Source organism: Rana temporaria, chromosome 4 (assembly GCF_905171775.1).
Source record: "Rana temporaria chromosome 4, aRanTem1.1, whole genome shotgun sequence".
Lineage (NCBI taxonomy): Eukaryota > Metazoa > Chordata > Amphibia > Anura > Ranidae > Rana > Rana temporaria.
Window position 1 is genome coordinate 43,379,391 of NC_053492.1, and position 144,179 is coordinate 43,523,569.

General features: G+C 46.2%; 2 pseudogenes; one reads left to right on the top strand and one right to left on the bottom strand.

Annotated features, from left to right (window-relative positions):
- The first annotated feature begins 15,208 nt into the window (after positions 1–15,208).
- On the top strand, positions 15,209–114,034 carry LOC120935606 (annotated as a pseudogene).
- Positions 84,854–84,970, bottom strand: LOC120938691 (annotated as a pseudogene).
- Positions 114,035–144,179: the final 30,145 nt, after the last annotated feature.

The following is a 144,179-nucleotide window of genomic DNA, read 5'->3' on the forward strand; positions in this document are numbered from 1 at the left end:
TATGTCCCCTTGCTCTCCCGCATACGGAAAGATTTGGAGGAATGGGGAGGGTCCTCTTTGCCGTGGTTTGGACGAATCAACACCCTAAAGATGGACACTCTACCCAAACTCCTATACCTTCTCCAGACGGTCCCCATTACAGTTCCTAAGCCCTTCTTTAACTCTTTGCGCTCTCTCGCCATTAGATTCCTATGGAGCCGAGGGATACCAAGGGTGAAATACAATTTACTCACCCGCCCGAAATTGCAGGGTGGTGCTGGCATTCCTGACTTTGAGACATATTACAAGGCCACTCACATAGCACGTGTCCTGGAATGGTTCCCGCGGCCCTTTTTAAAGGCCTCTGTCACCATAGAGCAGGATCTGGCCCACGTGGATCTTCGAGCTCTCTTATGGGGTTATAGGACTGATTTAGCGCGTATGCCTCCTCCCTCCCCGCTTACGCTAGCCTCACTCAGGTTGTGGTATAACAGGGGGTTATGTTCCCTCCTATCATCTGACCCTTCCCCATTGTCCTCTTTATTTGACAATCCCTCCTTCCCTCAGGGTATCGGGGCATCAACGTTAGGTCCCTTTAAAAGGTCTGAATGGCCACATGCAAGCTCTTTCGTGCATCCTACTCAGGGGTCACCGGTGACACCGACAGGATCGCACGATTGGCTCACCACACTTCATTTATCCACATTCACAAAGCACCTACATTCCTCCTCTCAAATTAACCGCCCCAATACAGAGTTTGAACGGTTGTGTTCCCTTTCGGAGACCCCTAGACATCTTCTCTCGGCCGTATACGGCCTATTACAAACACTCACGCATACCGAGCTACCCTCTTACACCAGGACGTGGTCTGCAGACTTGGGTGAGGACATCCCACGACCGGATTGGCAGACTTCTTTTTATTTCACTCACAAGTCCACAATTTCCTGCTATTCACAGGAAAAGAACTACAAGATTCTGTCAAGATGGTACAGGGTCCCCTCCGCGTTACACAAAATATTTCCGTCCACCCCGGCGACCTGCTGGCGATGTTCTGCTGCTGAGGGGACCTACCTTCATGTCTGGTGGGAATGTGAGAGGATCCGCCCCTTCTGGACTCAGGTATTTGAGTGTTACAACAAAATGTACGATGAATTACTGGTCCCCTCCTCTAAGATTGCCCTTCTCTCGATACTACCAGGCTCAGTTCCGTCACAGAAGCAAAATCTCCTCCGTTTTTTTATGTCCTCAGCGAGACAGCTCGTACCTTCCTATTGGAAGTCAACCACAATCCCGCCCCTGTCACATTGGGTCTCAATTATGAACGACACTATGAGAATGGAGGAGATGTTGGCTCTTGATAACGACACCTTTGATAATTATAAACTACTGTGGCTCACCTGGCTCCGCTTCTCATCCTCTGACAAGCTGATGAACATGTTGTCATCCCAGACATGATCGCTACCTTATATTTCAGTGCCCTGGGTCAGGTTGGGTCTCTCTTTCCCCGCTCTTCCTATATTATCTCCTCCGATTGTACTGTCAGCGACTCGAACGCTTTACTCTGATCACTCCCTAGCCTTTCCCTTTTTTTTTTTCTCTTCTCTTCCTTTCTTCTTCTTCTTCCCTCTCCTTCCTCTTCTCTCGTCTCTCTACCCCTTTCGTTTCCTACACTCTAATACCCTAGATCCTTGATTCCCCAATTTTATTTCGTTTTTTGTCCTGTTTGTCCTTTTCTTTTTTTTTTTGTTTGTTTGTTTGTTTGTTTGTTGTTCTCCTACTAGAAATCCTGGTTGCAATTATACCTATTCCGATGGGGCCCATGTGGTTGCATCTAGTTATAGTCTTATGTTGAAGTCATTATTGTGTTTATTATGTTACACGTTGGTAGGAGTCCTGCTGTGGGCGATAGCCATTGGGCTGACTCTTTACCCCTGCACATTTATGACTATTCTTCGATTGTAACACTTCATGTTATTTGTTAAAATACCAATAAATATATTTTCAACTCTAAATAGTTAATAATCTAGAAATAGACTGTGGCCATCTTAAGTGTGGGCATCATGAAGCCAGACTGTATGACTTCCTGGATTTCAGCTTTGCATATCTCGCACATGCTCAGTGCACAAGCAATGTAATAGGTTTCAGTCAGGTTTGCAAGGACTACTGGGAAACATGATGCCTATCCCAGAAACCCTTGCAAATAGCCTAGGCAAATAAGGAGGAGGAAGTAATGAAGGACTACAAAATAAAGGTATTTACAAGCAACAAATTAAATAAAAATTGTCCATTCTGGACACTATGAGATTAGAGCATGCAGCACAGACAAACATAAAAAAAATGGGTGGAACTCCACTTTAATATCATGGCCACCAATTTCCCCTATAGCTGTGTGCTGGTAAACACCTAGAACAGAGTAGGGCAATCAATTTGGTTGAATATAGAGATTAGGCAACTTTCCATCAACAATTTAGGCACATCTTTCACACCCCCCCCCTCTCCGTTTCTTTAGACCTTATTACCTAAAGACAAGGGGCCAGATTCAGGTAGATCCGTGCAATATTTGCGTGGGCAAAGGGCAACGATTTTTGCTCTGCGCCCACGCAAATATTTTGAAATGCCCGCGATTCACGGAGCAGTAGCTCCGTAAATTGCGCGGGCGATATGCTAAATAGCCCGGCGTAAGGGCGCCTAATGTAAATGATCCCGCCGGGGGCGGGAATCATTTAAATTAGGCGCGCTCCCGCGCCGAGCGAACAGCGCATGCTCCGTCGGGAAACTTTCCCGACGTGCATTGCGGCAAATGACGTCGCAAGGACGTCATTTGCTTCGAAGTGAACGTGAATGGCGTCCAGCGCCATTCACGAATCACTTACGTAAACGACGTGAAATTTAAATTTCACGAGCGGGAAGGGCGGCTATACTTTAGCATTGGCTGCCCCTGCTATAGCAGGAGCAGCCTTGCGCTAAAGTCGCCGTACGGAAACTCCGTACCTTGCGTGCGCAGGGCCCGCGCAACTTTTGTGAATCGGTGGTAGTATGCAATTTGCATACTATACGCCGATCACAATGGCCGCGCCCCCTAGCGGCCAACGCAAGAATGCAGCCTGAGATATGAAGGCATAAGGAGGCTTATGTCTGTCATATTCTAGGCTGCAGTCCGCGTAGCGATGTTCCTGAATCAGGGGCATTCGCTACGCGGGAGCAAAACAGCTATTGCGCCGCGCAACCTATGGTTGCGCGGGCGCAATAGCTTCTTGAATCTGGCCCAAGATATTTCCTTATATGGCATTTTTACACAGATTTATCACCAAAGAAAACGTGCTCCTTTTAGCAAGATACCGCATTTCAGAGGTACACATCCATTTTTGCATAATAGCTGCTTGAATGGACATTATGGATTCTATGCTCTATGTACATGATGATGTATGCATTTTATTCACTGTATATCTTAGATTAGTCACATCATTAACACATCATGTTGTGGTGTGAATGGACACTAAAGAAATTTCAACAGGTGTTGGGAAGTATTAAAAACCTAAAACTGAAGCAGAGATGAGCAACCTGCTAATAAACTTGTTTGTTCATAATTCCGTAAAATGTATGTAGTCATGCAAGTTTAACCACTTCAATACCGGGCTTTAAAACCCACCTCCTTCCCGGGCCTATTCTGGCACTTCTTTCCTACATGTACAAATCCTCATTCTTTTGCTAGAAAATTACTCAGAACCCCCAAACATTATATATGTTTTTTTAGCAGACACCCTAGGGAATAAAATGGCGGTCATTGCAACTTTTTATCTTGCACCGTATTTGCGCAATAATTTTTTAAACGGCTTTTTTTTGTAAAAAAAATGGTTTCATAAATTAAAAAAATAACAAAACAGTAACGTTAGCCCAATTTTTTGGTAAAATATGAAGGATGATGTTACGCCGAGTAACTAGATACCTAACATGTCACGCTTTAAAATTGCGTACACTCATGGAATGGCGCCAAACTTCGTTACTTTAAAATCTCCATAGGCGACACTTTAAATTTTTTACAGGTTGCCAGTTTAGAGTTACAGAGGAGGTCTGGTGCTAGAATTGTTGCACACGCTCTAACGCACGCGGCGACACCTCACATGTGTGGTTTGAACGACGTTTACATACGTGGGCGGGACTTACGTGTGCGTACGCTTCTGAGCGCGAGCTACCGGGGACAGGGGCATTTTAATTTTTTTATTATTATTTTTTCTTTTTTCTTTTACTTATATCTTTATTTTTTACACTTTTTTTTACACTTTTTTTTTTTTCAATCGCTTTTATTCCTATTACAAGGAATGTAAACATCCCTTGTAATAGGAATGTGTGTGACAGGTCCTCTTTAACCACTTCCATACCAGGTACTTACGCAGCTTCCCGCCCAAGCCAATTTTCAGCTTTCAGCACTGTCGCACTTTGAATGGCAATTGCGCGGTCATGCTACACTGTACCCAAACAAAATTGGCGTCCTTTTTTTCCCACAAATAGAGCTTTCTTTTGGTGGTATTTGATCACCTCTGCGATTTTTTTTTTTTGCGCAACAACTAAAAAAAGGCTGAAAATTTGGAAAAAAAAATACGTTTTTATTTTTTTCTGTTAATTTTTTTGTAAATAAGTTTTCTCTTTCAATTACGGGCACTGATATGGCGGCACTAATGGGCACCGATGAGATGGCACTGATGGACATCGATGAGGTAGTACTGACGGGCACAGATGAGGTGGCACTGATTGGCGGCGCTGGTATGCGACACTGATGGGCACACATAGGCGGCACTGATGGGCACACATAGGCGGCACTGATGGGCACACAGGCGGCACTGATGGGCACACATAGGCGGCACTGATGGGCACACATAGGCAGCACTGATGGGCACACATAGGCGGCACTGATGGGCACACATAGGCGGCACAGATGGGCACTCATGGGCGGCACTGATGTATACTTATGGGTGGCACAGATGGGCACTGCTAGGTGGGCACTGGGCATGGATGGGCACTGTGGGGTGGCGCTGATGGACACTGGGGTGGCGCTGATGGACACTGGGGTGGCGCTGATGGACACTGGGGTGGCGCTGATGGACACTGGGGTGGCAGCACTGATTGTTGCCAGTCAGTGCCCATTTGTGGGCACTGACTGGCATCTTTTTTCTTTATGCTTTTTTTTTTTTTTTTTTTTTTAACTTTTTTTTTTTTCTGTTTTTTTTTTTTTTTTTTTGCCCACCCTGGTGGTCCAGGGTGGGCATCCCTGGTGGTCCAGGGTGGCGATCCGAGGGGGGGCTGCGCTGATAACCAATCAGCGCGAACCCCCCCTGTCAGGAGAGCCGCCGATCGGCTATCCTCTACTCGCGTCTGTCAGACGCGAGGAGGAAGAGCCATCGGCGGCTCTTCCTGTTTACATCGTGATCAGCCGTGGTTGGACACGGCTGATCACGTGGTAAAGAGTCTCCGCCGGAGGCTCTTTACCGAGATCGGAGATGCAGGGTGTCAGACTGACACCCCGCATCACCGATCGCCGCGATGCGCGCCCCCACGGGCGCGCGCGGCATGAAATCCTGCAGGACGTTCTGGAACGTCCTGTCAGGATTTCATAACCACTTCCCGGACGTAAATCGGCCATAGGCCGGGCGGGAAGTGGTTAAGGAGAGATGCGGGGTCAATAAGACCCCACATCTCTCCTGCAGGCTGGAAAGAATGAGATTGTGAAAAAAAATTCACAGATCTCATTCAAACTAGCCGCAATTGCGGTTTGTTTACTTACGGGGACCCGGGCGTGACGTCATCACATCGCGCCCGGGCCTCCGACGGTCATAGAGATGACTGGTGACCAGATGGTCACCAGTCTTCTCTATGGCAAACATCCGGCGGACAGCGATCATCTCTCCGGGCCCCCGGTGGGACGGAAGAGCCCGGAGAAGCACCGGATGGCGGCGGGAGGGGGGGGATGTCCCCTCCCGCCGCCTGTAAGAACGATCTAGCAGCGGAACCGCCGCTATGATCGTTCTTACGGTGCGCAGGATCGCCGCCGCTAAAAAATGATATCTCAATGATGCCTCCGGGTGCAGGCATCATTGAGATATCCCCCCGCAAAGCCCATCACGTCATATGACGTCCACCCAGGATAACAGGTCCCCGTTTTGGACGTCATATGACGGCGTGCGGGTGTCAAGTGGTTAAAGACCGGCCAAAAAACCCACCTACAGCTACTGAACTGCGCCGTCTGCAAGCTCAAATTATTTCCTTCATATTTGTGTTTTCCAACTCAGTCAGAAGTTCTGTCACAAGTCATGAGAAAATTTCCCTGAACCTAATGTACTTGTTATTGTCAAACAAAAGCTGCAATAATAAAACTCGCTATTTATACTAACTATTTAACCGCTTCATGCCTGCCCAACGTCATATAATGTCGTTGACTTTGAGCGGTGATATCTGAATGATGCCTGCAGTTACAGGCATCTTTTAGATACCTTATTTTAAAGCCGGCGATTCCCTTCACCATAAGAGCAATCATAGCGGCTGTTGAGCCGCTTGATCGTTCTTATTGGTGGCGGGAGGGGATAGCCCCTGCAATCAGCAAGCCGGAGAAGGAACCGACCGCCGCTGAAAGTTGACCATAGAGATTTCCAGCGGGCCAGATGGTCCCCGAAGTCTTTATGATCATTGGAGGCCAGGCACGATGTTATGACGTCACACTCTGGCTCTGCATTCGAAAAAAGAGGCGAGATCGGGGGAATTATTGACTTTCCTATTCCTATTACTAGCGATGTTATATTCCTTGTAATAGGAGTAAAAGTGATAAAAAAAAATCCAAAATTAAAAAGAAAGCATCAAGCTAGAAAAATAAAAGTAAATTTAACAATATATATATTTTTTGATGCACCCCTGTCGCCTATGGGGATTTTTAACCACTTAACGCCCGCCGCACGACTATTTATGTCCGCAAAATGGCACGGACAGGCAGATGGGCGTATATATACGTCCTTGCCTTTCCGCGGGTTGGGGGTCCGATCGGGACCCCCCCCCGCTGCGGGCGGCTTACCCGGGGAGTGATCCGGGACGACGGCGCGGCTATTTGTTTATAGCCGCTCCCTCGCGATCGCTCCCCGGAGCTGAAGAACGGGGAGAGCCGTATGTAAACACGGCTTCCCCGTGCTTCACTGTGGCGGCGCATCGATCGTGTCATCCCCTTTATAGGGAGACACAATCGATGACATCAGACCTACAGCCACACCCCCCTACTGTTGTAAACACACACTAAGTGAACACTAAAACCTACAGCGCCCCCTGTGGTTAACTCCCAAACTGCAACTGTCATTTTCACAATAAAGAATGCAATTTAAATGCATTTTTTGCTGTGAAAATGACAATGGTCCCAAAAATGTGTCAAAATTGTCCGAAGTGTCCGCCATAATGTCGCAGTCACGAAAAAAATCGCTGATCGCCGCCATTAGTAGTAAAAAAAAAAAAATGATAAAAATGCAATAAAAATATCCCCTATTTTGTAAACGCTATAAATTTTGCGCAAACCAATCGATAAACGCTTATTGCGATTTTTTTTACCAAAAATACGTAGAATACGTATCGGCCTAAACTGAGGACATTTTTTTTTTATATATATGTTTTTGGGGGATATTTATTACAGCAAAAAGTAAAAAATATTGAATTTTTTTCAAAATTGTCGCTCTATTTTTGTTTATAGCGCAAAAAATAAAAACCGCAGAGGTGATCAAATACCACCAAAAGAAAGCTCTATTTGTGGGGAAAAAAGGACGCCAATTTTGTTTGGGAGCCACGTCGCACGACCGCGCAATTGTCTGTTAAAGCGACGCAGTGCCGAATCGCAAAACCTGGCCTGGGCATTTAGCTGCCTAAAGGTCCGGGGCTTAAGTGGTTAAAGAACCAAATTTTGGCGCCATCCCATGAGTTTGTGCAATTTTGAAGCGTGAAATGTTAGGTATCTATTTACTCAGCGTAACATCATCTTTCACATTATGCAAAACAATTGGGCTAAGTTTACTGTTTTTTTTTTAATTGCATAAAAAACATATATAATGTTTGGGGGTTCTGTGTATTTTCTAGCAAAAAAAAATATGATTTTTACATGTAGGAGAGAAATGTCAGAATTGGCCTTGTAGGCAAGTGATTAAACCAGTAACTATACAGAGGTAACTGCAGTAGCAGGGGAAAAAGTACTACCCCTACTGGAGCTGCTTGTTAAGTTGGGATGTCTGGTCTGTGAATTAGCACCAGGAAATAGACACAAGACCATTTAGTGGTAAATTAACTCAATGTGTTATGGGTTAGAATGAATGGTGGTTTGAGCATAAATGAACACACAGAAGGTAGGTTCAGATGCAGTCCACTGCAATCCACTATGCCAAGGTAACTTAGAAGAGAGAGTTCTGTACCACTAGACTGCGATTCATTTATGAATCGGCAAAGTCACCAAAAAACAATGCATATACTGTATGCATTAACTGCAATGTGAATCATAACACTACAACAAATTTTGAGTGCACACTAGGAGAATCGCTAGGATATGGTGCAATGTCCCTGAGAGGTACCTCTTAGCATAAGCAACAGGTGAAATTCTGTGTAGCAGCTGTAAAGGGACAGTCTTTAGTTCTAATGCCGCGTACACACCATCACTTTATGTGATGAAAAAAAACGACACTTTCTGTGAAGTAAAAAATGACGTTTTTGAAACTTCAATTTTCAAAGACGAAGTTGCCTACACACCATCGTTTTCTCACAATGATCTTGCAAAGTGAGGTTACGTTCCACCACGTTTTACCATTGAAGCTTGCTTCTGGGCATGCGTGGATGAAAAAACGTCTTAGAAAACGACGTTTTTTGCTACACATAACTCTTTAGCTGGCTAGAGTTGGGGCCCAGTTAAACTGTTCATATGCGGTGCATATGTGAATAGTCCCAGTCAAATCTGTAGGCAGCAATAAGGCTAATAGATGGCTGTATGGTCAGTTCCTAAATGGCTCAGCCTTTCTAGCAGCAGATGGGAAAATACGCACAGCAGCAGATCATCAGTCCCAGCGATATTGCAGGTCACTATCTGGTCACACACAGTGATTAGTCCACTCTCTGCTCTGCACTAGGCATGAGCTTTGAGTTCGAGTTGAACATGAGTTTGACTCGAACATCGGCTGTTCGATCGTTCAACGAAGATCGTACATTATGGGCTGTTCGTGCCAAATTCGAGCGATTTGTTATTATTTATTTTGGATTCATTTTGAATCAGAGATTTGGATACATCAGAATAAATTTCATCAGAATTTTGATTCGTAACAAAACAAATAGCACATGTCTACCTCTGGTCTCCATCGAACCATATGCAAAACCAAACTCAGGTAAGTATAACAAGGGCCTGCAATGTCTCGAGCCTTGCTCTCCTCTATCCGTGTAGCTCAACCCTACATGTTTCGTCTATATAATGTTATTGGGGCACAGCCAATCACAGATGTGGAGAGCTTTATGTACTGACAATTACTCCACCTCTAAGCTCAAGGTGATACATTGAGTGATGTAATCAATAGGAGATACCGAGACGACAGGAAGGGTCCAATACGGCATCCACTCTCGGGTAGCAGATAAATAGCCACATCATAGATCGCTGCATTTATCTACAGCAGTGGATCAACTGATGCTGAATTCCCAAGAGCCACCACTGAGAGTGTAAATTGGACCACTTCTGCCCAGATTGGTTAATGGCATCTACTACTTCACTTAGAACATACATAATCATTTAAAAAAAAGAAAAAAAAAAATATATATATATATATATATATATATATATTGACATTAACCATTGCAAATTAATATATAAATCACAGACCACTTATAGTATTTACAATAGTAACATCCCACATAGAAAAATATACATTAAAATCAGGCAATTGAGGGTCCTAAAATGCAAATTGTACCAATCACAGATTGCATACCCTTATACAGTATATGGGCCAGATTCACATAGGTTAGCGGATCTTTAGATCCGCGTAACCTATGTGATTTAAGATCCGCCGCCGCAAGTTTTTGAGGCAAGTGGGTAATTCACAAAACACTTACCTCAAAACTTGCGGCGGCGTATCGTAAATCCCCAGGCGGAATTCAAATTCCGCGGCTAGGGGGAGTGTACTATTCAAATCAGGCGCGTCCCCGCGCGGATCAAATAGCGCATGCGCCGTCCGAAAATTTTCCCAGCGTGCATTGCTCCAAATGACGTTGCAAATTAAATTACGTCCATCCGTATTCGCGATCGACTTACGCAAACAACGTAAAAAAATTCAAATTTCGTCGTGGGAATGACGGCCATACTTAACATTGGCTGCGCCTCATAGAAGCAGGGGTAACTATACGCCGGGAAAACCCTTACGTAAACGGCGTAAAGTGACTGCGTCGGGCCCACGTACGTTCGTGAATTGGCGTATCTCGCTGATTTACATATTCTCAACGTAAATTAGCGAGAACGCCCCCAGCGGCCATTTTAAAATTGCAGTTAAAGCGGGGGTTCACCCTAAAAAAACATTTTTTTTCTAGCATGCCATCAAGCATACTAGCGCGATCTACAGTACACCTTTCTTTTATTTTTTGGCGCCGTACTTACAGTTTACTGCCGTAGTGAAGTTTCAGACTCCCCGCGGGGAATGGGCGTTCCTATGCAGAGGGAAGATGATTGACGGCCGGCTATGGCGCATCACGCTCCCCGAAGATAGCCAAAATAGGACTTGCCTCTTCACGGCGCTATACGGCACCTGTGCACAGACATCGGAGCTGACTGCGCAGGCGCCGTGAAGAGGCAAGTCCTATTTTGGCTATCTTCGGGGAGCGTGACGCGCCATAGCTGGCCGTCAATCATCTTCCCTCTGCATAGGAACGCCCATTCCCCGCGGGGAGTCTGAAACTTCACTACGGCAGTAAACTGTAAGTACGGCGCCAAAAAATAAAAGAAAGGTGTACTGTAGATCTCGCTAGTATGCTTGATGGCATGCTAGAAATTTGTTTTTAGGGTGAAACACCGCTTTAAGATCCGACAGTGTAACACAGTTACACCTGTCGGATCTTAGGCATATCTATGCGTAACTGATTCTATGAATCAGTCGCATAGATACGACCGATGCAACTCTGAGATACGACGGTGTATCAGGAGATACACCGTCGTATCTCTATATGAATCTGGCCCGTAGTGTGTAAATAAAAATAGTCTACAAATAATGAATAGATAAATAGTAAAAAATAAAAAATATAACAAAAGTTTATGATATACAAAAAGGAGGGTAGCAAAGGACACCACTGGGAGAGGATATAAGAAGAAACAAGGGGACTGTAAATCACTGATAAAACAATTTAGATCTATCTCTGGCCGCTGTTCTCCCCCGATCTAAGGGCTACAGTGGGAGGGGCTGAGATCCCCCTCTGACATTGGCCGGGAGATCACGTGACCACTGTGCTGTCCGCTCAGCCCCTCCCGCCATAGTCCTTAGATTGGGCAAGGAGATCGGCCGGAGGTCACGAATCTGACCTAAAATTATCTGAAAATAGGTATTTAGAGGCATAATTTTATACAAACATTTACACTGTGTTGTATATAGCTTGATAGAACAGAGAGGGTCTGGCAGTAATCTTTCTTTGACCTTACTTCCAGCTACTAACAGCGGCGGTAGGGACGGGGAGGAGATCGCTCACACACAGGAGCTGACAGGCAGGGAGAGGGGGGAGAGAGGAGAGCAGTGGGATGATGGAGGCACATAACCTGAACACGGTATCATGGCTCAGCAGCTATGATTATCGTGGTCAGCACACATAGGGGGCACAGGAACAGGCAGGATCAACCAGGTATTTTACAGCTTAGAAATGGACAAATTAGACAGCACAAGCACTATGCTGTTTACCCTGCTATAAGGGAACAGGATTTCTCTTCTTTTTTTTTTTTTCTTTTAGGGTTATAACCACTTTAATTATATTTGACTGCCTTAAAAAAAAAAACACATCGTCTGTGCAGTTTCTCCTCATCATGGGAATTGTCCTTTGGGGATGTTAGAGAGTCAAACAGTATGTTAAATACAGGTGTAACATGTAACCTCACCAAAAGAGAATTTGTTCTTTAACTGGTTCAACATCGCAGGTCAGGAGCTACGGAGAGCAGCTGACTACATATCTGATATCTTTCAGCTCAATAAATCAAGAAATTCCGTGAGAAATTCTTCTCCTGGGTTTGTGAGTGCAATTTTTTTTTACTAATGTCTTTGGGAACAACCTAACCATTCCAGTCTCACACCATGAGGATACATAATAAAAGCTGAGCTGGTGCTACTCATAGTCATCAATGTGTCTCCAGAGACATGAGGAATGTAGCTCCACAGAGCTCAGCATTTCCTGCCAGTCTCCTGTATGGCTGCACCTGCAGAGCCCCTACCAGCTGTCACTGAAAGCAGCACGCCACGCCCCTACATCGTACCTCCACACAGTAATTGGCTGCTGATGACAGGTGAGGGCGGGCCGGCTGCTGCTACTATAAAAGTGTCAGGAGTGTTTGGAGGCAGCCACTGCGGAGAGTTGATCATCCCCAGCCATGGAGTTCCTGAGGACGCGCTTCCAACCCAAGGTGATCTACAACCTCATCAGTTACAAGATGGGTGGCCTGGCCAAGGTGGAGCAGGTAAGTCTGAGCAGAGGTGACCCCTGTACACCTGTCCTATAGGAGGGGACCCCTGTACACCTGTCCTAAGAGGGGGGCACACATAGGAAGAGGACAATGATTTGTTATCAGGTTATTTGACACTTTTTCACCAGATTTGTTGCATTTATAAAATGGGTGCGATACCCACTAAAGTCAAATTCACCCCCATTTTCCCAACATCTAGAATGCTCTTCTTCCATTTGGAGTCTCTATTACAGTTGCTGTATTTATTATTATGCTCGCTGTTACATTTTGTAAGTCCTACCAGAAAATAAGAATAGAGATGTATGTTTAAATTTGCATTTTTATATTTTTGGTATAAGTTTATTTTTACTAATGAACAAGTTCTGTTTTGTACAAAAATACTAGAATGATTGTACAGATATATTTTCTATATGTTAAGTTTTCACAAGTTATATCATTGAATAATCTTTATATTGTATTTTTGTATTGGAATTCTCTTATTGTACCACAATTTACCTCAAATAAAAAAAGTTTGCAAACAATAAAATAAATAAATAAGTAAATAAATAAATAAAATAAATCACACACTGCATTTGGCAGGCAGTACTGTCACTAAACACAACCCATTTTAGTGTATGGAGCCGTGCTGCAACTGGCATGCACTTTGTGTGGTTGTCAGCCTTTTTAGGGTTAAAACAGGCAGTGAGGAAATGACATACCTAGCCGGATTCAGGTAGAGGGGCGCATGTTTGTGCCGGCGTAGCGCATCTCATATGCGCTACGCCGACGTAACTTTGAGAGGCAAGAACAGTATTCACAAAGCACTCGCCCCCTACGTTGCGCCAGCGTAACGTAAATTGACCAGCGTAAGCCCGCCTAATTCAAAGTAGGGAGGTAGTGGGCGTGATCTATTAAAATGAAGCGTGACCCCATGTAAATGAAGGGCCAAACGAACGGCGCATTTGCGCGCATGCTCAGAATCACGTCGAATTTACGCCCTAAGATACGACGGCTCAATGCCTAGGAAGTGAACGTAACCTACGCCCAGCCCCATTCACGTACGACTTACGTAAACGACAAAAAATACGACGGCTGTTCCGTCGTCCATACCTTTGCATGGGTTGCGCCTCCCTATAGGTGTTTTAACTTTACACCGGACGTACGCCTTACGTAAACGGCGTATACTCATGCGACGGCGCAAGTACGTTCGTGAATCGGCGTATCTCGGTCATTTGCATATTCGACGCGTAAATCAATGGAAGCGCCCCTTGCGGCCAGCGTAAATATGCGCCCAAGATACGACAGCGTAGGAGACTTACGTCGGTCGGATGGAGCCACATTTCAGGCGTATCTTCTAATAAGAATCAGGCGCATTGATACGGCGGCGCATCTGTGCACTTACGCTGCGTATCTCAAGATACGTCAGCGTAAGTGTCTGTGAATCCGGGCCATCATCTCCTCACCACCTCTCAAATGCCCTCTAAAAAGCAATCCACCCCATATCATTTTTGGGATGGGCAGCATGGGCTGCTGCACTTGAGAACTCCATAGAATAACAATATGTTATGCTTGTGGTTGATCCCTCTCCACAATGTAAGGGCTAACTGCGATATATTTATCTTATTCCTCGCTCCACCATCAGCAGCTCTCCTTCTGTGTCTGCTGCATACTCATGTACAATGCAGGACTGTAAGAGTTAACAGCTCCTCCCTAGATTCATTCTGTAAAGCGATGTGCAAACTGTTGGCGCTATATAAATCCTGTATAATAATAGTAATAGATGACGATGAGTAAAGTGGGGCATACAGTGGGTACGGAAAGTTTTCAGACCCCCTTAAATTTTTCACTCTTTGTTATATTCAGTTTTAATTTTTTTAATAAATCTGCAAAAATGTCAACAATTCTGTGTTTTTCTGTCAATATGGGGTGCTGTGTGTACATTAACGAGGAAACAAAAAATAACTTAAATGATTTTAGCAAATGGCTGCAATATAACAAAAAGTGAAAAATTTAAGGGGATCTGAAAACTTTTCGTACCCACTGTAGTTTGACCGAACCACAGCCGCTTCCGTAGGGACCAGCCAAATTTCCATCCTTGTATGGCCATCCCTGTTTGACGGAAGTCGATTGTTAGATAAAATGCAGAGAATGCAGAGAACCTTTAGAATCACTTTAAAGTGTTACTAAACCCAGGACCCTGCATTCACTATATCTGGTCTCCCACAGTACACAGAACATGGAAATGCAATTATATTAGTGAATATACACTGCTAAATACCTTTTCTGATCAGCAGTATCTAGCAGTCTTGTGACTTCTATTAATGTTTGGTTAAAGCTTGTAGGAGGAGTTTTCTGTTTCGCCTGACCCTTTTTCTGAACAGTGTTGATTGGCCCTGTGCTGATCACATGCACTCTCCCAAGAAAAAGAAAACTCTCTAGCAATACACACCAAACTGAGCATGTGCAGCCTGTCCACTAATGCTCTGTTCTAACAGGAAATGGTCTGGAGTCAGTGGAAGAAGAGGAGGATCTGTGGATACAGCATCACACAGCCTTTATACACAACGCAGAGAATTAACTCCTTAGGTTCCACAGTGAGTATAACAAGCATGCTTTTCTACATATCCAGACTGATTTTACTGTTGTGGGTTTAGGAACACTTTAACTACTTCAGCTCCAAAAGATTTACCCCCCTTCATGATGACCAGGCCATTTTTTTGCGATATGGCACTGCGTTAGTTTAGCTGACAATTGCACGGTTGGGCCACTCTCTTTCCCCACAAATAGAGCTTTCTTTTGGTGGTATTTGATCACCTCTGCGGTTTTTATGTCTTGTACTATAACCACTTCCCGCCCGGCCTATGGCCGATTTACGTCCGGGAAGTGGTTCTGAAATCCTGACAGGACGTCCATGGACGTCCTGCAGGATTTCATGCCGTGCGCGCCCGTGCATCTGACACCCTGCATCTCCGATCTCGGTAAAGAGCCTCCGGCGGAGACTCTTTACCACGTGATCAGCCGTGTCCAATCACGGCTGATCACGATGTAAACAGGAAGAGCCGTTGATGGCTCTTCCTCACTCGCGTCTGACAGACGCGAGTATAGGAGAGCCGATCGGCGGCTCTCCTGACAGGGGGGGGTTCGCGCTGATTGTTTATCAGCGCAGCCCCCCCTCGGATCGCCACACTGGACCACCAGGGAAGCCCACCCTGGACCACCAGGGTGGGCCAAACAAAAAAAAAGCATTGAAAAAAAAATAAATGAAAAAACTCTTAAAAAAAAAAAAAAGATGCCAATCAGTGCCCACAAATGGGCACTGACTGGCAACATGGGTAGATCAGTGCCGCCCCACAATGTCCATCAGTGCCACCCCAAGTGTCCATCAGTGCCACCCCACAGTGTCCATCAGTGCCACCCCACAGTGCTCATCCATGCCCAGTGCCCACCTATCAGTGCCCATCTGTGCCACCCATAAGTATCCATCAGTGCCACCCATAAGTGCCGCCCATGAGTGCCCATCTGTGCTGCCTATGAGTGCCCAGTGCCGCCCATGAGTGCCCATCAGTGCCGCCCATGAGTGCCCATCAGTGCCGCCTATGTGTGCCCATCAGTGCCGCCTATGTGTGCCCATCAGTGCCGCCTATGTGTGCCCATCAGTGCCGCCTATGTGTGCCCATCAGTGCCGCATACCAGCGCCGCCAATCAGTGCCACCTCATCTGTGCCCGTCAGTACTACCTCATCGATGTCCATCAGTGCCATCTCATCGGTGCCCATCAGTGCCGCCATATCAGTGCCCGTAATTGAAAGAGAAAACGTACTTATTTACAAAAAAATTAACAGAAAAAAATAAAAACGTAATTTTTTCTCAAAATTTTCAGTCTTTTATTAGTTGTTGCGCAAAAAAAAAAAATCGCAGAGGTGATCAAATACCACCAAAAGAAAGCTCTATTTGTGGGGAAAAAGGACGCCAATTTTGTTTGGGAGCCACGTCGCACGACCGCGCAATTGCCATTCAAAGTGCGACGGTGCTGAAAGCTGAAAATTGGCTTGGGCGGGAAGGTGCGTAAGTGCCTGGTATGGAAGTGGATAAACAAAAAAAGACTGACAATTTTGAAAAAAAAAAAACTTTTTTTTACTTTCTGCTATAAAATACATCCAATACATTTTTTTTAAATCAAATGTCTTCATAAATGTAGGCCAATATGTATTCTGCTGCATATTTTTGGTAAAAAAAAATATCCCAAAAAGCCTTTATGCTATCATTTTCACCAACATTGACCCTAAACTAAACAAGGCCAGCCAATGCTGGGAACTGGAGCTTTCCCTAGACTATAGGGATGAGCCGAACACCCCCCGATTCGGTTCGCATCAGAACCTTCGGACGGACCAAACGTTTGCGCGAACTTTAGAACCCCATTGAAGTCTATGGGACTCGAATGTTCAAAATCAAAAGTGCTAATTTTAAAGGCTAATATGCAAGTTATTGTCCTAAAAATGGGGTATCCGGACCTGGGTCCTGCCCCAGGGAACATGTATCAATGCAAAAAAAAGTTTTAAAAACTGAAGTTTTTTCGGGAGCAGTGATTTTAATAATGCTTAAAGTGAAAAAAAAAGTTAAATATTCCTTTAAATATCGTACCTGCTGGGTGTCTATAGTATGCCTGTGAAGTGGCACATGTTTCCCATGTTTAGAACTGTCCCTGCACAAAATGACATTTCTATAGGAAAAAAGTCATTTAAAACTGCTTGCGGCTTTAATGTAATGTCTGGTCCCGGCAATATGGATAAAAATCATTGAGAAAAATGGCATGGGTACCCCCCCAGCCCATTACCAGCTCCTTGGGGTCTTGTATGGATATAAGGGGAACCCCACACCCAACTTGAAAAAAGGAAAGGTGTTTTCTTGTGAAAAAAAAAGGAAAGGCGTGGGGCCCCCAGGCCCTATATACTCTGAACAGCAGTATACAGGCGGTGTAAACAAGACAGGGACTGTAGGTTTGTTGTTAAGTAGAATCTGTTTGTAATTTTGAATTGGTACATTTTTGCAAAGGACACAGTACACCAACTGACAATACTTGGAGCTCCCTGCCTGTGGTTGTATAAGAACACCAGCAATTGTAGTCAGGTAGCTTTAGGTGCACACTGTGCAAAGTACACTAAAACTGGATACTGGAGGTCCCTGCCTGTATTTGTATGAGAACACTAGCAATTGTATTCAGTTAAGCTTTAGGTGCACACTGTGCAAGGGACACTAAAACGAAATACTGGAGGTCCCTGCCTGTATTTGTATGAGAACACCGGCACTTGTATTCAGGTAAGCTTTAGGTGCACACTGTACAAGAAAATACTGCACCTAGCACAATCACCTGCCTGCCTGTCAGTATATTAGGAAGTGAATACAGGAACGGATCTAGCTAAACTGAATATAGTGTATAAATATATATACAACACCTGGGATACATATATATCCTCTACACTCTAACTGCAGCTAACTGACTCGCCTGCCTGCCTGCTCTATCTAACTCAATTGAAATTACACTGTCTCTCTCTCTCTCTCTCTCTATCTCTCAGCACACTGGAACACACTACAGTACACAAGGCCGACTTCCAGGCGGCCTTATATAGTGTGGGGCGTGTACTAAGTCTCCTGAGGCATAATTGGCCAATTACGGCTGTCTGTACAGACGGCGCAGTGATTGACCAAGCATGCGGGTGATAGTGCATGCTTGGCCAATCATCAGCCAGCAATGCACTGCGATGCCGCATTGAATTATGGGCCGTGACGCGTCACTCGAATTTAGCACGAACGGCCCATAACGATCGCAATTCGACGAACGGTCGAACATACGATGTTCGAGTCAAACATGGGTTTGACTCAAAATCAAAGCTCATCCCTATCGATCAGCGAGTTATAACGGGACTGCAACATTGCGGTGGACAGATCGGACACTAAATTACACTTTTTTGGGGACCAGTGAGTGACACCAATACAGCGATTAGTGCTAAACAATATGCACGGTCACTGTACTAATGACACTGACAGGGAAGGGGTTAACATCAGGGGCGATCAAAGGATTAAATGTGTTCTTAGGGAGTGCTTGCTAACTGTGTGGGGAGATGCTTTAACTGTGGGAAGATGGAGGTCCGTGTTCCTGCTTAGCAGAAATACAGGATCTCTGTCTTCCCCACTAACAGAATGGCGCTCTGCCTTGTTTACATAGGCAGAGCGCCATTCTGCCTCTTTCGGGAACGATTGTTGGGTGCGATGGACCCGCTGATATGCTTTCGCTGTGTCCAATCACAGTGGGAGCAGCTCGCCGGCGGCGCACGTGTGCGTTGCAGACCCGTATGTGCAGAATAAGTGGTCACTACTGGCAGTCATCAGGGTGTGGGAGAGAGGACTGCTCATAGAAGGCTGTACACAATTACTTTGTAGATTCCATCCATTCTCTTTTCCAACAGGATCCCATGAGTGAGAGCCTGCAGACCTGCTACAAATACTTGAATGAGACGGGCAGGAGCTACTCGCCAGTCACCCAGGCCTTAGAAGGGGAGCTTCGGTGAGTGTTTTGTCTGTTAAATACGATTTGTAGAAAATACTGTTTTTGAAAAATGTGGCAATTTATTTTGTCTGAGTTGCACAAGCATCAGTGCCTTAGCATTGATGGGATGTCATCTGATGGGGTCAATCTAGCCTATGGACATTGTATTTCATTTTTAAGTAGCTGGAATAGCACCCTAGGATGCCAGCAACAGAAGTAGCATGTACTAGTGATTTTAGCAGAAGTGGGCATCACTAGAGGGTGGATTGGTTGCAGAAATTGTATTAGATTGTAAGGAGCTGTCTTCTGTCTGTACTCCTTAGGCACATATTCTGTATCCTCTATCTGGTTATAAGGGCTATGGACACTGTGGAGGACGACATGACTATCAGTCTGGAGACCAAGATCCCCATTCTGAAAAACTTTCACAATCTACTGTACCAGCCTGACTGGAGGTTCATGGACAGCAAGAAGTATAGTCGCCAAGTGCTTGAGGATTTCCCAACTGTGAGTAAAGATAGGGACTCATTTATGTGAACCATTCTACTATGGCATTATTTTTCATTTCAAAGCACGTTTCTTTGGACTCTTCAGTAGATCACATCAGCACTGTGTATGAATTATTGTTATGCCTTGTACACACGATCGGAATTTCCGATGAAAAAAGTCAGATGGAATTTTTTCATCGGATATTCCGACCCTGTGTAGGCCCCATCTGAGTTTTTCCTTCGGAAATTTCCGACGGACTTAGAAAGAGAACACGTTTTCTTTTTTCCGATGGAAAAAAATTCTATCGGAAATTCCGTTCGTCTGTATGGAACTCCAACGGAGAAAAAAACGGGGCGTGGCTTGCCTTGGAAGAAGATGGCCGCTTGAGGCGAGAGCTCAGTCATACCTCAGCCCATTATATTTCGTTGTAAGGGTATTCCGCACCGATTTCCCCCCGAATTATGGGGACTTCTTCCCAGAACAACTCAGCTTCATGTTCCTGGTCCCCGAGAGGCGCATCCAGCTCTAACCACACAATCCCGGACCTATTTCGTTCATGGAGAAACAACATGGCGGCTGCTCCTCCTCCCGCCTCAAACTCTCCTCAGCACCACCTACGGATTACGATCCTTCCTCGAATGCTGATGTTCCGCCATCAATGCCGCAATTAAACATTCAAGATTTTCGTTCGGTAGCCACCGACAATAAAAATACATTGTCTGCTGCCATTTCTGATCTACGCTTAGACTTACAAGCAATGGCGGGGAGAATACAGAAAATAGAGGACACTACATCGACTCATCAAAAAGCACTTGACCAAATTCATTACCGGGTTTATTCCCATAATCAACGCCTCTGTGATATACAACGTCATGTCGAGGAACTCGACAATAGGGGCCGACGTCACAACCTAAGAGTGAGACGCCTACCTGAAACCGTTGACAATGAACAATTACCTCAGGTAATCTCAGACGTATTTAACGGCATTCTCGAAAGAGCTCAGCGCTCTATAATCCCTATGGAGTGCATTCACAGAGCTCTACGCCCTAGAGGTAAAGACTCTGACCCACCGAGAGACGTCATCTGTTACGTCAATGACTTTGCCGTTAAGGAAGCAGTCTTTAAAAATGCCTGTGAAAAGACCTGGCTGTCCTTTGAAGACCATCAAATTCAGATAAACCAAGATCTTTCAGCTATTACTCTCAAAAACCGAAGGGATCTGCTCTATTGGAAGTTCTGAAAGCAAAGGGAATTCGCTATAGATGGAAATTCCCGTTCTGTCTTTTTGCATCTCGCCAGAATCGTTCAGCTCTCCTACATGTACCTGAGGAATTGAATGCCTTCTGCATGCAATTAGACATGCCACTTGTTGCTGTTCCAGACTGGTACGCTGAGTTCATGATTCCAGATGACCGCTGCTCTATCCCTGAGGAAGAACCGATGGAAGCCCAAAACTCCAGGACACGCCGACCATGTCACCATCACCGGCTGGAGCCAATGTTCATAATCGTCTTATGCCGAATAGCCCTTCTTCGGAACCTTTACCTCGTAGAACCCGCCGAGATCAAATGTCTAATCCCCGCTGAATTTACGTGCTAACCGACGTGGAATTATGAAGATACGACTTTTGTGATGATTCTTTTGTTCAGAAATGCACTTTGTTATATCACTGTATATGTCCGGTGAGTTTTTCCAAAATTACCAGTTACTTTTGTTGTTTCCTGGACTCGTTATTATAACAATAGTTCTTGGATCCCGGTTGCCTTACACATTGGTATCGTTATACCAACACTATCTACTACTTCTACAACCTCCATTGGATTTTACGCTACCACCTTCACCTTTCTACATTGCCTTTCTCTGCTTTTCAATATTGTATGTATGGAGACTAGATGTTTTATCTAGTTTCAACCTCTGTTCTATTTCAACAAAGTGTTCGCATGGCAAAACTATCGGCTGAACTTTCTTGTCTTTTCGTTGTTACCTGAATTTGCATTTATCTCCCATAACATGGGTTACTGTGGTAAGACTCGATGAACTAAAACTTTAAACTACTACGGTTGAGATTTGCTCTTGATACATACACCTCTTGTAATATCTACTTCTGTCGATCTGATGACTGCTACTGAGAGGTTGAACGATTTGATCCGTGTCACAATTCTTTGTAATTATCCTGACCCTACGATCTTTTCTCTTGTGGCTACACCGCATATATCCTTACAGGTATTGGAATGTTGTCTTTTTATTCTTTATTGTATACATGCTACGTTTCCGGTTACTAAACCGGTTCCAGTTAATATATATCCCCGACATGTAATATTGCGAAAAGACTCACCATATTTAAATCAAAAATGCTCCAGGTGAGACTTACTCTTGACGCCCACACTTTTTAAACAAAGTCTATTACTGTCAACATGTTGGCTACAGCTAACTGATTGGGCAGATCTACCCGTATCACGATCCACTGCAATTATAGTAGAATTGCGTCCTTTTTCTTACAGCTACATTACATGACAACAGACAGATGTTGAAACATTGCCTCTTATTTTTTAATAACACCATACTGTATTTTTACATTTATTATATGTTTTACATTAAGTGATATACGTAGTATCATAGTCAACAGGGTCATATGCGCACAAGCCATACTAAATGTCAGGAAGGGCATGCCAGCACCCAAAATGGCGGCCATAGAGGTCGAGCTGGGTCCTCAGCTTCCACAGGAGCGCCGTTAGCGCGCGTGCGCGCTCCCGTGCGCCCGCGCGTGCGCGTGCACGTGCGGGCGCCGCGGCGTGCACTCTCTGAGTGTTTTTGGCGCCAGACAGGCTATTTAGGCTGGCCTCTTCTTGGACTCAGGTGCTGTCCGTTCTATAGCGTTTGGCTAACCTACCTAGTAACCTGTATCCTGTTTCCTGTACCGTTGACCCGACCCGGCTTGCCTTTGATACCCCTGCTCTCCGCCTGCACCGACCCGGCTTGTTTTGGACCCTGCTTTCGCCTACTGATTCTGCTACTCTGCTGCCAGCCCAATACCGACCCAGCCTGCCCTGTGACCTCGCTTCCGGCTTCCGCCTGTGTTCCAGACGTATCCGATAGTGCATGACCCGGCTTGACCACTTCCTCTACCCGCTGACAGTTGCCTGGGACTACCACCTGCACCTGTGCCTCTCCGCTACCTGCTCAGCAACTCCAGCTTGGCGACTCACCAGCGATCCTGCAAGGCACTCGTGCGACTTTGTACTTTGGAGTCTCCTGTCCACTTTACCAGGAGCTCGGAGTCAGAGCTGCAAGGGAGGCCGTCTTCCGCACATCAGGCTCTTACCGTCAGGGGCGTGACACTAAATATGTTTTATCTTATAGTTTTACTAATGTTGCTGCACTATTTATATCTGATACTTTATTTTCCGATTGAGATTTTTCTAGAACCTAGTGATGAATTTCTTTTTTGACCCCCCCTCTATCAACAATTTAAAATATCTGTGGTATTTTATGCACGATACTGGGAATTTTTTTTTTTAACAATGTACCTATTCCATAGTCATTTATAGATACCCCAATGACACCCACCTACTTAAGAATTGGCGACCCGGATCCATCCTTTAATATTCTTACTATCCGGTTTGCAAAACACAATTCGGTTATAATTCGCTATTGTTACACAATGTTATCAGCTGGATGTTAGATCTGGAAATGATTTCTGCTTTACATATGATTCGGACTCATACCCTGATTCTTTCCCTTTTTTATCCCGTCGCGTTTCATTACCGAATCTGGTCCAGTTAATTCCTCCCATTTTACACTGTTTGACTTTGATCACCATGACAATGTATACCACCAGATATCTTGAATGAAACTCTACTTAGGTTACTTAAAAGTAGACACTAGTTGGTTATATATGTTTGCGTTCTTACACTGTTCTCCCCAATTTATCTGCTTACCCTGACCGTTTACTGACCATGAACGACAGGGATTTGGTAGAGACGGACGATTCTATTATTTCCATTCAATCTCCCACAGTCTTCTCGAAAGTCAAGTCGACCCCCACACGGTGGTCTTATACTCATATTAAAGTTATTTATAGATTTTCTACGTTCATAGACTACTATTTATATCCGGATCCCCCCCACATCTGGTATACTCACTCCATTATATTAGTGAGTGGGATTTCACAGACAACCGGAACCCCTTCCCATTATACCTCTTCTCGACCCTCAATACTTCTCTGATTTTCCCCTTTATACCGATCTCCCCTGCCTGCCGCAGCCCTTGTGTGACTCATTTTTAGACTTCTTATAAATTGGTAAATTCTGACTACAACATGACAGCTTTACCTTCCACCAATCCGATCCATCCGGTTAAGTTCATATCTTTTAACGCCAATGGACTTAATATCCCGGAAAGACAATCCAAATTACTCTTGACTATGCACCACAACAAAGCTGACACAGTGTTTCTTCAAGAAACCCATTTCCGCTCCAACTCAACACCTAAATTATATAATCACCACTTCCCTGTGGTTTACCATGCTACTAATCCTACAGCCAAATCGAAAGGAGTTTCTATCTTAATAGCTAAAAATTGCCCCCTTCTGATCTCTGCCACCATCGCTGATGAAGAAGGTAGATATTTATTTTTGAAAGGCATCTACCTAAATCGCACTATTACACTAGCAAACATTTATGCCCCGAATAAACACCAAATCTCCTTTTTCAGATCCATCTCCGAACAACTAGCCTCTTTTAAAGAAGGTACTCTCATAATGGGAGGTGATTTTAATGTTCCACTCAACCCTACTCAGGACACCTCCACTGGCACTTCTTCCGTCCCATATACGACTATCCGGAAGATTAAATCCCACCTCCACGATCACTTACTCCATGACACCTGGCGCACTTTAAACCCAGATGGTAGGATTACACTTTTTACTCATCGCCACACGATAGATTTTTCAGAATTGACTACTTGTTCATTACCCAAAATGATTTATTTATGCTTAAACATGCTTCCATTGACCCTATGTTTTTTTCGGACCACAACCCCATTTTACTTACGATACTGTTCCCAGAAACACATCCGAGACCGAACTATAGCTCAAGAAGTGGAAACCAACATTAAATTATTCTTTTTAAGAAAATAATCCTACAGACACATCTCCCGTTACTAATTGGGAAACACACAAATGTGTAATCAGAGGTGTCCTTATTGCTGCCGCTGCAAAACGTAACCGAGATAGGAAAAAAAACGTACTCTGATCTCTTTAATAAAATTCAAAGATTGGAAAGTGCACATAAACAAACACAAGCTTTAACAACCTTAAGAGAACTTATTCAAACCCACTCTGAATTGCTTGACTTGCTGGGTAAGCAAGTCAGACGCAAATTTGTCCTGGCCAAGAAAACGTTTTACGAATTTGGCAACAAGGCTGGTAAGATGCTTGCCAAAGCATTACAAACCAAAAAAGCTAAGATGACTGTCCATTCCATATGTGACGAACAGGGACACAAACTACTCACTCCCTCGGCCATTGCCGAACAATTTGTTAAATATTATATGAAACTCTATAATCTCCCTCCGACTGATCCATCTATGTCACATGTGTTACGACCCTGACTATGAGAACACTCTGTCTCAAGTTTAGACTCCAGCTGTAGAGGCCTATCAGAATTAACCACCAGCTCACTCTCACTGAACTATAAGAGTATGGGGTCTATATCATCATATCCTCTGAGTGGAGCAAAACATGTAGTAAATTAGCACTCTTGATATAACACATAGAAAGAACCCCAATATAATTAGAGCAAGTATCTTAGTAGTTAATATGCATTCTGAGAGTGAGAGAAGGTGACAGTCCTGAGTATGGATAGCAAACACTATCTATGTGACGAAAGTCTATATATACATGCAGTTTAAGGGGTGGTGTGGACCAGGTCTCTTTGCACAGGAGTAGATGGTAATTCCAATATGTAGTAATGTAGTCTATATACTCATGCAGTTTTAGAGGTAGTGTGGACCAGGTCTGTTTGCACAGGAGTAGATGGTAATTCCAATATGCAGTAATATGGTCTATATACTCATGCAATTTAAGAGGTAGTGTGGACCAGGTCTGTTTGCACAGAAGTAGATGGTAAATCCAAATATGCAGTAATATGGTCTATATATACATGCAGTTTAAGAGGTAGTGTGGACCAGGTCTGTTTGCACAGGAGTAGATGGTAAATCCAAATATGCAGTAATATGGTCTATATATACATGCAGTTTAAGAGGTAGTGTGGACCAGGTCTGTTTGCACAGGAGTAGATGGTAAATCCAAATATGCAGTAATATGGTCTATATATACATGCAGTTTAAGAGGTAGTGTGGACCAGGTCTGTTTGCACAGGAGTAGATGGTAAATCCAAATATGCAGTAATATGATCAGAGTATACTTGCGGTTAGGAGGTAGTCCAGACTGGGAAGTTAGCACAGGTGCTGATGGTATCTCCTTAGCAGTATGCAGCGGTGGTGGTCCTTCTATCCAATATAGCAATGAGATTTGGGTCCAAGTGAGAGTGTCCCACAAAGGGGGAACTTCAAGGTTGCTGTGGGTTGGTGGAGGGTCTCCAGGTGGCGGCAGGGTCCAACAGGAATATTCCAACAACCTGCCGCCAGAGCTGGAGGTTTAAATAGCCCGGTCTCCCATCCACGCCGAGCGCCACACACTGGAACGCACTTCCGCGTTCCAGCGTGGAGCGCAGACGTCCGCGTACCGGAAGTGACGCGGATGTCTTCTTGAATGGAGCGCAGCTGTCATTGCAGGTAAAGCTGCGCTCCTTGTACACAAATTAACGCTAATAGCGTTACATACTCCCCTCCTCAAGGGGGCCCATCCGGGGCGCCTAATAGGAGATGGTTTATCAGGATATTTGTGATGGAACTGCTTAATGAGTCTAGGGGCATGAATATCTGATGAACGTTCCCAGGAATCATCTGTGGGAGAATAGCCTTTCCAACGAATCAAGTATTGAATGGAAGAACCTCTCCTCCTAGAATCCAAAATCTTCTCTACTTGATATTCAGTCTCACCAAAAACTTGAACTGGTGGAGGAGGTTGTGGATCTCTGTTTGGAAAAGGGTTTGGTTTGTAAGGTTTAATTAATGAAACATGGAAGGATGGATGAATCTTCCAATCGGAGGGTAAAATTAATCTGACAGCATTATTATTGATGATGTGGGAAATTGGAAAAGGTCCCGTGTACTGACGGCCAAGTTTCTTTGAAGGAATCTTGAGTCGTAAATTCCTAGTAGATAACCATACCAAATCTCCAATCTTATATGAAGGGGGTTTTGTTCTATGAGAATCATAATACTTCTTTTGTCTAATCTGTGCATCTTCAAGATTAGAACGGAGAGTATCTAGAGTATCCTTTATGGTTGATAAAAGATTCTGAACAGCAGGGACATTAGTTGAAGGAAAAGTAGACGGTAAATTATTAGGATGAAAACCATAATTTGCGTAAAAAGGTGAAAACTGTGAGGATGAACTGGAGGCGTTGTTGTAAGCAAATTCTGCATGTGGAAGTAAATGAAACCAGTCGTCTTGAAGATGAGTGCAGTAACAGCGCAGATATTGTTCCAGTGTTTGATTTACCCGTTCTGTTTGCCCATTAGTTTGGGGGTGATAGGCGGTAGACATGCGATGATCTATTTGTAGAGTTTGACAGAGAGCTTTCCAGAATCTAGAAATAAATTGTGAGCCTCTATCTGAAATGATCTGAGATGGTAAGCCATGAAGTTTAAGAATATTGGATATGAAAGCCTTTGCAGTCTCTTGAGAGGTTGGCAACCTCTTCAAAGGTACAAAATGGGCCATCTTTGTTAGAACATCAACTGTGACCATGATGGTGTTTGTTCCATTTGACCTTGGGAGGTCAACTATGAAATCCATAGAAATAACGTCCCAAGGTCTATTTGGTATTGGGATAGAAGTTAATAGGCCATAGGGAGGTTTTCTAGAATGTTTGTTGGTGGCACAGGTCTGACAAGAATTAACATAGTCCTGAACTGTCTTTGTGAGATTTGGCCACCAGTAATTTCTCTTGACTAAATGAAGGGTCTTAGTAATTCCAGGATGTCCTGCAAGTGGAGCATCATGAAGTTGTTTTAGTAACATAAGTTGCAATTTTGGTGGAACATATATCTTGTTGTTAAAAGTTAATAGTCCGTTAGACTCTTGTTGTAAACCCATAGGTAAATGAGATCTCTCTTTAGTAAGGGTTTGAATAAGCAACTTATTAAAGGTCATAGTAGTACCCAGAATCCTATTGGATGGAATAATTGAAAGTGGTGGAATCTCCAATGTTTGTTCTTCATGCATACGAGACAAAGAGTCTGCTTTAGTATTTTGAGTACCAGGAAGGTAGGAAATAACGAAATTGAATCTATCAAAAAATAGACTCCATCTGACTTGACGGGCAGAGAGAGTTTTGCAAGATTTTAAGTGTTGTAAATTTAGATGATCAGTGAGGATGGTGATAGTATGTGTTGAACCCTCCAGCAAATGTCTCCAGTTAGAGAGAGCATCTCTTATTGCTAGTAATTCTTTCTCACCAATAGGATAATTTTTTTCCGCTGAGGAGAGTGTCCTGGAAAAAAAAGCAACTGGATGTAGTGGTTCTGATAATGTTGGTTGTTGGGAGAGTACAGCGCCGAGAGCAAAATGCGAAGCATCTACTTCTAATGTGAAATGGTATGATGGATTTGGCAATTGAAGAATAGGAGCTGAAGTGTAACTATTCTTGAGTGTGTCAAAGGATTTCTGTGCATCCTCAGTCCAAACAAAAGGTATCTTTGAACTGGTTAAGCTGGTTAGTGGTCTCACAATAGCTGAAAAGTTTTTTATGAACTTTCTGTAGTAATTTGAAAAGCCGAGAAATCTCTGAAGAGCTTTCCTAGTTTGTGGTGAAGGCCAGGACAGAATGCAATCTACCTTAGATCGATCCATCTGAACTCCACTAGGAGTAATCTGGTATCCCAGGAAGGAAATAGTAGTTTGATTGAATACACACTTTTCAAGTTTTGCATACAAAGAGTGTGTCCTAAGCCTAGCCAGAACCCAGCGCACATGTTTGTGATGTTCATCCTGATTCTCAGAATAAATTAAGATGTCGTCCAAATAAATTACAACGCAAATATCAAGTAGATCATGAAAAATATCATTAATGAACCACTGAAAAGTTGCTGGAGCGTTACATAAACCGAAAGGCATTACACAATACTCAAAGAGTCCATATCGGGTTTTGAAGGCAGTTTTCCATTCGTCACCCGAACGGATTCTGATCAGATTATATGCACCTCTGAGGTCCAGTTTTGTATAGATCTTGGCGTTCTGTAAACGCTCAATGAGTTCTGGAATGAGTGGTAATGGGTATCTATTTTTTATAGTGATATTATTGAGAGAACAATAATCAATGATTGGTCGGAGTGAACCATCTTTATTCTTTACGAAAAAGAGAGCTGCACTTGCTGAAGAGGTGGAGTTCCTAATAAACCCCTTTTTGAGATTCTCATCGAGGTACTCCTTTAAATGTACAAGCTCTGGTTGTGAGAGGGGGTAGATTCGAGCAGTAGGGATAGGACTGTCGGGGATGAGGTCTATGGGACAGTCGTAAATTCTATGTGGAGGAAGTTTATCTGCATTAGTCTTACTGAATACATCAATGAAGTCATGTAAATATTCAGGTAGGTCATGTGGAATGGCGTCAGAGAAAGAAATGATACATGGCGAATAACAGAACTCTTTACAATAATCAGACTGCAAAGAAATTGATTTGGTGGACCATAAAAAATAGGCTGATGGAGAAGCAACCATGGAAGGCCTAGAACAATGGGAAAGACAGGTGATGAAATAATATCAAATTTGAGGGTCTCAGAATGACCAGTGGCACATGTAACCTTTAGGGGAGATGTCTGAGATATAACAGGACCATGAGTTGAACTGGACCCATCAATAAAGGTGAGTGACACTGGATTTTGCTTAAACACACAGGGGATTTTATTTGATTCTACAATACTTGAATCTATAAAGTTGCCGCAGGCTCCGCTGTCGACCATTGCTTCAATGGAAATCTCTTCTTGATCCCACTGTAGAGTAAGAAGGATAAAGATATATCGATTAGATGTGGAAAGGGATGAGTCTAATTTATTAATGTGGGAAAATTTACCTTCAGAGTTTTTCTTAAGTAGAGGACAAGTAGAGACAATGTGGTCTGGAGCTGAACAATAAAGACATAGATTATTGGCTCTACGGCGTTGCTTTTCTGCTGGAGTCAAAGGTCCTCTTATAGTTCCAAGTTCCATTGGAGACTCTTTTGAAGGCGATCTAAATCTTCTGAAGGAAGTGACTGGGTATGTATTTGCACGTTCCGCCTTTCTCTCACGCAGGCGACGATCGATAGTCACCGATAGGTGCATGAGATCTTCTAGAGTATCAGGGAGCACAACGCGAGCAAGCTCATCCTTCATGGCCTCTGATAATCCCAAACGAAATTGATTTCTAAGAGCAATCTCTGACCATTGGGTCTCCCTGCTCCAGCATTTAAATTCTGAAATAAAGTCCTCTACAGGCCTCTTTCCCTGTTTGAGGGTTCTGATTGAATTTTCAGCTGTTAGCTGTTTGTTAGGATCTTCATATAAGAGAGACATCTCATTAATAAAAGTATCAAAAGCTCCCAAAAGATCTCCATGTTCCTCTATGTATGTGTCAGCCCACACTCTGGGTTCACCTCTGAGATAGGTAATTAAAGTGAGAATCTTTATTCTATCAGAGTAATAAGTGCGCGGACGTAATTCATACATCAAACGGCATGAACTAATGAATTGTCTATAATTCTTCCTTTCACCAGAAAAAAGTTCTGGTGGGCAGACCTTAGCTTCAGGTCTGTCTCTAGCTTGTGCATGATTGAGATTGCGTAGGGTATCATTCTGAACACGCAATTCATTCATGTTAGCAGTAAGGTTATCCACTCTTTGAGAGAGTGTAACTAAATGATTTGCAAGTTCAGCTGGATCCATCTTGAATGTTCCTTTTTTCTTTTTAATGGGGGTTGGAATATTATGTTACGACACTGACTATGAGAACACTCTGTCTCAAGTTTAGACTCCAGCTGTAGAGGCCTATCAGAATTAACCACCAGCTCACTCTCACTGAACTATAAGAGTATGGGGTCTATATCATCATATCCTCTGAGTGGAGCAAAACATGTAGTAAATTAGCACTCTTGATATAACACATAGAAAGAACCCCAATATAATTAGAGCAAGTATCTTAGTAGTTAATATGCATTCTGAGAGTGAGAGAAGGTGACAGTCCTGAGTATGGATAGCAAACACTATCTATGTGACGAAAGTCTATATATACATGCAGTTTAAGGGGTGGTGTGGACCAGGTCTCTTTGCACAGGAGTAGATGGTAATTCCAATATGTAGTAATGTAGTCTATATACTCATGCAGTTTTAGAGGTAGTGTGGACCAGGTCTGTTTGCACAGGAGTAGATGGTAATTCCAATATGCAGTAATATGGTCTATATACTCATGCAATTTAAGAGGTAGTGTGGACCAGGTCTGTTTGCACAGAAGTAGATGGTAAATCCAAATATGCAGTAATATGGTCTATATATACATGCAGTTTAAGAGGTAGTGTGGACCAGGTCTGTTTGCACAGGAGTAGATGGTAAATCCAAATATGCAGTAATATGGTCTATATATACATGCAGTTTAGGAGGTAGTGTGGACCAGGTCTGTTTGCACAGGAGTAGATGGTAAATCCAAATATGCAGTAATATGGTCTATATATACATGCAGTTTAAGAGGTAGTGTGGACCAGGTCTGTTTGCACAGGAGTAGATGGTAAATCCAAATATGCAGTAATATGATCAGAGTATACTTGCGGTTAGGAGGTAGTCCAGACTGGGAAGTTAGCACAGGTGCTGATGGTATCTCCTTAGCAGTATGCAGCGGTGGTGGTCCTTCTATCCAATATAGCAATGAGATTTGGGTCCAAGTGAGAGTGTCCCACAAAGGGGGAACTTCAAGGTTGCTGTGGGTTGGTGGAGGGTCTCCAGGTGGCGGCAGGGTCCAACAACAATATTCCAACAACCTGCCGCCAGAGCTGGAGGTTTAAATAGCCCGGTCTCCCATCCACGCCGAGCGCCACACACTGGAACGCACTTCCGCGTTCCAGCGTGGAGCGCAGACGTCCGCGTACCGGAAGTGACGCGGATGTCTTCTTGAATGGAGCGCAGCTGTCATTGCAGGTAAAGCTGCGCTCCTTGTACACAAATTAACGCTAATAGCGTTACAACATGTCACGAGACAGGGAATGATTGAGGACTTCCTGCGACAATTTAGCCCCACTCCTTTATCTACTGCTGCAAAGACGGAATTAGATACCCCTCTGAACAAAGCAGAGGTAGAATTAGCACTGAAACAGATGAAACCAGGTAAAAGTCCGGGCCCTGTTGGACTAACAGTGGGTTACTACAAAACATACGCAGAAGTCCTCACTCCATTCTTTTTATCTGCCTTTATTTAACCACTTAAGAACCGGACCAAAATGCTGCCTAAAGACCCAAGGTGTTTTTACAGTTCGGGACTGCGTCGCTTTAACAGACAATTGCGCGGTCGTGCGACGTGGCTCCCAAACAAAATTGGCGTCCTTTTTTCCCCACAAATAGAGCTTTCTTTTGGTGGTATTTGATCACCTCGGCGTTTTTTATTTTTTGCGCTATAAACAAAAATAAAGCGACAATTTTGAAAAAAATGCAATATTTTTTACTTTTTGCTATAATAAATATCCCCCAAAAACATATATAATTATTTTTTCCTCAGTTTAGGCCGATACGTATTCTTGTACCTATTTTTGTTAAAAAAAATCGCAATAAGCGTTTATCGATTGGTTTGCGCAAAATTTATAGCGTTTACAAAATAGGGGATAGTTTTATTGCATTTTTCTAAAAAAAATTTTTTTACTACTAATGGTGGCGATCAGTGATTTTTTTTGTGACTGCGACATTATGGCGGACACTTCGGACAATTTTGACAAATTTTTGGGACCATTGTCATTTTCACAGCAAAAAATGCATTTAAATTGCATTCTTTATTGTGAAAATTACAGTTGCAGTTTGGGAGTTAACCACAGGTGGCGCTGTAGGATTTAGTGTACACTTAGTGTGTGTTTACAACTGTAGGGGGGTGTGGCTGTAGGAATGACGTCATCGATCGAGTCTCCCCTATAAAGGGGATCACTCGATCGATGCAGCGCCATAGTGAAGCACGGGGAAGCCGTGTTTACATACGGCTCTCCCCGTTCTTCAGCTCCGGGGAGCGATCGCGACGGAGCGGCTATAAACAAATAGCTGCGCCGTCGTCCCGGTTCGCTCCCCGAGGGAACCCGACCGCCGCGTGTAGCGGGGGGGGTCCCGATCGGACCCCCGACCCACGTCTAGGCGGGGACGTACAGGTACGCCAATGTGCCTGTACGTGCCATTCTGCCGACGTATATGTACATGCGGCGGTCGGGAAGTGGTTAATTTGCTAATGTTACTGAACCGCCAAGTGAACTTTTGACCGCCCATGTGGTAGTGATCCTAAAACCTGGTAAAGATCCCTCTATAGTCACTAATTACAGACCAATCTCATTGCTAAATTTTAATCTGAAATGGTTCGCCAAAAATTTAGCTAACAGACTTCTTCCTTTCATACCCCAACTGGTGGACCTAGATCAAGTGGGCTTTGTACCTGGCAGAGAAGCGAGAGACAACACCCTTAAAGCCATAAACATCCATCATTGGCTCACATCCACCAAAACCCCTGGATTCTTGCTTTCGATGGACACGGAGAAGGCGTTCGACAGGGTGGCATGGGACTACATGAAAGAGACCCTAAAGGCCACAGGCCTCCCATCTACCATTTTGAATTTTATATCTACACTCTATTCCGGACCTACTGCGAGAGTCTGTGTAAATGGATGCCTGTCGGACGCCTTCTCCGTATCAAATAGAACTCGCCAGGGATGTCCTCTTTCCCCATTGATCTTGAGGCCCCGTACTCACGACCAAACATGTCTGCTGAAACTGGTCCGCGGACCAGTTTCAGCGGACATGTTCAATCGTGTGTAGGCAGTAACGGACAGGATTCCAGCAAACATTTGTCTGACAGACCATTTCCCAACGAACAACTGTTTCCTGGTCTTGCTTTAAAACAGTCCGCTGGAACCGTGTCCGCTCGGACATGTTTGGTCGTCTGTACACAAAAGCAGCGTACAAAAATCCCGCGCATGCTCAGTCAAAATGAGGAGACGGGAGCGCTCGTTCAGGTAAAACTCGCGTTTGTTTGGGATATGGCACATTCGTCATTTGAAAGCTTTTATTCTAGCAATAGAACAATGACTTCAAACGACGCAATAAACAACAGTTTATTGCGTCGTTTTATTCATTCTTCTCTTGCTAGAATAACCCCGTTCTCTTGCTGATGCAATTTCAACTGAGTTGTCCCATACTGAAATGTCACATTTCTTGCTTGTGATGTAATCATTTAAACATGTTTTCTAGGCCAGACGTGTGTTTTTGTTGGTGGTCCTCCATTTTTTTCACTTTTATTTTTGTAAAGGAATGCTCATCTTTTTTTTTTTTTTGGTGTGTTTCTAGTAGGGATGAGCCGAACATACCCGGGTTCGGTTCGCATCAGAACGTTCGAACAGACCGCGGGTTCGCGCGAACATTTAGAACCCCATTGAAGTCTATGGGACTCGAACGTTCGAATTCAAAAACGATCATTTTAAAGACCAATATTCAATTTAATGTTGGTAAACGTCTTTCAGAACCCGGGTCTTGCCCCAGGGAACATGTATCAATCGAAAAAAATATTTTAAAAACGGACGTTTTTGCGGAGCAGCGATTTTAATGATGTTTAAAGTGAAAAAAAAAATTAAAAATTCCTTCAAATATCACACCTGCTGTGTGTCTCTAGTAGTGGCACATGTTTAGAAATGTCCCTGCACAACATTAAATTATTATAAGAACAAAGTAATTTAATACTGGTTGCGCACGTGCTGTGTGGGAACAATATCTCGATTATTTTAGGGGTGGTGGGGGGGTGGCATTATCTTTTTGGGAAAGCAAAATTGTAGAAAAAAGGGCACCCCTCAAACATACTGTAATTGTAGTGCAACAAAGAGCCACGTGCAAAGTATTGCATCAAAAATTGTTATTAGGCGCCCTTGTTACACAGGGGCATAAAAATGTGTCCGTATGCGCAACATAACACTGCAACCCCTCCCAATATCTGTAATTGGAGCGCAACAAGGAGCCACGTGCAAAGTATTGCATCAAAAATTGTTATTAGGCGCCCTTGTTACACAGGGGCATAAAAATGTGTCCGTAGGCGCAACATAACACTGCAACCCCTCCCAATATCTGTAATTGGAGCGCAACAAAGAGCCACGTGCAAAGTATTGCATCAAAAATTGTTATTAGGCGCCCCTGTTACACAGGGGCATAAAAATGTGTCCGTAGGCGCAACATAACACTGCAACCCCTCCCAATATCTGTAATTGGAGCGCAACAAGGAGCCACGTGCAAAGTATTGCATCAAAAATTGTTATTAGGCTCCCTTGTTACACAGGGGCATAAAAATGTGTCCATAGGCGCAACATAACACTGCAACCCCTCCCAATATCTGTAATTGGAGCGCAACAAGGAGCCACGTGCAAAGTATTGCATCAAAAATTGTTATTAGGCGCCCCTGTTACACAGGGGCACAAAAATTGTGCCTTAGGCCACGTGCAAAGTATTGCATCAAAAATTGTTATTAGGCGCCCCTGTTAAACAGGGGCAGAAAAATTAGGCCTTAGGCACTGGTGGCGGAGCACAGAAAAACAAAATTTCTTACTAGCTAACAGCATGAAAAGTGAGGAGGAGAAGGATATTCCATCAGCAGCACAACAGGACAGTCACTCAGCATCAGCAGTCTCAAAGGGATCTGATATTTCAACACAAAATTCTTATTCAGTAACATCAGCATCAGGTGCTTGGTAGCCGGTGTTGATCCAAGCCTGATTCATTTTGATGAAGGTCAGTCGATCAACAGAGTCGGTGGAGAGGCGTACCCTGTGATCGGTCACAAAGCCTCCAGCAGCACTGAATGTACGTTCTGAAAGAACACTGGATGCAGGGCAAGCCAGTAGCTCAATTGCGTACTGTGCAAGCTCTGGCCAGTGATCCATCCTCAAGACCCAGTAAGCCAGAGGATTTTTCGTGGGGAAGGTGTCCAAGTCGGATCTTGCCGCTAGGTATTCCAGGACCATGTAAACCAGACGCTGGCGATGGTTGCTGGAACCGGTCAGACCTTGGGGCTGCGGACTAAAAAATTGTCTGAACGCATCGGTCAGACGGCCACCTTCTCCACCGCTCCTTCTCTGACTCACCGAAGCCTCAGCAAGACGTTGTCCAGGGCCAGGTTTTGGTAATCCCCCCGGTTCTGGGAACGCATTGCACAGACCCTTCTGCAAGGCCTCCCGCAGTAGTTTCATCTTCTGCTCCCTCTGCGATGGCAACATAAGATCCGTTACCTTACTCTTGTAACGTGGATCAAGGAGAGTTGCCAGCCAGTAATGATCCCTCTCCTTGATAGCACGTACACGAGGATCCTTACGCAGGCTTTGCAGAATCATGCCATGCAGCGTAGGTTTGCAGAGGCATTCGGGGCACAGTCCTCTGGGTCACTGAGGACGACAGGATCCTCAGCCACCTCATCCCAGCCACGTAAAAGTCCACGTGTTCCTTGGGACTGTAAATGATCCCTTGAAGACTGCTGCTGTTGATGCTGAGTGCTAGGCTCCACCTCCATGCTGCTGATACAATCCTCCTCCTCCTCCTCTTCCTCATCCTCCTCCTCCTCTTCCTGTGTTCCAGGTGGGCAAGCAGGAACAGTGTCTGGATAAAGGGGGCCTTGAGAGGTAAGGAAGTCCTCCTCTTCCTCCCTCTGTTCTGCCTCAAGGGCCCTGTCCATTATTCCACGTAGGGTGTGCTCCAACATGTGAATAAGCGGGACAGTCTCACTGATGCATGCACTGTCACTGCTCACCATCCTCGTGGCCTCCTCAAATGGTGACAGGACAGTGCATGCATCCCTGATCAAGGCCCACTGGCGTGGTGAAAAAAACCCAAGCTCCCCTGAGCCAGTTCTGCTGCCATATTGGCACAGGTACTCATTGATGGCCCTCTGCTGCGTGTGCAGCCGCTGCAGCATGGCCAACGTAGAGTTCCATCTGGTGGGCATGTCACAGATTAGGCGGTTCTTGGGCAGGTTGTATTCCCTCTGGAGGTCTGTCAGCAGAGCAGTGGCATTATATGACCTCCGGAAATGCACACAGACTTTCCTGGCCTGCCTCAGGACATCCTGTAAGCCAGGGTACCTGCCCAAGAACCGCTGCACCACCAAATTGAGAACATGCGCAAAACAGGGCACATGGGTGAGTTTTCCACGTCGCAGGGCAGAGAGGAGGTTGGTGCCATTATCGCTGACCACCATTCCAGGCTTCAGCTGGCGTGGCGTCAACCACCTCTGAGCCTGCCCCTGCAGAGCTGAAAGAACCTCTTCCCCAGTGTGGCTCCTGTCTCCCAAGCACACCAGCTCTAGGACCGCATGGCATCTCTTGGCCTGCATTCCTGCGTAGCCCGTCGTACGCCTACGGAGCACGGCTGGTTCTGAGCCAACATCACCACAGGAAGAGGCCACAGAGGAAGAAGAAGAGGAGGGGGTGGAGGAGAGAGGTGTGTCACAAGCAGTTGTAGTGTTTTGGAGGCGTGGTGGTGGAACAACCTACAAAACTACTGTGCCTTGACCTGCGTCCTTCCCAGCTGCCAGCAGAGTCACCCAATGGGCCGTAAAAGACAGGTAACGTCCCTGTCCATGCCTGCTGGACCATGAGTCAGCGGTAAGATGCACCTTACCACTGACCGCCCTGTCCAGCGAGGTATGGACATTGCCTTCCACATGCCGGTAGAGAGCCGGAATTGCCTTCCGTGGAAAAAAGTGGCGTTTGGGTACTTGCCACTGAGGTACTGCACATTCCACAAACTCACGGAAGGGGGCAGAATCTACCAACTGAAAAGGTAGCAGTTGAAGTGCTAGCAATTTTGCTAAGCTAGCATTCAACCGCTGGGCATGTGGATGGCTGGGAGCGTACTTCTTTCGGCGCTGCAGCAGCTGGGGCAGGGAAATTTGTCTGGTAATATCAGTAGATTGGCCGGATGTACTACCACTACTACGTTGTGACACACCTATTTCTACACCTTCGGTGCAGGCTGCAGAGAGGACTAGGGGTCTAGTGGGGTTTGAGGTCACAGAAGGGCAAGGGGAGGACCGCTTTGGTCTTTGGTGTGGGTCTTTCTGGTATGCCTGCCAACGAGCTGCATGGCAGGTCGACATATGTCTGGACAAGCATGTGGTGCCCAAGCGGGTGATGTTTTGGCCACGCGAGATACGCTTGAGACATATGTTGCAAACAGCAAAGGTAGCATCTGATGGACAGGTTTCAAAAAAGGCCCACACCAAAGAACTTTTGCTGTACCGTTGAGACACAGCAGCGCCACGTAATGCAGTTGGTGTACTGCCCTTAAGTTGACCCCTGGAGGGCTTCCTGCCTCTTTGAAGATGTGCCTGTGCCTCGTCCTCTTCCTCCTCCTCCTCTCTCCTACCAGGCACCCAGGTAGAGTCAATGACCTCATCATCCCCTCCCTCCTCATCATCACTGGCGACAACCTGGCAGTATGCTCCAGCTGGGGGAACATCACTCCCAGATTGTTGTCCCTCTCGGCCACCCCCTCTCCCTGGGCTCACATCAATGCCTTCCTCTATCAGTGTTCCGTCATCGGAGTCTTCAAAACGCTGTGCATCTTCAGCTAGCATGTACCCAACACTGTGTTGAAACAGTTCGGGGGACTCCTCAGGAGGACACGGTGGGACTAGGGAAGGATTGTGTGATCCCATTGTGCAGAGGGTAGAGGACGCCTTGGCAGCTGCTTTGCCAGACAAACTATAATCAGTCTGTGTGAGAGAGGATGAGGAGGATGAGGACGGCTTGGTCATCCACTCAACTAATTTCTCAGCATGTTGAGGCTCAACACGGCCAGCTCCCGAAAAGAAGGACGAGCGGCCACGGCCACGTGCTGAAGAGGATGCACCACATCCATCACCAGCGTTACCTCTAGATGCAGAGCCTGCTTGCCCTCGTGACTCTCTGCCTCTCTTTGTCCTTCCAGCCATAGTTATGCGTTCAGGTGTTATGTAACAAAATAGTCGCTGTCACACCAACTGCGTTCAGATGGTATTAAACAGCAACCACACAGTAAGAGCGACTTGGCTCAAGTGTAAAGTAACAAAATAGTCGCAGTCACACCAACTGCGTTCAGATGGTATTAAACAGCAACCACACAGTAAGAGCGACTTGGCTAAAGTGTTATGTAACAAAATAGTCGCTGTCACACCAACTGCTTTCAGATGGTATTAAACAGCAACCACACAGTAAGAGCGACTTGGCTCAAGTGTAAAGTAACAAAATAGTCGATGTCACACCAACTGCGTTCAGATGGTATTAAACAGCAACCACACAGTAAGAGCGACTTGGCTCAAGTGTAAAGTAACAAAATAGTCGCTGTCACACCAACTGCGTTCAGATGGTATTAAACAGCAACCACACAGTAAGAGCGACTTGGCTCAAGTGTAAAGTAACAAAATAGTCGCAGTCACACCAACTGCGTTCAGATGGTATTAAACAGCAACCACACAGTAAGAGCGACTTGGCTCAAGTGTAAAGTAACAAAATAGTCGCTGTCACACCAACTGCGTTCAGATGGTATTAAACAGCAACCACACAGTAAGAGCGACTTGGCTCAAGTGTAAAGTAACAAAATAGTCGCTGTCACACCAACTGCGTTCAGATGGTATTAAACAGCAACCACACAGTAAGAGCGACTTGGCTCAAGTGTAAAGTAACAAAATAGTCGCTGTCACACCAACTGCGTTCAGATGGTATTAAACAGCAACCACACAGTAAGAGCGACTTGGCTCAAGTGTAAAGTAACAAAATAGTCGCAGTCACACCAACTGCCTTTAGTTGCTATTAAGCAGCACGCACGCAGTAATAGCGACTGCGGCCAAATGCGATTTAACAGCACGCACGCAGTGACACCAACTGCCTTTAGTTGCTATTAAACAGCACGCACGCAGTAATAGCGACTGCGGTCAAATGCGATTTAACAGCACGCACGCAGTGACACCAACTGCCTTTATTTGCTATTAAACAGCACGCACGCAGTAATAGCGACTGCGGTCAAATGCGATTTAACAGCACGCACGCAGTGACACCAACTGCCTTTAGTTGCTATTAAACAGCACGCACGCAGTAATAGCGACTGCGGTCAAATGCGATTTAACAGCACGCACGCAGTGACACCAACTGCCTTTAGTTGCTATTAAACAGCACACACGCAGTAATAGCGACTGCGGTCAAATGCGATTTAACAGCACGCACGCAGTGACACCAACTGCCTTTAGTTGCTATTAAACAGCACGCACGCAGTAATAGCGACTGCGGTCAAATGCGATTTAACAGCACGCACGCAGTGACACCAACTGCCTTTAGTTGCTATTAAACAGCACGCACGCAGTAATAGCGACTGCGGTCAAATGCGATTTAACAGCACGCACGCAGTGACACCAACTGCCTTTAGTTGCTATTAAACAGCACGCACGCAGTAATAGCGACTGCGGTCAAATGCGATTTAACAGCACGCACGCAGTGACACCAACTGCCTTTAGTTGCTATTAAACTGCACGCACGCAGTAATAGCGACTGCGGTCAAATGCGATTTAACAGCACGCACGCAGTGACACCAACTGCCTTTAGTTGCTATTAAACAGCACGCACGCAGTAATAGCGACTGCGGCCAAATGCGATTTAACAGCACGCACGCAGTGACACCAACTGCCTTTAGTTGCTATTAAACAGCACGCACGCAGTAATAGCGACTGCGGTCAAATGCGATTTAACAGCACGCAGTGACACCAACTGCCTTTAGTTGCTATTAAACAGCACGCACGCAGTAATAGCGACTGCGGTCAAATGCGATTTAACAGCACGCACGCAGTGACACCAACTGCCTTTAGTTGCTATTAAACAGCACGCACGCAGTAATAGCGACTGCGGCCAAATGCGATTTAACAGCACGCACGCAGTGACACCAACTGCCTTTAGTTGCTATTAAACAGCACGCACGCAGTAATAGCGACTGCGGTCAAATGCGATTTAATAGCACGCACGCAGTGACACCAACTGCCTTTAGTTGCTATTAAACAGCACGCACGCAGTAATAGCGACTGCGTTTCTGTGCAATTCAATAGCCCAGTTGCATTAACAGCGACTGCGCTTCTGTGCAAATAAATTGCACACGTGCAGTAACAGGTAATGCGTCTGTGTGTGCAATTAACTAGCACACGTTAAATAACACAGAATAATTATATTTAAAGTAAATCCCTAATGCAGGCAATACAACACGTTAGAGCGCTGCATGTAGAACAATCTCCTGCCTGACAGATACTAATAGATAAACTAGCTGAGCTGTACAGTTTATAAATATATTGACAACGCCTAAGGATGTGAATATATTCTCTACAAACTGTACTTTTAACTACTCTATCTATCTATCTATCTATCTATCTATCTATCTATCTATCTATCTATCTATCTATCTAGTTAAGACACTGTGGGCCATATTCTGAGTAAATCTCCGCCAGCTTCGCTTAGGGCACTTACACTCCGCTGTCCCAACTTACTGGAGCAGGTGTTGTATTCCCCAACCACTTGCTCCATAAGTTGGGACAGCGGAGTGTAAGTGTCCCGGCGTAGCCTGGCGGATCTCCAAGGGGGCGGCTTCTATTCAAATGAAGCGCGCCCCCGATACAAAAGAACTGGGCATGCGCCGGGCTGCAAAAAGCCCAGTGCGCATGCTCCAGTTCTCGGCGGAAAACGTCAATGACGCCGACGTGTGCGTCATTGACGTAAAGTCGTATTCAAGAACGACTTACGTAAACAACGTATCCGACGAAAAAACACGACGGGGACCCGACGCCATCCGTAACATGGCCTACGCGAGACTTGCGGAAACTTACCCCTCATATAGCAGGGGTAAGTTTCCGCTTACGCAAACGACGTTAGCGACGGTTACGCGACGCGAACTCATTCGTGAATCGGCGTAGAAGGATCATTTGCATACGCAAATGACTCCTTCACTTAAATGCCATCTAGCGGCGGCCGGCGTCATTGCATTTAAGATCCGCCAGTGTAAGTGACTTACAGATGGCGGATCTTAAGTGTATCTATGCAAAACTGATTCTGAGAATCAGGAGCATAGATACACGGGTCAAAAAAGGGAGTTACGATGGAGTATCCTGAGTTACTCCATCGTAACTTTACTCAGAATATGGCCCAGAGTCTCTATCTCTCTATCTCTCTCTGTCTGACTGACTGATCTTCTCTAGAACCGCCAACACACTACACTAGGCAGCCGTGCAGGCTGCCTTTTATAGTGGGGGGCGTGTACTAATCCCCCTGAGCCATAATTGGCCAAAGCCACCCTGGCTTTGGCCAATTATGGCTCTTCGTTTTTTGAGCGCTGTGATTGGCCAAGCATGCGGGACATACAGCATGCTTGGCCAATCATCAGCGCTCAACGCCCCAGTGAATTATGGGACGTTTTGTGTCATTCGAATTTGGCGCGAACGACCCGTTTTGTTCGATTTTCGACGAACGATCGAACGACCGATGTTCGATTCGAACATACGTTCGAATCGAACGCGGAGCTCATCCCTAGTTTCTAGTTATGTCACCATTTTGTTCATTTTGTTATTACATGTTATATTTATTTTTTAGTGCATTTTTTTTATGTTTTTTTTTTTTTGATTTTGGAATATTTAACCATGTTGGCACACCAAATGTCCCCCCCCCCAAGGAGTTTGTGTCCTTTGTAAATGACCCATTGTATTTTTTTGTAATGTTTGCTGCCTAATAATCCCCACAGTATAACAAACAATAGACAGATTTTCAAATGAAAGCAAAAAGCCATTTATTTTCGCAAATGTCATCCCAAAAAATAAACAGAACGGCAGCACTAGAACAGATAGCAAACTATATGCAAACTTGCATTTCCAACATGGTGAAGGATAAACTACCAAACCTCAGGAGGCAAACCAAAAAATCTGATGAAGCAGCAGCACAGAACCAAAGGAACCCAAACTGTGGTAGTCCAAACAATATGTCCTTTGTGTGGAAGGAAATGGAAGGCAGGAAATCACCATTTCCTCCTCTTTCCAGCCTTCCCTCCAGGCTGCCTTCCAGCGGATCTTACACGGGCTCTTGCAGGTGGGGTCGATGTGGCAGCAGGAGGATGGTGTTCAGCAAGCCGGGCCGGGTCACATAGCCCAGTGTCTGGGGTCAGCAGGTCCTTCTGCATCCACCAAAGGACCTGGTTGATCAGGCCCTTTGCCAGTCTTCTCTGCTCCTCCCCCCCTTCATTTAAATCGTGTGCCAAGGAGGCACTGTAGGCCTTTGTGGGGTTGAGGGGGGCCCTCATGATGGCGCTTGCCTCCTGGATCATGCAGAGGCTTGCCTCCTCCACAGGCCTCAACTGCCTCCTTCGGCCTGATGGCCTCACCTGGGGGGGAGAAAACTGGCTGGTGGTGGTTGTCCTGGGCGGGGGGACCTGCTGCAGGCCACTGGGCCCGGCCTCCTCCTGGCTGCCACTGACCCCGGCCTCCTCCTGGCTGACAGAGACGGGAGGATCTGCCTCCTGGCTGATCTCTTCTTCCTGTGTCAAAAAAAGGGACATGTTTTACTATTTTGCCAAATCAAAACACACACATTTTCATGTTTTTCTTTTATTATTTTTGGTTCATTATAACTTGAATAGACTCTCCTTCTGACCCCTGCAGTTGTCATTCCTGACACCTATTTGTCTGGCGACCTTTTTTTTTGGTTTTCCCAACTTGGCTTTTCTTTTACAATATCAACTCATTAATCCACCAATAATTATTTACGCCAGAAATATAGAGAAAACTACTATACCTCCTCATCGAAGGGTGGCAGATCTGCCTCTCTGTCAGCCAGGCCCTCTTCTTCCGACTCTGCAGGGCTGTGGTCATCTGGGGAAGGTCCGCTGGAAGGTAGCGTGGAGGGAAGGTTGGAAGCAAGACTAGACATCGATTTCCTGCCCTCCATTTCCTTACGCAAAAAAGACATCTGTTTGTAATACCACAGTTTGGGTTCCTTTGCTTGTGTTGCTACTCCAGACTTTGTATATTTGTATATTTATTAGCTCTGTATGCTCTTCTATATGTGCTTCTCAGGTTGGCAAGTTTATCCTTCACCATGTTGGCAGTGCATCCTGGCACCCATGTTTGCATATAGTTTGCTAGCTCCTCTAGTGCTGCCACTCGTACATCTTTATTGCAATATAACGAGTTTTTGGAATCCTACAGGATGGGCGTGTCCTCAAATTTTTCTAGTAAGGCCTCTATTGCTTCCTTTGTTTGGAGGAGGTCCATTTCCCGGCCTTATTTGCTGATGTGATTTTGGAGTCTAGATTAGCAAAACATAAACCAAATAAAACTAGATATTAATATGTGTCTCTAAATTTATGACCTATATATAATTACAAACACAGTGTCTCTTGTTGTAAAAATGATGGCCAGCTCGGCCTCATTGGTTGTACCAAACATTGATTTGCTACATGCAGACCCTTTGGTAACATTGCAGTAAATAATTTTAATCTAGAAACATAAACAATGCTTAAAAATGAGAGCATTCATCTAGGCACTCTTTCATGTGTAGATATCCTGCCCCTGAGCATGGATGACATAAAAGACACTTCCTAATGACCTCTGTACAACCAACACTGAACAATACTTTGCCTGATCTGAATACACCATTCAAAAAGTTTTAAATGAGGTACAGCATTGTTCACATCTATATTTTGTGAGGTGTCCAAAAGCATTTGGATACCAAAATAACATTGTGGTACTCAAGAGACAGAATAGCTTAAAAAGGGTGCAACCAACAGACCAAACCCCCATCCCATGGCTCTCCATTTTCTAGGCCTCTGCTGATCCCATTTTGAATTTCCTTACCTTCCTGTCTCTCGCTCCTCGTTTCTCACGCTCGCCTAATTACCGCGTAACCTGCGTAATCACGGCGTGCGCCTTTTATACACTCCGCGTATGTATGAAACGCCGCCCTCGTCAGCTTTGCCATGCCCCTAATCAATGTGTTTCGGAAATATGGCGTTAACTGTGTATGTTCTGGAATCGCTCGAATAGTCTCCGCGTAACCTACGTAAACACGTTGTTTGCATTCTCTACACTCCGCGTATGTATGAAACGCTGCCCTCGTCTCCGCCCATGGCGGAACATTTCCTCTTTTCCCCGCCCATAATCTCTGTGGGAAGGAAAGATGGCGATGTCACACGAGCGGGCACGATGCTCTCAGGCCGCAAGTGAAGGGACAGAGGCAGGGACGTCCCGATCCAGGCAAAGAAGATACAAAGCCACTAATATGCGGTTCGACGAAATGGTGGAGTTAGTTTCCATCATGCGGAGGAAGGACTATGATGGTGAATTAGTTCCATACAAGACCCCTAACCGCCGAAAGGCACACATTATGGACAAGGTGGCGAGGAGAATGCAGAGGATGTTTGGGGTCACCAGGTCCAAAGAACAGCTCCGAAAACGCTGGTCCGACTTAAAATTGAGGGAGCCACATCAGATGAAGAAGATCCTTAAAATTCTGCGTAAAAGTAAGTTAATTTTTTTGGGGTTGGGGGGGGGGGGGGATTGTCTGCAAGAATGTGTTGACATGTATATTTCGACATCTGCCTCCTTGGCCTGCTTGTACTTTTGAAGACATGTTGAAATTTAATGTTTTTTACGTAAATACCTACCTTTTGAAAATAGTGTTCTTAGTAAACCGCGTAACATCACATCGTTTATCAGAAATGCAAGGTTATTCCAGGAACAACACACCTGGACATGGCTCACTGGCCAAAAACTTGGTTTGCAAACATTGTGTAAAAGCTCGTTTTGAAAAATCTAATTAAGAGAATGTGAAAGGCAAACAGGATTCATTCTAAAAACACTGATAATAAAGCAGATGTTTTCCCATCTGCAATGCAGAGCACCTGTGTCTCCCAAAAAAATGTCAATTTTTTGGTAGGGTCTCCCAGAAATAAAGTTTAGGGGGGACATCCATGTGTGTCACTTTGCTAAAAAGGGGCAGGATCAGAGCTTGGCATAGAAGTCTGTCAAAAATGTAGGTTTGGTGAAACAAAAAAATAAAGAAATGAAAGCCTCTTCTAAGCAATGTATGCGATTTCTGCTCTCCAATATCTGTGTGCTGATGAGTATACCTTTTGTTTTGTGTTATTTAGGGGAAAGAAGACGCCAGCATTTGGAGGAGGCAGAGAGGGCCAGACAAGGCCAAAATCTTCCATCTCGCCATGTGGAGGAGGAGGAGGATGTGGAAGGAGAGGAGGATGTGGAAGGAGAAGAGGATGTGGAAGGAGAAGAGGATGTGGGAGGAGAGGAGGATGTGGAAGGAGAGGAGGATGTGGAAGGAGAGGAGGATGTGGAAGGAGAAGAGGATGTGGAAGGAGAGGAGGATGTGGAAGGAGAGGAGGATGTGGAAGGAGAGGAGGATGTGGAAGGAGAAGAGGATGTGGAAGGAGAGGAGGATGTGGAAGGAGAAGAGGATGTGGAAGGAGAAGAGGATGTGGAAGGAGAGGAGGAAGGAAGAAAGGAGGAAGGAAGAGAGGAGGAAGAAGTAATTTTGGATTTAGAATTTATAGCAGATGAAGGGCAAGTTGCGGAAGAAGAATTTGGCGAATTGGAAGAAGGTGGATTGATGGATGAAGGAGGAGTTGATGATGATGGGGAAGTGGTTGAAGAAGGAGGAGTCGTGGAAGATGATGGGGAAGTGGTGGAAGAAGGAGGAGTGATAAAAGATGATGGGGAAGTGGTGGAAGAAGGAGGAGTGATAGAAGATGGCGAAGTTGTGGAGGTGGAAAGGAGAAGACCATCAGGTCAGTGTCACCCCAGCTTTATTTGGCAAAACATATGTAGATAGGCCTCATAAAATATTTTAGTTTTGATTGCCCATTTTAATTATTTTTTAGGGGATGAAGATGGTGTTGCAAATTTTTCCCGTGCAAGTGCTGCTATAATTATTCAGCAGGTAATGGAGTGCAGCACTGAAATTCACAATATGCGTGAAAGGATGGTTGTCATGGAACAGAATGTAACAAATGTCCTTTTGGAGTGCAGCACGGAAATGGACAATATGCGGCAAAGAATGATGGTCATCGAAGCCAATTTTAAAAATATTATTGACATGATGGGCCGTGTCAAAGACTAAAACACCCCCCGCCCATCCCCCACCCCCACAACCATTTTTACTTTTTGAATAATGAATACGCCAAAATTTGAAGATGCACACACAGTGTGCCAACATGTGCTATCTGCCATCACAGAATATCTAGTGTCTGTGCTTTGTGGGTCCAACCCCCTCCTCCATCCTCAAGTAGTTGAGAGGAAGGGTTTGCTCCCACAAAACACAGACATTGATCACCCATGATGTCAGATAGCACATGTGGCCATTTGTCTGTTAAACCAATGACATTTGGCGATTTTTCACTGAATGTGTGCATCTTCAATTTTTGGCGTGTTCCAGTGTGAAAGCACACCATGACTGACTGCTGTTGTGAATTCTTATATTTTTATAAGGTTTAAGTTCTTTTGTTTGTCCATTTTGTAAATTTTTGGATACTATCAAGTTTATACCATATAAACAATCAAAGAATAAACACCAAACAAAAATATATATATATATATATATATATATGTATATATATATATAATTATATATCTTAAAAAAGCCAAAATTTCTGGAAGTCGAGATTTGACACCAAAATCAAAAACAAATATAATCTTTTAAAAAAAAAAAAAAAAAATATTTTCCAAAAAAAAATAAGAACAAACCCAAAAAATATATATTTTTTAAAAAATAGAAAAAGATAACATTTCGAAAAATCGAAACAAAATATTTCACAAAAATATAATTTTTTTTTTGGAAACAAAAGGTCCAAAAAAAATATATATTTATTTTTTTGCGAAAAAAAACTGCCAAAAAACACTAAATAAATGGCGGTAAACACCCCACAAAAAAAATATTAGCTATATATCTCTCTATTTTTTTAGTTTATTGGCCAAAGTTTTACTACATTATATATATATATATCTATGTAAAAAAGAAATAGAACTATATTTGATAACCAAATATGTGAACTTGTTTAAAAATGTATATTCTTGAGAATATTTTTTGGTAAATAAAAGAAAAAATTAATAAAAAAAGGACTAAAAATATTGTAGACTCCTAAGTCCAAAAGCAGGGAGTACTTTAAAAAACAAAAACATTTTGTGTGGTCATGAACAAGCAGAAAATAAAAAGCTTGACCTCAAAATTTGAAAATGGAGTGGCTTCTTATTTCTAGAGTCAATACCCAGTTTGGAGATGAGTGAATATTGTGCAATTGTGGTGATTTCATAAAACTAGAGAAATAAATGTGTCAATAGAAGTGCAATAGTTAGTTTGAAAACCAGGAAGACAGATAAAAAGAGAAAAAGCATTAATGACAAACAACTGTATAAAGTCCAATGGTCTAATTATTTATTAGTTATGTGAATATTTCTTTCTTTTGGGGGCCGAATTAGAAAGAAATATGATCTGGCATAGCAATGGCCCCCCGACCCATGAAGTACTCAACATATTTGTCGCGTACCTCACGAGCTGATTGGGTGGCCAAGCCAGCGCAACCAGTGTCCAGCCCGGGAAGGGGATCTGAGGGTAGTCTTGCCTCAGAACCGATGTCAGGTAGGTACGTCTGGGAGTGCCTGCGTAAAAAGTTGTGCAAAATGCAGCAGGCAAATACAATGGTGTTCAATTTATATTCCGCCAAGTGTATCGCTGTCCTGAACAGGCGGAACCGGTTGGAGAGTATCCCAAAGGCATTCTCGACTACCCTCGGAGCCCTGGCCAACCGATAATTAAACACCCTCCTCTCTGAGGTGAGGGTCCTCTGGGGAAAAGGCCGCATGAGGTGAGGACCAAGCCCGAAATCCTCGTCCGCTAGGAACACAAACGGAAGTCCTTCCACATTATCTTCATCTGGTGGCAATGCCAGACCACCAGCTTGGAGACGATCATAGAAATCAGTCCGTGCGAACACTCCCCCATCAGACAGCCGGCCGTTCTTCCCCACGTCCACATATAGAAACTCATACTGTGCCGACACCACTGCCATCAACACAATACTATGATAACCCTTGTAGTTATAATAGTAGGACCCCGAGTGGGGTGGGGGCACAATGCGGACGTGTTTCCCATCTATTGCTCCACCGCAGTTCGGGAAATCCCACCGCTGGGCAAATTGGGAAGCCACAGACTGCCATTCCTGTGGTGTGGAGGGTAGCTGTGGGGACAAACAAATAAAGAGATTTAGTACTTTGGCACATAAACATTGAAAACATAATCCTACAAGCATCCTTGTGCTACTTCACAGTATTAAAATTGCATTTCAAAAATGTGCAGGGAGAATTTGGGTAATGAAATATATAGGGCCACTTAATTAAGAGACTCCACAGCCCTCTGATGGGGACTAAAAAAGTTTTAAGGGGGGGGGGGGGGTTGGAACAGAAAAACCAAAAAGTCCTGTTTTCAAATTTGGAAAGGTGGGTTTGTCCCTAGGATAGCATGCTGGACAGGTTAATATTGGGTAAGGGACAAATATGCAGGTAGGCCAAGAATAAAACATGGAAAGCTTATATCAACATGCATAGGGAGAAAAGGGAACGTTAGTTAAACACACAGCATATCTGGGAAATAAAATAAATAGTTAGTTGCCCACATTATTAAAGACAGATTGTGAGGTTAAAATGAGGAAACTTACCTTAATATACTCCTCCTGCAGAACTTTGATGATGGCAGCACACGTGTCCGGTATGATGACCCCAAGCGCCTGCGGAGAGATGCCTGTCGAGAACGTGAGGTCCTGCAGGCTCCTCCCAGTCGCCAGGTACCGCAACGTGGCAATAAGCCTCTGCTCGGCCATGATGGCTTGGCGCATCACAGTGTCCTGCCTCGTGATATAGGGGGACAGAAGATCCAGCAGACGGTTGAATACGGGGTCCGTCATGCGGAGAAAGTTCCTATAGTCATTAGGATTATTCTCCTGGAGTTCCCTAAGCAGAGGCATATGTGAGAACTGGTCACGCTGGCGCAACCAATTCTTGGTCCAGAAACGCCTCCGCCCCCTGTTTCTGGCCAAAGTACTGGAATGATGAACATATCCAGCAGCCATCCCATAACCAGCACCAACTCGCGAAAATTGACGCTGCTGCTCCGTCATGGCTTCAAACCGGCCGGCTGGTCAGTCAAGAACACATTTCAACAGAAAGCACTCGCAAATCCAGCACTACCTGCGAAGAACGCGTGACAAACAGATACGAGCGTACAGGACGCAACTGCAAAAGCAGAAACAACCTGCAAGCCTATAGCCGAATGACAACTACGATCCCGCAAGCACACGCACTGAACCCGTGAATACAACCTGGAAAAGCGTGGAGACTGAAAAGCACGAATCAGCTCTAACCAAACCTTCACTAACATGAGCAAACCCGTAACTAGCAAAAGAGGAACAGAGGGCGGCGCCATTGACTTTGGTCTTCCCCTTTATAGGGACGTCGTACGTGGTTTACGTGCACGCGTTCCGGTACGACGGGAATTTGGTCCGCTGGTGTGTACATGCCAGCGGACCAAAAGACAAATCAGCCTTGTTCGCCGGAAACTGTCCGTCAGACAGTTTACAGCGGACAGATCCGGTCGTGAGTACAAGGCCTTATACTCACATTGGAAACGTATTGAGACGCCGTAGAGCCAATCCCAACATCAAAGGAATAGACATTAAAGGACATACCTATAAACTTGCCGCCTTTGCAGATGACATCCTTATATTTTTAACGGACCCACTCACGACTATACCCAATTTGCTCAAAGATTTTAAAGATTTTCAGACATTAACAAACTTTCAAATACATTTCTCGAAATCTGACACCCTGAATGTTTCCTTGCCCCCGGCAACCTGTAACCTATGCCAATCTAATTTTCTGTTCTCTTGGAACAACCGTGTGATCATGTACCTAGGTATACAACTCCCAACTTCCTTTAAGAACTTATACTCCTTAAACTATATCCCACTGTTACAAAATAAACGATCTGATTTACAAAAATGGTCCTCTGGAATGTTTTCTTGTGTTTGGCAGAGCCGCAATCCTCAAAATGAATATACTTCCGAGGATTTTATATGTTTTACAGACGATCCCTATTAGTATCCCTCAGACCTTCTTTTCCTCTTACAAAAAAATGAGTACAGACTTTGTCTGGAATAAACTTTGTCCAAGACTGAGCTATGACAGACTTACAGCCCCGAAATCCAAAGGGGGTATGGGCCTACCTGACATCACCAAATATCAACAAGCTTGCTGCCTAACCAGAATAATTGACTGGAACATACATTACGATCATAAAGATTGGGTTAGACTAGAACATCTATTTTCTCCCCTTCCACTGGCCCAAATTCCATGGATCGAACCACATTATACTCCTGCAGAATGCAAACACCACCCCCTAATCCACTCCACCTTACTCACCTTTCGACGTGCTTGCATCAAACACAAGATCTCTTCTCAAATGGTCCAATGACTCCACTTAAACTAAATCCTGATTTTACACCAGGTATGCATTTAAACTTTTTGTCTGATGGTTGGCCTCACACAAACGTACGGGCTGGACAATTTTTTCTGGGAGACAAATTAATGTCACAAACTGACTTAGCTACCAAAATAAACAGACGCATTTCCCTTCTGGACCTACGTACAATTAAGACACTTTTTTCTAAAGCCAAACCCTAGACCGGACTGGTCAAGAAATACAACCATGTTTGTTGAGAGTAAAGAACCCCTTAGGCCCCATACACACCATAGAATCTATCCGCAGATAAATCCGTGCAAACGGGTTTCAGCGGATAGATTCTATGGTGTGTACACTCCGTGGGATATTTATCCGCAGATAAATCTCCCCTGGGATGGATTTCCAGCAGATGGATATTTGCTGACATGCTCAACAAATCCATCTGCTGGAATCCATTCCAACGGATGGATCCGCTCGTCTGTACAGACTTACCGGATCCATCCGTCTAAAGGGATTCCCCGCACGCGTCGTAATGACTTGACGCATGCGTGGAATTCCTTATATGACAGCGTCGCGCCCGTCGCCGCGTCATAATAGCGGCGACGGCGCGACACGTCATCGGCAGAGGATTTCAGCGCGGATTTCAATGCGATGGTGTGTACACGCCATCGCATAGAAATCCTCTGAAATCTTTGAGAGGATTTATCCGCGGATACGGTCCGCTGGACCGTATCTGCGGATAAATCCTCTTGTGTGTATGGGGCCTAAGACACTTAATCTCTTCTACATATACTCTATTGTTCTCTACCCATTCATCTAAAATTAATTGGGCTAACCAATTATGGGAAAGGGACCTAGTGCTTGATCTCTCAAATTCAGATTGGGAGAATATTTACATGTTAATTCATAAAGGTTCGATCAACATTCAAGTACAAGAAAATGCATATAAAATTCTTTCTAGATGGTATAAAACCCCTCTTAACTTACATCGAATTAACAATTCACTCTCCAAAATGTGTTGGAGATGCAAACAAGAAACTGGTTCTTTCCTCCATATTTGGTGGTCGTGCCCCAAACTCCAATCGTATTGGAAAGAAATTCACAAATATATCTCCCACATAACCACATTCAATTTAGACTTTACACCTGCCCAATTCTTGCTCCACTACTCCCCTTCAACACCAAAAAGTTACTGCAGCTCCCTAACCATGCATTTGGTCAATGCGGCCAGAATGTGTATACCGATTAAATGAAAATCTACTAACCCCCCATCCGTCACTGACTGGTTCAATCGCACCCAGAAGATTATGGAAATGGAAGAATTGATCCATCAGGCGAAAGACACTCGGACCACGGACCAGTTTCAGCAGACATGTTCGGTCGTGTGTAGGCACGAGCTGGTAGGATTCCAGCAAACATTTGCCCGCCAGGCCTTTTCCCAGCGGGCAAATATTTCTGGACTTGTTTTAAAACAGCCCGTTGAAATCCTGCCCGCTCGGACATGTTCGGTCGTCTGTACCGACCTACCGTACATGTGCGAGCGCCCGCCATCCCTCGCATGCGTCGAATGACTTTGACGCATGCGTGGAAGCATTTAACTGGCAGGGCCGCCCACGTCGCCGCGTCATCGTCGCAGCGACAGCGCGGACACGCCCCGCGTATTGTTTACGCGCGGATTTCTGTATGATGGTGAGTACAGCCACCATACAGAAATCCCCGGGCATACATGTACGGTGAAAACGGTCCGGCGGACCGGTTTCATCGTACATGTATGCTCGTCTGTACGCGGCCTAAGTTTGCTAAAACTTGGGCTGGTTGGATACATTTTGTATCAACGGATGAATACAAAAATGTTAAGTCTGATGATTGATGACCTCTGTCATTTAACTGGTTGATGCTCAGGGGCTGTGGCAGGTTCCTCTTTCCTTTTCCATTCCCATCATCCCCTATCTTTATTTAAAATAATACCCTTTAATCCAAACATGCCATTATTTTGACTAATTTTAGCTTCAGTCATCGTTTGAATATTTTAATTTAACATTGTTATGTCTTGTTAACTTTCTGTTTTCTGTTTGACAGAACTTACTATATAATACAATTTCTCACATGTTACAATATGTTTTTAAAATTGTATGATGAGTTTTACAACTGTCTATAAATGATAAGCATTACATACTTATGCTTCTGTTAGCGGCTGCGTCTGCAACTCTATATCTTCTTATGCTTGTTACTTCAAATGTGAATGTTATACATTTTCAATAAAAACTTTTACAAAAAAAAACAAAAAAAACATACATGCTCAGAATCAAGTCGACGCATGCTATGAAGCATTGAACTTAATTTTTCTCAGCTCGTCGTAGTGTTGTACGTCACCACGTTCTCGACGGTCAGAATTTGGTTGACAGTGTGTATGCATAACCGCTTGAATGGAATTCCGTCAGAAAAATCTGAGTTTATCCTGACGGAAATTCCGATCGTGTGTACAAGGCATAAGTTGTTGTCCACTTACAGCAGTGGTCAGTGCATTGCCTCCTTACAATGATGGTCACTAGGATCATCTTATATTAGTGGTCAGTGGTGAAGTGCCCCTTTCTGTTGGTGGCTAGTGGTGAAGTGCCCCCTTCTGTTGGTGGCTAGTGGTGAAGTGCCCCCTTAAATGGTCATTGCAGTGTTTTCTTATATTGCTGGTCAGTGGAGGAGATCTGTCTTATCACCTATCTCGCATTTCCAGGTCCATCAGACTTTTTTCATCGGAAAAAACGATTGTGTGTACACGGCATTAGTTCTGTCACAAGTACTGGATTTCCAAACCAGCCATTCACTAAGGGTCTATATTGAACTAAGGGGGTTATTTACCAGAACTGGAGTGTGCAAAATCTTGTGCAGCACTGAGGAGGAAAACATTTGCTTCCAGGTTTAATTGCCAATGCTTGATTGAACAAGGATAAGTTAGAATCTGCTACCATGCACAGCTGCACCAGATTTGGTGTGCACCAGTTTTAGTAAATCTCCCCCTAAGGGCATTTCTGATCTATGGGTCTATGACACGGTATACTAGGGGTACTGGCTGGAGTTTTTCTCCCTATTACCTTCCCGCTTTATGTACTCAAACCTTCCCACCTACACAACAAGATCATGGGCCCTCCAGACTACCTTACAGCAATTTCTCTATTCAAAAGTGATTGCACCTGTTCACCACTGAGGAATGGTTTCAGGGCTTTTTTTCAAACCTGTTTTTGGTTTCAAAGCCTATTGGCAACATTCACCCCATTTTACACTTGAATGTCCTCAATGCCTTTTTGTGGTTCCAAAAGTTCCTAATGGAATTTGCCCCCGTCTGAAACTGCATTGCTGCAACAAGGGAAATTCCTGGCATTGATAGACATCAAAGATGCATATTTACATAGATCCAATTTTCTTCCCCCATATTAGTGGTTCCTGTGATTTTGAGTGGCCAAGCAGTACTTCCATTTTGTGACTCTTCCTTTTGGCCTGTCCACAGCCTCTCTGGTCCTTACCAAGGTGCTTGCCCCAGTCCTCATACTGTTGTGTTCCCAGGGAATTCATATCATTTGCTATCTGGACACCCTTCTACTGAGGGATCACTCTTCACCAGTCCTACTGGTGGTCAATTTGATAAGGACCATACAGACCAAGAGCAGAAAGATTGCTGACCTTTCGACTTCATGTTGAGCATTGGGCTCCAGCATTGGGCTCCAAATAGCTTCCTGTGGTCCATTTTTGCATGAGGGTTCTGGGCCTCAGCTGAGGCAGTGAACTTTACTCAGTTTCACTCCAGGCCTCCAGAGCTCAAGGTGCTGATTGTGTGGGACAAGCTCCCTCAGTCTTTGGACAGGCCCATATACCAATTACCTGAGGCAGTGATATCTCTGACCTTGTGGCTGACCAGCCCTGTACTGGAACCAGGAAAGTCCTTTCTGCCATTAACTTGAACGGTTCTCAAGGTTGATGCCAGTGGTCGACCTAGAAACCGAAACGGTCCAAGGGACATGGTCATCAAAGGGAATCAGACTTCCCATGAACATTCTCAAACTGCCTATACCTGCTCCATTGGACCAACCAACCTAAAGGTAGTTGACAAGGGTTTAGTTGGACAGTGCCACAGCATTGACTTACATCAATCATCAGGGTGGCATCTGAGTAGCAGACCTAATTTTGGCTGAAACCAAATGGCACTTTTTAGCCTTGTCCACATTCCTGGAATAGAAAACTGGCATGCAGACCTTCTCAATTGTCAGCGCCTGGATGTGAGGAAATAGTCTTCTTACCCTGTGGTGTTTCAGAACATCGGTCTTGGCTGGGGAATGCCAACCATAGATCTGTTGGCAATATGATTTAACAACAAGGTGGACAGGTTTGTGGACAGGATCAGAAATCCAAAGGGCTTTGCAGAGAATGTACTCATGAACCAGTGGAATCAGTTCCTGGCTAATACACCTTCCCCCTGCTTCAGATTTTTCCTTAACTGCAGAATCAGGATGGAGGGCAAACCCAAGTCCTGAGAGAACTTGGTTAATGTTATTATTTTATTCCAATGCTGTATAAAGCTAGTAAATCAACCTCTAGCTAAGTCTCTCATCGCACTTGGAAAGTTTTTCTCACATGGTGAAACCATGAAAAAAAGGTGCTGGGTTACAGCAATGTTGAGAAAGAGACACTACCTTTTTTTCTTCTCTCCCTACTGATGTTAAGTTGCACCATTCTCCTCCAGCCAGGAGGGGGAGAGCTAAAGCCAAGCAAGCCCATAGACTTCAATGCAGAGTGTTAAGAATCCTGGGAGTTGTAGTTTGAGATGGTAGCTATATAATGGGATGAAAAGACTCCTTACAGATCCCAAAATCATCAGCAGTAAAACATCTCAAAGGACTGCCCCTCTTGTAATTATTCTGCAAGTCGCCCTTTGTCCCCCTGCCCCCTCCACTATCATCTTCCTTTTCTTTTGGGCAGTGCATAAATGTGCTCTGGCAGTATAGTTCCCGCACTCAGTAGAATAAACTTTATTATTGCTCACTGCTGCACTTGAGATGGCCTTACTACTGTGTTTATGCTGATTTAGACCCAAATATCCTATGCCTAGTCCCTACTTTTAATTACTTTGTATGCTAAATTGTGTTATTACCGTGGTTAATCCATTTGATGCTTGACAAATTACCAATAGACATGTGCACACTGAAATATTTCATTTAGTTTTCATCCGAAAAATACATTTATTTAGTTACTCCCGAAATGTGTTTTTATTTATATTGTTTAGTTAAAAAATGCATTCGTCCGAAAATCTGAATTAATTAAGGTTGAATCTGTCATTGAAGGCTTATGGTGTCTGTCGAATGTTCTAAGAAGATTTGACGGAGCAGCTAAACTGAACGACGCTGCAATTGTACATTTCCGGTCGAATGTTCCGCCTACAAGCTATAGAAGAATTCTAATGTTGTATGACACAAGTAATAATTATATTTATAAATTATTATTACTAGTCAACCAACATTAAAATTCTTCTATAGCCTATGGGCCGAGCATTTGACCTGAAATGTACGATTGCGGCGTCGTACAGTTTATCCGCTTGTCAAATCTTCTTAGAACTTTCGACAGACACCATAAGTCTTTAATGACAGATTCGACGCTTGTATGTTTTTCGCTGCTTCGTCAAATCTTCGTCGTTCATGTCGAATGGCACCCCAACACTGTCTCTATAATGTCTAATCTTTTCTCTCTATCTCAAATCTTTCCTCTCTATGTAGAATAATCTTGGACTAATAGAGGTTAGGCACATTCGAACGCAGATTCAATAGACACAGTTTGCCATTGTCAGTGTCATGTCAAATCTCCTATCTATATTGAACTGTTGTAGCAACGAAAATGAAAATAAAGCATTTTTATTTGTCGGATCTTTCGGATTTCGGATTCTGCGCGTTTGTTTTCGTTTGTTAAAACGATAACGAAAATACCCGAAATTTGGACTAAAATGCATTTGGATGAAAACGAATGCACATGTCTAGTTACCAACACTATTAGCTAACAACATATTATGTTTGCCTTGATTATCTGGTTTGGTTCCTGTTTTTTCTTTGATATAGCACTACTATTGGGTACCAAATATTACTTTTCAGTGAATTCCTGTGATATTGAATGTTTGTACACTCAACCTGGTGTGTCAGATGGGCTGAGATTCTAGAGAAGGTCAAGGTAAAGAACAGAGGACCTATCCTATCCAGTGGCTCCTACGGGGGTAGCACTACAGGAGTTTCCCTAGATGATACTACATGGAAGGTGTATTGTCCTTTTTCCAATCTGGTATGAAGCAACATTTTGGCCTTGAGCACCCTTAAGGGTCAAATCTTGGCATTGGCCAACCTCTAACACTGACCGCTGGCCCCACTCTTTTTGATAAGGGCTTTGTTCCGGGAATCACTTTTATTGCTGCCCCTAGTTATACATCTGTGTAGCCTTGGTATCCCAATTTTGGTCTTGGTGGCTTTACAGAAGCCTCCCTTTGTGTTTACTTGGTATATCCTCTTGGCTGACTTTACTCTTAAGGTTTTTTTTCTCCTGGCTATTAAGTCAGCGAGACTAGTCCCAGAATTGGTGGCCTTTATCCTGTAAATAATCTTTCCATATTCTTCATAAAGACAATGGCCCAGATTCAGGTAGATTTGCCCATTAGTTGCACATGTGAAGAGCAGCTGATTTGCTCTGCGCTGGGGCAAATTGGAAAGATTGCCACCTGATTCAGGATTCCCTTTGTCTGCTAACTTGCTCCTTTGTAAGGCAAAAATCAGGGCCTAAGGCAGCGCAAGTGAAAGTGGGTGTGCCCTATGCAAATTATCTTTTTTCCACTCAGCAGTGGTTTGCGCCTATTTTCAGGGCAAATTCTGCCCAGCTGCTTGCACTGAGCAAATAAATAGGGACAGACCTGCGCAGGTCCTGTGCAAAATTACATCCTGCTTTTCCCACCCCCCCCCCCCCCCCTGAGCAAGGTAATTTTGCCCTTTTTGCTGATATGGCACCTCGTCATGAAAAAAAAAAAAGAAAAGCTAATTTTATAGCTTCAGAGATGGAGATACTTCTTGCGGCACTCACGCGCCATAGTGATGTGCTGTATGGTGCCCAGCGGCAGCACTCCACTGTAGCCCAAAGGAGGGCTATCTATGATGGCATTACCCTGGACATAAATGCCCTGGGTAATGAAGAAAGGACGTGGGAGGACATTCAAAAGAAGTTGAATGACATGCGGCGTAGGGTGCGGGATAAGCTTGTGCTTATCCATAAGCATACGAGTGGCACGGGAGGAGGACCACCCTGCAAGATCCATCTAAATCCTGATAAAGAGGTGATCGCGCAAAGTCTATCGCTGGAGCAGGTGGAGGGAGTCCCAGGCTACGACTCCACTGTTGGGGACTGGTAAGTTTTTTTTTTCATATTTGCTGTGTATCATGGGAGGGGGTAGAAGTGAACATATGAGGGGGTAGAAGGGATAATGTAACAAGTTTTTTGTTTTCATATTTGCTGTGTATCATGGGAGGGGGTAGAAGTGAACATATGAGGGGGTAGAAGGGAACATGTAACAAGTTTTTTTTTTCATATTTGCTGTGTATCATGGGAGGGGGTAGAAGTGAACATATGAGGGGGTAGAAGGGAACATGTAACAAGTTTTTTGTTTTCATATTTGCTGTGTATCATGGGAGGGGGTAGAAGTGAACATATGAGGGGGTAGAAGGGAACATGTAACAAGTTTTTTGTTTTCATATTTGCTGTGTATCATGGGAGGGGGTAGAAGTGAACATATGAGAAGTGTGTTGCTCCAGCAACATGTGTTTTTTTGTGTCATCCACAGGTGGTGATGATGAAGCTGGGCCGTCGTCGGCTGCGGGGCGACCCACGCCATTCCCACATGAGCATGGGGTCCAGTCAGGCCCCATGGACATACTGGCCATGTTTGTTGAGGAGGAGATTTTACCAAGACCAAGTATGGAGGAGGAAGTGGTGGGGGAGTCATTTATCCTCAACCTGGAGGACTCTGGCTACCTTCAGGAGGATCCCACCATCTTGGGCTGAGATTATGAGTTTTTGATTCTTTTGTATATGCTCAGAATATGATTTTTTGTTGGTTTTGTATATGCTCAAAGTTTGAGTTTTTATTTTATTTTGTAGTCCCTACACACGGTGAGGAGTGTACACTACAGTGTGACTGGTGTGTGAATGGGGGGGGGTGTCACTCCTGCTGGAAAAGGGGTGTCACCCTCTGCCATGTGAAAGGTGTATAAATGGACAGCAACATAATTGGAGCCTTGACGCGGCGTTGCTGCTCCCTAATACCATGGGGTATCGTTGGGTCTAATCCAATTTTGGGTGCATGTGGGGTGTGTGTGCTAGGGACCACAGTGGTGTGCATGCGTGCATTCTACTTGTGACATGATTGATGTGTGTGTTTAACGTGAAAAGAGACGTTCCACGAGACCACTCCTGATTGCTTTTCCCTCAGTAGACCGGGTAGAGTTTCTTGGGGGGGGGGGGATTGCGTGGTTCAGGGGTCAGGTCATCATGTATGTCAATCTGCATTCCCCTTCTCTCGGCAAAGTTATGCAGAATACAACATGCCCCGATGATCTGGCATACAAAGTTGGGTGAATACAACAGGGTCCCCCCGGATTTATTCAGACATCTGAAACGGGATTTAAGGATGCCAAATGTGCGTTCCACCACTGCACGGGTACGTGCGTGAGCTTCATTAAATCTTTCCTCTCCTGGGGTTTGTGGGTTCCGGAATGGGGTCATCATGTGAGGTCCCAGGGCATATGCAGAGTCACCTGGAAGGGAAAAGACAGAAGGGTGTTAGTCATGCATGTGCCCCTCGTGATGTCTGCATCATGGGGGGGGACAGTCATACCTGACACCCATGTCACTCACCAATCAGCCAGCTGTCTCCATACATGTTCTGGTCAAACTCGGTTGGGATGGGGCTCTGACGGTAGATAAAACTGTCATGGCTGGACCCGGGGTGTTTGGCACGGACATGCCATATGAGGCCATGGGCATCCACGATCACCTGGACATTTATGGAATGTCAGTGCTTCCTGTTACAGTAGATATGCTCTAGGTGACGGGGGGCGTAGTGCCACATAGTGTTGCTCACGAATATTCGCATTGCGAATATTCGACTCGAATATAGCATATTCGAGAAATCGCGCTATATTTCGAAATTCGCGGTGAATATTCGCAATTCCGAATATTCGATTTTTTACAATTTTTTTTTTTAATCAGATCACATCCTAGATATCTCCATCGACGTCTAAAAGCATTGCTGGTATCATTAGAGACCCTGGGCCGAGTAGCTGAAGCGTTCATTGAATTTTCCAGAAAGATCGCAATGCGATTATTCGGCAAACGCAATATCGCGCGATTATTTTCCTCGCCCCGATCTTCCGCATCAGAGCGATTTTTACAGTTTCATTTTTAAAACAGATCACATCCTAGTGATCTCCATAGACGTCTGAAAGCATTGCTGGTATGATTAGAGCCATTGGGCCGAGTAGCTGAAGCGATCATTTTATATTGCCGAATATTCGCAATGCGAATATTCGGCAATAGGAATATTGCGCGATTATTTGCTCCGCCCTTTTGCATCAGAGCCAATCAGAGTTCTCCTTCCACACTCGTCACAGGTTAGCAACCAATAGGAACCTGCCTGCATGGACATTATATAAGCTCACTCCCAGCACCATTTCATTGCAGATTCAGAAGCTGGCTATAGAGTGTGGAGGCTGTTTCTGTGTTCCTGGTTTCCTGTGTCTTTGTTCTTGATTGATTTAGATCATCACCAGCATTGCTATTTAGTGATTCCAGTGGATCTTTTCCAGTATATCAACTGCTTTTTTCAAAGCAATAGACCCAAGAGCTTTTTTCAAAGCTACGTTTTGTGCTGTTTTGTGCTGTTTTTTTCATTTGTGTTACTGTTTGATCCTGCAATCCTCCCTGTTCAGTTATATTTGCAAGAGATTTCAGAACACATTTTGCTGAGCTTTATAAAAGAGCTTTTCTAAAAGCTAAGTTTTGTTCATCTTGTGTTACTGTTAGATCTTGCAGGTTCGCTGTTCAGTGATATTTGATAGGCATCTCAGTTCAAATTTTGTTTAGTTTTCCCTAAAGAGCTTTTATAAAAGCTAAGTTTTGTGTTCAGTTTAGTTAAATTTTGTGTAGTAAGTGTACACACTGTTAGTGTACATTTATTTCATCTAGCTTAGCTTAGTGTGTGTTTAGTGTCTGTGTTTTGTGTTTAAAAAAAAAAAAAAAAAAAAAAAGTTAGTGTTTGTTTAGTGCTTTTTTTTTTTTCTTTAATTTTGTAGTCCTTGTCTGGTGTACTACTTTTCTTATAGTTTAGTAGCTGTCTGTGTACGTCTTTGTCTGCGTGCCTGTCTTGTAAAAAATACACAAAAACACATTTTGTTCACATTTACCCCCCCCAATAAAGTTTACCCCCCCCACACACATATTAGCAATAATGAGCGGCATCCGTGGCCGTGGCAGCAGGGGTAGGGGAGTTACTCCCAGTGCTGGATCGCTGCCAGCACGGGGTACCTCTCGTGCCCCTACTAGTGGTAGAGGATCGGGTGCAAGGGGAGTACGCCTGATCCGGGAGTTCTTCCCATCGGGCAGCCGCCCGATATTGCCATCTCAGGCTCAAGTAGTGGTGGACTACATGGGGCACAGCAGTGCCACTGAGTCGTCGGTCCCGACTCACAGTAGTACCACCATTACACCGGTGCCTGTACTACCCCCCCCCCAGCCCCCAAGAGTCCAGCATCTTACTGTTCGACAGCGACAGTGAGAGGGATCTCTTGGGGGAGGCCATGCATCAGGCAGACCTCCAGCTCTGTCCTGATGGTCAGGACCTTTTTGAAGGGATGGATGAGGAGGATGGGATACCTGCTGGCAGTATCCCAGAGACATCCCTTCAAACTGGTGCTGCTGTTTTGGTGCAGGAAACAGCAGCACCTAGTCAGACCCAGGCGTGGGTGAGGGGACAGCGGAGCCAGGCTAGAGGCTCCATGTCACGTGGTTCCCTCAGACCAACACATCTCAGCCCTTGGTCTGACATCTCTGGGGGCGAAGAGGGTGACCCATCATGGTTGCCATCTGACGCGTCGGCTCACTACGTCAGTGACGACGGGGAAGGTAGGCACCCTGGTGAAACGGTGCGCCAGGTCACCACCAGGGAGACCATCGTCAGGGTCTCCACTGGTGATGGCAGCAGGAGGTGTCAGGAGGAGGAGCAGCAGCAGCAGCAGCAGCAGCAGGCAGCTCCACCTGTGCGCACCGAGTCCCAGCAGGTGCAAGTAAGCGTCACCCCATCTGACAGGAGGGCGGTGCTGAAGTCACCTGTCTGGAATTTCTTTACCCTGGTGGCAGACAACCCTACCGTGGCCATCTGCCGGATTTGTAAAGTGAGGGTGAAGAGAGGGAAGTGTTTGGCTCGGGTGGGTACCACAGCCCTGAACCAGCACCTGAGGATAAACCACTGGGCGTTGTATGACGAGATGAAGCGTGGTGGTGGTAGCAGCGCCACCACCACAAGTGAGCAGGGTACAGCAGCCCCTGCCACATCTTCATCTGTTTCCAGCAGGTCATGCCCCCCCGCTCCCTCTAGTAGAGGTACTGGTACCGGCAGCCAGACCTCTACTTCCACAGCACCCTCCACGTCTGTGTCCCGCACTGCCGTCCGGCGCCAGGCGTCGATTTCAGACGCCTTTGACCGCACCACTCCCTTCCCCCCTGGAGACCGACGTGTGCGTTCCCTCAATGGGCTCCTGGCAAGGGTTATTGCCCAACATCTGCTGCCCTTCAACATAGTTGACAGCAACCCCTTCAGGCAGATGTTGGAGCAGGCCCAACCCCAATGGCGTGTCCCCAGCCGCCATTTCTTTGCCAGGACTGGTGTCCCTGCCCTACACCAGCACATTGTGCAGAATGTAACCCTGTCGCTGGATCACGCTGTCAGCGACAGGGTTCATCTGACAATGGATGGCTGGACCAGCAGGCATGGGCAGGGACGCTACATCAGCTTCACGGCCCATTGGGTTTCCCTCCGAGGCGTCGGTGAGGGATCGTCGGCAACCGATCTTGTGGTGCCGCCCCGGGGTGTCCAGGGGAGAACTGCTGGTCTCCCTCAAGCCACTGTCTCCGCAGCTGCTGAGCCTCCCAGCAAGCGCCCCCGTAGCTACTCAAGTGTGGGGCACGTGCGCTGTCAGGCCGTGCTCCAGCTTGTTAGTTTAGGGGACCGGAGACACACTGGAGAAGAAGTGCTGAAAGCACTTCAAGCTCAGGTCCAGAAGTGGCTGACACCCCGAAGGCTCCAGCCAGGTATGGTTGTCTGCGATAACGGCAGCAACCTACTCGCCGCCCTCCATACTGGCAGTCTGACGCACGTGCCCTGTCTGGCACATGTCCTCAACCTGGTGGTGCAGAAGTTCCTGCGCACTTATCCAGGGTTGAGTGACATTGTGGCAAAGGCGCGTAGGATTGCCAGCCACTTCAGGCGCTCCCCAACCGCTACCGCGTCCCTGTCCAAATTGCAGCGGAAGTACAATCTGCCCCTTCACAGGCTGATTGTGGACAGTGTGACGCGGTGGAACTCCACCCTCCACATGCTGAAGAGGTTGTGGGAGCAGCAAAGGGCGGTGAGGGAGTACCTGATGGAACTAGGCACTGAGAGGGCTTCACCACAACTCCCTTTCATCGCCTGTGCGCAGTGGGGGCAGATAAACCAGGTCTGCCAAGTGTTGTCCTCCTTCGAGCAGGCGACCAAGATGGTCAGCAGTGAGCAAATTGGCCTCAATAGCGTGCTGCCAATACTGTTCATGCTGGAGAGGACACTAGATCGCCTGCTCGAGGCTGGGGAGAGTGCCTTGGTGGAGCAGGAGGAGTCAGCAATGCTCCACCGAGACCAGGGCCAGGACCAGGAGGAGGAGGAGGAGGAGGAGGATGATGATGAAGAGGAGGAGGAGGTGGTTGCTGGTGTCGTCCCGGAGTCAGGGCCTGGTCAGGAGGGAGAGCCGGTGTTGGGGGCACCGATAGTCCGGGGGTTGGGCATGTCTGAGTTTGACCAGCAGCGCCTCAGGGAAGAAGAGTCGCACCTCATTCACCTGGCCAGCATTGAGGAGTCACAGCGGGCTGTGCTCTTCCCCATGGCTGCCCACATGCTGAGATGCCTCAGGAGGGACCCCCGGGTTAAGACCATCAAGACGAGGGATGATTTCTGGATGGCCACCCTTTTGGATCCCAGGTGCAAGGGGAAACTGGAGCAGTTCATCCCAGCCAGCCGGAGGCAGCACCGGATGGAGGAACTGCAGGCAGCTATTGTCAGACGGTTGGAGCAGGCAACTCCCCGGCCTCCAGTTGTCCCCCCTCATCTCACCCAGCAGGTGGCTGCACCCAGCTGCAGCCGAGCAGGGGACCTAATGGAAGAGATGAGGATGTTCTTCCAAACCGAGCGACCCAGTACCACCACCAGCAGCAGCAGCAGCAGTCACCACCAGCGGCTGGCCCACATGGTGGCAGACTACATGGCGTCCGTCGGTGCTTCTGACAGTATGAGCACCGACGACCCCATGGAGTACTGGGTTGCCAGATTGGACACCTGCCGCGAGCTCGCTCAGTATGCGCTGGAGTTATTGTCTTGCCCCCCCTCCAGCGTACTATCTGCCAAGTGTTGTCCTCCTTCGAGCAGGCGACCAAGATGGTCAGCAGTGAGCAAATTGGCCTCAATAGCGTGCTGCCAATACTGTTCATGCTGGAGAGGACACTAGATCGCCTGCTCGAGGCTGGGGAGAGTGCCTTGGTGGAGCAGGAGGAGTCAGCAATGCTCCACCGAGACCAGGGCCAGGACCAGGAGGAGGAGGAGGAGGTTGAGGATGATGATGAAGAGGAGGAGGAGGTGGTTGCTGGTGTCGTCCCGGAGTCAGGGCCTGGTCAGGAGGGAGAGCCGGTGTTGGGGGCACCGATAGTCCGGGGGTTGGGCATGTCTGAGTTTGACCAGCAGCGCCTCAGGGAAGAAGAGTCGCACCTCATTCACCTGGCCAGCATTGAGGAGTCACAGCGGGCTGTGCTCTTCCCCATGGCTGCCCACATGCTGAGATGCCTCAGGAGGGACCCCCGGGTTAAGACCATCAAGACGAGGGATGATTTCTGGATGGCCACCCTTTTGGATCCCAGGTGCAAGGGGAAACTGGAGCAGTTCATCCCAGCCAGCCGGAGGCAGCACCGGATGGAGGAACTGCAGGCAGCTATTGTCAGACGGTTGGAGCAGGCAACTCCCCGGCCTCCAGTTGTCCCCCCTCATCTCACCCAGCAGGTGGCTGCACCCAGCTGCAGCCGAGCAGGGGACCTAATGGAAGAGATGAGGATGTTCTTCCAAACCGAGCGACCCAGTACCACCACCAGCAGCAGCAGCAGCAGTCACCACCAGCGGCTGGCCCACATGGTGGCAGACTACATGGCGTCCGTCGGTGCTTCTGACAGTATGAGCACCGACGACCCCATGGAGTACTGGGTTGCCAGATTGGACACCTGCCGCGAGCTCGCTCAGTATGCGCTGGAGTTATTGTCTTGCCCCCCCTCCAGCGTACTATCTGAGCGGACATTCAGCGCGGCAGGTGGGGTGGTCACGGACAAGAGGACCCGTCTGTCCACAGACTCCGTGGACAGACTCACATTCATAAAGATGAATGAGTCCTGGATCGGCGGTGACTTTCTGGCACCCGTCGTCGGTTCAGGGCGCTGAAGGGTCCCTTGCCATGCATTCCCTGATGAAGCCCCGGACCTGATGTATTTACAGTGCTGAATATAACTATTTCAACATCAGAGAAAATCAATGTTAATATTTGGTACAGTAGGCTTTCTTTGCAATTACAGCGGTCAAACATTTCTTGTAGTTTTACACCAGCTTTGCACACACTGGAGGAGGGATTTTGGCCCACTCCTCCACACAGATCTTCTCTACATCAGTCATGTTTCTGGGCTATCGCTGAGAAACACGGAGTTTGAGCTCCCTCCAAAGATTCTCTATTGGGTTTAGGTCTGGAGACTGGCTAGGCCACGCCAGAACCTTGATATGCTCCTTACAGAGCCAATCCTTGGTTATCCTGGCTGTGTGCTTTGGGTCATTCTCATGTTGGAAGACCCAGCCTCGACCCATCTTCAAAGCTCTAACTCAGGGAAGGAGGTTGTTGCCCAAAATCTTGCAATACATGGCCCCGGTCATCCTCTCCTTAATACAGTACAGTCACCCTGTCCCATGTGCAGAAAAACACCACCAAAGCATGATGCTACCACCCCCATGCTTCACATTAGGGATGGCGTTCTTGGCATGGTACTCATCATTATTCTTCCTCCGAACACGGTTAGTGAAATTATGATCAAAAAATTATATTATAGTCTCATCTGACCACATGATTTTCTCCCATGACTCCTTTGGATCAGTCAAGACAATTATGTCAGCAGTTATTTCACACCCTATATACTCTTATTAAGACTGCTGTACATCATGGCAACTCCTGCCCATGTGATATGACTCTGTATCAACTACTACTGTTAATACTACTACTGCTGCTTCTGCTGCTGCTGCCGCCCAGTCAATACACCTATGTCAGCAGTTATTTCACACTCTATATACTCTTATTAAGACTGCTGTACATCATGGCAACTCCTGCCCATGTGATATGACTCTGTATCAACTACTACTGTTAATACTACTACTGCTGCTTCAGCTGCTGCTGCCGCCCAGTCAATACACCTATGTCAGCAGTTGTTTAACACTCTATATACTCTTATTCCTACTGCTGTTCATCATGGCACCTCCTGCCCATGTGATATGACTCTGTATCAACTACTACTGTTAATACTACTACTGCTGCTTCTGCTTCTGCTGCTGCTGCCCAGTCAAGACACCTATGTCAGCAGTTATTTGACACTCTATATACTCCTATTCCTACTGCTGTTCATCATGGCACCTCCTGCCCATGTGATATGACTCTGTATCAACTACTACTGTTAATACTACTGCTGCTTCTGCTGCTGCTGCCCAGTCAATACACCTATGTCAGCAGTTATTTGACACTCTATATACTCCTATTCCTACTGCTGTTCATCATGGCACCTCCTGCCCATGTGATATGACTCTGTATCAACTACTACTGTTAATACTACTGCTGCTTCTGCTGCTGCTGCCCAGTCAAGACACCTATGTCAGCAGTTATTTCACACTCTATATACTCCTATTCCTACTGCTATTCATCATGGCACCTCCTGCCCATGTGATATGACTCTGTATCAACTACTACTGTTAATACTACTGCTGCTGCTTCTGCTGCTGCTGCTGCCCAGTCAAGACACCTATGTCAGCAGTTATTTGACACTCTATATACTCCTATTCCTACTGCTGTTCATCATGGCACCTCCTGCCCATGTGATATGACTCTGTATCAACTACTACTGTTAATACTACTGCTGCTTCTGCTGCTGCTGCCCAGTCAAGACACCTATGTCAGCAGTTATTTCACACTCTATATACTCCTATTCCTACTGCTGTTCATCATGGCACCTCCTGCCCATGTGATATGACTCTGTATCAACTACTACTGTTAATACTACTGCTGCTGCTTCTGCTGCTGCTGCTGCCCAGTCAAGACACCTATGTCAGCAGTTATTTGACACTCTATATACTCCTATTCCTACTGCTGTTCATCATGGCACCTCCTGCCCATGTGATATGACTCTGTATCAACTACTACTGTTAATACTACTGCTGCTTCTGCTGCTGCTGCCCAGTCAATACACCTATGTCAGCAGTTATTTGACACTCTATATACTCCTATTCCTACTGCTGTTCATCATGGCACCTCCTGCCCATGTGATATGACTCTGTATCAACTACTACTGTTAATACTACTACTGCTGCTTCTGCTGCCCAGTCAAGACACCTATGTCAGCAGTTATTTCACACCCTATATACTCTTATTAAGACTGCTGTTCATCATGGCACCTCTTGCCCGAGTGATTTGACACTGTATTGTCAATGTCTACTACTACTATTACAGCTCAGTCAAGACACCTGTGTCCCAATTTTTTGGTACACTATTGACTACTATGACCACTACTGATGCTGTAAAGTATTCCCCAAGTGTTTTTATGCTATGTATTACTATTACCACTACTGCTTGTAAATCATGCCTGTGTGATACTTAGTGGGAATGCTTTAATAAGCATTCCTAGTATGGATACCCGTAAATGTATTAATCTTAATTAGTGTGAATGCTTTAATAAACATTTCCAGTATTGATATCCGTAAATTTAGTAATCTTATTATTCCTTACGTTTTTTGGTTCTGCGTAACTTCGGCATACTTTCAGCTATTGAGACCATTCAACTGTAAAAATGTTCGTCTCGTTCAGCTAATGATGGGACTTCTTCAAGTTTTTTTCTACTTTTTACACTTTTGTAAATTTTAAGCTTTTAGACCCTTTTTTTAAACATTGAAGTCAATGAGAACATCCTTTTCCCCTTTGAATTCACATGCCATGCCAAAAGTTTCAGCTACTTCATACTTTCACTTACAGACACTGAAAAAACTTTAAAGCGGTCACAAAATATTTAGCTATCCGGCTATGACTTTTCAGATCGTTATCGTTTACAATTTTTTGGTGAAAACGCAATTTACGTTTTGCGAATTTTTCACAAAAATGCAATAGGTTATAATGTAATCCTATGGAGGGGATTTAGAGTCTGTCATGTGACCTTAACATTGGAGATCTTTGTAATTAAAAATATCTTTACAAAAAGGGGAAACAAATTGGTCTCACGCCCACAAGATCTACTTTTCATACACAATTTTTATATCAAAACGTAGCTATGCTTGTCTGGTTTATGGCAATGTGACCAATTCTGCGATACGTATTTTAGTTTTAATTATTGGAGCAACAGCCAGAAATTATGTCTCATAGACTCTCATGTGAAATTATCTAAAAAATGTTGCTGCAGAACTCACAAAGACGCTCTTTTCTAAATCGCAGACATGGCCACATTTTTAAGTTTATCTACATAAATTTCATATCGATGCGTTTACAAGGGCCGTGTATTTCAAACGGTGTAGTCGTTGTATCAATTGCATGTACGTTTGAGGATTTATTAAGCTTTGTTTGGAGGCTTAAATCATGTATTAGATCTGTGAATTAAAAGCGTTTGTAATGTTATTTCTTTCCATAAATAACTTTCCTGACCTCAGTGCAATATTCCTCCTCACTGACCTGGGGGGGAGGGGAAACCTATTGAGGGGGGAGGGGCGACCAGGAAGTCAGCATACTCTATACTTTGCAGATAGAGAAAGAAGCTGTGTGTCCTAAAGATAGTGTAGTGGTTATGGTGAATGTCTTTGGCAAGGGGCTCACCAATTAAGCTATTCAGCATTCCCACTCGCATTTTCCTCAGGAAATGCATTGTCTAGTTATATTATATTTTAATACTCCTGCTGCTGCCTCCATGCTGAGTAAAGCTTCATGACCTTTCTGGCACAGCGGATCCACCAACAGCCTCCGCTACAAGCTACCAGACCGGACTACCAGACCGGATCTAAACAGCAAGTGTAACTATAACAATGAACCTTATGTTAAACCCTGTTTTGCGGCATTTATACTGCAACCATTGGGCTGACTGCAAGAGCTCATCTGCATTCTCTCTCTTTCTTGCTCTCCCTCTCTCTCTCTTTGTATATATATATATATATATATTGTTGCTTTTGTTATGTTCATTTTTCAACAGTTTATTTTGTGTTCGTCGTGTCTGTGTCGTGTGCTTTAGTTTGTCCTAGGTTAATGTTAAATAAAATAATAGTATAAAATGTTTTTGCTTATTATGAAGTTAAATGTGTTGATGTTGATTTGTTTGATGTGAAGTTAGATGTGTTGAAAAACCTACAACTCTATCTCAAAAAGAAATGAAACATTTCCAAAAAATAAGTTTTTTTAATACAAAAATAAATTTAAATATAGCTCTCAATCCGTTTCTGAATGCGGTGCATTTCCGCAATCTGACCCGATAGCTGCTGCTCTAGCAGAGCATTTTGTTGGGTGAGGTAGCTCATCTTCCGCTGGTTCTGAAGGATCTTCTGGTGCGTCTTTTCGATGAGTATATTTTGCCTCCTCAGATCTCTTGATGCTTTTAGGATATAATAAAAAAACATTTGGATTTCAAATAACGTTACCAAATAAATAAATATTTTTTTTTGCTTATTAATCAATCATTATCATGTGTATACACTTGTTATGTGTCTAACACATCCCGGGAGTGCAGAATTATTAGGCAAATGAGTATTTGGACCACATCATCCTCTTTATGCATGTTGTCTTACTCCAAGCTGTATAGGCTCGAAAGCCTACTACAGATTAGGCATATTAGGTAATGTACATCTCTGTAATGAGAAGGTGTGTGGTCTAATGACATCAACACTCTATATCAGGTGTGCATAATTATTAGTCAATTTCCTTTTCTTTGGCAAAATTGGCCAAAAGAAGGATTTGACAGACTCTGAAAAGTCCAAAATAGAGAGATATCTAGCAGAGGGATGCAGCACTCTTAAAGTTGCAAAGCTTCTGAAGCGTGATCATCAAACAAAAGAAGCGTGTGGAAAAACAAAGGTGCAAAATAACTGCCCATGAACTGAGAAAAGTTAAGCGTGCAGCTGCCAAGATGCCACTTGCCACAAGATTGGCCATATTTCAGAGCTGCAACATCACTGGGGTGCCCAAAAGCACAAGGTGTGCAATACCCAGAGACATGGCCAAGGTAAGAAAGGCTGAAAGACGATGACCACTGAACAAGACACACAAGCTGCAACGTCAAGACTGTGCCAATAAATATCTCAAGAAAGATTTTTCTAAGGTTTTATGGACTGCTGAAATGAGAGTGAGTCTTGATGGGCCAGATGGAAGAGCCCGTGGCTGGATTGGTAAAGGGCAGGGAGCTCCAGTCCAACTCAGACGCCAGCAAGGTGGTGGTGGAGTACTGGTTTGGGCTGGTATCATCAAAGATGAGCTTGTGGGGCCTTTTCGGATTGAGGATGGAGTCAAGCTCAACTCCCAGTCCTACTGCCAGATTATGGAAGAGACCTTCTTCAAGCAGTGGTACAGGAAAAAGTCACCATCCTTCAAGAAAAACATGATTTTCATGCAGGACAATGCTCCATCACACGTGTCAAAGTACTCCACAGCGTGGCTGGCAAGAAAGGGTATTAAATAAAAAAAAGTAATGACATGGCCTCCTTGTTCACCTGATCTGAACCCCATTGAGAACCTGTGGTCCATCATCAAATGTGGGATTTACAAGGAGGGAAAACAGTACACCTCTCTGAACAGTGTCTGGGAGGCTGTGGTTGCTGCTGCACGCAATGTTGATGGTGAACAGATCAAAACACTGACAGAATCCATGGATGTCAGGCTTTTGAGTGTCCTTGCAAAGAAAGGTGGCTATATTGGTCACTGATTTGTTTTTGTTTTGTTTTTAAATGTCAGAAATGTGTATTTGTGAATGTTGAGATGTTATATTGGTTTCACTGTTAAAAATAAATCATTGAAATGGCTATCTATTTATTTTTTGGTTAAGTTGCCTAATAATTCTGCACAGTAATAGTAGTCACCTGCACACACAGATATCCCCCGAAAATAACTAACACTAAAAACAAAATAAAAACTACTTCCAAAAAAATTCAGCTTTGATATTAATGAGTTTTTGGGGTTCATTGAGAACATGGTTGTTGTTCAATAATAAAATGAATCCTCAAAAAATACAACTTGCCTAATAATTATGCACTACCTGTATACTTCTAGCATCAATACCATATTATGGTTCTACAATCTGACAGGTGCGCTTTATATGTTGTCCATTTTTATATCTACATTTTGTTGTTGAAATGTTATTAATCATTGTGCACATATTTACCTTCCTGAATGAGGCTCACAGGACCGCTCTCTTCCTCCTGCTCTTCTGCTTGAGAAGTTGGGGTGGTGGGGGGGGAAGCTCCTCAGCTTGCTCCTCAACAGGAGCTGGGGTTGGGGAGTGGGAGGGCCCTGGCTGCTCCTCCTCATGCATCTCCTCCTCTGCCGCATCCTCCTCTGCCGCATCCTCCTCCTCCTCATCGGCCTGGCGCCTTCTGCGCTTGGCGCGGACAACTGGCATTGGAGCTCCTATAATAACACAATGTTCATATATTATAAAAATGTTTTCTAATGACGTATGCAAATTCAGTGTACTCTGCTGTATTGTATATGAATACAAATTGATTTATATAGACAGTTAACCAATGGGACAATGTTATATTAAAGGGTCTTGTGGGCACTACAGGGGACTGAGCGTGAGCTGGGATGCAACCATGTTAAAATGAGCTGTTTTTGTCTACTTTGTTTTGTTCAGACCATCTCATGTTAAAAAAAGGGCCTGATGGAGCACACGGGATTACTATAACAACCCCACTCCTAACACAGGAATTTAGTGGTAATCTATATATATAAAACTCAACGTGTGTGTGTGCATAAATGTATGTATGTATGTATGTATGTATGTATGTATGTTCCAGCATCACGTACAAACGGCTAAAGATATTTATATGAAACTTGGCACACAGGTTACTTATATGTCAGCCACAAACATAGGATAGGTGGTTTAAACCTTACCCACCCCCACTTGCCATGGTCGGGGTTTTTCTTTAAAGTCCCATGCAAAGCAATGGGAAAATTATGTTCCCACATAACTTCTGTGTTCCTGTCTGCTGTCCCATGTCTTTTTTCAACAGTACTATGAATACCTTGGCCGGTGGTGATATATGTTAGCACAACATGGCATCTTGGTTAACAACATCTGACCTTACATGAATTACATATGACCTTACATAACTGTCACCAAAGGAGCTGCGGTGGCTCCACGCGATTGCCACTGCACTGACAACTGATTCACCTCTGCAGCTAGGGGTTCGGATCCCGCTCTCGGCTACCTGTGAATTGAGTTTGGTGGTCTCAGCCCCGCCCCTGGTGGGTGTGCTATGCGAGGTTGGGTTGGGAGGACCCCCTCACACCCGCCATTGCCAACCGGGGCATGGAGAAAGGTGGCAGATTGCCTCTGGGGGAGGCCTCCCAACTCCTGCAGGCCGGCTCCTCTCTCTTTCGAGTTCACGCACAAAATACACTTTTTAAAAAAAAAACATAACTGTCAACAATAACTTACCTGGATGATATTTAGCCCGAAGACGTCTGACATGAACCATTTGGCGCCTCTTCAGGTCAGACCACTTCTTAACAATTGCCTTGTGGTCATGTTGGCCGCCAAAGTCAGCGATTAGGGCGCTGACCACAGCCCTTTTCTCTGGCTGCCTCCGCAGCTCATCGTATCCTGTTTCCAGGAACTTCTGCAAGATGAAGAACAAAGTATATTGTAATACTTCTGTTGACAGCCTTATGGATATATGACGTAAATGTATGCTATTCAACAATTGGAAGCATTCTCGCCTTATTAATCAATGACAGGGGTAACATGAAAGATTTTATATCCTGCCATTTCGGTCGCCACCTTTTTTGCATAAATATAGCAGCCATTATCATTTGCATAATTATGAATATATTATTAACAACACAGGATACACGTATAGGGGAGATATGCGTTGCTAACTCTTTTCCCTGTCAGGAGCCTAACGCCCCGGGGGGTCAGAGACGGGACCTTTTTCGGAGGACCACTGACGTATGTACCCGTCGCAGTTTTTTGTGATGTCACTCTTTAGGTGTGTGCACATTTTTCACTGCATCCGGGTGGAGTTTTTGGGTTGTGTTTTGCACGCCACAGGCTTTTCAACAGGAAAAAAACAGCTGGAGGCAGAATGGTTGCAAAACACTACGTGTTTGTTACTTAACTCTGGGTTTCAAGACCAGTCCACCTCCAGCTGTTGCAAAACTACTACTCCCATCAGCCACGGTCTGTCAGTGCATGCTAAGAATTTTACTTTTGCTGCATCTAGGGTGCCACAGTTTAGAGACCCGTGCATAAAGGCCTGAAAAATGGGGGCCTGCAGAACTTACAATACTAGAAGTGCCAGCATTCCCAGGCATGCTGGAAGTTGTAGTTCTGCAACATCTAAAGGGCAATATGTATTCGAACGTCCTTGGGCCTTGAGGACACTGAAGTCAGGACGTTCGCATACGTCCTATGTCCAAAAATTTTTTAAATTCATTATGCTAAATAACAAGGAAAAGTGCCTAAATACACATTTGCCAACCAGGGTGTCTGCAGCTGTCCAGGCATGCTGGGACTTGTAGTTTTGTAAAAGCAGGAGACACATTTTTTGTGAAATACTAATATATGATCATATATACTAACTTTTAAACTAGACTAAAATGCTGGGCTGGGCTGGGACTTGTAGTTTTGTAAAAGCAGGAGACACATTTTTGGTTAAATACTAATATCTGATCATATATACTAACTTTTAAACTAGACTTAAATGCAGTTGAAGATGATGAAATAACAGTGGTCAAAATACTTACACAAATCAGCAACTTTTCCTCAGACTTAGTGAAATTGCTTCCAACCATGTTGCTGTGTGATTGCGCTGCGATCATAAGTTGGAAACTGGCAAGGCTCCAGGAAATGGTCGCGTGTTGTTCGCGTGTTGATTGCGCTGCTTGGACCGAGATGGGTCCATATGGCTTCGGCTGTATGGACCACAGTAACTCTTTTCCCTGTCAGGAGCCTAGGAGCCTAACGCCCCGGGGGGTCAGAGACGGGACCTTTTCGGAGGACCACTGACGTATGCAACCGTCGCAGTTTTTTGTGATGTCACTCTTTAGGTGTGTGCAAATTTTTCCTTGCACCGGGTGGAGTTTTTGGGTTGTGTTTTGCACGCCACAGGCTTTTCAACAGAAAATAACCAGCTGGAGGCAGAATGGTTGCAAAACACTACGGGTTTGTTACCTAACTCTGGGTTTCAAGACCAGTCCACCTCCAGCTGTTGCAAAACTACTACTCCCATCAGCCACGGTCTGTCAGTGCATGCTAAGAATTTTACTTTTGCTGCATCTAGGGTGCCACAGTTTAGAGACCCGTGCATAAAGGCCTGAAAAATGTGGGCCTGCAGAACTTACAATACTAGAAGTGCCAGCATTCCCAGGCATGCTGGAAGTTGTAGTTCTGCAACATCTAAAGGGCAATATGTATTCGAACGTCCTTGGGCCTTGAGGACACTGAAGTCAGGACGTTCGCATACGTCCTATGTCCAAAAAATTTTTAAATTCATTATGCTAAATAACAAGGAAAAGTGCCTAAATACACATTTGCCAACCAGGGTGTCTGCAGCTGTCCAGGCATGCTGGGACTTGTAGTTTTGTAAAAGCAGGAGACACATTTTTTGTGAAATACTAATATCTGATCATATATACTAACTTTTAAACTAGACTAAAATGCAGTTGAAGATGATGAAATAACAGTGGTCAAAATACTTACACAAATCAGCAACTTTTCCTCAGACTTAGTGAAATTGCTTCCAACCATGTTGCTGTGTGATTGCGCTGCGATCATAAGTTGGAAACTGGCAAGGCTCCAGGAAATGGTCGCGTGTTGTTCGCGCAATTGCGCATGCGCGATCGAAAAATCGCAATCGCAATATGTATTTTGGTTAAAATATCATACATATTCGATTTCAGAGTGCTGCTACAGCAGTTTTCGAAATATCTGCAATAAATTTCGCATTCGCATGTTGCGATATTTCGATAAAATATCAGGAATATTCTGAGCCAATCAGAGCGCTCCTCCAGCATATCTCGAAATTGCGCAATAAATATCGCATTCGCATGTTGCGATATTTCGATAAAATATCACGAATATTCTGAGCCAATCAGAGCGCTCCTCCAGCATATCTCGAAATTGCGCAATAAATATCGCATTCGCATGTTGCGATATTTCGATAAAATATCACGAATATTCTGAGCCAATCAGAGCGCTCCTCCAGCATATCTCGAAATTCCGCAATAAATATCGCATTCGCATGTTGCGATATTTCGATAAAATATCACGAATATTCTAAGCCAATCAGAGCGCTCCTCCAGCATATCTCGAAATTCCGCAATAAATATCGCATTCGCATGTTGCGATATTTCGATAAAATATCACGAATATTCTAAGCCAATCAGAGCGCTCCTACCGCAGTTATTAAAAAAATCGCAATTATTTTCGCATTCGCAATAGCGAAAAATCGCAATCAATTAATTTCGATAAAATATCACGAATATTCGAATTTAGCGAATATATCTCGAATATTCGAATATATATTCGAGATATATCGCGAAATCGAATATGGCATATTCTGCTCAACACTAGTGCCACATGGGTACAATCAATTGCACCCACAGTGCGTGGGAATCTGTCTATTGAATAGAAATCGGTGATTGCCTTCTGCCGCAGGTCATCCGTGGTTGGTTTGATAAATTGGTTGGCCATGTGCCTGAGTATTGCAGGGATCACTTGGTGGACACACCTGCTCATGCTGGATTGGGACATCCCAGCCACCATTCCACCTGTGCGCTGAAATGATCCACTTGCCAAAAAATGCAGGGTTGCCACGACCTTCACCAGTGGCTGCACCGCCTGGCCACGATGTGTCTGGCTGCTGATGTCATCCTGCAGGATTCTTGCCAATTCAAGGATTACTTCAGGGCTGAATCGAAACATGCGATACACCTCAATATCACTCATGTCAAAGATGTTGTGGCGCAATCTGTATACCCTCTCCCGTGCCCTCCTACGAGTCGGTTCACTCAATAAGATAGCAAGAACCATAGCTGCCCCTGGCATGTTGGCACACAGATGTGAGATCCAGAAAGTGTGGGTGCTCTGCTTGTTCAGCTCGTCCGTCTTGGTGCTGCTGTAGTTGCTCTCCAGCTGACCTGTGGCCATCTGTTGCTAACTTGCCCCTGCTTTTATAAAGTGCAAATTTGCCCCGGCCAAACAGCTTGCGCGCTTTGGGAGCAAAATGCTCCTCACACGCGCAAGTTTATGAATCAGTGGCAGTTCCTCATTTGCATATTTCCTGAGGGAAAACCATGAGAGCGCAAGTTGCTCCCTGAGCAAAATTGCCCCTTAATTGCGCTGGGGCAGAGAAACTGCCTCCGTGCAAAAATGGCACATTTCAGGCTTAGCTTGCTTTCTGGGTCACCCGCAAATTTGCCTGGGAGCAAATTCGTACTTGCGCGGTGCAAATCACACTTGCTCCCGCGCAAGTCGTACCTGAATCTGGGCCAATGAGATTTTGGAGCCTCTGGCATACTTTCTGCCTAAGGTGGTTTCCTCCTTCCACCTTATTGAGGACCTAGTCCTGCCATTGTTCTGCTCCAAAGCATTCCAAAGAGGTCTCTATACATTGTTTAGAGGTAGAACATGCAGTGCAAATTCTCTCTCAGCCACTGTGTTTATCTGTACCTCAAATTCTGTTTGTTCTGCCTGTGGTCCCTCGCAAGAGCTATCCTGCATTTTTATTTCCCCATTTCCATTTCTAGATGGCTTAGGCAGGCTACGAGTAAGTCTTCCACCACGAGGGATGGGAATACTCCTTTCCCTGTTAAGGCTCACTGCCTTCATTCAGCCAGTTTCTCTTGGGCTTTTCAGCATCAGGCATCTGTTTCACAGGCCTCTGCTCATGTCATCTTCGGCTGTGTTCTGCTCTTTTCGTGGAATACAGTACAGGACACTCTGCCCTCTGTCCTGATGTTTTTTCTGATTGCCTTCTAAAAGACTGAGAAATGATGGGAGTGGGAGGAGTTATATGGGATGTCCTAACAACTTTGTTTGCCAGTGTCCTCAGTTGAATGACGTAAAGGTGCTAGAGTCCTGTACTGTACTCTCAAAATAATAACAATTTGACAAATAAGTAAAACATCCTTATTGTTTGATATTACTTTGTTTTTTTCTAATCTGTTCTCAGATCTCTCTGGAGTTTAGGAACTTGCCTGTGGCCTACCAGGAGGTGATTGCCAATGCTGCTCGTGAGGCAGCGGTTGGGATGGTGGAGTACCTACAGAAGCAAGTAGAGTCTGTACAAGATTGGGAGAAGGTGAGAAATTATATTACTAGTGCAAAGGACACTTACAGTATTTGATTACTTCCACATCCCATCTGTTTCATCACTAGATGAGTTCAGCCCCCACAGTCATTATCTTTTTACATTTCATGAATTTAGGGCTGTGTGAAAGCCTTATCTTGGATTAGCTGATATATATGATTTGATGACCTAAATATCAATTCAGTTTTGTGTATTGAGTAACACCTTTAGCTTAATCGTAGTTTTTTTTCCCCTCTTTAGCATCATCACCTCCACTATCACGTAAGTACCATCTTTCGCCATCTTAGCGGCAGTCATTTCTCCGGGACCGTCTCAGCACCTGGATCATCTTCATCAGCATTCATAAGTAACATCAGCGCATCATCCCAGCACTACCAAGGTTTCTCTTTCAACCATGTGCTACATCAAATATTCAGCGGACACACTTCACAGCCTAAGAAACACAGCCTCAGCACTACAAACCTCCACCCAAAAAATACTACGGAAAGAACAACTTCTAAGAATCGATCAATAGGGATGAGCTTCGTGTTTGAGTCGAACCCATGTTCGACTCGAACATCGTATGTTCGACCATTCGTCGAAATATGAACGTTACGGGCCGTTCGCGTCAAATTCGAGTGTCGGGTCATGGCCCATAATTCACTGCAGCATTTTTTCTAGGTAGATAGAGCAGGCAGGCTAGTCAGTTAAAGTTACAGTGTGTAGAGGATATATATGCATCCCAGGTGTTGTACATATATTTATACACTGTATAGTTTAGCTAGATCAGCTATTCCTAATTTACTGGCAGGCAGTTGATTGTGCTAGCTGCAGTATTCTCACTTGGTGTATTGCCTGTGTCCTCTGTAGTTTGCACCTAAAGCTACTTGGTGTGTACTGCACGTGTCCTCTTTAGTTTGCACCTAAAGTTACTTGGTGTGTACTGCACGTGTCCTCTGCAGTTTGCACCTAAAGCTTCGTGGTGTGTGTACTTCTTTTGTCCTCTGCAGGCCATTAGTATGTCTGGAAGGACAACAAGGAGAGGCAGAGAGTCACGAGGGCAAGCAGGCTCTGCTTCTAAAGGCAACAGTGCTGGTCGTGGACACGGTGCATCCTCATCAGCAGGTGGCCGTTGGACACGCTCGTCTTTGTTTTTGGCAGCTGGCCTTGTGGAGCCGCAACATGCCGAAGACTTGGTAGAGTGGATGACCAAGCCGTCCTCATCCTCCTCATCCTCTCTCACCCAGGCTCAGGGTACTTTGTCTGGCAAAGTAGCTGCCAAGGCTTCCTCTTCCCTCTGCTCAATGGCATCAGTCACTCCTTCCCTAGCCCCACCATGTCCTCCTGAGGAGTCCCCTGAACTGTTTGACCACAGTGTTGGGTACATGCTGCATGAGAATGTGCAGCGTTTTGAAGGCTCCGATGATGGTACACAGATAGAGGAGGGTGCCCAAAAAGGACAGCAATCTGGCAGTCATGTTCCCCCAGCTGCAGCATACTGCCAGGTTTTCTACAGTGATGAGGAGGGAGGGGATGATGAGGTCACTGACTCTACGTGGGTGTCTGATAGGAGAGAGGAGGAGGAGGCACAGGCACATCTCCAACGAGGCAGGATGCCCTCCAGGGGCCAGCTTAAGGGCAGCACACCGACTGCATCACAACGCAGAGCTACGCATATGCAGGGCGCTGCTGTGTCTCAGCGTTATTCCAAAAGTTCTTTGGTGTGGGCCTTTTTTGAGACGAGTGCATCAGATCACACCGCTGCTATTTGCAACATATGTCTCAAGCGTATCTCACGTGGCCAGAACATCACCCGCTTGAGCACCACATGCTTGACCAGACATATGTCGACCTGCCATGCAGTTTGTTGGCAAGCGTACCTCAAAGACCCACATCAAACAACAAAGCAGACCTCCCCTTGCCCCTCATCAGCTGGGATCTCCAACCCCACTATACCCTCAGTCCTCTCTGAAGCCTGCACTGATAGGACTGAAGGTGAAGAGTTAGGTGTGTCACAGCCTAGTACATGTGGGCAATCTACTATCGGTACACCGATGGCAGATTGTACCAGGCAAATTTCCCTGCCCCAGCTGCTGTAGCGCCGGAAGAATTTCTCTCCCAGCCATCCACATGCCCAGCGGTTGAATGCTAGCTTAGCTAAATTGCTAGCACTTCAACTGCTGCCTTTTCAGTTGGTAGATTCTGCCCCCTTTCGTGAATTTGTGGAATGTGCGGTACTTCAGTGGCAAGTTCCCAAACGCCACTTTTTCTCATGGAAGGCGATTCCGGCTCTCTACCAGCATGTGGATGGCAATGTCCATGCCTCACTGGACAGGGCGGTGAGTGGTAAGGTGCATATTACCGCTGACTCATGGTTCAGCAGGCATGGACAGGGACATTACCTATCTTTCAAGGCGCATTGGGTGACTCTGCTGGCAGCTGGGAAGGACGCAGGACAAGGTACAGTAGTGTTGGAGGTTGTTCCGCCACCACGCCTCCAAAATGCTACTACTGATTGTGACACACCTCTCTCCTACACCCCCTCCTCTTCTTCCTCTGTGGCCTCTTCCTGTGCTGATGTGTCCTCGGAACCAGCGGTGCACTGTAGACGTTCAAGGGGCTACGCAGGTACGCAGGCAAAGGGATGCCTTGCAGTGCTTGAGCTGGTGTGCTTGGGGGACAGGAGCCACACTGGGGCAGAGGTTCTGTCAGCTCTGCAGGAGCAGGCTCAGAGGTGGTTGACGCCACGCCAGCTTAAGCCAGGAATGGTGGTTTGCGACAATGGCACCAACGTCCTCTCGTCAATGGCACCAACGTCCCAGCGACAGGGAAAACTGACCCATGTGCCCTGTTTTGCTCATGTCCTTAATTTGGTGGTGCAGCGGTTCTTGGGCAGGTACCCGGGCTTACAGGATGTCCTGAAGCAGGAAAGTCTGTGTGCATTTCCGACAGTCATATAATGCCAGTGCTCGGCTGGCAGACCTCTAAAGGGAATACAACCTGCCCGAGAACCGCCTAATCTGTGACATGCCCACCAGGTGGAACTCTACGTTGACCATGCTGCAGCGGCTGCACACACAGCAGAGGGCCATCAATGATTATCTGTGCCAATATGGCAGCAGAACTGGGTCAGGGGAGCTTGGTTTTTTTCCCCACGCCAGTGGGCCTTGATCAGGGATGCATGCACTGTCCTGTCACCATTTGAGGAGGCCACGGGGATGGTGAGCAGTGACAGTGCATGCATCAGTGAGACTGTCCCTCTTATTCACATGTTGGAGCACACGCTGCGTGGAATAATGGACAGGGCCCTTGAGGCAGAACAGAAGGAGGAAGAGGAGGACTTCCTTACTTCTCAAGGCCCCCTTTATCCAGACAGTGCTCCTGCTTGCCCGCCTATAACACAGGAAGAAGATGAGGAGGAGGAGGATTGTGTTAGCATGGAGGTGGAGCCTAGCACTCAGCATCAGCAGCAGTCTTCAAGGGATCAATTACAGTCCCAAGGAACCCATGGACTTGTACCTGGCTGGGATGAGGTGGCTGCGGATCATGTCGTCCTCAGTGACCCAGAGGACTCCACACCGAATGCCTCAGCAAACCTACGCTGCATGGCCTCCCTGATCCTGCAAAGCCTGCTGGAGGATCCTCGTATTCGTGCTATCAAGGAGAGGAATCATTACTGGCTGGCAACTCTCCTTGATCCACGTTACAAGAATAAGGTTGCGGACCTTATCTTGCCGGTGCAGAGGGGGCAGAAGATGAAACATCTTCGGGAGGCCTTGCAGAAAGGTCTGTGCAACGCGTTCCCAGAGACTGGGGGGGTTACAAAATCCTGGTCCTGGACAACGTGTTACTGAGGCTTCGGTCAGTCACAGAAGGAGCGGTGGAGAAGGTGGCCGTCTGACCGATGCGTTCAGACAATTTTTTAGTCTGCAGCAGCCCCAAGGTATGACCGGTTCCAGCAACCATCGCCAGCGTCTGTTTTACATGGTGTGGGAATACCTAGGGGCAGATCAGACTTGGACACCTTTCCCACCAAAAATCCTCTGGCTTACTGGGTCTTGAGGATGGATCACTGGCCAGAGCTTGCACAGTACGCAATTGAGCTACTGGCTTGTCCTGCAGCCAGTGTTCTTTCAGAACGCACATTCAGTGCTGCTGGAGGCTTTGTAACCGATCACAGGGTGCGCCTCTCCACCGACTCAGTCGATCGATTGACCTTCATAAAAATGAATCAGGCTTGGATCACCACCAGCTACCAAGTACCTGATGCTGATGTAACTGAATGACTTTTTTTGAAATGTCAGATCCCTTCAAGACTGCCTATGCTGATGCTGAGTGACTATCCTGTTATGCTGAGTGAATATCCTTTTCCTCCTCAATGATCTTGCTGATAGCTTGTAAGAACATTGTTGGTTCTGGGCACCGCCACCAGTGCGTAAGGCCCAATTTTTCTGCCCCTGTTTAACAGGGGAGTGTAATTACAATTTTTGATGCAATACTTTGCAGCAGGCTCATTCCTGCGCTCCAACTAGAGTATCTGTGAGGGGTTGCAGTGTTGTGGCACCAGCACCAGTGCCTAAGGCCCAATTTTTCTGCCCCTGTTTAACAGGGGCATGTAATTACAATTTTTGATGCAATGCTTTGCAGCGGGCTCATTCCTGCACTCCAACTAGAGTATCTGTGAGGGGTTGCAGTGTTGTGGCACCCGCACCAGTGCCTAAGGCCCAATTTTTCTGCCCCTGTTCAACATGGGCATGTAATTACAATTCTTGATTTAGTATTTCACAGGAGGGCATTCCAGCGCCCTCCAAGACTAACTGTGAGGCCGCGTACACACGGTCGTTCCAAACCGATGAGAATGGTCCGACGGGCCATTTCCATCGGTTTACCGCTGAAGTGGCCTGATGTGCGTACACACCATCGTTCCAAAAACCGATCGGGTCAGAACGCGGTGACGTCAAACACACGACGTGCTGAATAAAACTAAGTTCAAGGCTTCCAAGCATGCGTCGACTTGATTCTGAGCATGCGCGGGTTTTGAACCGATGCTTTCTGTACTAACCATCGGTTTGGACCGATCGGGCAGCGGTCCATCGGGTCGATTTTAAAGTATGTTTTAAAATTTTGGACTGAAGGAAAATAGACCGATGGGCTATACACACGGTCGATTTGGACCGATGAAACTGTACCTCGGGCCATTCTCATCGGTTTTGTCCGACCGTGTGTACGCGGCCTCAGGGCTTACAATGTTGTGGCAACACCAACACCTAGGGCCCAAATTTATGCAGAGTATATACAGCAGGCCCCTACTTTCAAACATCCAACTTACAAATGACTCCTACTTGCAAATGGAAGGAGACAACAGGAAGTGAGAGGAAATCTACCCCTAGGAAGGGAAATTCTCTTCTTTAAAAGGTGTCTCCTGTCCACTGATGCTTTATCACCAATCCTTGTTTCACAAAAAAAAAAAAATCATTTGTCATTGGGACAGATGCGAACAGACAACAAAACAAATGTTACAGGGGTGATAACCCTTCTCTATGTTTTCAGAAAAGCTTAAAAAAAGATTTTATGGCTGAAGCTACACTTTAAAGAAGTACCAGTTGAAAATTACAAACAGATTCTACTTAACAACAAACCTACTGTCCCTGCCTTGTTTGCACCGCCTGTATACTGCTGTTAAAAGTATATAGGGCCAAAGGGGCTTGTAATGACCTGGGGGGGGGGGGGGCGGGGAAACCCATGCTATTTTTTTCAGTGATTTTCATCCATATTGCAGGGACCAAATATTACATTAAAGCCGCCTTAAATTACTTTTTTCTTATAGTAATATTTTGTGCAGGGACAGTTCTAAACACGTGCCACTTCACAGGCATACTATAGACACCCAGCAGGTACGATATTTAAAGGAATTTTAATATTTTTTTTTTTTTTACTTTAAGCATCATTAAAATCGCTGCTCCAGAAAAAATTACCGTTTTTAAAACTTTTTTTCCATTAATACATGTTCCCTGGGGCAAGACCCGGGTCCCCAAACCCCTTTTCCGACAATAACTTGCATATTAGGCTTTAAAATGAGCACTTTTGAATTCAAACGTTCGAATCCCATTGTCAATGGGGTTCTAAATGTTCGCTCGAACGTTCGGTCCGTTCGAAGGTTTTTGTGTTCGGCTCATCCCTATCTATCAACAATCAAACACCAAAGACAGGAAGGCTCCACCTCAAGAACAGATACTACACTTGATCTTAGCCAAAAGGCCGAGAAGCGATACAACACTTATCATGCGCCCTGATCAACACCAGATCTGCAGTCAAGCACAGACAGGAAATCCATGACTATATCATCCACAACAACAACACCGATTGCCGCTTTATCACAGAAAGCTGGCTAACACCCAACTGTAATACCATCCTAACATAATTGGTGCCTGAGAATTACTGCATTCAAACCGAGCATAGAACAGGACAAAGAGGAGGAGGCCTAGCAGTGATCTACAAATCCCACCTCTCCATCTTCAAACCAACGCGACAGAACTCGTTGCCATTCATGGAAACGCTTACGCTACAACTTCAACTTCAAACAACACCCAGGACACAGTCCACATACTACTAGGCTACAGACCACCGGGATCAAAGATACATTTACTCTCTCCCTTCACCGAATTCATTTCGACATACACCGTGAAAACCAAAAACCTCCTGTTACTCTGGGACTTCAACCTCTGGGCTAACTCAACCCAGGACCCCATCGCCACCGCCTGCATCAACCAACTGGTAGAACTAGGTTTGCAGCAACTGATAGAGGCTCCCACGCATGGGTCAGGGCACACGCTCGACCTCATCTTCAAACAAAATGTGGACATCAACACACTGGATAACATACCTTTACCATGGACGGACCACCACGCGATCAATTTCAAAATTACCACCAACACCATTTTACAAAAAATGGAAAACTCAATAACAATACATTGGACAAGATCTCAGAAGAAACTTCACTCCGATCTCTTCAAAAACACGCTATCGGAGAAAATAGGAATGCCAAATCAAACCCATTCAACAGAGCAAACTCTCAATTTCTTAAAGCGGTTGTAAACCTTAATTTTTCACTTTTACCTACAGGTAAGCCTATAACAAGGCTTACCTGTAGGTAAAAAGAATATCTCCTAAACCTGTACGGTTTAGGAGATATTCCCCTCGCAATGCGGGCGGCGCATGCGCAGGAGGGATCCACGGCGGAAGATCCGGCAGCCGCCGGACCTTGCCGGTTTTAAATCTCCCGCGCGCACGCGCGGGAGTGACGTCATCGCCGCTCCAGCCAATCACAGCGCTGGAGCGGCGCCGCTCCAGCCAATCACAGCGCTGGAGCAGCGATACCCGGAAGACACGCCGGAGCAAGATGACATCTCGCTCGGCGTGAACCAGGTAAGTGTTGTTCACCTCGTTTTGAGGTAAGTATTTCATAATCAGCTATTATGCGGTGCATACTAGCTGATTATGCATTTTGCCTTGCAGGTAAAAAAATAAATAAAAATTGTATATGCGGTTTACAACCGCTTTAAATAAAGCACTACTACAAACAGCAGATGCAGTCGCCCCGAAACGTAGAGTACCCATCCGCAAAAACAACTCCGGCTGGTTTAATGACACGCTCACGTTACTGAAACAAGAACAAAGAAGTGCGGAAGGAGCCTGAAGAAGAAACCCTTCAAAGGAAAACCACACAAATTACAAAGCACTGACCAAGAAATACCACAAAGCAATCTTCAAAGCAAAAAAATATCACTTCTCAAACACCATCTCAAAAGCCCTAAACAGGCCCAGTGAACTGTTCAAATTAGTCGCTCAGACTATGAACCCCACCTGCCTAGAGCCGCCAGCAATGAAATTATCGGATTTCTTTATCAACAAAATTAAAAACATTCAGGAAATAATTCAACAGAAAAAAACAACAACCACAAGTCAGTTAAAGCAAGAAGAGGAAAACATTACAAATATTCCACAATCTGCAAATTTCTCGCTGATTCCAATCACTGTCGACATCACCAAAAACATCATCAGAAGCCTCCGAGACAGCACATCACCAGGTAATATCATTTCCACAAAATTACTGAAAGAATGTACTGATATTTTGGCACCCACCATAACACATTTTGTAAATCAATCTTTTAAAGAAGGTATTGTTCCGATCTCCCTTAAACAAGGGATAATCAAACCCCCCCTAAAAAAAAAAACAACCTCAACCTTAAAGACCCTAACCACCGTAGACCTATAACAAGCCTGAACACCTTCTCCAAAATCATGGAGAAAGCAGTAGTACAGCAGCTACAACTCCATTTGCACACCCACAAACTCCTCGACCCACTACGATCAGGCTCCCACCCAGGCCAAGGCACAGAAACGGCACTGCTCAAAATATGGGATGATGCCCTCGAAGCAGCAGATGACGGAGAATTATGCCTACTGGTGCTACTGGACCTAAGTGCAGCATTCGACACAGTAGATCACAAAACTCTACTCATTCGTCTCAAAGAAGTAGCTGGAGTTACAGACACAGATCTACCCTGGTTCACTTCCTTCCTAGGAAATCGGTCCCAAACAGTGAAACTAGGAGTTTTCACCTCGGAAACGCGCACCATTTCTTGCGGTGTCCCTCAAGGATCGCCCCTGTCACCCGTACTCTTCAACATCTACCTCCGCCCACTCCTCAAAATCATCAGTGAGCAAGATTTGTGCTACCACTCCTATGCAGATGACACTCAACTTTACTTTCGGATTCCCCAAAAAAACAACCAATATCACAGATTAGAAAAATGCCTGGAATTGATCGACGAATGGATTACTGAGAGCTCCCTCAAACTCAATGGGTCAAAAACAGAACTACTTCTCCACGCAAACCGAAAGACTAAAGCTAGGACATCATGGACACCACCCACCATCCTTGGACAGATCATCACCCCAAGTACCAAGGTCAAAAGACTTGGGGTAATCTTTGATGCAGAGATGTCGATGGATGCGCAAATAGGATCAGTAGTCAGCGGATCCCACCACCTTCTCCGCCTACTGCGCAGACTCATCCCCTTCATCCTGGAAGAGGACACAGCAGTAGTAGTCAGAACAATCATCAATTCTCGACTCGGCTACGCAAACTCCCTCTACTTAGGACTACCAAAATACCAGATATCACGCCTACAAGTCATTCAGAACACAGCAGCTAGGTTGGTAACAGGAAAGAAACCCTGGGAATCCATCACCCCATCCTTGAGGGCCCTTCATTGGCTAACAGTAAAGGATCAGATCACATTCAAGACCCTCTGCCTCACCCACAAATGCACACAAGGAAAGGCTCCTCAATACTTATGTGAGAAAATAAAACACTACACCACCCATCGCACTCTCTGATCATCTAACCAAAACCTCCTCTACATCCCCAAGTACAACTACAAATCGAAGGGAGAACGAAGATTTGCAGTACAAGAACCACGGCTATGGAACGCTCTACCAACGGACATCCGCATCGAAGAAAACCATCAGGCCTTCAGGAAAAAACTTAAAGGGGTTGTAAAGGAATTTTTTTTTTCATAATAAGCATCCTTTACCTGCAGACATTCCTCTTTTCACTTCCTCATTGTTCGTTTTTGCTCAGAAGTTGTTCTATTTCTTCTCTGTTCTGTTCACTTCCTGCTTGTCTGATTGTTACTCACCACCGTGATGGGAGGCTTTACTGCGGTGGTGAGTAATGTGCTCACCCCCTCCTGGGAACTACATCTGTGCAGCAGGACGCTCTCTACGTGTTAGAGACTTCAAGGAGGTGTGAATTACTGGGCCTGCCGCAATGCATACTGGGAAATGTAGGGGCAAATCCACAAAAGAGATACTCCGGCGTAAGCCGTCGTATCTCTGGTTCTAACTTTGGAACTGATCCTCAGAAGCAGTTTTCCTAAGTTAGGCAGAAGATCCGACATCTGTAAGGGACTTACACTGCCGGATCTTAGGATGCAGTACCGCATCCGCCACTGGGGGCATTTCGAGTCGAAATGCCTCTGTTAGTATGCAAATTAGCACTTAGGGCGATCCTCAAAGCTTTTGTACCTAGTTTTTTCGCCGTAAGTGTTAGTTTGCCTGGTGTAAAACTAGGGCTGCTTTTACAAGGTGTAAAGTTAGTCACACCTTGTAAAGGCCCATTCAAGCGACGGCATTTGGTATGCATTCCCGAGGGAGAACTCCATGCCAATTTTCAATGAAAAAAACGGCATGGGTTCCCCCTCAGGAGCATACCAGGCCCTTAGGTCTGTTATGGGTTGTAAGGAGACCCCCCTCCGCCGCAAAATTGACGTAGGGGGTCCCCCTACAATCCATACCAGACCCGTATCCAAAGCACGCTACCCGGCCAGCCAGGAAGGGAGTGGGGACGAGCGAGCGCCCCCCCCCCTCCTGAGCCGTGCCAGGCCGCATGCCCTCAACATGGGGGGGTTGGGTGCTCTGGGGCAGGGGGGCGCACTGCGGGCCCCCCCACCCCAGAGCACCCTGTCCCCATGTTGATGAGGACAGGACCTCTTCCCGACAACCCTTGCCATTGGTTGTCGGGGTCTGCGGGCGGAGGCTTATCGGAATCTGGGAGTCCCCTTTAATAAGGGGGCCCCCAGATACCGGCCCCCCACCCTAAGTGAATGGATATGGGGTACATCGTACCCCTATCCATTCACCTGTAGGCAAAAAGTAAAAGTTAATAAACACACAACACAAGGCTTTTTAAAATATTTTATTATTCTGCTCCGGACGCCCCCCCTGTCTTCGTTATTAGCTCAATTACCAGGGGGGGCTTCTTCTTCCACTCTCCGGGGGTCTTCTCCGCTCTCCGGGGGTGTTCCGCTCTCCGGGGGGGGCTTCTCCGGACTCCGGGGGGCTTCTTCCATCTTCTCCCCTCTTCCGCTCTTGACTCGGCGAACCCCGGTTCTTCTGCAGCTGTCCGGTGCCTTCTTCTTCAGCGCTGGCTGCCTGCTATGTTTGTGTGTTAGCTCGATTTCAAACAGGCAGCCGGCGCGGTCTTCTGTGACGTCAGGGTCTTCTGGTCTTCTGTTCTTCCTATGTTGCCTCGTCGCCTGTTGTCGCTGTAATGATGGAAGCGCGCCTTGCATCACATTTATATAGGCATCGCCGTCCCATCATGCTCCGGCAGGTACCCACGTGGTGGGTGCCTACCCACGTGCACCCACCACGTGGGTACCTACCGGAGCATGATGGGACGGTGATGCCTATATAAATGTGATGCAAGGCGCGCTTCCATCATTACAGCGACAACAGGCGACGAGGCAACATCGGAAGAGGGGAGAAGACCAGAAGACCCTGACGCCACAGAAGACCGCGCCGGCTGCCTGTTTGAAATCGAGCTAACACACAAACATAGCAGGCAGCCAGCGCTGAAGAAGAAGGCACCGGAGAGCTGCAGAAGAACCGGGGTTCGCCGAGTCAAGAGCGGAAGAGGGGAGAAGATGGAAGAAGCCCCCCGGAGTCCGGAGAAGCCCCCCCCGGAGAGCGGAACACCCCCGGAGAGCGGAGAAGACCCCCGGAGAGTGGAAGAAGAAGCCCCCCCTGGTAATTGAGCTAATAACGAAGACAGGGGGGGCGTCCGGAGCAGAATAATAAAATATTTTAAAAAGCCTTGTGTTGTGTGTTTATTAACTTTTACTTTTTGCCTACAGGTGAATGGATAGGGGTACGATGTACCCCATATCCATTCACTTAGGGTGGGGGGCCGGTATCTGGGGGCCCCCTTATTAAAGGGGACTCCCAGATTCCGATAAGCCTCCGCCCGCAGACCCCGACAACCAATGGCAAGGGTTGTCGGGAAGAGGTCCTGTCCTCATCAACATGGGGACAGGGTGCTCTGGGGTGGGGGGGCCCGCAGTGCGCCCCCCTGCCCCAGAGCACCCAACCCCCCCATGTTGAGGGCATGCGGCCTGGCACGGCTCAGGAGGGGGGGGGCGCTCGCTCGTCCCCACTCCCTTCCTGGCTGGCCGGGTAGCGTGCTTTGGATACGGGTCTGGTATGGATTGTAGGGGGACCCCCTACGTCAATTTTGCGGCGGAGGGGGTTCTCCTTACAACCCATAACAGACCTAAGGGCCTGGTATGCTCCTGAGGGGGAACCCATGCCGTTTTTTTCATTGAAAATTGGCATGGAGTTCTCCCTCAGGAATGCATGCCGAGCGACGCTGTCATTTTTTTTTATAATTATTTGTTTTCCCGGCGCGTCTTTTTTTCACCCGTCGTAACTTTAGTGTCCCGTCGCAATCCACAAAGCCGCCCGGCGTCAATTACGTTCGCGCGATGCACGTCGGGAAAATGACGTCACACGCATGCGCAGTACGGCCGGCGCGGGAGCGCGCCTCATTTAAATTGTAAACGCCCCCCGGAGAGGAGGAACGCCTTACGACGGCGGCACTTAACTTACACTGCTTGAAATTTTTACGTAAGTGCTTTGAGGATCAGGCACTTAGGTAAAAACTTTAAGTCAGTGTAACTTAACTGCTGAAAGTTAAGTTACGCCGCCTGGCTGAGGATTTGGCCCGTAGTTCTTACATGAACAAACGATGCAAACCAGGAAGTGAATGAGAGAACAGAAACTAGAATGCCGGAGGTGATATAGATGAAGGAATTTAATAGGTATTTACTCATTTTTTAACAGAATCATTACACTATTCTGTCTGTCTATCTTGCAGACATTAATTTTAGGCAAAAAAAAAATCCTTTAGTGACCCTTTAAGACCCACCTCTTCTGAAGGATTAGAACGACACCGGATGGAAAAGCGCCTTGAGGCGATTTATTTTGCATGTGTAGCGCTATACAAGTTATTCACTCACTCACCTTTCCTAACCAGCCAATGTCAGCACTTCTCAGACCTCACACAACCCTTAGTTCAGCTGTGAAATGTAACGAGCCGTCAGCTGTATATCACAGAATAGTTCACTATTGGAAAACATTTTAAAGGTTCATGCATTGACTTGCAGACAGTTTTAGTGAATACATCCATCTAAAGAAAAACCTTGGGTCAAGCTGCTCATCTCACTGTTGAAAAACATACAGTTAATGTGAACTATTTTCTTGTCAAAATATTTGCAACTGTTCAATCAGTCTCGTGATTCAGGCACTTCTGGCAGACTACACGGCCAGGTTGGTGAGCTTACATTTCTCCAATGCAGTTAGTGACCCTGTAGATAGGATAAATATTCTGGGAAGAAGCACACGGTAAAAATGTTCACTCTACACAGGCTTCTACTTCCTGGACTATTTTAATATAGCAACAGGTTCACTTTAAGCAATACACTCTTCTACCCCAGCAAGCTGAATGGAAAGGCAAATAACCACATTGTGGGTCGGAATGCACAAGTGTTGCATCTCCCCTGCCCAGCTGATAACGTAGACTTGTTACTAGGGTTACACCAATACCACTCTTTTAAGACTGTTTTTCAAGTACTCACCGATACAGATTACTGATACTTTATTTTTAATGTCATGTGACAGTGGCACTATTATGCAGCTCTGATGAGAAAATTTGGGAAATTAAGTGCCCCAGGGATTTTATGGGCAAGGAAAATGAGCCAGAATGAAAGAGAGTAATATCGTAAAAAAGTTAAAATTAGGGATCGTCTGTGTAACGGAACCCCAAATGGGACAGGGGTTAAAGCCATTTAGGATATTCCATTCCCGCACACAAGGCAGCTATCGACACTCCACAATCCGGCGAACACGACCCATACGAATTCCCCTATTAACGAGACACACACAGCTCTCTATGAAGTTCCAGCAGGTCTGACAATCTTTATTGAGACAGCGGGCTCTTATATACACAAAAAGAATATTGCAGTAATCAAATGAACAATGACCCAACTCCACCCACAACATCACACAATGGTTCCTAACGAGCCCCAATACACATCTTTTAGTAGACATTCTGACTCCGGCTCTGACCTAATTTACATGAGATAATTAACTACAGCTAATAATTCAGACACCTGACCTTTAGGCTGTCTGTTAACTCACAATACACATTATCATCAATAGACCTTCACACAATACAGGGTCAATTAGCACAAGCCACAATGAAAGATCTTTAGAAGCCATCCTAGATTAATTTACATCGCAACAGACAGACAGGTGGGCTGCAGTCCAAGACATATTCTGCATGTCCATTATTTTCTGGATTCAATACACATTTATCACAGTAGCAGACTTAATTACCACAGCAAGCTTTATAGTACACAACAGACAACACACAATATATATACAATATATACCACATTAAATCTGACTAGCCCAGACCATAGTGGGGTTCTCATTCACCCTGTGCCCCTATTAGAGACACAGGGTGATCTACACATTAGAGGCATCGGGGAGCTTCTGGGTCCCATGGGCCCTTCCGTTACAGTCTGTGACCACACATTTACTGTAACCTCCAATTTTGAGGTTAGTGTGTTCCAGAATTCAGTTGCTGTTCTATTCGATCGTGTTTAAATGCATTGTTTTTAGGTGTACCTACTTGTGCATTTTCAATATATATATATATATATATATATATATATATATATATATATATATATATATATATATATATATATATATATATATATATATATATATTCAATACATTTTTACTTTTTTACGACATTACTCCCTTTAATTCTGGTTCATTTTCCTTGCCCATAAAATCCCTGGGGCACTTAATTTCCAAAACGTTCTCTTTATTTGGGATGTGGCAAGGATTGCCACTGATGCACTCCTGATTGGTTTCTCCCCATAGTTTTTTTCTAATATGCAGCACTGATGGACACTGATGGGTGGCACTGATGGACACTGATGAGGTGTGGACTGTGTTAGTATTTTTTTTATTATTATTATTATTTTTTATATACATTTTTACAATTTATGTTTTTTTTTGTTTTTTTTTACAATGCTTTAATTTTTTTGTGTGGGGTTGTGGAAGGTGCCAGTGTTTTTTTTTTTATTTTTTATTACTTTACTTTTAAATATTTATTTATTACAGTTTTTTCTTTTTATCAACACCTGTTGGGATGGAGGGCTTTGGTGAGATATTGAGGACCCCTCAACAGACCCTGACATTTCAACATTTCCCCTTTGAGACAGGAAAAGTGACTAAAGACACAGATTCCCAAGTTCCTTTCTCAGCAGCCTCAGCTGCACTGAAAATGTATGGACAGGAGACAGAGGCTCCTGTCCATTCATAAACTGAAGCATCATAAACACTGCTTACAAAATGAATGAACAGTCAGTGACTGCATTCAGAAAAGGAAGGAGCTGGTAAATTACTCTCTCTATCCTGACAGATCCAGGATGAGATGGGGCTGGATGAGGAGTCGGGGAGGACACAGGGGACAATCAGGGATGATCGGTGTGGCGTGGCGGTGGGGGCAGTTACAAACACCGATCTCACTGACAGCCGCAGGAGGGACAGGAGGAGAAGCGGATGTCAGAAAAGCTATACAGGGAGATCAGTGCTTGTAACTGTCCCCACCACTGCACCGATCATCTGTAAGGCTGCCCGACCCCCTCTGCTACACTGAGGACACAGGATGTACTGGCCTTCTGCCAGGTATCGGGTCAAGCATCGGAGCATTTGCATGAGTACAAGTACTCATGCAAATGCTAGGCATCGGCACCGAAACTGATACTAGTATCGTTATCGGTGCAACCCTATTTTCTACCCAAAATAAGACTGGGAGAAGATGGCAGCAGCGACTACACAACAATGAGGGGGGAACATGGATGTGGCTCAGCTGGAAAGCAAGTGTGCCATATGACTGTATAATATATTTTGTTAGCGTTTTTTTTTACATGGGATCACATGACTTTAAAGCTCCAGGTCCTCTCTGCAATGAGGAGGGGATGAATTGACTACATAGTTACATAGTTAGTCAGGTTGAAAAAAGACACATGTCCATCCAGTTCAACCACAAAAAAAATAAACAAACAAAATAAAAAACACAGTACAATCCCATACACCCAACTCCATACCCACAGTTGATCCAGAGGAAGGCAAAAAACCCCAGCAGAGCATGATCCAATTTGCTACAGCAGGGGAAAAAATTCCTTCCTGATCCCCCGAGAGGCAATCGGATTTACCCTGGATCAACTTTACCTACAAATCTTAGTACTCAGTTATATTATGTACATTTAGGAAAGAATCCAGGCCTTTCTTAAAGCAATCTACTGAGCTGACCAGAACCACGTCTGGAGGAATTCTGTTCCACATTTTCACAGCTCTTACTGTGAAAAAACCTCTGTTTTGGTTTCTTTTCACAATATTATTTTGTATTTTCAATGTAATTTTTGTACTTTTTCTACACATATGTATTAAAATATATTTTTTATAATTTTTGAATATATATTTTTTTCGTTGCCCACATAATCCCAACCCAAGAGGTTTTTCGCAGTACTGTAAAAAACCTTTCCGTATTTGGAGGTGAAATCTCTTTTCCTCTAGACGTAAAGAGTGCCCCCTTGTCCTCAGTGTTGACCGTAAAGTGAATAACTCAACACCAAGTTCACTGTATGGACCTCTTATATACTTGTTAATGTTGATAATATCCCCCCTAATTCTCCTCTTCTTAAGAGTGAATATATTTAGTTCTTCTAATGTTTCCTCATAGCTGAGCTCCTCCATGCCTCTTATCAGTTTGGTTGCCCTTCTCTGCACTTTCTCCAGTTCTCCGATATCCTTTTTGAGAACTGGTGCCCAAAACTGAACTGCATATTCCAGATGAGGTCTTACTAATGATTTGTACAGGGGCAAAATTATATCTCTGTCTCTGGAGTCCATACCTCTCTTAATACAAGAAAGGACTTTGCTCGCTTTGGAAACCGCAGCTTGGCATTGCATGCCATTATTGAGCTTATGATCAACTAAAACCCCCCAGATCCTTCTCCACTACAGATCCCCCCAGTTGTACTCCCCCTAGAACAGTGACATCACCCACTGGAGAAGGGACACCTCCCACTAGCTGCAGTAGTAAGAGGGCGTGGCCTGGTCAGAGAACAGGCTGAGGTTGCCACTTCATTCACCCTCTTAGGATCTCTTGGATGTGCGACATCAGGGGACACCCCTTTCCCTCTGTGCAGTAGTAAGCATGCCAGAGGGAAGAGGACCTGGAGCTTTTTGGTCATTGAATGTATAAAACACTGAAAAAGGTTGTTTACATGGCAATTAGATGTAGCACAACCCCCGAAGGAGCTGCTGGTTTATTTTGGGCAGCATGTTACCTCTATTTCTCCGCTGTCTAGGGTACTGGATGAGAGCTGAAACAAAGTCAATGTCCACACGTTGCGTTCCTCTTTTTCTCTGCTTTATTTACCAAATGTGGCAAAAGAACGAACAATAGATTGAAGAGGTGAAATAGGGTATAGGCAGTGGGTTCAGGTGTAGAACTTGATAAGAAGCACTCCTGCTTCCAGACATAAACTCTCGTCGCCACTCTAGCCAGAGTGGTTAGTGTGCCCCTGGATAGGCCTCTTTCACTAGTCCTAGCAGCCAGGGCACTACACGGAACCTTGGTACAGTTTCTGCCACTGACCTTCTCAAAGGTGGAGATACGTTCGGTCCAGAATCCTCTTGCTTTAGGATTAAGCACTCGGATCACTTCTTAAAGTAATTACCTGTGAAATCAGGAAAACTGACGGATGACCACCACTCAGCCCCCTCAGCAGTAGCGTGTCCTTCAATGAAGTCCAGGCCTCCCTGAGTGTACCAGCCCTGTGCTCGGTGCTCTCCAGAACAGGTACTTCATTCGGTGGCTTCCTCCCTCTAGGACAGATAGCGCAGGACCACTTTATCAATGCAGAACCAGTCTGACTACTGGGCCTGCCCGGAAAATCGCAACCCAGACCAACGTGGTCCGAAGCCAGGAACTCTGAACAAGCACCCCCGGCTAGGAGGACCACACACAGGGGTGGTGGGACGACTGCCCAGGGTGGATGACAACGACCCAGAACCCGTGACGTCTGTCCCTTAAATACTCTCCCCCAGCATGCACAGCGAGGCAATCAACCCTCACTGATTGGCCGCTGAGAAAGAATACCCAACACATCTTGATCTGACTGCTGCCACCCTCGGCCTGGGGTGGTACCGACACCCCAGACAACAATAATGGTCACCTGAAGTGCAGCCATGGCTGGAACAGAGGCCCAAATTTGAAAACAAATGGGTCAGAGGTAACTAATCCTCTGACTACCCTCTAAATTTAAAGCAGGGCCAGCTGAGAAAAATAGCTGCCCGCTACACACTCCCTCCACTTAAATAGACACTGTCCCCAGTGTCACAACCTTGGCGTCTCAATCCTGAGCGCCCACCTGAACCTACTAAACAGTGATATTAAAGAACAAATAGAGAAGAATAAAATTTTACAAGTGTCATCACATCACAATAAATGTACAATTTTACATCAATATTCCTATCTATCTATGCTGCCCCATTCTCCGACAGTCTTGATAGAAGTTCAACTGGACCTGAAAAACAAACACAAGAAAACACACACAAATTTTACATTATCTATACTTCCTTCCCAAGGAAGAAAGAAGCTGCACCTTCTGCCAATAAAGGCGAAACCTCCTTCCTCACTCAGGAGAATTTAAATACTAACCACTAATTAAATTATGAACAATATACAGTCTACAAGACAGAGCGAAACTACATCCTTTTAAAAAGATGGAGTTTCCTCCTACCTCCTTTAGGAGCATTTTAAATCCTAATTGCAGATCAGATTATCAGAATAGGGAAAGAAACTCAAAGATTTTCCAGAAAAGTTGTGGAACACTGCCCTCTAGCGACAGAGTTCCTGATCAGTTCATGCACCACTTTATGCCAACAAGTATATCCTTTCTTTTCTTTTTCTAACTGACTAGGTACTTATTTCCCCAGTCAAACACATCTCAGCAAAGTGGGAAAAGTGTAGTTCCTGAGAGGACTTCTTTAAAAGTGGAAGGGGGAAGGAAAACAAAAACACCCCCATAAGCGAGTTCTCTCTTTCTTTTTTTTCCACAGGTAGAACCTGGGATCTGGGATCTGGCAAAGTAAGGGTCTTCCCTTTGCTATCAAGAGTGGTGATTGAGTAGATCCGGTCATCCTTTCCAAACCTTTTAATGACCACCCGATCACTGTAGATGTGCCGGCCATAACTCCAAGATTCTAAACAACCTTTAAAACCATGTGTGAGGGTGAAAGACAACTTAAAGTCCCGGGACGGCTTCGACACTTTGAGGTGATCCCAAATGGCTTCCTGACACCATTCCTCACGATTGTCCTCAATTTCTTTCATGAGGGCCTCAGGCACATAGGGGAACTCCCACCCATAATCAAGGGCTACCTTCTTTATTATAATCCTTTGCAGACGGGCAAGCTTAGGTAGCGTGCAGGAGTGTCCCAGTCCCGACATAACACAGGCCTCAAGAGACCTCTTTAGAGCAGGCATCATAGTTGGAGGCACATCTTTCCCTCCGGTGATGATACCTTTTTCAACTGCAACCTCCCAGTTTATTTGCGGGATATCCGCCTGTGGCGTTGTATCCCCCGAGTCCATTGTCGAGCATGCTCTGGAGTTGCGGGCAGTTGCAGCATGGAACCCTTTACCCCATGTCAGCTCAGGCATCTCCGGTTCAAACCAATGGTCGTCCCCTGCATCGGAAGAAGAATCTAGCTTGCATATTCCTCCGCGGGTAAACAAGTGCGCACAACTTTGTTTACAATGTCCCCAGCCTGCTTACCAGTCCTTCTCTTGGTCTCGACAGGGGCAACATCCTCCCTGGAGTCCGGTCCCGGTATGTGCAGGGGTAGGCCTCAACCACGGCTGTGGGAGGCTTTCACATAACCCACCTTCTTGGCGGCGAGCCGAGCAGGCACCATCGTCATACATGCTGTCTCTGTAGCCGCATCCGCACTCGCTGTGGGCACATCTTTCTCACTGGTGCCACAGTCACTCACGTTGGGGGACACAAGTGATGTGGCGGCCAAAGTCGAAGCAGTAGCAGCAGCAGTAGCAGTAGCGGGCCAGGGAGTGACTTCCTCCGCGGGAAACAGTCCCTGTGACCCAATCCACCCGATAAGCACGGGGCGACTCGGTAGGCTGATCCACCTGGAAGAGGTACTCGCCGCACCTCACACATTGGATAAACGGCTGGATCCGGATTGTCAGCGCCATACATCTGGGGCAAGACACGCCGAGCGCCTCCACGCTGCCGCTTGTGTATAGCACAAAACGCCCCCGCGGCTTTATGCAAATTCCATTGTCCGTTAAGGAAGCTCCGGTTGTGGTAGGAATTGCGCTGGCATCAGCAAAGGACGTAATAGGCCTCAGCCACTCGGATGGAGTCGACATATTTGCACGCGGTCCTCTCTTTAGGACAGGCAAATCACACTGTCTCTTTGGCGCCAAACTCACCTACGTCTCACGCAGGGGTGGGTAACTCCTCCCACTTTGAGTTCTTTTTTGGGCACGTTGCTTGAACACGTCACTCCATTGCACGTGCGGCCAATGCCTTTAGCCACTACCTGACCTTAACCCCTCCTTTTCAAGCACAGTCCAACACCTCGACAATTTCAGACTCTCAATGGCGAGATAAAATCTTAGTATCCGATGCGAGAGGTCAAATCCCGGACGAGCCCACGTGTAGCACTACCCCCCGAAGGAGCTGCTGGTTATTTTGGGCAGCATGTTACCTCTATTTCTCTACCGTCTCTACCGATACTCTTTCTCTGCTATATTTACAGAACCTGGCAAAAGAACGAACAATAGATTAAAATAGGGTATAGGCAGTGGGTTCAGGTGTAGAACTTGATAAGAAGCACTCCTGCTTCCAGACATAAACTCTCATCGCCACTCTAGCCAGAGTGGTTAGTGTGACCCTGGATAGGCCTCTCTCACAGGTCCTAGCAGCCAGGGCGCTACACGGAACCTTGGTACATTCTCTGCCACTGACCTTCCCAAAGGTGGAGATACGCTCGGTCCATAATCCTCTCGCTTTAGGATTAAGCACCCGGATCTCTTCTTAAAGTAATTACCTGTGAAATCAGGAAAACTGACGGGCGACCACCGCTCAGCCCCCTCAGCAGTAGCATGTCCTTCAATGAAGTCCAGGCCTCCCTGAGTGTACCAGCCTTGTGCTCGGTGCTCTCCAGAACAGGTACTTCATTCGGTGGCTTCCTCCCTCTAGGACAGATAGTGCAGGACCACTTTATCAATGCAGACCCAGTCTGACTACTGGGCCTGCCCGGCAAACCACGACCCAGACCAACGTGGTCCGGAGCCAGGAACTCTAAGCACGCACCCCCGGCCAGGAGGGCCACACACAGGGGTGGTGGGATGACTGCCCAGGGCGGACGACAACGACCCAGAACCTGTGACGTCTGTCCTTTAAATACTCTACCCAGGCATGCACAGCGAGGCGATCAACCCTCACTTATTGGTCGCTGAGAAAGAATACCCAACACACCTTGATCTGACTGCTGCCACCCTTGGCCTGGGGTGGTACCGACACCCCAGACAACAATAGTGATCACCTGCAGTACAGCCATGACTGGAACAGAGGCCCAAATTTGAAAACAAATAGGTCAGAGGTAACTAATCCTCTGACTACCCTCTAAATTTAAAGCAGGGCCAGCAGAGAAAAACAGCTGCCCGCTACATAGAGATAAAGGCCGTGAAGGGCCATGGGGAGAAAAGGGGAGGGAATAAATACATTTCAGTTTGCTAGTTAGCCTTACCTTCTATTTTAATACTAATGTTTTAAAGTAGAATTTGATTAGAATAATTTATTTTACAAAACAAAGAAACAAAAATGGAAGTTTGTCACTGACGTGACAATATGTTTGCAAAGCATGGATCCAGCAGTTGCTATAAAACCTTATACAATAGCTGTTTACAGCCTGTACAAACCGACTGATGTTAGTGAATCTGATCTAGCCTAAAATGTGTGAAAGAAAAAAGAAAAAAAGTGTGGAAGAAAAAAGGTGCACAAGCAGCAGGGATGACCGCAGCCTGGAGAGGATTGCCAGGAAAAGGCCATTCAAAAGTGTTGGGGACTTTCACAAGGAGTGGACTGAGGCTGGAGTCAGTGCATCAAGAGCCACCACACACAGACGGATCCTGGACATGGGCTTCAAATGTTGTATTCCTCTTGTCAAGCCACCTGAACAACAAACAAGAAGAGTCTTTCCTGGGCTAAAGAAAAACAGACCTGGTCTGTTGCTCAGTGGTCCAAAGTCCTCTTTTCTGATGAGAAAATATCATTTGGAAACCAAGGACCCAGAGTATGGAGGAAGATCGGAGAGGCACACACTGCAAGATGCTTGAAGTCCAGTGTGAAGTTTCCACAGTCTGTGATGATTTGGGGAGCCATGTCATCTGCTGGTGTTGGTCCACTGTGCTTCATTAAGTCCAGGGTCACCGCAGCCGTCTACCAGGAGATTTCGGAGCACATCATGCTTCCTTCCGCAGACGAGCTCTATGGGGATGCTGACTTCATTTTCCAGCAGGACTTGGCACTTGCCCACACTGCCAAAAGTACCAAAACCTGGTTCAATGACCGTGGGATTATTGTGCTTGATTGGCCAGCAAACTCGCCTGACCTGAACCCCCATAGAGAATCTATGGGGCATTGCCAAGAGCTCAGCACTCAGTAACATACCTGATCTGACACATCTTCTCTCTTATTCTGCAATATACATGTAGGTCTGTTTGAGAACACTTGTTATGAGAGGTGTAGCTGTTACTGAGCTCTGCCAGCAGAGAGCACTGGAGTGTGAGGTCAGCAAGCTGCCATTTCACCAAGAGAATGGTATTTTAATGACATTTCAGGGGCACAGAACTATCAAGAGGTAAAAAGTTGGGAGGCTTCAAGTGGGCTGCATATAGGCAGTAGAGGCTATGGCAAGTATAAATTAAGCTAAAAAGTCTGCTAACTTAGCTTAGAGTTGTCTACAAAATTGTTAAAAGCTGTAAATATTAAATAATTATACTGTATTTCCCTGACTGTATAATTAAAAAAATATATATATATATTTTTTTTTTGATTTTTCTTTAAACACTGAACATAATAACGCAATAAAATGCATTAAAAATCACTATTTGTTTCCTCTAAGATCTTTCTTATTTTCCCCCCACAGTACTGTGACCTTGTATTCGCTTCGGTGATGCGTGGCATTTCAGTTATATTCTCTGACACAGGGCTGGAGGATCCCATTGTAGGAGAGGATAAGAGGCTCTCCACCTCTTTAGGTTTGTTCCTGCAGAAATCCAACATCATCCGTGATTTCCTGGAAGACCAGCTGAATGGCCAAGCGTTCTGGCCAAAAGAGGTGAGTACAGTTTTCTTCCCACTACCTAAGAAAAAATTGGCACAAAATCGCGTAAAAAAAAAAAGAAAAAAAGTCTAGATTTTTATTATTTTTACACACGCTTACTTTGCTTTAAACTAGATATGAGTGCAAGAGAAAAAAAAATCAGGTGGTCTGTGCAGTGATAGCTAATCACAGGCTATCACAGCGATCATGTAAATAGAAAATCCTACCCTCCAGATATAAACTGTGAATTAAGCTGCAAGCAATTGGGGGGACAAACTGGTTGCATTTGAGGGGACAAACTGGCTGCATTTGAGGGGACAAACTGGCTGCATTTGAGGGCACAAACTGGCAGCGTTTGATGGGCACAGTGGCTGTGTTTAATGGGCACAGTGGCCGCAATTGATGTTTTTTTTTTTCAGTTTGTTTGCGCTCCCCCAAAAATTTTGAACACCAGCCGCCACTGTGGAGGTGGCTCTTGTCCATCCCCTAGATGCCGTTCTAGTTCTGGAATAGGTTTAAACTGGCTTCATTTAAGGGGACAAACTGGCTGCATTTGGGGGGACAAACTGGTTGCATTTGAGGGGACAAACTGGCTGCATTTGAGGGCACAAACTGGCTGCATTTGAGGGCACAAACTGGCTGCATTTGAGGGCACAAACTGGCTGCATTAGGGGGCAAAAACTGGCTGCATTTGGGGGCACAAACTGTCTGCAATTGGGGGGACAACTGTCTGCAATTGGGGGAGCAAACTGGCTGCATTGGGGGGGGGGGGGAGAAACTGGCTGCAATTGGGGGGACAAACTGACTGAAATTGGGGGGACAAATTGGCTGCAATTGGGGGGGGCAAACTGGCTGCATTTGAGGGGGCAAACTGGCTGCATTTGAGGGGGCAAACTGGCTGCATTTGAGGGCACAAACTGGCTGCATTTGAGGGCACAAACTGGCTGCATTAGAGGGCACAAACTGGCTGCATTTGGGGGCACAAACTGTCTGCAATTGGGGGCACAAACTGTCTGCAATTGGGGGGGACAACTGTCTGCAATTGGGGGAGCAAACTGGCGGCATTTGGGGGGGAGAAACTGGCTGCAATTGGGGGGACAAACTGACTGAAATTGGGGGGACAAATTGGCTGCAATTGGGGGGGCAAACTGGCTGCATTTGAGGGGGCAAACTGGCTGCATTTGAGGGGGCAAACTGGCTGCATTTGGGGGAAAACTGGCGGCGTTTGATAGGCACGGTGGCTGCGTTTAATGGGCACAGTGATTGATGTGTTTTTTTTCAGTTTGTTTGCGCCCCCCCCAAAAAATTTTGAGCACCAGCCGCCACTGTGGAGGTGGCTCTTGACCATCCCCTAGATGCAGTTCTAGTTCTGGAATAGGTTTAAGACCTAAGATCAGTATCTGATGTCTGCCGCTCTACCTCTACCAGGTGTGGAGTAAATATGGGAAGAACTTGATTGACTTTACCGAGCCAGAAAATAGTGTGCCAGCAGTGCAGTGCCTGAATGAGCTCATCACCAATGCCCTGCAACATATGCCTGATGTCTTGCTGTACCTGTCACAACTGAGAAACCAGAGTGTGTTCAAATTCTGTGCAGTCCAGCAGGTAAGTGAAAATATTTTTCTTATGGTGAATCAAAATGTTTTTTTCTTCAGCCATGGATGGTCTTATTTATTGCCCAACTGCATCCTTAAAAAAAATGCCCTGCAAAAGTTAAAATAGAACACTACAATGGTGACCCTGCAGACTTTCAGCTCTGCCATTCAGTGCTAATCCTCTTCTGTTAGGTAGGGAGACCGCCGCTCCAGGTGAGCACAGGCAGGTAATCAATGTCCACTCAGGAATCACACGGGTGCTGGCAATGCATAGAATTAAGCAGGTGGGAGAATGGATGGACAGCCGCACTCCAAAAAGTCTTGTTGAAAAAAGACGTGCTCTTTATTGTAAAAAGGAAAAAATGCACAGCACACAACAGCATACAGTGGGATAGACAGCTGACGCGTTTCGCATTAACAACTAATGCTTAGTCATAGCTATGACTAAGCATTAGTTGTTAATGCGAAACGCGTCAGCTGTCTATCCCACTGTATGCCGTTGTGTGCTGTGCCTTTTTTCCTTTTTACAATAAAGAGCACGTCTTTTTTCAACAAGAATTTTTGGTGTGCTGTTGTCCATCCATTCTCCCACCTGCTAATCCTCTTCTGAGTTAATAAACACCCAGCATCATTCAACCCATTTCCTGTGACCCGAGGGACGGACCGACCCTCTTGTGATCTGGACTTACACATAATGCTGCAGAGAACAGTGTACAGGTCGTTGCATGGCATTGCTCTTTGCAGTTTTTAAGACCTACCCATCCCTGGAGGAAGAAAGAGAAGCCTTTACATCAAGTGACCCAACCAAAGATGGAAAAAAGGTATGCAAGTACGTGTGTGTGTTTTTTTTTTTTTCAAATGTAGCGCTACCCCGTAGGGGCCAATGGTGAATGTAGTTTATCTTCCACCCTGCACAACCAGTCACACAAATTTCCAAACACACCGAGTCAAGAAGACGTGCTTGCACTTTGTTTTTGTTTTATTAGTGGAATTAAACTTGGATGGTGTACATATGGGATGCCCACTTGATTGAAGAAATAGACATCTATATTAGGGCCGAAACAACTAATTGATTAATCGACAACTAATCGATTATGAAAATAATTGATTACAATTTTCATAATCGATTAATCGGCCAGTAATATAATGGGGTTAAAAAAACTAAAATTAGCCCTGTAAATTGCTACTGTAAATATTACTTTCCACAGTAAAAAAAATGAACCCCTTAGGCCTTGTACACACGATAGGTTAACCAGAGGACAACGGTCTGATGGACCGTTTTCATCGGTCAAAACCGATCGTGTGTGGGCCCCATGGGTTATTTAACCATCGGTTAAAAAAAATCCAACTTGCTTTAAATTTAACCGATGGATTCCCCTGGGGAGCTCCCTCAAAGGCTGCAACAACATTCTGTCTCCAGCTTCCACCCGAACTCTCCTCCCCAGCTGTGCTGACCCATAGTAATGCGTCATGTCAATCCTCTATCTTGTGATCAGACTGTAGAGGTCAGGAGGAGGAAGCGGTGAGAACTGTGGGGGAACCTCGGAGTGCTGACTTTACCAGAAGATTCCAGAATATCATAAAGACGTTTTGTGGTGGGTGCAGTAAGAAAGGCAAGTATGTTAGGGTGACCAGACATCCCCAGTTTCAGGGGACAGTCCCCTGATTGAGGACACTGTCCCCAGACCAAGTCTGTCCCCGGTTTTGTCCACAGATTGGATTAAATAGGGGGCAGAGTCAATTTCAAAGACAGTTAGTGAAGAGTTAAAATTAAAAAAATTTAATTACACACCCCCGCTCCGCCGTGCATACTAGCATAGGGGGGTTTTGTTTTTCCCATTATCTGTGCCCCTTTCTAATGATCATGTGCTGGTCGGAGCGGAGGGAATATTTCTTCAGCTTCGCTCGCATGTTCTTCTGCCTTGGCTCAAACCCTGACCAGCCACCTGCCTATCTCCTTGCCTTCCCTGGCGGAGTGATCTTCCTCCGCTCCCCATCCAGTAGTAGCCGGGGCCCAAAGAGTAAGACTTGAGAGGCTGTGAGGTGGGCAGAGACGGGCAGAGAGTCGCTGATTCCCACCATTACTAGTAAAGAAAAAATATGTCCCCGGATTTCATTTAAAAAATCTGGTCACCTTAAAGTATGTCCAGTTTTCTTCTACAGGGATGGCCGGATTTACATTTTTCTGTATATCGGCAGGGTCACTTTAGTGATAAATCTTCAAGAGTACCAGCTTTAAATTAAAGAGCTAAAATAGAAAGACCCACAAACAAAGAACAACTGAAGACAGCTGCAGTTAGAGTCTGGCAAAGCATCAGAAAGGAGGAAACCCAGTCTTTGGTAATGTCCATGGGTTCCAGACTTCAGGCAGTCATTGCCAGTAAAGGATTCTCAACAAAATATAATCATTTTGTTTATGATTATATTCATTTGTCCAATTACATTTGAGGGGGGGGGGGCTGTGTATAAAATTGATTTAATTTCCTAAAATTTGTACTTGATATTTATGTTCAACCCCTTGAATTAAAGCTGAAAGTCTGCAAATTAATTTGGATTGTTTATTTTTAAATTTATTCTGGTGGCATACAGAGCCAAAAGTATGAAAATGGTGTCCAAATATATATGGACCATAACTGTATATGTTATACATGTAGGGCCAGATTCAGGTAGGGGCGCGCAAAACTGCGGCGGCGTAACGTATGACATTTACGTTACACGGCCGCAAGTTTAACGGGCAAGTGCTTGATTCACAAAGCACTTGCCTGTAAAGTTGCAGCAGGGTAGCGTAAAAGGGGTCAGCGTAAGCGCGCGTAATTCAAATGATCCCGTAGGGGGCGTGGATCATTTAAATTAGGCGCGTTCCCATGCCGAACGTACTGAGCATGCGCCGTCCCTAAAATTTCCCGACGTGCATTGCGGTAAATGACGTCGCAAGGACGTCATTGGTTTCGACGTGAACGTAAATGGCGTCCAGCGCCATTCACGGATGACTTACGCAAACAAAGTAAAATTTTGAAATCGCGACGCGGGAACGACGTCCATACTTAACATTGGCTGCGCCTCCTAATAGCAGGAGCAGCCTTACGGCGAAAACGACGTACGCAAACGACGTAAAAAACGAGCGCCGGCCGCACGTACGTTTGTGAATCGGCGTAAGTATGCAATTTGCATACTCTACGCTGACAACTACGGGTGCGCCACCTAGCGGCCAGCGGCAGAATGCACCCTAAGATACGACGGCATAAGAGACTTATGCCAGTCGTATCTTAGGCTACAGTCGGCGTATCTAGCTTTCTGAATACAGAAAGTAGATACGCCGGCGCTACTTAGCAATTACGCTGCGTATCTATGGATACGCAGGCGTAATTGCTCTCTGAATCTACCCCGTACAGTATATGTGTAAAAGGATTTTGGCTGCTTTCTGGGAGTTCAGCTTCAATGGGTATTTTTGTATTAGGCCGCCTACACACGGTCGGTCAAAACCGATGGAAACGAACTGAAGGACCGTTTCATCGGTCCAAACCGATGGTGTGTGGGCCCCATCAGTCAGTTATCCTTTGGTAAAAAATTTTAGATCTTTTAGATCCTTCGGACCGTTCTCATCGGATGGACCGACCGTGTGTACGCGGCCTCACTGTAATATCGCTTGACCATAACTGTTGCCCCACTGTATTTTAGATGATGGCTATTGCTACATTGGCCGCCTGCTACAACAACCAGCAAGTGTTTAAAGGAGTGGTGAAGATCCGGAAGGGCCAGGTTGAGACTCTGATGATGGACACTACAGATATGCAGGCTGCAAGAGCCATCACACGTCAGTATGTGGAGGAGGTATGGATGTTTTTAAACCTTTAGTAAGGATTATTTATAATAAAAGTGGTTGTAAAGGCAGGACATTTTTTTAGGATTACAACATCGAGAAATGTGCATGTATGGCTAAGGCCTTGTACACACTGTCGATCCAAACCGATGAGAATGGTCCGACGGACCGTTTTCATCGGTTCACCGCTGAAGTGGCCTGATGGTCTGATGTGCGTACACACCATCATTCCAAAACCCGATCGGGTCAGAATGCGGTGACGTAAAACACACGACGTGCTGAAAAAAACGAAGTTCAATGCTTCCAAGCATACGTCGACTTGATTCTGAGCATGCGCGGGTTTTGAACCGATACTTTTGTGTACTAACCATCGGTTTGGACCTATCGGGCATCGGTCCATTGGTTAAATGTTAAAGCAAGTTCTACAATTTTTGACCGAAGGACAACGGACCGATGGGTCGTACACACGGTCGGTTTGGACCGATGAAACTGGACTTCAGGCTCTTTTCATCGGTTTGGACCGACCGTGTGTACGCGGCCTAAGAAGTACCGAATTGGGTGTTTTTTTTTTTTAAATTGTGTCTTGTAGGGATGAGCCCGATGTTCGAGTCGAATGTAAGTGTGTTCGCCTGTTTTTGGAGGTGTTCACGGCAAATTCTAAAGCCGCAGAACACCCTTTAAAAGTCTATGGGAGAAATCAAAAGCTGATGCTAATTTTAAAGGCTTATATGCATGGAATTGTCATAAAAAGCATTTGGGGACCTGGGTCCTGCCCCAGGGGTCGTGTATCAATGCAAAAAAAAGACTGAGATGATGGGCACTGATCAGGCTGCACTGATTAGGCTGCATTAATGGACACTGGTGAAGCTGCATTGATGGGCACTGATCAGGATGCATTGATGGGCACTGGTGAGGCTGCATCGATTGGGCACTGGTGAGGCTACATTGATGGACACTGATGAGGATGCATTGATGGGCTCTGGTGAGACTGAGGCCGCGTACACACGGTCGGTCCAAACCGATGAAAACGGCCTGAAGTCCAGTTTCATCGGTCCAAACCGACCGTGTGTACGGCCCATCGGTCCGTTGTCCTTCGGTCAAAAATTTTAGAACTTGCTTTAAAATCGAACCGATGGACCGCTGCCCGATAGGTCCAAACCGATGGTTAGTACACAAAAGCATCGGTTCAAAACCCGCGCATGCCCAGAATCAAGTCTACGCATGCTTGGAAGCACGTCGTGTGTTTTACGTCACCGCGTTTCTGACCCGATCAGTTTTTGAACTGATGGTGTGTACGCACATCAGACCATCAGGCCACTTCAGCAGTGAAACGATGAAAACGGTCCGTCGGACCATTCTCATCGGTTTGGATCGACCGTGTGTACGCGGCCTGAGACGATGGGCAGTGATCAGGCTGCACTGGCGAGGCTGCATTGATGGGCACTGGTGAGGCTTCATTGGTGAGTACTAGTGAGCCAGGCAGCAACCAGCAAGTGAGGCCTACCCCCCCCCCCCCATGATGTCAGGCTTGGGCTAGACTTACTTTAAAATGTGGGAAGGGTTATCTAATTTACCTTTGGGCTGAAGTCCCTGGTCTTTTTCCCACCCGCCTGCCTCCCTCTCTGCCCTCCTCTCTTGGCAAGCAGTGTTAAGGACAGCTGGATCTAGGGTGTGGTGCACCTTTCCCCCCTCCTATGAATGCTGTGCCTTGGTATGTGCTTTGTGGTCGGTAAGCTCTTTACCCAGCCTTTGATTCGGACTGCACTCAGTCACACACAGGATATGCAGCACATCTACTCACCACTAAGCTGAGATACTTGTACAGACATTCTGCAGAGTGTGTAGCTGGCTGTTGGCAGTTCTGACCTATGAGATCATCAGATCAGAAAAGCAGCAGCCAGCTACATACTGTGCAGATTAAGATTGTGTCAGTAAAAGAATCCAACCGCCTGTGTGCAGTTAGGGAGGAGCAGAATTGCTGAGAGCCCTACTGGCCCCTGACCCATGCTCAGCCCAGCTTATTTCTCTTCTCAGCCCCGCTGACCCCTGTCCTCTGCCCTATTGACCCCTGAACTCTGCCCTGCCAACACCATCCTATGCTGTTGACTTCATCCTTTGCCCTGCTGACCCCTGTCCTATGTCCTACTGACACTGTCATATTCTCCACTGACCCCTGTCCTCTACCCTGCTGACCTCATCCTATGCCCTGCTGACCATTGTCCTATGCCCTACTGACGCTGTCATATTCTCCACTGACCCCTGTCCTCTACCCTGTTGATCTCATCCTATGCCCTGCCGACCCCAGCCCTGCAAACCCTGTCTTATGCTCTGACAACCCCTGTCCTCTTCTCTGTTGACCTTATTCTATGCCCTGCTGACCCCTGTACTATGCCCTGCTGACCCCTGTCCTCTTCCCTGTTGACTCCATCCTATACCCTGCTGACCCCCATTCCTCTGCCCTGCTGATGCCCATCCTATGCTCAGCTGACCCCATCCTATACCTTACCGATGCCATCATAAGCTCCACTGACCTCTGTCCTCTACCCTGCTGACCTCATCATATGCCCTGTTGACCCCTGTCCCATTCCCTGCTGATGCCCTCCTATGCCCTGCTGACTCCTGTCCTCTTCCCTACTGGTCCCATCCGATGCCCTGCTGAACCCCAATCCTCTGCCTTGCTAACCCTGTCCTATGCTTTGCCAACCCCATCCTGCACTCAGTCACACACAGAATATACAGCACAGCTACTCCTACTCACACTGCACACAGCTGAGATACTTGTACAGACATTCTGCTGAGTGTGTAGCTGACTGCATTTCTGACCTATGAAATCTTCAGATCAGAAAGGCAGCAGCACTTCAATAGTTCAATAGCCAGCTACAGATGGTGCAGATTGAGATTGTGTCTGTAAAAGAATCCAACCTCAACTGTGTGCAGTTAGGGAGGAGCAGCACTGCTGAGAGCCCTGCCAGCAATGACCCCATCCTCTGCCCTGCTGATCCCATCCTCTGCCCTACTGACCCTTGTCCCAAGCTCTGCTTCCCCATTCTCTGCCCAGCTGACCTCTGTTCTAACCCCCGCTGACCCCTGTACTCTGCCCTGCCAACACCATCCTATGTCCCGCTGACCCCTGTTCTATTCTCTGTTGACTTCATCCTTTGCCCTGCTGACCCCTGTCCTATGGCCTACTTACACTGTCATATTCTCCACTGACCCCTGTTGTCTACCCTGTTGACCTCATCCTATGTCCTGCTGACCCCTGTCCTATGCTCTGCTGATGCCATCCTATTCCCCGCTGACTCCTGTCCCCTTTCCCTACTGGCCCCATCTAATGCCCTGCTGACCCTGGTCCTCTGCCCTGCTAACCCCGGTCCTCTGCCCTGCTGACCCTGGTCCTCTGCCCTGCTGACCCCAGTCCTCTGCCGTGCTGACCCCAGTCCTCTGCCCTGACAACCCTGTCCTGTCCTCTGCCAACACCATTCAATGCCCCACTGACCCCTGTCCTCTTCCTTGTTGACCTTATTCTATGCCCTGTTGACCCATGTCCTATGCCCCACTGATGCCATCCTATGCCCTGCTGGCCCCTGTCCTATGCCCTGCTTACTCCTGTACTTTTCCCTGTTGACTCAATCCTATGCCCTGCTGACCCCTGTCTTATGCCCTGCTGCCTTCGGTCCTCTGCCCTGCTGATGCCATCCTATTGCCTGCTGACCCCCGTCCAATGTCCTGCTGACCCTGTTCTGTGCCCCACTGACCCCTGTCCCTGTTGCTGATGCCATCCTATGCCCTGCTGACCCCTGTCCTATTCCCTAGCTGACCCTGGTCCTATGCCCAGCTGATGCCATCCTATGCCTAATTGACCCCTTCCCTCTCTCCAACTGGCCCCATCCAATGCCCCACTGACTAACCCCGGTCCTCTGCCCTGCTGACCCTGGTCCTCTGCCCCACTGCTAACCCCGGTCCTCTGCCCTGCTCACCCTGGTCCTCTGCCCTGCTAACCCCAGTCCTCTGCCCTGCTAACCCCAGTCCTCTGCCCTGCTAACCCCAGTCCTCTGCCCTGACAACCCTGTCCTGTCCTCTGCCAACACCATTCAATGCCCCACTGACCCCTGTCCTCTTCCTTGTTGACCTTATCCTATGCCCTGTTGACCCATGTCCTATGCCCCACTGATGCCACCCTATGCCCTGCTGGCCCCTGTCCTATGCCCTGCTTACTCCTGTACTTTTCCCTGTTGACTCAATCCTATGCCCTGCTGACCCCTGTCTTATGCCCTGCTGCCTTCGGTCCTCTGCCCTGCTGATGCCATCCTATTGCCTGCTGACCCCCGTCCAATGTCCTGCTGACCCTGTTCTGTGCCCCACTGACCCCTGTCCTATGCCTTGCTGATGCCATCCTATGCCCTGCTGACCCCTGTCCTATTCCCTAGCTGACCCTGGTCCTATGCCCAGCTGATGCCATCCTATGCCCAATTGACCCCTTCCCTCTCTCCTACTGGCCCCATCCAATGCCCCACTGACCCAGTACTATGCCCTGCTGACTCCATCATATGCCCCACTGACTTGGTATTTTGCCCTGCTGGCCCCTGTACTATGCCCTGCTGACCCATCTTCTGCCCTGCTGACCCCTATAAGCTGTCCTGCTGACACCCTGTCCTCTTTCCTACTGGCCCCATCCAATGTCCTGCTGACCCCATCCTCTGCCTTGCTAAACCCAATTCTCTGCCCTGCTGAACCTCATCCTCTGCCCTGCTGACAGTACTCTGCCCTGCTGACCCCAGTCCTCTGCCCTTCTAACCCTGTCCTATGCTCTGCCAAAACCATCCTATGCCCCGCTGACCCCTGTCTTCCTTGTTGACCTTATCATATGCCCTGCTAACCCCTGTTCTATGCCCTGCTGACGTCATCCTATTGACCGCTGACACCCGTCCAATACCCTGCTCTATGCCCCACTGACCCCTGTTCTATGCCTTGCTGATGCTATCCTATGCCCTGCTGACCTCATCCTATGCCTTGCTGACCCCTGTCCTATGCCTGGCTGACTCCTGTCCTATACCCTGCTAATGCCATCCTATGCCTGACTGACCCCTTTCCTCTCTCCTACTGGCCCCATTTAATGCCCCGCTGACCCAGTACTATGCCCTGCTGACCCCATCATATGCCCCGTTGACCTGGTATTTTGCCCTACTGACCCCTGTCCTATGCCCTGCTGACCCCATCATCTGCCCTGCTGACCCCTATAAGCTCCCCTGCTGACACCCTGCCCACTGCCCTGCTGAACCATGTTCTCCACCCACCCTACTGACCCCTGTCCTCTGCTTTGCTGACCCCTGTACACTCCCATGCCAACCTTGCATTCTCCACCCTGCTGGCCTCTGTACACTACCCTACAAAGTGCTGAACCTATCCTCTGCCCTTCTGACTTCCCATCCTCTAACCCCCTGACATTTTTTACTGCACCCCCACATCAGACAGGCTAGATTTGGTTGGGTGCCCCAAGCTGCTTGATCTAATTTTGAACTAGTAATTAACCAGCTATTGGCAACTACTAACTTACAGGTGCAGGAACTGGGACTGACATGATGTGTGATGGTGCAAGAATTTGTGATGATCTGATGTGTGAAGGTGCAATAATTGGCGCTTATCTGAGGTGGGAAGGTGCAGGAATTGGGGCTGATCTGAGGTCACAGTTGTCTGCCCTGCTGTACATGTGTGCTCCTGTGGCTGCTCCTCCCTGCCCTGCTTAGCAATGCACATGCATACAAGGTGGGGGGGCAGGCCACACTCTGAGCTACCAGGTGAAATGTGAGCTGCCAGGTGTATATGAATATGTGTGCGATGTGCATGTGCAGCTGGCAGCAACTTTGAGGATCTTGGCACATGGTGGGAGTATTTTGGCGCACTGTTGAAGTAGCGGGTGGCAGTGGGGGGAGGACCCAGATCAAGTTTTGCATTGGGGGCCAACATGCTTCAAGATTTTTAGGAAGAGAAGGATGTAGTCCCTGCACTGTCCCTACTCATCAGGAAGCTTTCCCTACCTCTAAGCACTGTCCCTACCAGAAGGGAACCTGTCCCTTTGCTAGCCACTGGCATAAAGTGTGCCAAACCCTTGAGCCAGAGTTTTAAATAGACTCTGCCTGACCCAAGATGGCTGCTGGAGTCACATGGGGTGGCAGCGTTCAATCGGACAGCTGTCTCCTTGTGACCACAGGAAGTCATAGAAGAACCAGGTTCCTCACAACTTCCTTCCCCTTCTGCATTGCCGCTTCGGTCTAACGCCTCCTGCAGTGGGGAGTTCAGACTGCACCTGCCTACATGTTTAGCACATCTACCTACACAGGCTTTTAGTTATTTATTTATTTATTTTTTCCTCAGTAATGTATTACTGATTTGATATTAATAATTTTGACATTCTTTATGTCATTTTGCAGATCTACCGAAAGATTCCCCCAACAGACCCGTCATCTGAACAGACACAAAACATCTTGGCTACCATCAGGAAATTAAGTATGCCCAATGACACCACAGATTCCCCCCAATAGATCTTTCCGGCACCATGTGCAGGTGGCCCTTAGCTTTCAGTACCTGAGAAAACTGCAGATATTAGAGAAGGCCTTAAAGAAGGACAACATGAACCAGTGACCTACCAAAATTAACACATCTCAGTTCAGTTCTCTATGGTAGTAATCTATTGGAGGTCCCAGAGGATTATGAGGCTGGAACCTTTCTGAGGACACCTAGGCAGCTGAGATCCTAGCACTTGAAGCACATCTGTATTACCTGCCACTAATCCAAAATAAAACTAGTGCCGGGTCAAAAAAAAGTGCACCTCTCTACTTTCTCCATGCAACTCAGGTTCACTTAAATGCTAACCTTATCTTCCCTGTCGCTTTGTTCAACCACCTAGAGCAGGAGAAACAGTCCTGTGTAAGCATTGATTCACACACATCTATGAACTTTCCACATGAGATTGTGATGGTCAGGGGCGTTGCTAGGTGGCAAAAAGACCAGGGGCTTCAGCCCGAAGTCCAAGGCTGGGAACCGGGGGGGCGGGACATACACTGACCTACACACACTGACCTACCTGCACTGACAGTAGTTACCTACATAGACTAACCTACCTACACTGACCTACCTGACATACACTGACCTACCTACACTGACATACACTGACCTACCTGACATACACTTGATCAGTGTAGTTTGGATAGCCCAACCTTCCCATAACCATCATTCCCTCCCCTTTATTAGTTTTACCTTACCCCCCTTCTACTATTAACGAGAGACACAGATGTTGGAGTATAAATGGCCACAACAGCCAATTTTATTTTAACACATAAATATTTAAATTAAATTAATTAAATAAAATAACACCAAAACTTTCTTCATTAACAATTTAACAAACAACTTTAATAACCCAGCTTATTGGTCTTTGACGGTAACCCGGCTTCCACCTTAATTTTACCACTACACTGCGGAAACCATTAACCATAACAGGCCCCCAGCCGACCCAGCTCGGAGACAACCCCTTTTCCACCGCAATGCAACTCTCACCGTATTCCAGCGGACACTGTTCCACTGGAATAACCCCCCATAAGGGTCCCATCCCACCGATGAGCCCACCACCATTTCCATCACATCTGTAACTAGACATGTGCATTCCCGTTCGTACGAATGTTATTTTCGTACGAAAATGTTCATTTTCGTACCCGCAGAATAATGTGTACATACGAAAAAATTAAAGCACCAAAATACGAAAACGACGGGATTACGAATGAGCTGCATAACGAACAACCGCAAATACGAACGAACGATCCGACAAAAATGCGACAAAACGAAAACGGCAAAAGAACGAAAATGACATCTATAACAAAAGACTTGCATTCTGTATTTTGTTTGAATCCTTGTTCTGTTCATATTTTGATTTTCAGTCGTATGTTCATATGACATCTAACAAAAGGATTTCATTCTGTATTTTGTTTGAATCCTTTTTCTGTTTGTATGTTCATATAACATCTTATAACAAAAGATTTGTATTCTGTATTCTGAATTCCTTTTTTCTGTTCGTAATTTGGTTTCAAAATACAGAATGCAAATCTTTTGTTATAAGATGTCATTTTCGTTTTTTTGAATGGGCAGTGAGTGTAGTTAGTTAGTGAAGCAGCTTCTCTTTTGTGCAGAGTACAGTAAAGTCAAGTAAACTTTTCTGTGGATTTTCGTCTGAAGGGAGATCAGTTGGCCAGACTTTTGAACCTGGAACCAAAAAATAGTTTTCTGATGGAGTTTAAAAACGAACGAACGTTCGGTAAAACGATCGTTTTTTATGTTTGTTGTTAAAAAAGTCGGTGGCCTGGCGAGCGGCTGAGATGGCAGCACATTGAAAGAGCTCCGGCAAATCCACAGCCTAAATCCCGTATTTCTGCAGCATAGCACTGGATAATGAGCAAGCTGAACTACAGACCACCTCAGTCTAGACCTAGACGCTCATCGGCGGCATATAAGGGGAACAGCATATCGGACATTTTTAACGGAGGCCTGAGTGGCAAGATGGCGCCGACACGTGAACTGGAGGACTTCAGTGACGATTCTCAATCCGCGGCCGAGGACAATGCAAGGGGACATCTGAACCCAAATTCACCCCTCACCTACGCGGACATGTCCATATTCGCAGCAGATATAAAATCAACCTTCTCGGCAGCCATCACGGACCTCAAGTCTAACCTCCTCGTGCTAAACGACAAGATGGCGACGGCCGAGGCAGCGGGGAAGCAGAGGGAGAAAGCTATACGCAGGCTAGAGAGGGTAACGACATCGCACTCTAACCACTTCATTGAAATGTCGAGGCACATGGAGGACCTCGACAACAGAGGGAGAAGGTGCAACATCCGCGTGAGGGGAATACCAGAGTCGGTTGAACCGGACCAGATAACCCTAGCCCTCAGACGCTTGTTTAACAACCTTCTGGAAAGGCCCGAAGACTCGGAGATCGAGTTCGTGAGGGCACACAGAGCCCTGAGAGCGCGCGGCCCTGATAACCAGCCACCAAGAGATGTAATTTGCTGCCTGCAGAGCTTCGTTCTTAAGGAGGAAATAATGCAGAAAGCCAGAAGAAACGACCGGATTGTCTTTAATGGTGAAACGATCCTGCTCTTCCAGGACTTATCGCAAATTACCTTAAGAAATCGCAGAGCTCTACGTCCCCTCCTAGATGAGCTTAGGAACAAAGGTATGCGGTACACCTGGCGCTTCCCTTTTGCGCTCCTAGTTACACACAACGGACGCCAGCATGCCCTCCGAACCCCGGAAGACCTAGAATATTTTTGTTCCAATTTACAGCTCACCCAAGTGGAGCTCCCGGACTGGTACCAGGAGTATCGTTTACCTCCTCCGACCAGAAGTCCCCCGTGCTCACCGATGGCTTCGCCAGAAGGAAAGGACCCAAAGCGGATGAAACATGGGCGTCAAGGTAGCGCCGTAGCAGGCACGCCAAACCAGAAACACGGTCGCCAAGGAAGCTCAGTGGCAGGCACTCCGAACCACGGAAGAGCACACCCCTCCGGTGCACTTGAAAGGATGGAAGACTGATGAACGGCAGCTGATAATCCTACACAGCGTTAAACCAAGACCCCATGGACGGTACGTACTACACTGAACATTTGTATTAGCACGGCTACTTGTGACCCACTGTACTGCATGCATCATGTCCCGAAACCCCGATACTCTTTTATTTTCTTATTTTTTGAACAATGGAATGCTCATTGCCTTGGCCCGCAAGGCAAAGGAAACAGCCGAACTACGGCAAAGATATCCCCCATAGCACGCTAGACAGTAAGACCACGGTCTTAAAACACTAGATACATGGAGAACGAATGTTGTTGACCACCTGAAGATCAAACATAGACTGAGCTAATGACATTTGTCTATAAGAATCGACTCCCGTGAGCTGGTAAAACAGGACCACGGCAGGGGGACCACATGGTAGACAATCTGCCCTCTAATGGAGAACGTACAGTTTTCACTGGAGATTGTGCTGAACTCTGGAGTTGTTCCAACCGCAGGACACAGAACCCTGACCTTCCTTGATACAACCTGACAGCCACCGTAGTTCACCCGGAATGGGAGGAAGAGAGGGAGAACTCCAAACAGCACCAGTAACGATCCATGTAAACAGGAGTTTTTAACCATCCGTGCTCATGCTAGACACACGCGGCTCACAGCGAAGATGGTGTCAAATTGTTCCCTACCACGCACAAACTGCCCATCGAGGTACAACTCCCTGCAAAACCACCATGTTTTTTTTTGCAGAGGTCTACGCTCACACACATCTAGGGTAAGAAACAACATCTCATGCACCACCTAGTGCTTGAAATATGGTCCACACAGAGACATGGGACATTTACAGGTATGCTATTCTTTCTCACGAGTATCTGGGGGGGCTACACGGAGATACAAGCCTTACTGGTTTATTGTAGGATTATACGACTTCAAGCTATCAGTTATTCCTACTCTTTTGATTAGAAATGTTAACCCACGCTTTCCCTTAGCTACAGGTACAAATAAGATATATTTATATCTTAACAACTGTTTACTAACGTTTCCTATATGTTCAGTTCAATGCCAAAGTTATTGCTGCAGACTTACTACTTTAAATATGTGATTAAGCTACAATAGGCTGTGGAGCTATGCCTCTCGCCTGTGGACTCGGTTCTTTACTATTTGTTGTTATTGGTTTAGTGAACTTCACCACCAGACCACAGGCGTTGAATGTTGGATGTCGAGGCGGCTGCCTCACATCGCCCCACAAAGTGTCTCCCAACGGGGCATAACCTCATTGGGACACACAAATTGAACCTTACTGATAGTCTAACTATTATAAAGGTGAATAACATTTACTCTCTCTTTCTGTGATTTTCACCTCTCTTCTTTGTCTCTCACCTCTTCCCTGACCTTCTTTCTTCCCCCACCCGTCCAAGATTCCCCCACAGGTCTGAGGTACAAAAGTAGAATTACTATTACCAATAGGACCCTATACTGAAAGTGATTGACTGCCATATTAGGGTGTTCATTGTTATCTTCCAGTATCACTCTAATAGGCACAAGCTGAACCATGGCGTACTCCACCCTGGACCTCAACACCACTGTGGTATCCCACAATGTCAGGGGATTGAATGTTCCCGAAAAGAGGACAACGGTCCTACGCGAACTCAGAAAGGGTAGGCCCCTCTTCGCTTTCCTTCAAGAGACGCACTTCAGGACTGACAAGGTACCTAAACTCACAGATTCATATTTCACTACAGCGTTCCATGCCACGAATGACCATGCTAAATCCAAAGGGGTGTCAATACTGGTCAGTAAAACGGCCACTTTTGAGATTACAGGCAGGCTAACGGACTCGGAAGGGCGGTACATATTCTTGAAGGGAAAATACAGGGGGATACCACTGACACTGGCTAATGTCTACTTCCCTAACTCAGCCCACCTGACCTTCTGCAGGAGCCTGATTAGGGAACTGGAGGGTTTTGCTTCCGGGCGTATAGTCCTTGGAGGTGACTTTAACCTTCCCCTAAACCCCTTGGTAGATACTTCCACCGGGAAAACCTACATCCAATATAAAATACTAAAAAGCCTGAAAACAGCACTAAACTCCATGCATTTGGTAGATGTGTGGAGGTACCTTCATCCAGAGGGGAGGGACTTCACCTATTATTCTGTGCCGCATGATAGGTACTCAAGGATAGACTACCTTTTTGTCTCTCGGGGGGATCTACATGCGGTACAGAATGCACAAATAGGCATACAATCAATTTCTGACCATGCCCCCATATCCTTGACCTTAAACTTAGACACTCACGGGCACCCACCACCCTCATGGAGACTGAACGCATCACTTCTCTCTGACCCTGAGCTGCTCCCGAAACTGACCTCACACCTCACTGAGTACTTCAACCTCAACTCCACCCCAGATGTTGACCCTTTGTCAACTTGGGAAGCTCATAAATGCTCTATAAGAGGCGAGCTCATAAGGATGGGAGCACGCCGTAAGAGGGAGAGGGAGAAGGAGATCCGGGATCTGACTGATTTAATATCAAGACTGGAATCCTCCCATAAACAATCCTTATCAGGGGCGCTAGCCACGGACCTACTGGAGGCCAGGAAAAAGCTGAAACAAAAATTAGAAGCTACCTCTAAACGTTTTTTATTCTTTAAAAAAAAAATCTACTATGAACATGGAGATAAATCGGGAAGATTCCTAGCTAGGGCCCTAAAGGGCCCGAGACTCCAAAATGCCATACTAGGCATTAGGAATAAAACAGGGACCATGGACATAGAGGACAATCTTATCGCTAAACACTTTCAAGACTACTACTCACAACTATATAATCTACCTAGTCAGCACAAACCGGTTGCCGCCGAAGGAAATAGGACACACACTATCCAGACCTATCTGACATCATCCAAAATCCCCAGATTAGATGCAGCGGACATACAGGCACTTGAAAGGCCTATAGACCAAGCAGAAGTTGAGACGGCTATACGAGGTCTCAAGGCGGGTAAGAGCCCAGGCCCAGACGGGTTCTCCTCCATTTACTACAGAACATTCTCAGATATCCTCCTGAATCCACTGACCAAAGCCTTAAACACATTTTCCACCCCCAGGGAGGTCCCAAAGTCATTCTTATTAGCACACATAACAGTCCTGCCCAAGCCCGAGAAAGATCCGGCGCTCTGCACAAGTTACAGGCCAATTTCCCTGCTTAATCTGGATACTAAGCTGTTGGCGAAAATATTGGCGAACAGGCTTAGACCCTTACTCCCCACCCTGCTGGGGCCTGAACAAGCAGGCTTCATGCCCGGTCGAGAGGCGAAAGACAACGTCATTAAATCTTTGAATTTGATTCATGCAGCAGGCCAGCGAAAGATCGAGGGCATTCTCCTGTCAACCGACGCGGAGAAGGCCTTCGATCGAGTAGCTTGGGACTACATGATGGAAACCTGCAAGCATGTAGGCATCGGAGAACACATGATGGCACGGATCTCTGCCCTATACCAAAACCCTTCGGCTCAAATAAGAATAAACGGCTCGCTATCAGAGACCATACATATTACCAATGGCACGAGGCAGGGCTGTCCCCTATCGCCCCTACTATTTATCTTGACACTAGAACCATTTATTCGAAGAATAATGATGAATACAGAAATAGCTGGCTTCCAAGTAGAGGATAGGGAATTTAAAATAGCAGCTTATGCTGATGACCTTTTATTTTTTTTGACCAACCCAACAAAGTCCATCCCCCAACTCATGACAGAATTTTCATTTTTTGGATATTTATCCAATATGAAAATTAGGGTTGTCCCGATACCGATACTAGTATCGGTATCGGGACCGATTCCGAGTATTTGCGGGAGTACTCGTACTCCCGCAAATACCCCCGATACCAAAATAGAATATCCCGCCGCATTCCCGGCTTGGTTAATACGGGCGGGGAACATTACAGCATTCATTTGAATAGCTGTAGTCTTTCCCGCCCGCTGCGTATAGACACTCCCCCTTGCTCGGGTGAACTGTCCAATCCCGAGCAAGGGGGAGTGTCTATACGCAGCGCGGCGCCAATCATTACAGCTGTTCAAAGCTGTAATGTTCCCCGCCCATATTAAGCAGTCGGCGGCAGCGGGGATGCGGCGCGATGAAGGTAAGGGGGACAGGACATGGCTGCATATGGGGAGACCTTGCTGGATGTGGGGGACATTGATGTGGGGGACATTACTGCATACGGGGGACATTATTGCATACGGGGGATATTACTGCATACGGGGGACATTACTGCATACGGGGGACATTGCTAGATACGGGGGACAATGCTGGATATTGGGACATTGCTGGATATTGGGACATTGCTGGATATTGGGACATTGCTGGATGTGGGGGACATTGCTGGATGTGGGGGACATTGCTGGATGTGGGGGACAATGCTGGATATTGGGACATTGCTGGATGTGGGGGACATTGCTGGATGTGGGGGACATTGCTGGATGTGGGGGACAATGCTGGATGTGGGGGACATTGCTGGATATTGGGACATTGCTGGATATTGGGACATTGCTGGATGTGGGGGACATTGCTGGATATTGGGACATTGCTGGATGTGGGGGACATTGCTGGATGTGGGGGACATTGCTGGATGTGGGGGACATTGCTGGATACGGGGGACATTGCTGGATGTGGGGGACATTGCTGGATATTGGGACATTGCTGGATATTGGGACATTGCTGGATGTGGGGGACATTGCTGGATGTGGGGGACATTGCTGGATGTGGGGGACATTGCTGGATATTGGGGACATTGCTGGATATGGGGGACATTGCTGGATGTGGGGGACATTGCTGGATGTGGGGGACATTGCTGGATACGGGGGACATTGCTGGATATGGGGGGACATTGCTGGATATGGGGGGACATGGCTGCATTTGGGGACACATTTAAAAAAAAGTATCGGTATTCGGTATCGGCGACTACTTGAAAAAAAGTATCGGTACTCGTACTCAGTCCTAAAAAAGTGGTATCGGGACAACCCTAATGAAAATCAACTACACGAAGTCGGAGGCTTTAAACATATCAGTACCTCAACCAGTGCTAAAAACGATACAATAACATAGTCCCTTTACTTGGGTACCTTTAGCCCTCAAGTACCTGGGAGTTAAACTCACATCACAAATCTCCCGGATGGTTGAGATAAACTTCATACCTATGCTCAAGACCATAGAAAACGACCTAGCACGGTGGCAGCCACACCATTTTTCCTGGTTCGGCAGGGCAGCCATCTGCAAGATGTCTGTTCTGCCCAGACTCCTGTACTTACTTAGGACACTCCCTCTGAGTATCCCAGACAGTTTCTTCAAAAAACTACAATCCCTACAACTTAACTTTGTATGGGCACACAAACGTCCCAGAATTAGATTCCACCTCCTCACAAAGAACAAAGCAGAAGGTGGGATGGGTTTACCAGATTTTAGACGCTACTATTATGCCTCACATGTCGCCAGGATTGTAGATTGGCACTGCCATGAGACAGAAAAGGACTGGGTCTTCTTAGAAAGCGCCTTATGCACATCTCAACTCAAATTCATACCATGGACTCCTTGGGCAGGGGGCCCAGCGGCTTTAAAAAACCACCCATTGGTCAGTGTCACCCTGAAAATCTTCCGTAAACTTACCAAAAACCCAAACTTCTCCTGACAGCTTAGCCCACTGACCCCCCTGAGGAATAACCCCGACTTCCCTCCGGGAATTGGTCGCGGTCCTCTACAGGCATCACTACAGGACGCTCCACTTCTAGCATCCCAATGTTTCTCAAATAGCCAGATGAAGGACTTCACTGCTCTAAAGTCAGATAGCCCTTATCCTAGTCTTCCCTTGTGGACGTATTTTCAGATCCGCAGCTATGTTAACAACCCACAGCTTAGAGGACATTTCACAAGACAATTAACTGACATAGAGGAGATATGTCTGAAAGGAGACCTGATTCAGAGGGCCACATCACTTGCGTACACCTGGTCTCAGGACCCAGTTCAGTGCAGGGAAGACAAGTTCAAGGAACGTTGGGAGGAGGAGCTGGGAGTACCCATCACAAACAGGCAGTGGAGCAGAGCATGCATACTAGCGCACAAATGCTCCCTAAGCACTCGGATGCAGGAGACATCTTATAAAATGCTAACCCACTGGTACGCAACCCCGGCTAAATTGAGTAGATGGTACCCCGGATCCTCTGACCGATGTTGGCGCTGTAAAATGGAGGTAGGAACGCTCTATCACATATGGTGGCAATGCCCAATGATAACTCCTTACTGGCTAGAAGTCATCAAGGTATGACGGATATAAACCTATCTTTAGACGCCGCGTGCTGCCTTCTTAACATAAACAGCTTCTCACTTAAAAGCTACAAACACTCTCTGTCCAGGCACCTGCTGACCTCAGCCAAGTCCCTAGTCCCGCTTTACTGGAAGACTCCTTCAGTGCCCTCCATCAAGACCTGGCTACTTAAAGTAGCAGAGATATGCGAAATGGAGGACACAGTGGCACAGGCCAATGATTCTATAGATCAATTTCACAAGATGTGGTCCTCCTGGTTCTCATTTAAATTTTCTGATGAATATGCCCGCCTCACAGCATACACGAAAACCTGAACACACGTAATATACTAGATTGTGATACTATACCAATGAATACCTCAGTCAATATACCTCTGTATTCCTAACCCACTTCATTCTCTCTCTCTCACCCACCTTTCACACTGGATACCTATTCTAATCCTTTAGCTTATAACAACAATCTGAACTTTAATGACCCATAATAAAATACTTTACACACTGTTACATACTTAAACTCTATATATGAGATTGTTAAAATTAGAATATATGAAACTTATACAACACACAGCTGCGTTCTGTGCTTGAATAACACCTTTAATATGACTGTATACCCTTGCAGGGGCCATTATGTATATGTTATATGTTTATCTATATGTATACGTACTAAGATCTTCTGTTGTACACTACATTTATCTTGAATAAAAACCTTTGAATGTAAAAAAAAAAAAAAAAAAAAAAAAAAAGTCTGACCAAGTGTATGGGGCTTAACCACTAGCCGACTGCCCACCGCCGTTCTACGTCGGCAAGTTGGCTCGGCTGGGCGAGAGCACGTAGTATAACGTCCTCTCTCCCAGCCGCCACTAGGGGCGCGCTCGCCCCGACTCCCGTGCGTGTGCTCGTTACAGAGCGGGGACCGGGAGCTGTGTGTGTAAACACACAGCTCCCTGTCCTGTCAGCAGGGGAAATGCTGATCTTCGGTTCATACAATGTATGAACCGAGGATCAGTGTTTCCCCTAGTGAGGCCACCCCCCCCCCCCACAGTAAGAACACACCCAGGCATACTTAACCCCTTCCCCGCCCCCTAGTGTTAACCCCTTCACTGCCAGTGGCATTTTTATAGTAATCCAATGCATTTTTATAGCACTGATCGCTATAAAAATGCCAATGGTCCCAAAAATGTGTCAAAAGTGTCCGAAGTGTCCGCCATAATGTCGCAATACCGAAAAAAAAATCGCTGATCGCCGCCATTACTAGTAAAAAAAATATAATAAAAATGACATAAAAATACCCCCTATTTTGTAAACGCTATAACTTTTGCGCAAACCAATCAATAAACGCTTATTGCGATTTTTTTTTACGAAAAATATGTAGAAGAAAACGTATCGGCCTAAACTGAGGAAAAAAAATGTTTTTTTATATATTTTTGGGGGATATTTATTATAGCAAAATGTAAAAAATATTCATTTTTTTCAAAATTGTCTCTCTATTTTTGTTTATAGCGCAAAAACTAAAAACCGCAGAGGTGATCAAATACCACCAAAAGAAAGCTCTATTTGTGGGAAAAAAAGGACGCCAATTTTGTTTGGTGAGCTACGTCGCACGACCGCGCAATTGTCTGTTAAAGCGACGCAGTCCCGAATCGCAAAAAGTACTCTGGTCTTTGGGCAGCAATATGGTCCGGGGGTTAAGTAGTTAACAATAGTTAATATGGATGAGCCGCGTGTTGAAAGTGCCGCGAATCCCGCGATATATTTACGAAAGTACAAAATGACGAAAATTCACGAAAATTATTGTCTAACAAGTGACGAACATGAATTAAACAGAATAACGAACCATCCCGCATGTACGAAAATAAAACGGTAACCAAAATACGAAACGATCGGAATACGAAAAAATTGCGTCGTACGAAAAACGAACGGGAACGAACAGGAAAACGGGCGTCTTACGAAAAACGAACGGGAACGAACCTACAGAACGATACGAAACGGAACAAAAAAAAACGAAAACATTTTCTGTGCACATGTCTATCTGTAACTGCCACCATCAAAGACCAAAGAACACCGCCACGGCTGTCATGACGACCCTTGTCCACTGACCTGTAACACAAGAAAACAAACGCACAACACAAAACACACGACAAATAGGGAGGGTGGGTGGGAAAAACTGCCTCCTTGTGTAAAACTCCTTCCTGCACTGTGCCTCGTGCATCCCCGCCTCCTCCTTATATATCACTCCACCCCTTCTGCTCTCACCATGTGCTTTAAGCCCATCCAGCCTCCGCCTCCTCTCCCATTAACTCTCTGTTGCCCAACCTCCACACAGTCATGCCCGGCCCTACGCTATCTTGCCTTTCTGTCTTTTCACTCCGGGCCTCCCTGACCTACTTACACTGACCTACCTGACATACACTGACCTACCTACACTGACCTACCTGACATACACTGACATTTACATACACATTGTTACACTGTCTGATGGTTCTGACCTACCTCAGCTCAGCGGTGTCACAGAAGCAGGGAGTCATTCCGTCAGAGAGCCGAGGAGCCTGGTTGGAGGGGAGGAGAGCCGAGGAGCCTTGAGGAGAGGAGAGACCAGGAGGAGAGAAAAAGAGAGCTGCCCGCGGCCCACCTGAGCGCAGAGCAGGGATGTGGCAGCCGTATTGTAATTCCCGCCTTCTGGAGCCAGTGCAGCGCCTATGATGGACGTCCTACGTCCCGCGGTCGCGGCATTGGACCAGTGGGACATCCATCATAGGCGTTGCGCAGGCTCCAGAAGGCGGGACCTGCTATGGGACTCGGTTACACTCGGCTACATTCCGCGGAACTCGGGATCAGATCGTTCCCAATGCTCGCCACTTGCTTGGCGGCTCTGGGCTAATAATGCAGTCCTGTCTAGCCACCCCCTCCCGACGCCCCTGATGGTGCTTGGCAAGTACTGTCACAATGACTAAGGCACGTGCTCTTCTATACCTGAAGGTACATTGGAGGCACTTCCAACAGCTGCATGAAAGATTGGGGGAAGGATGCTAAAGTGGAGTTTCACCATAAAGTGGAACTTCCGCTCATTTGTCTCCTCTCCCCCTCTGGTGCCACAATTGGCACCTTTCGGGGGGGAGCGGGGACAGGATACCTGTTCCCACTTCTGGGAGTCCGTGCCGTGATCCATAACAGCACTGCTTGGCTCCCTCCTACTCCCCCTGTTGCCGGGCCAGTAGGATAGAAGAGCAGGGAAATGCACATGCGCAGTAGGGTTCCTGGCGTGAAGCTGTAAGGCTACACTGCCGGGTTCCCTTAACCGCAATGGCGGTGGCAGCACCTGACAACTGATGGAAACATCAGCTGCGCAGCCGACATTGCTGGACTCCAGGACAGGTAAGTGTCCTATTATTAAAAGCCAGCAGCTGCAGTATGTGTAGATGCTGGCTTTTCCTTTTTTTTGGGGGGCGGACCTCCGCTATAAGGTATGTAGCGCTTAGGGTGACCACATTTCCAAACTACCATTCAGGGCCCCCCTCCCTTCCCAAAAATCAGCTTGTGCTGTAACGAATCACAGCACAGTGATTGGACACAAGAGGCGGGATTTATGATTTCTCCAATCACAAACAGGGGGTGGGGATTGTGCTCCTCCAGGCATTCCCGGCCAGGACAAGTACTGTCAGTGAGTAAAGCGGTGATGTGGTGGCCTTTTTTGGGGGCATCAGATTGGCCCTGGGGGGTGGCTGTGTCAGTTTAATTCCGGGACACTGTATTGTCCCGGAATGAAGTTGCCCGGGACAGACCTGCAGAATGCGGGACTGTCCCGGGCAATCCGGGACACGTGGTCACCCTAGTAGCGCTACCCCCGCAGGAGCCGCTGGTTAGATTTTGGGATCTACTCTCACTAATCATCCACCCCCTTTAAGTGGCTCGAACCCTCCCTAGGCACACCAAGCAAACTACAGATATATTGTGAATCCCACGTGTAGCAATGGGACCCCAATAACACACAAACAAAATATCTGGATTGACATGCAATATTGTTGTTACCTTTCTTTGATTGCAGACTTCAGGAGCAAACACACCTCACAACAAATTTAGTTAAACCAAGAACAACTTTACTTGGTATGTAAGAATAGAAAAGGGAAGAACAAACAATGATTTACACAAATATATATATATAGCTGCCTCTGCAAAGGGCCCTTTGCAAGAGTCAATAAAACAACCAAAGGAATATTAACAGTATAAACCTATAATTTACTATAGATGATCTATGCTCGCGAGCTCCCTTAGTGGGCAGTCTATCGAAGCGCAATTCTTAACAATACCAATCAGGCCTAGCCTGCTTAACTCCTCAGCGACGAAGTCTATTTGTAGGCTCGTTGGTGCACTTTAATATATTTGTAATCCAAAAGGGTCTTTGAGCTCAGTCTAAAGTATGATCAACACAGGTGCAGTGATCCTCCAGTCATCATCAGTCAACATGGCGGCCAGCGTGACTTTCAGATGTTTCTTAAACAGATCAGTAAAGAGTAGGCCCCTTCTAAGATGTGAGGCACTGTAAGTCACAAGGCTATGGGGTATGGAAACTTGGGCAAGTGCCCTCTCACCCAACAGGCTTAGTCCACCTGAGCTCTTCGCAGAAGATAAGCCACAACGCACGGTCTCCGGTGTCCCGCTCTCTACAGCTCCGATCGTCAGCTGGTCAGTCTGTCCGATCTCCTGGAACACGAGCTAGACACACTCGATCTTATCTCCCTCCGGATGGTCGGTCTTCCGGTGGATCCAGGCCCAGGCTTCAGGCCTAAAAGCTCGGCTGTAGTGCTCTCCCTCGTTCCGCAGAGGGAGAGATGCAGATCCCAAGAGTCTTTAAATAACCTCCCCCATAAGGCTGTGCAGAGGTGTCACATGCTCCAGGAAGACAAGGCATTGTGGGAACTGTAGTCTATTTCTACTAATGTCAATGGAGTCCGTTTCTCCTGGTACCTCTAGTCCCACAATGCATTGGTTTCTTTTAGAAAAAAGATAAATAAACAAATATATACAGGTAACTGGAACTCCCGGGGAGAAATGTAGATATGCAGGATTACCAAAAGTCTTTGACAACATGACCCCCGCTACAGGTACAATACAGTGCAAATATTTTGGGCAGGTGTGAAAAAATGCTGTAAATTATTTTTGCTTTCCGAAATAGAAGTATTAATAGTTTTTTTTTTTTTTACCAAAATTATTAAAAAAAACTAAATGAACAGAAAAGAAATCCAAGTCAAATCCAAAATTTGCTGTGGCCACCCTTTTCTGTGACCCCCCACCCCTTTCCACATAGGCAGATGAACGAAGAAATGTGCAGAGCTGTGCTGTGAATAGACAAGCTCTCTGCTAATCTGTCTATAAGCACCCTCCCCAACGCAAATTTTCAGCTGCTTTTACCTCCTGTGTCGGAGAGCTTGTCAGAAGTTATCATGCTGATAACAGAGGAACGGAGCAGTAGAAAGACATGACACTTAGGGCTTTGGAGAGACGTAAGTAAACACTACAGGTATATGTGCCCAGGTCAGATTTCGTGAATGGGGTTTACATCCTCTATAATGATATAATGTTTGGGTTGTTGTCCTGTTGAAGAATACATTTGTGACAGATTACACGCTTCCCTGATGGTATGGCATGATGGAAAATATACAGATCAAATCTCCAACTCCATTTTCAGAAAAGAGAAGCCCGGAGTAACGCTGCAAATGTCAGCGTAGGGCTGGCATGACAGGGGTTAATGGGGCAGAGCATAAGGGGTACGAGAGGCAGCCTGGGCTGGCAGATGCGGGGGGTGGAGTGGAGCAGAGAAGGTCAGGAGGAAGAGGAGGGGCCAGTCACCACGAGGAGCCGGATGGGGATCCAGTGAGTGACTGGATTCCCTCTTTTGAAGTTCCCAAGCTGGGTGCTGTTCGGTGGGGAGTCGGTCTAAGGAGTTAAGGAGTGCCATTGGGAGGCTGGCGGTCCAATAGGGCTTGTACAAAACCACCGGGGATCACAGGTAGCCGGACACTGCAGGATTGATCACCTGTCAGTCGGTACCTGGGCAACAAGTTGAAGGAGATCCTACGTAACTCAACCAAGGAGGCATATCTCCAAGAATTCTACCCAGAGGGGACCTGTGGCAGAGGTATCTTCTGAGGCTCTTTGAGAGGAGTCTGTGGCAGAGACTTTCTCCCAAGTTCAAGTTCACCAAGGAGGGTCTGTGGCAGAGACTTGTCCGAGTGATACTCCGGCTGCCAGGTCAGTGAGAGAGGCCTGTCCGGGTACACTAAACCTACTCTGGCGGGAGTGGCACAGAGAAGTGTTACGTTTGGGAGCAGGACTGTTTCTTGTCATTATGCCTGAATCTGCTATCCTTCCTCCTTTCAACTTTACTTTCCTCACCACAAGTTTTACTGTTTTTACCCGGCTGGGTAATAAAGAGCACAGCAAAAGAGCACCTGTTGTGGACATTCCTTTACTTCTGTTTATGCACATACGCATCACTCGCCCCTAGAGAATTTGGAGGAGCCGCGAGGTAACACACCGCCCAAAAATCCAGCAGCTCCAATGGGGGTAATGCTACATTTGGTTAATAAAATGGCTGCTATGGCCAATTCACTCCATCTAAGTGTTGTGTGGTTAATAGAGGGAGGTATGGGGTTATTGGATAGCAGTATAAGCAGTAGTGTATTTAGGTTTTGTGCTGCTCTAGGCCTGACTAAACTCGTGCACCCCCTAATTTAAATATGACCCACCCCTTCCTGTCAAGGCCACACCCCTTTCTGTTTAAGACCCGCCCTGAATTTTTTGAGTGTGGACACTAGTTCTGAGGGCCTGGGGGGGGGGGGCAATTCCCTTCATTTGCATAGATTTCACAGTTAGTGAAGGGAAATCTCTGCAATGGGACAGGGATGGTAAAAAATAAACTGACAGGGGCTATAACCCTCCCTTACTCTATCCAAAATGGAAAAAAATAAAGTGTTGCCTATAGTTCTACTTTAAAGCGGGAGTTCACCCATTTATTTATTTTTAGACCTTTTCCCCTTAGATTCCTGCTCGTTTTGTCTAGGGGAATCGGCTAGTTGTTTTAAAATATGATCCGTTCTTACCCGTTTTCGAGATGCATCTTCTCTGTCGCTTCCGGGTATGGGTCTTCGGGAGCGGGCGTTCCTTCTTGATTGACAGTCTTCCGAGAGGCTTCCGACGGTCGCATCCATCGCGTCACTAGTAGCCGAAAGAAGTGTGCGGCTCTATACTGTGCCTGCGCACCGACGTTCGGCTTCTTTCGAAAAATCGTGACACGATGGATGCGACCGTCGGAAGCCTCTCGGAAGACTGTCAAAATAGGAACGCCCAGTCCCGCAGCCCATACCCGGAAGCGACGGAGAAGATGCATCTCGTAAACCGTAAGTACTGCTCATATTTTAAAACAACTAGCCGATTCCCCTAGACAAAACGAGCATTCATCTAAGGGGAAAATGTGTAATCTATGGGTGAACCTCCGCTTTAAGCACAAATTCATGTTTTTAAAAAATGTCATTTAAAATGATCATGATCATTTTTCAGGTTCTGAAAAACGACAAAAAAAAAAAATTCGAACATGCTGCATTTTTTAACGTCGTTTTAAACAATGTCATTTTTCGGGTTGTAAAAAATTATCGTGTGTGGGCTAAAACTACATGAAAAACCCATGCATGCTCAGAAGCAAGTTATGAGACAGGAGCGCTCGTTCTGGTAAAACTACCGTACATAATGGAGTAAGCACATTCATCACTCAGACAGAAAAGTGCGAATCGTCTTTTACTAACACGGAATCAGCTAATGCAGCCCCAAGGGTGGCGTCATCCGCATGGAACTTCCCCTTTATAGTGCCGTCGTACGTGTTGTACGTCACCGCGCTTTGCTAGAGCATTTTTAAAAAATGATGGTGTGTGGGCAACACCGTTTTAATGATGAAGTTGGAAAAACTTCGTTTTTTCTACATGCTGAAAAACATATTTTATTTTCATGCCGAAAAATGATCGTGTGTATGCGGCATAAGAAGATATAACCATGTCAATGGTGCAGCAGAAAACATATAGCACAGCGAGGAAGGTTTGTGGTCCAGGATGATAGGACAGCCAAAATTAGAAGCAGCGCCCCCCACCCCCCACAGTTAAGGAATACCGGCCGCCCGCATACCAAAAGCAGTGCGGCCACTTCACGGGGGCACTAGACTAATTTACCTCTTAGCCCAGTCTGCCCTATAAGACTGCCGCTACACTAACAGTGTATCGCAAGCCGGTGCGGACTCTTTCCGTGCTGCCCCCCTGCAAAGTGCTGCCCTAGGCCTGGGACTTGTTGGCCTAGGCCAGGATACAGCGTTGAGTATAAGCCATAGTTAATACCATAGTCATGCAGCCCCAGCCTTGCAAGGAACCTCCACCACGCTTCACTGTTGTCTGCAGACACTCATTATTGTACCGCTCTCCAGCTCTTTGTCAACAAACTGCCTCCTGCTACAGCCAAATATTTCACATTTTGACTCATCAGTCTAGAGCACCTGCTAACATTTTTCTGCACCTCAGTTGTTTCCATGTATAATTGAGTTGCTTTGCCTTGTTTCCATTATGGAGGTATAGAATTTTGGCTGTAATTCTTCCATGAAAACTAATTCTGGGCAGACTTCTCCAGACAGTAGATGAGTGTACCTGGGTTCCACCGATTTCCGCCAGTTCTGTGCTGATGGCACTACGGAACATCTTCCAGTGTTGATGACAATGCGTCCTTCGACTGCTGCATTGTTTTTCCTTGGTCGACCACTGCGTCTATGTTGTGGTTTTTTTCTTTGTGCTTTTTCAAAAGAGTTTGAATTGGCCAAGGCAGGTAAATTTAAGAGCAATCCTGCCTAGATTTCAGGGTGCTACACGTTTTTCATTGCTGCTACTGAGAGACTAATTTCTATGTATGATCCATTGAGCGCTGACATCTTTTGTATTGCTGTCCCTCATATCTCCCAGTTATGGTCGTTGTCCAGCTGCACTGGGTTTAGTTCCCACTGTACCAATGGTGATTCCACTCTTATGCCGCGTACACACGATAATTTTTTGGCATGAAAAAAAACTGCGTTTTTCGGCATGTAGAAAAAACGATGTTTTTCCAACTTCATCATTAAAACGACGTTGCCCACACACCATCGTTTTTTAAAAATGGCCATAACAGCCTTTTATTATTAACCAAAATATTTTAATAATTTCCAAATAACCTTTGTAACGACACTTTTAAACACACAGCCTGTTGGTCTTTGACGGCACCCCGAACTTCACATTTCCACCACCACACTGTGGGACCTTTTTACCATACCAGGCCTCCAGCCGAATCCAGCTCGGAGACAATCCCTTTTCCGCAGTGCAACCAATACCGTATTCCAGCAGACACCGTTCCACTGGAATACCCCAGAGGGGCCCATACCACGGATGAGCCCCCCACCACTTCCATCACATCTGTTTTCTGCCACCATCAAAGACCAAAGACACCGCCACAGCCCGCAAGGATAACACCTTACCCTTAAGGGCCCCTCCACACCCGCAGGGCCCGCTGACTCTCATCCAGGAGACCCAGCGCCCCTGGCTCTAACCCCCAACCTAGAGTTGCTCTCTAAAGCCGCAGGTACAATTCCCACATTAAACTCCAACTCCGACTGTCTGATAACCCAAACCCCCATTACGTGAAACAAATCCACCCACCACTTTGTTTACTTCAAGTCAAGCCTAATAATCTTCACCTCATCCTACAACACACCATCTCTGTAATGTCTAGCCACCAATTACCCACCACCTACCTGAGGGATGCCCCAACCGACTATCAAAGGTCTAGCCTCGGTACTCCTAGCCCCCCCAAAACAAACAAACAATTAAGGGAAAACATCAGTATCAAACTATCAACACAATACCCATAACACCCCTAGATATAAATACCCATTACATAACTGCAGTAGAACTAACCACCCACCAAAACTTGATCTGTTAACTAGTAAAATGGCCACAACAGCCTATTTTATTTTAAACTCAAAATTAAATATTTAAATAAAATTAAATAATTCCAAATAATCCAAAACATTATTCATTAACATTTTTAACCAAACAACTTTTATTAACACCCGTCCAATTGGTCTCTGACAGCAACCCCCACTTAACCTTTCTTTTTACCGTTACACTGCGGTACCATTACAATACCCGGCCTCCAGCCGACTCCAGCTCGGAGACACCCCTTTTTCCCCGCAGTGCCCCAAAACTCGATCTGTTAACCAGTGTGGTCCCCCGGAAACATAAATATCCTGAATTCCCACCACCCAAAAACTCGTTCAACCGCCGCCTCATCCTACCCACACCTGGCCGCCCCTGTGGCCACCATGATGCGGAAGGAGTGTAAGGCCCATTGTCCCCCCGCTTGCAGGTACTCCCTGAAAAACCGCCACTAAGTAGAACATGTGCAAACCAGGCCCTGTCCCCCCGCCAAGAGAATGGCCCACTCTCAACCAAACAAACCCCAGAAAAGTCCCATACCCTTTGCCCGGGCTGTAAAAGCCGCCAAAACACTCACACCCCTTTTTTTTTAATATATATATAACCTGTGCTAACGCAGCCCCATCCGATCTCCCAAAGCCCACACACATCCTGGGCCAGCAATCCCCTTCTCAACTCGCCTGGATAAATCCATCCACCCCACTCAAAATGCTCCAAAACCCCATGCAAAACAGCTGTAAAACAAATTACCTCGTAAACCCATGCAACATACTGACCCCAAGGTTTTAACAAATTACCCAAAAATTGAAAAAAGAGGCCTGCCTTGCAACGTCGGTAGTAGGTTGCATGTGCGATACCTGTATATTGCTTGTTTACCCAAATTCATGTTTGTCTTGATTTGCCTCTTGATTTGCCTCCCAGACACTGACCCTATTCATCCATGCCCCCTTTTCGTAATGTACCATCAACAACCTTGCCTCGGACCCCCCATCTCAGCACCCGCCAGCCGTGTGAAAACAAACTGCTCACTTAGATTGACCCATCTCCAGTCCTGGTACTTTCCCCTCTCCCGACTGCACCAGCTTGTCCCTTTAAAACTAGGCCGAGCATCCGCCCTCGTGACTTCAGAGCCCGGAAGCAACCATACCACCGTCTGTAATGACACAAAAACTGGTTCTATAACTTGAACCACCCCCTTGTTGTCACAGTGCCCCCCAATCCTCAAGTCCCAACATGCCTCCCCCCAGCTCCATTGCCAGGACCACTGGAACAATCCCCACAGTACCTGTACCGAAGGAACCGCACCTATATCCAGTCACCAGATAAAGATTCCGAACCCCCTAACCCTTGCCAGAACGCCCCATACACGCAGACCCTGCCGCCTACGTGACGAACTTTAAAACAACATTACACCCTGATCCAGCCACCCCAGGCAATGGCCTATTTTACATCCCCAGACAAGTGGCAAAAATCCCCCCTAAGCTCCTTGTGCAATATGCTGAAATATATCGGCAAGAACTCACCGGTAGCCGCCGGCATAAAGACCCCACCCATGAAATCAATTCAACATGCAAATGGACTTACCCACCAATCCCGTAACCTGCATCGCACGCAAAGCTGCGCCTTATTCCCAGTAATCCCACGCCCGAAACTCTCTACCATGGCTCTCAGCAGTAGCCCTCCCAGCCCCCCATGTCAACGGTGCTAGAAAACCAAGTACCGTAGACGGGCCCCCCAGGCTTGCCAGCAGGCAACCGACCCTAAAACTTACCCCCCATGCGCGCCAACGATGAAAGCAATAGTACACACCTTATAGGAAGGCCCCGCCCCGGGAAATAAAACTAGGGGATGCCGGACTCCCAGCCAGCCACGTCCTGAACAACATTTCCCTTGAACAACCTTTGTAACATGGCGCAGGTAATGGAGCGACCAAAGGGCAGACCCTGCGCCCTAAACCAATCCTACCACGTACCCCGACAGCCTAAAGCTGTCCGAGTGACAAAACGTGCGCCCCTTGTACATACCGCCTAACCCACCCCCAGCAGTGTCAGAAGCATAAGACACCGTACAAACCCTGTGTCTGAAACAATAACAGACCCCCCCGTTACAAATTGCGAGGTGGTGAGCAAGTTAAAGGAATTCCATTCCTCCTCAGGTACCACCCCCCAGCCGTGAGCCCCTTGAACCCTTACTGGCATAACCGTACTGCCCTCCCACCCCCTGCGATACGTCCAGTACAAACGTGACCCACATTAAACTGAACCACAGTCAAGGAACCCATCCATTGTCCTAAACCCACAAACAAACCCTGAGGCCCAGCATACTAGCCGCCGTCCCCTACTTATCCCTACCTAGGAAAAAGGCCAAATCCCCCCCACCGAATTGGTACCGCTTGCTAGCAAACTCCCCCCAGCACGCCTCCCTGTGAAACAGCGGGACGGGGGGGTGTGCCCACTGCCCCAGGGGCCCCGTGCTGAAACCTGTCAAACCCCCCAAACCTACAGCAGCCCCCCTGGCAAAATGTCCCGCACAACCCACACCGCGTTCTTGTTGGCAATCCAGGGGTGGGTGCCCCCCCCCCTGCAGAAACTGCTTCGAAGCCTGCGTAGAAGACCTACCAGCGCATCCCAAGTCAGAGGTCCGTTTCCATCCCACCAGAACCACTGCCAACCACCCCCCAGTGCCTAGCATAAAAGAACAAAGTCAAGCAACGCTCCGGTTGTACTCACCTATGACACCGGGCATGCTAGCGACCACCGGCATCCAAAACACGAATGTCCGCGGGATAAAGCAGTATCCTTCATCCATGTTACATCGGGCTGTCCCCCACCCAATGAACTCGTGATGACAAACCTCTAACCCACTCACCCTTGCCAAACTCGCACCCGCTGTACCGCTATAGGTGCACCAACGGTCCCTGAAAACAAATGCCTCAAACGCCCACATCCCCCTTATAAGCATCCGCAACACATGCCACAGCCCCCCTTCGTCTCCTACCGCCATACTCACCATCACCACTTCCGACGTAACGGTGCAGATATCCGCCAGAGCCGTGGCCCCCCCCAATCGTTACTCCATACACAATGCTACCCTTGTCACCGCGGACCCCCCCCCCCACACCCCTCATAAAATACACAGTGCCTCATTTAAAATGAAAACGTGTGAAACAGAGACAGACGTACCGGGCTGACCGGTCATGTCCCCCACAGCCGTCGCCTCTACATCCACCGATGGCGCCCGAGCCTGGCGTTCTTCCGCCGGAACAAGCCTCCTCATGCCGACTGCGCCACAGGAGCCGGCAGCCTTGGCGTCAGTAGCCCTTCAGGCGAAGCAGGCCTGGGGGCCGTGGATCCCTGCAGCTCAGTGGACAGCCGTCTCGTGCGTGACCCTGCCCCCAGCCGAACCGATGTGGATAAATGTCCCTGGCAGCCCTGACAGAGGAGCAGCATGTAAAACTGCTTCCTTCTGTCTCCCTCACCAACTGAAAATGTTCCCGGAGGTTCCCGCCTCCACCTTTTGTACAGCTTCTCCCCCTATCCAGCACTTTACTCCTGAATCCTCCCCTTCCATTCTTACCAACTTAACCCTTTTGTTGACTCTCCTTTCCACCTTGTCATGCCCGGCCCTTCACTATTTTTTCTTTTGTCTTTTTCCGCTCCGGGCCTCCCTCGTACCACGGCACTATAAAGGGGAAGTTCCATGCGGATGACACCACCCTTGGGGCTGCTTTAGCTGATTCTGTGTTAGTAAAAGACGATTCACGCTTTTCTGTCTGTTACAGCGTGATGAATGTGCTTACTCCATTATGAACGGTAGTTTTACCAGAACGAGCGCTCCCATCTCATAACTTGCTTCTGAGCATGCGCGGGTTTTTAACGTCGTTTTAGCCCACACACAATCATTTTTGACAACCCGAAAAACGACATTGTTTAAAACGTTGTTAAAAAATGCAGCATGCTCGAAAAAAAATGTTGTCGTTTTTCAGAAGCCGAAAAATCATGTGAAGCCCACACACGATCATTTTAAATTAATTTTTTTTAAAACAAAGTTTTTTTAATGCCGAAAAATGATCATGTGTACGCGGCATCACCCTCACATGACCACAGTTTAGCGCTGGTGAAACATTTGCTATGCAGTCATTACAGCTCAATATGCTTAGCATCTTCCAACCACATAGCGTGGTTGCATAAGAATAATTTTCTGCAGCAACATCAAACTTATACAACATGTAAGCGGGTTGAAATTATGTTAGTTAGGTGCTTCCCTGGAATGAGAGAGTAAGACCCCTTTCACACTGAGGCGCTTTGCAGGCGCTATAGCGATAAAAATAGCGCCTGCAAAGCGCCCTGAAAAAGCGGCTCCATTCACTCCAGTGTGAATGTGAGGGCTTTCACACTGGAGCGGTGCGCTAGCAGGATGGTAAAAAAGTCCTGCTAGCAGCATCTTTGAGACACTGTAGGAGCGATGAATACACTGCTCCTAAAACGCCCCTGCCCATTGAAATCAATGGTCAGCGCCACTGAACCGCCGGCAGTTTTAACCCTTTTTTCGGCCGCTAGCGGCGGTTAAAAGCTAGCGGCCTTATAGCGCCGCTAAAACAACGGTAAAGCGCCGCACCAAAAATAGCGGCGCTTCGCCGCCGACGCTCCCACTGCCCCAGTCTGAAAGGGACCTAAGAGTTAATGCCTTTCCAGGTTCTTTGGGTTTGGTGGGTTATTTTTAGGTCAAATTTGCTGATCCTGTGTTATAAAAGAAGGTTTGGAGCAAGGGAGCCCCTAGCAGAGAGGCCCAGAGCCTGTAACAGAACCCAGGGAGAGAAAAAGAATGTCGCTTGCTACTGCCGTGATGTAGAAGGTCATCGTACATGGACTTTACCTTTGCAGTAGAGATGTGTTTGAACACCCCCTGTTCAGTTAGCACCAGAACTCCTGAACAGTGAAAAAGTTCTGGTGGGAAATAGGCAAACCCTATTAAAGGCTATAGGAACTGGACTTGAAAAATCAAAAGTCCCCATTTTGAAGGCTTATATAGACGTAATTGGCCATAAGGGTAGGAAGGTCTGGGTACTACCCTGGGGAGACATGTATCAAAGCAAAAAAACATTTTTTAAAAGATTGTTTTTACAGGAGCAGTGATTTTAATGATGCTTAGGGCTCTTTCACACGGGACAGATCAGTGATGATCCGCCCCGTGAACCTCTGCTTGCTCAGCGGGGATCACTCCGTTGATCCCTGCTGAGCCGGCGGATGACAGGTGGTCCCTCCGTCTGCAGAATTGCGGAACCGGTTGAGATCGGGTGTCAGCGGATGTTCAAGAGAGGCAGAGTACTTTATTGGGACCTGGAGAGGGGGGGGGGGGGCTCTCTGATGGACACAGAGAGGGCTTCTGTTAGAAAGACCCCCATACATACTATAGACATGATACAGGAGATGGTCAGAGACTGCAGACATAATACAGGAAATGGCCAGAGACTGCAGACATGACACAGGAGACGGTCAGAGACTGCAGACATTGTACAAAAGATGATCAGAGACTGCAGACATAGAACAGAAGACAGTCAGAGACTGCAGACATAGTACAGGAGATGGTCAGAAACTGCAGACAAGATATAGAAGATGGTCAGAGACTGCAGACATAGTACAGGAGATGGTCAGAGACTGCAGACAATAGTACAAGAAATGGTCTATTAGACCCCTTTCACACTATGCGTTTTTAAGGCGCTTTAGCGTTAAAAATAGCACCTGAAAAAAGCCTCATCTGCAATCCCACTGTGGGAGCTCGGGTGCTTTCACACTGGTGCGGTGCGCTGGTAGGACGTCCAAAAATTTCCTGCAAGTAGCTTCTTTGAGGCACTTTAGTGTGTGTATACACCGCTCCTAAAACATTGAAATCAATGGTCAGCACCTGCAAAGCGTCACGGCTTTGAACCCTTTAGTTGGCCACTAGTGGGGGTTAAAAGTACCTCTAAAACTATGGTAAAGCGCCACTAATACTAGCGGCGGTTTGCCGCTGATGCCCCCACACTGTCAGTGTGAAAGGGTCCTTAGTACATCTCATCATACATCACATCTGTAGATGGACTACTGAGGTGCAGGAAGGGACAGGGGCTGTATGTCCTATGCAATATATCATGCCATGAAACATCTAGAGCAGGGGTAGCCCAGAGCATGTGTAAAGGGATGCTGGGGATGCCATCCTCCAGCACACTGAACAATGTGATTCACCTAGGTTCTCTCTGCAGCCCGAGATAGAGATGGGATGGGGAGGCATTCCAACTGGAGTTGGTAGAGACAGTGGGGGATCCCAGAATCCCAGTGTGAGGAATTCATTCCTGCACATCAGCATTCAGCAGCCACTGAAAACTAGAACACTTGTGTCAGGAAGAGGAGCGGCCCCTCCCCCGAGCACTGCCAGAAGGAGGGGAGAACTCTGGCACTTCGGTGCCCCCACCTCTGCAGGCGTCTGGGTGCAAAGCACCCTGCGCACCCTGCCTAGGATCGGCCCTGGATGAAAAAGCGGACATACGGTCCGCCCATGTGAAAGAGCCCTTAATCACTTCAATAAAAAGGCACTTACACCCCCTTCCTGCCCAAGCCAATTTTCAGCTTTCAGCACTGTTGCTGTTTAAATGACAATTGCGCCATCATGCTGCACTGTACCCAAACAGAATTTTTATTATTTTGTTCCCACAAATAGAGCTTTCTTTTGGTGGTATTTGATCACCTCTGCGGTTTTTTTTTCCTGGTAAACAAAGATTTAAAAAAAAAAAAAAATGTTTTTCTTTTGTTTCCGTTATAAAATTTTGTAAATGAGTATGTTTTCTCCTTCACTCATGGGCACTAATAAGACGGCCCTGACCGGCACTGATAAGGTGGCACCGATGAGGTGGCACCAATGAGGTGGCACTGACGATGGGCACTGGTAGGCTGTACTGATGGGTGGCACTGATATGTAGCACTGATGGGTACTCATGGGTGGCACTGGTGGGCACTGATAGGTGACACTGATGGGCACTAAAAGGCTGCACTGATGGCTACTTATGAGTTGCACTGAAAGGCGGAACTGCTGGGCACTGATATGCGGCACTGATAGATGGCACTTATAGGCATCACTGATGGCACTAGCACACATTGGGGATGGGCACTGATTGGCAGCTGCCTAGGCACAGATTGGCATTTCAACATGCCCCATATGTGAAGAAGTGCATAGTACCCCTACCTGTTCACCAAAAAAATTTCAAAAAGTAATAAAAACAGAGACAGTTTTTGACAATTCCTTTATTAAAAAATAAAAAAACAATGTCCCCCGATGTAAATCCATCATCAATCATGATGCCCGCCGGACCTGAAAATGAAAAAAAAAAATGCTCCACCATTAATTAAGGTAAACCTATCGAATGCCTGGTTGATGTTTGACGGTTCTTATATAGGCATGCAACAGTTGGTGATGTCACAAGGGGAGTGGTGCTGCCAGGTGGCTCCCCCCTTACCTATACAAGAACTTTCAAACAGCAAACCAGGCATTCAGCGGTTTGTCTAAAGGCCCGTACACACGATCAGACTTTTTGACAACAATTGTCCGATGGACCAGTTTTAGCGGACAATCCGACCGTGTGTATGCTCCATCGGACAACCTTTTTTGCTTTTTCATCGAAAAAATGTTCGCTGTGAGAACAGACAAGCTTTCTGGCAACAAATGTCCTACGTCGGCTAATCCAATCGTGTGTACACAAGTCCATTGGACCAAAGTCCAAAGTACAAACGCATGCTCAGAACTAATGCTAAAGATCAGACAACAATAGCAGAAGTTGCCCAAAGGGTGGCGGTAAAGAGCAGAAAAACCACATAGTACGTCTATTACGTCACTACGTTTTTATTTGTTGGCTGAAAAAGTCCTGCCGTGTGTATGCATACCAAGTTCACGGGCAACGCCCATTCGGAGCAAAATCAACGGAAAAGTCTGTTGGAAGTCCGATAGGGTGTATGAGGCTTTAGTTGGCGGCAGAGTGATTTTTTTTCTTTACTTTCTTTGATCCGGCGGTTGCAGCAGCATCGTGATTGACAATGGATCTATATCGGGGGGACATTGTTTTTTATTTTTTAATAAAGGAACTGTCAAAAACTGTCTCTGTGTTTTTATTACTTTTTGACACTTTTTTGTTGAATGGGTAGGCCAGACCCCCACAACTACAGCCCAGGGTTGTGGGGATAAGGCTCTTGTCAACATGGGGACAAGGTGCTTTGGGGCGGAGGGGCAGAGCACCCCCTGCCCCAAATCAACCACCCCACCATGTTGAGGGCATGTGGCCTGGTATCGTTCCGGAGAGGAGGAAGCGCTTTCTCATCCCTCCTTTCCTGGCCTGCCAGACTGCATGCTGGGATAAAAGTCTGGTATGGATTGGGGGGGGGGGGCTTTTTTTTTTACTTTTTTATTGCCGGCAATGTTTTTTTTCTTTATTAGGCTGTCAGCGGGGAAACTCATTGACAGCTAATGACTCATTGGTTGTTAGGGACGCTGTGGCCCATTCCTTAACCCACTGTGCCCTGATTGGGCAAATCTTTCATTTTAATTTCATGATTGGGCAAATCCCTCCTGACAAAACGGCAAACCAGAAGCAGCGTGGGCCAACACAGTGCCACATCCGATCTACTGCAAAATTGATCCCTGCATGCACACCAGATATAACTAAAAAAGGCCGCTCCTCCTCCAGCAGAGGAGGAGTATGCCAGGCTGAAATGCAAACAGGAAATGGCAGAGAAGGGCACAGCACACCCTGAGAGAGCTGACCCCCTGAACGTCACACATCCGGAGCCAAAACCATCCATCCAATGGAGGAGGGAAAGACCACCAGGCAAAAAATCCAGAACACAGCCAGGTGGAAGACACAGGTTGCATTACTGACACAAAGCCACCAAAACAGGGGTGGAAAGGGCGTTCACTGATTCAATCACCGCCCAAGGAAAAGAACATTGACAAAGAACATTGACACACAGGTCTCCAAATGTTCAAAAAATTCCCCCCAAGAAAGGAAAAAAATATATATATGTAGCGTCTGGTTACTCTAAAGTACCGGTGCTATTTAAATTTAGAAAGGGATCAGAGTGTAGTTAGACTCTGATCAATAATTGTGATTTTCAAAACAGGGTCTCTGCCTCAGCTTGGCTGTGCTGTGGGCTCATTCTGTTGTGCTGGGGTGTTCTTCCGACCCCAGTGCAGTAGATGTCAGCAGTGGAGTCAAGGTTTGGGTGCTCTTCCCCAGCAGCCAATCAGGAGTGTTGAGCCTCGCTGTGCATGCTGAGGGAGGGTATTTTGGGGCAGACGCCATTCTTCGTCCAGTGTGGCACCCACCTTTAGGGTGACCACATCACGGCGCCCCGGCGTTAAGGCCTACCTGGCCAGGGCGTGCGTGCCATGTTGGTCCGAAACATTTGAGCAGCGACGGGGACCCAGTGATCGACTGGGTTCCCACTCTGAGGATCCCAAGTGGTATAGCTGTACGGTGGGGAGTCCATCGGAATAGCGCCAATGAGAGGCTGGCGGTCCAAAAGGATTTCAACAAACCACCGGGGATCAAGGTAGCCGGACACTGAAGTTTTGATCACCTGTCAGTCGGTACCTGGGCGACATTAAGAAGGAGATCCAGGCGTAAATCACCTAAGGAGGATCTCCTCCGTAACTACAATCAGAGAGGGCCTGTGGCAGAGGTGTCTCCCTGACGTTCATTCTAAGGAGGGTCTGTGGCAGAGACTTTGAGACCCCTGACACAATTCTCAGGGCGAACCCCATTCTGCCGTTTGACCCAAATCATGAAAGCCTACAGAAAACAGAGGGAGAACTGCTTCTTTCGGTGTTCCAGCCAGAGAGAGACCGAACCCATTTATTCCATAGCCTTATAGACAAAATGATATCACACACATAAGCACATTTGATAGGTCAGTTCATATAAGGGTGGTTTCTTTTTACACGCCCCTGTGACGTCTGTTCTTGGCATACTGCACACGTTCTTCTTGCCATGTGGCACAAAAGTCCACGTGTCATACAGGCATGAGAGTCCATTGTGGAATGTCCAGACACAGGGTTCCATTCTCAATCCTACAGGGTTTTCTTTTCAGAGTCATATATGGACATAGGCAGAACAAGGAACAAGAAGGGGGGTTTTGGAGACATCTGTTTGCTATTATTAGTCCTTTGTCCAATGCTAAGATGTACTGTATCTTCAAGACATTATATCTGTCATAACTTCTTTGAATTGTAACTTTAAAACATTATATCTGTTGTTTCATTTAAGAAATATTACAGTATTGTAGTATATACCCATACATACATATGCATATATATCTTATATAGATCAAGCAATAAAAGGAAATAAAACAGATAAACGATATAATGAAAGAAAGGCAGCACTTCAGTGGTTCTAATCATAACACAAAAATATTAATTTTAGTACTTCCACCACAACTTTTCCTCAAAGGTTTGAGTGATACTCTGGCTGCCAGGTTAGTGAGAGAGGCCTATCCGGGTACGCTATACCCACTCAAGCAGGAGTGGCGCAGAGAAGTGTTACACTTGGGAGCAGGACTGTTTCCCTATTGCTACGCCTGAATTTGCTATTCTCCTTCCTTCTTTCAACTCTACTTTCCTCACCACAAGTTATTTGTTTTTACCCAGCTGGGTAATAAAGAGCACAGCAATAGACACTTGTTGCGGACATTCCTTTACTTCTGCTATATGCACCATTCACCCTTAGGAATTCGGAAGAGCCACGAGGTAAATGTGCCACCCAAAACAAACCAGCAGCTCCTCCGGGGGTAGCGCTACATATAATTGTAGCGCCACCCCCGAAGAAGCTGCTTGGTGAAT